Source organism: Phyllobates terribilis, unplaced genomic scaffold (genome assembly GCF_046119375.1).
Source record: "Phyllobates terribilis strain yellow unplaced genomic scaffold, ASM4611937v1 Scaffold_3__8_contigs__length_932513732, whole genome shotgun sequence".
Taxonomy (NCBI): Eukaryota; Metazoa; Chordata; class Amphibia; order Anura; family Dendrobatidae; genus Phyllobates; species Phyllobates terribilis.
The window spans coordinates 484,718,974-484,863,152 of NW_027362763.1; the positions used below are offsets into that span (position 1 = coordinate 484,718,974).

Genomic DNA, 144,179 nt, shown 5'->3' on the forward strand with positions numbered 1-144,179 from the left:
TCCATCTTCTCCTGTGATGTGAGTTATACTTAAGGACCCTGGATGATGGCTTGCAAATATACATGTTTTGATCAAAATATTGATAAAAATCTCAAGCATTTTTTAAAACTTTTTCATTTATTTATTGCACATTTTTCATTTTTATGCAGGATGCAGCAGGTATTTTCACTTGTCTGTCCTCTCACATTTCAGGTACGGCTTTATATTCTTTCTGTTCCCCTACTGACACTTCCTGCTGGCGATAGTTTCTTGTGCATGTTCAGCCATCCTGCTATAGCTTAACCACTTCGCGTCAGAGCCTGTTTTCGCCTTTGTGACCAGGCCAATTTTTTCAATTCTGACCACTGTTACTTTATGAAGTAATTACTCTGGAACGCTTCAACGGATCCCCCTGATTCTGAGATTGTTTTTTCGTGACATATTGTACTTCGTGGTAAAATTTCTTCGATATCACTTGCGTTTATTTGTGAAAAAATCTGAAATTTGGCGAAAATTTAGAAAATTTTGCAATTTTCAAACTTTGAATTTTCATGCCCTTAAATCAGAGAGATATGTCACACAAAATAGTTAATAAATAACATTTCCCACATGTCTACTTTACATCAGCACAATTTTGGAACCAACATTTTTTTTTGTTAGGAAGTTCTAAGGGTTAAAAGTTGACCAGCGATTTTTCATTTTTCCAACAAAATTTACAAAAACATTTTTTAGGGACCACATCTTATTTGAAGTGACTTTGAGGGACCTTTATGACAGAAAATATGCAAAAGTGACACCATTCTAAAAACTGCACCCCTCAAGGTGCTCAAAACCACATTCAAGAAGTTTATTAACCCTTCAGGTGCTTCACGGGAATTTTTGGAATGTGGAAGAAAACAATGAACATTTAATTTTTTTTTCACAAAAATGTTACTTTAGACCCAATTTTTTTATTTTCACAAGGGTAACAGGAAAAATGGACTACACAATTTGTAGTGCAATTTCTCCTGAGCATGCTGATACCCCATATGTGAAGGAAAACCAGTGTTTGGGCGCATGGCAGGGTTCGGAAGGGAAGAAGCGCCATTTGACTTTTTGAATTTAAAATTTGCTTGAATAATTAGCGGACGCCATGTTGCATTTGGGGAGCCCCTGATGTGCCTAAACAGTGGAAACCCCACACAAGTGACACCATTTTGGAAACTATACCCTTTAGGGAACTTATCTAGATGTGTGGTGAGCACCTTGCACCCCCAGGTGCTTCACAGAAGTTTGTAATATTGAGGCATAAAAATAAAATTTTCACATTTTTCACACAAAAATGCTTTTCATCCCCTAATTTTGCATTATCATAAGGGTAACAGGAGAAATTGCACCATGAAATTTTCTGTGCAATTTATCCTGAGCACGCTGATACCCCTATGTGGAGGAAAACCACTGTTTGGGCACACTTCAGGGTTCGGAAGGGAAGAAGCGCCATTTGACTTTTTGAATGTAAAATTTGCTTGAATAATTAGCGGACGCCATGTCGCATTTGGGGAGCCCATGATGTGCCTAAACAGTGGAAACCCCCCACAAGTGACACCATTTTGGAAACTAGACCCCTTAGGGAACTTATCTAGATGTGTGGTGAGCACCTTGCACCCCCAGGTGCTTCACAGAAGTTTATAATATTGAGCCGTAAAAATAAAATGTTCACATTTTTCCCACAAAAAATGTTTTTCATCCCCTAATTTTGCATTTTCATAAGGGTAACAGGAGAAATTGCACCATGAAATTTGTTGTGCAATTTCTCCTGAGTACGCAGATACCCTATATGTGGGGGAAAACCACTGCTTTGGTGTACGGCATGGTTCGGAAGAGAAAAGAGCGCTATGTTGGCTGGGATAGGTTGCAGACCCCATGTCACATTTGAAGAGTCGCTGCCATGCCGAAACAGCAGAAACCCCCACAAGTGACCCCATTTTGTAAACTACCCCTCTCAAGGAATTAATCTAGGGAAGTAGTGAGTATTTTTTAATTTTTAAATTTATACCATTGGGCAGTGAAGAAAGCATAATTATATTTATTCGTACTCCCATTACCGCACCACGAGAGAGAGGATCCGCCCATCAAGGACAGGAAACCTACAGGTTAAAAAGGGCGGCACCTCTCTCCTGCCTCAGTTTAGGTTTCCTGTTCTTGATGTGAGACCTCTCAAGCTTACCTGCAGGAGGAAGATGATCTCTTGCCCCAGATGGAATCGACAGGGTGTTTGTAGCGGTGAAGTTTCCTACCCTAAGTCTGTCCTGGACCTCTGGAGACGCCACGGCAGGGCTCATTGGGGCACCTCCGTGTGTGTTACAGTGGGCGTGACATCCCCTCTCGTGGAGGTAGATGTCCGCCATGTGTGGAGCCGCATGCGGGCATCCTCCCCCCCGCTATACTACGCAAGAGATCTGGGCCGCGCCGGCGGGGAACGTGACAGGCGCGGCCCTGTGCGTCGGAGACTCCACTGGAAGTGGGCGGAGCTTGTGCGCAACCAGGAAGCTGCATGCGAGCATGGTGACGCCGGAGAAGGAGTCCAGGGGCGTTCCGCTAGTACTGCTAACAGCAGCGATTAGCCCACCAAGGTGGGGGGCGTGAATGGCTTCCAAAGCCCCTAAAAAAAAAAAAAAAAAAAAAAAGACCCACTCAGGTACCAGGTATGGCCAGTATAAAAAGTTCCTGGCAACATACGGAGGTGCTTCCCAGTCCATTGTTTTTGCCTTGGTAAACATGGGAGATACACAGGAGCAGCTATCACCTCAGCAAGAACAACTGCTGCAGGAGCAGCCCTCTGGGGAGCCCTCACAACTGGCGGTGCAACGACGTTCCCGGTCTGGGTCCAATCGTTCAGCTAGAAAGTTCACCACAAAAAGCAGGAAAGAAGGTCCGGTTGTTCGGTGTGATTCTCCGCCGGTTAAGATGGATTCTTCTGCTTCTACGGTACCACATATTCCAAGGGGTAAGTGGAATCTTAGAGAAGGAGGAAGAAGAATTAGTAGAACTTTCACGATCTATAACTTTCTTTCAGAGCAAGAAATGTTCATTTAAGACTAAACATAAGGAATGTGCCCTATGCAGCAATCCGCTCCCTGATGCATATGTTAAGAAATTGTGCCAACCTTGTATTGACAAGGTAATGACGGAAGAAACCCTGGGGTTTTCCTTAGGCCTAAAGGCTTTAATTAGAGAAGAAATAGGCAAGGCTTTGCAAGGGAATTCTGAGTCCAGGCATGTTCCTCGGGACCCTCCGCCAGGCTCGGACTCTGATATCTCAGACATTTCTTCCTCTTCTCTCTCTTCCTCTGATAGCGAGTCGGATAGACAGTGTTTTCCTCTGCTGGAGGTTGATGCCTTCGTGAAAGCTGTCCGAACTACCATGGGCATTGTAGACACGAGACCAGAAAAATCTGTAGAGGATGTAATGTTTGGGGGATTAGGTCAGAAAAAGAAGAGATGTTTCCCCATAAATACAAAAGTCAAAGATCTCATTGATAGAGAGTGGGAAAAGCCAGACAGGAAGGGCAGCTTTCCTCCCTCTTTCAAAAGGAGATATCCATTTGACGATGCCGCATGTACCTCTTCGTCAAAAGCACCAAGGTTAGATGTTGCCATTGCTAAGGCATCAAAAAAGTCTTCTCTCCCATTTGACGACATGGGAGCATTAAGAGACCCCTGGACAGACGAGCCGATACCTTCCTGAAAGGTGCATGGGAGACAGCTGCAGGAGCCCTGAAACCAACAGTGGCAGCCACCTGCACATCCAGAGCCCTGATGGTTTGGCTGGAACAGCTAGACAATCAACTAAAGGAGGGTGTCTCCAGGAAGGAGATTATTTCTTCCCTTCCCCTGGTCCAGGGTGCAGCGGCCTTTCTTGCTGATGCGTCTGTGGACTCGGTTAGATTGGCAGCAAAATCATCAGCTCTATCAAATGCTGCTCGGCGAGTCCTATGGATTAAATGCTGGCCTGGAGATGTACAAACGAAGTCTAGACTTTGTATAATTCCTTGCGAGGGGGAATATCTTTTCGGCCAGACCATGGACGAACTGTTGGAAAAAGCCGGAGATCCTAAGAAGAGATTTCCATGTGTACCTCTACCCTCTTTTAAGAAATCGTTTCGGAAAAAGAAATTTGTCCGAAGAAGATTTTTCAGAGAACAAGAGAAATTCGAAGAAAGAGGTCGCAAAGGTAGAGGCCTACTCTTTGGTTCTTCTTCCAAAAATGAGCAGAAGCCAGGGGAATCACAATCGGCCCAGGTGGGAGGGAGATGGTCGTTATTTTTCCCGGCTTGGGAACGTATTTCACATAGTAATTGGATTTTGAGCCTGATTAGATTTGGTCTTAAATTTCAATTTCAAACTCTTCCTTACAGAAGATTCATGATTGTTCCCTCTAGTTCCTCCCCAGAGCGGCAGACTGCCCTCGTATCGGAAATTCAAGTCCTAATAAAGAAAAACGTCCTGATTGAGGTTCCGGAATCAGAAGAGGGTCACGGATTCTACTCCCAACTCTTCCTGGTCCCCAAACCGGATGGGTGTTTCAGGACAATCATACATTTAAGATCTTTTAATAGCTTTCTTAAAATAGACACCTTTAAAATGGAATCCTTAAAAACGATAATAGAATTACTTTTTCCCCACTGTTATATGGTAGTTCTGGATCTTAAAGACGCATATTACCATGTTCCCATTCATAAGGATTATCAAAAGTATTTGAGGGTGGCCATTGAAATAAGAGGGGTGGTTAAACACTTTCAGTATACCGCACTTCCCTTTGGGTTAGCTATAGCCCCGCAAATTTTTACCAAACTAGTGGCAGAGGTTATGGCCCATATAAGAGAAAAAGACATCTTAATAATCCCTTACCTTGATGATGTCCTGATAGTGGGGAACTCCTTTGTTCAATGCGAGGCCCACCTTCAGGTAACTATTTCTGTCCTGGAAGGACTAGGTTGGTTTCTAAATCTGGAAAAATCTAGGTTGACTCCACTAAAAGCTCAACAGTTTCTAGGGGTCATTTTAGATTCTGAAAGACAGTTATGCTATTTATCAGAAGAAAAGATTGCAAAAATCCAAGGCTTAGTAAGACATTGTATGGATAGACCCTCTATGTCACTCCGTAAAGCCATGTCATTACTAGGGTCCCTGACTTCAAGTTTTACCGCAGTGCGTTGGTCCCAATTTCACTCAAGGGCACTTCATTGGGATATATTGTATAACAACTCAATCCTAGATGGACATCTAGACCGGGAATTTACCTTGGCCCCTCGCTCCTTACAATCCCTTCATTGGTGGTTGGTACACACTAATCTCTCTAGGGGAGTCCCTTGGGAATGTAAACCTACTGCAGTCTTGACTACAGATGCAAGTGCTACAGGTTGGGGAGGACATTTTGAAGGTAACTTAATTCAGGGGACCTGGTCAGAAAATGAGGTACGGTTTTCCTCAAATGTTAAGGAACTTTTGGCAGTTGATTATGCGTTCAATAAGTTCCTTGTATATTTACAGGGCCAGGATGTCCGTATACTCTCGGACAATCAAGTCTCAGTAGCATATATAAATCATCAAGGGGGAACCCGTTCAAAAGACTTAATGAGAGTAGCGGACAGACTTCTTCAGAATGCAGCGGATCATTGTCTCTCCCTTTCTGCTGTTCATCTAAGAGGGAAAGAAAATGTCACAGCAGATTTTCTCAGCCGTACTTCCATAAAAGAAGGAGAATGGTCCTTGAACCCTCAAATATTCTCCAGGATTGTGGCAATGTGGGGTCTTCCAACAGTGGACTTGTTTGCGACAAAATCCAATTGAAAGGTGGCAACGTTTTGTTCCCTAAACCCCAGGGAAAGGCCCCTAGCAGTGGACGCCTTCATGGTTCCCTGGGAGTTCCCTTTGGCATATGCATTCCCTCCCATGATCCTGCTTCCATCAGTCATAAGGAAGATCAGGGCAGACAAAGCCAGAATAATCCTCATATGCCCCTTTTGGCCCAAGAGACCATGGTTCCCTTGCCTCCGGAGAATGTCCATATCAGACCCCTGGGTTCTTCCGGAGATTCCGGACCTTCTCACTCAGGGTCCGGTTTCCCATCCTCCAGCCTCAAATCTCCATTTAACGGCATGGAATTTGAAAGGGCGCTGTTAACCAGCAAAGGTTTTTCCACAAACACTCTCTTATGTAGCAGAAAACCCGTTACTACCCGCATCTACGCTAGGACTTGGAGGAAGTTTCTGTCCTTTTTGAAATTTAAACCAGAGGATGGGCCCCCTATTGGGAAAACACTAGAATTTCTGCAGCGGGGTTTAGAACAGGGCCTTACCAATAGTACATTGAAAGTACAAGTTTCGGCTTTGGGAGCTTTGTTTTCTTCCGATATAGCGGCTAATTATTGGGTAGCACTGTTTATAAAAGCCTCTTTTAGGTGTAGACCTATTATTAAAACTAAATCCTCTCCCTGGGATTTAAATCTAGTCCTAAATGCCTTGACTAACCCTCCTTTCGAGCCCCTAGATTCAGCCTCCCATAAAATTATTCTTCTTAAAACAGCCCTGATAGTTGCCCTGACTTCAGCCAGAAGAGTAAGTGACATACAGGCTCTTTCTATATCCCCACCATTTACTCAAATTCTGGATGATAGAATTGTATTAAAGCCTGACCCAGCCTTTCTTCCAAAGGTAGTCTCTCGGGTTCCATAGGACTCAGGAGATTAATCTTCCAACTTTCCCCCCTCCCCTAAAAATCAGAAAGAGGAGAAACTATACACATTGGATGTTAGGAGGTGCGTACTGAAATACCTGGAGGTTTGACACAGTTTTAGGAAAGATAGTTCCCTATTCATATGCCATCAGTGGGCTAGGAAAGGTTGTAAAGCTTCAAAATCTACGATTGCGAGGTGGATTAGAGAGGCCATCGCCCTAGCCTACTCTTCAGGGGATAAGGAAGTACCGGAGGGGTTGAGGGCTCATTCCACCAGAGCAGTAGCAACCTCCTGGGCGGAGAAGACTGGGGTTTCCATCGAAGACATATGTAAGGCTGCCACCTGGTCCTCTCCCTCCACCTTCTATAGGCATTATAGATTGGATTTAGGTGTCTCTTCTGATCTCACCTTTGGGAGAAGGGTGCTTCAAGCTGTGGTCCCTCCCTAATCTCCTTTCATCTCTGTAATTCTCTTGTGGTGCTGTCATGGGAGTACGAATAAAGCCTTAGTTACTTACTGGTAACAGGATTTTTCGGAGCCCATGACAGCACCCTTATATTCCTTCCCTACACTGGTGTTTTTCGCACTCCTGTAGAGTTAATTTCCTTTTTTGCACCCTCGGGGGAAGTTAGTTAAAGTAATTGGCTTAAAATGAATTTGTTTTGTTGTTATTAACCTTGGCAGTCCTCTCATGCTCTGTTAACTAAACAGAGGCGGGAGAGAGGTGCCGCCCTTTTTAATCTGTAAGTTTCCTGTCCTTGATGGGCGGATCCTCTCTCTCTCGTGGTGCTGTCATGGGCTCCGAAAAATCCCGTTACCGGTAAGTAACTAAGGCTTTTTACCACAAAAAAATGTTTTACCCTCAGATTTTACATTTTCACAAACGGCAATGGGTAAAAATGATGCCGAAATGTGTCACACAATTTCTTCTAAACGTGGCAATACCCCATATGTGGCTGTACCGTACCGCTTAGCCATACGGCGAGATCTGGGAGGGACGGAGAGCTATTTGACAATTGGAGAACAAATTATTATAGAATAGTTTGCGGACTCCATATACACAGCCCGGAAGTGCTAGAAGAGCAGAATCCCCCCTCAAGTGACCCCATTTTAGAAATTATACCCCTTTGGGAATTTACCTACAGGTGTAGTGGCGATTTTGACTCCATGGGTCTTTTCCAGAAACAAGCAGCAGTGGATGTTGCTGAGTGAAAATTTCAAACTGCTGTTGAAGTGACCAGTACGTTGTATTGCCCAGTACGTTGTGCCCAGCTTGTGCTTCTGGAGACATGCACCTGTAAATTAGGCAAGCTCTCATCGCTACAGGAATGCCAAACATGTGAACCCTAAATGTAGTTTAGGCACATTGTGGGGCTCAGAAGGGAGGTAGGCATTTCGATTTGGGAGCACAAACTTTTCTGACTTTCTTTTTGGGGGCAAGGGCCATTTCGCTTTTCCAGAGCCTTTCTGCTACCAGTAACTTGGAAGTCCATTATATTTTTAACAGATAACGGACCTGAGTGGGGACTAGCTTTTTTTGAGGACTGAGTTGAAACTTTTATTGGGAACATTTTACATAACATTTATCCGGCGCTCTAGGCTGAGCACTTACATCGGGGTTTCCATCTAAATTTCCAAGTGATGTAATTCAGATGAAACCCCTGCGGGATCCATTCACTATAATGAGGCAGCAGAGTTACTCTGGACTCCATCTGGCCTTTGTTTAGTGGTGTCCTTTTTTTCAGAAGTGCACAAAATTGTGGCCAACCGCACTTTTATGCACGCCTAAAAAAACTGACACCATGGGATCACAGGCCAGACGGCATCCACAGTGCCTATATCTGCCTCATTACAGGGAATCTTCCGTCATGGGTTCCGTCTGAATCATTTATTTCAGAGACTTACATGGAAACTCTGGTGGAAGTGCTCAGCGCAGAGCGCAGGATAAATGTGAGCGGAGCCTTACTGCGATCTTTGGGAGATATAATAAACAAATCCGTAGCAGGTGAAGAATTGGTTTTATTTATTTTTTACGCCATTCCTCGTGTGGTATAACTGTTTAGATTACTTTATTCTTCGGGTCGGTGCGATTACAGCGATACCAGATTTATATCGGGTTTTTATGATTGACAGCTGTCACACACTAAAAGACGCTTTTTTTTGCAAAATCTATTTTTTGCATCGCCGTATTTTGAGAGCTATAATTTTTCCATATTTCGGCCGACAGTCATGCGAGGGCTTGGTTTTTGCAGGACGAGTTGACATTTTTATTGGTACCATTTTTGGGTAAGTGACATTTTTTGATCGCTTTCTATTCCGTTTTTTGGGAGGTAAAATAAACAACAACCAGCAATTCAGGAATTGTTTTTTGAGGTTTTTTTTTATGCCGTTCTGCGTGTGGTAAAAGTGATAAGGCAGCATTATTCTTCGGGTCAGTACGTTTACAGCGATACTACACTTACCGTATATTTTTTTTTTATGTTTTGTCGCTTTTACACAAAACAATTTTATAGAAAAAATATTTTTTTTACATTGCTTTATTCTGAGAGCTATAACTTTTTTATTTTTCGGCTGATGGAGCTTGTTTTTTTGCGGAACAAGATGACGTTTTCAGCGGTACCATTTTTATTTCCATTTTGCTTTTTGATCGCATTTTATTCCACTTTTTGTTTGGCGATATGATGAAAAAGCATAGTTTTTTGCTCCGTTTTTTATTTATTTTTTTACGGTGTGCACAGAAGGAGTTAATTAGTGTGACAGTTTTATAGATCGGGTTGTTTCGGACACGGCGATACCAAATATGTGTACTTTTTTTGTTTTTGCATAAATATACTGATTTATTGGTTTAATATTTTATTTATTTATTTTTATTTATTTTGTGATTTTTTTTAACAGTTTGAAAACATTTTTTAGACTTCTTTTTTTCATTTTTACTTAGTCCTGTAAGGGATATTAATTTTTATTTTTTCTAATCACTGTTCTCATGCAATGCAATAGACATGTATTGCATTGCATGAGAGCTCTGCTGACAGTTTTACACTGTCAGTGTCTCCTGCTAGACTTCAGCTGCAGGCTGAGCCTAGCAGGACACCGTACATGGCAGACCCGGAGGCGGTCATGAGACCTCCGGCTGCCATGACAACGGCAGGTCCTCTCAGACATCAGGGGGCCGTCGGAGAGGTAAGTGGACGAGCCCCTCTCCTCTCACTATCTTCTAAATGCCGCGATCGCTATAGATCGTGTCATCTAGAAGATAGCAAAGGGTTAACATCATTGGGACCTGATCTAATCAGGTCCCAATGATGTCCCCTGTCAGAGCTGTCGCTCTGCACCGCACCCACAGTGCTTGCAGGACCCTGGGGGTCCTGAGCGCTGCGGGACCACCGACCGTTTATAAACGTCGGCGCTGCACAGAGCCCAGGCAGTGCCGACGTTTATGTACAGTGGGCGGTCGGGAAGCGGTTAAAGACAGTCAGTGAAATTCCAGCTAGGGTTTATCTCCTTGCTGTTTCTGCTCTCTACTTAGCACCTACCTTCTGTTTCTTTTTAGGATGTAGGCGGCATATAATCTAACAGTATGTATTTTATTTATTTTGTATTTTGTGGTGTACTTTACTCACTCTGGGATTTTTCCTTTTTTTCAGCACACTTTCCCTTTTGTAGGTAATTTATACTCTGCACTGCCCTCTGGTGCTTTAGGAGGATTGTGACGCACTTGATGGCCTATCAGGCGGTTTAGGTCCAAGCTGCCATCTTCTAGTCTGTGTTTAGGGCTATCTCTGCTCACACGGGAACATTTAGTGACTGCTGGTCAGGATCTTTAGTCTGTACAGGAACCGGCAGGGTTAGTTGCAGTTTTTAGTTTGTTACCTATTTTCCAGAATCAGTTATTACACAATCATAGCACTCCTTGTGGAGTGCACTTATACAATGCTGGGTGGCCCACCTGATCTAATAATATGGAAGTGACCAATAGGTTACCAGCAAGTATGGTACACTACATACATATCTTCTTGATTAGCACCTTATATACGCTTTATTTATGTGCATTTATAATATTAGGCAACCTCCACTCTATGAGTGGTAGGTTTGTGAGTAGTTGAGTTGTTTCATTAATATTTTACACTTTTACTGCATAATTCTTTATCATGTGGGCCTGCTGCATCCTGTAGTGTATTAGTATTGTGACCTGGTATTGATAAATACAGATTCCTTTCTTCTGTGATGTTCTTTCTTTCTTTCTGTTACAGCCAAATATTTAAAATTTAATCAGTTTAAAGCACCCGCTGTCTTTTTTCTACACCCCAGTTCCTACTCTTGGCCTTGTTTCCATGTCAAAGGTATGACCTTTTGGCCACTGTTCTTCCATTGAGACCACTTCTAGACAAACGTTTTCTGAACAGTAGGTGGGTGTAGATGTGTCACAATGGGTGTTGACAATTCTGAGCTGATGGCATTGCTTCCAATTTTGATGGTGAAGTAAGCAAGATTTGTTGTTTAGTTGCTACTCTAAGTTTCCTTGGCCGACAACTGAGTCCACGGTTCTCAGTGTTGCACATTTCATGGTGCTTCTTCAAGGCACCTTGATCAGCACATCTTAGAACCCTAGTCTGATTTGAAATCTTTGTCTGGGAGAGACATTGCTGATGCTTTATAATGACCTTGTGTCTTGTTGATGCACTTTTGATGCATAGTCTTACCTTGGTGACCTATAACATGTAAAGTGTCTTCCACAACCTCACCATTGCTGCAGAGTTTGGCTGTTCCTCATCCAGTTTTAAGTCTCCAGCTGATTCTGTTTCAACCTACCTATGAAAAATGAATTATGACGTGTTTGGTATAATTGGTAACTTATACACCTGACTATAAGCCTAAAAAGTCCCTGACTTTTGTGCAAAGTGTACTTTGATGCTGTTTGGGCAAAGGGTGGTCACGCCAAACATTGATTTGATTTAGATTTCTCTTTTGTTTGTTCACTTTGCATTTTGTTAATTCATAAAAATAAGATATTAACACATCATAGAGATGTATTGTAAACAGCCAGATTTATTATAAACATAAACAAAAAATGCAAGTTATTTCTCCAAATGTTAATAGTACAATGTATGCTATCTCATAATGTACTTGTTTATTTCATTTACAAACACTTTAAACTGATGTTCTGTGATAGTTAAACAAAACAAAAAGCATTTCAAAGCTGAGGAAATAGCTGTGCATAAACAAATAAGGTTACAGGATGTGTGCCCTATGTACCACTTCATTTTCCCATCATTTTAATACACGAAGACTTTGCTGCCAAAGGGATTTTCCAAATACAATATGTGTGTTTCTGACATGAAACAAACTCCAAAGAGGCAAAGATTTCTGCTGACGTTATAGTTTCAATATAATTTTTAAAGTGTAATTGTCATTTTGTGGGAGCTGCACACTTCATAGCTTTCTTTAGACTGAGCGATGCTGAACTCAGGACCCGGTCCTCCCCTGATCAGAAACACAATACAGCACCAGTAATATGTAAAAACTTTTTTAATAGGATTGTTAGACTTTAAGGGGCCTTGCTAGCCATGACCCTATGTAATTTAATATATTTTTCACATAACAAAAGCAGACTAAATGGTGTAACAATAAGGGTCACAGCTATACCTAAAATCCCTGTTATTAGAGATAAATAATGGGATCCAGTAATTAAGAGACTGTAAAATCCTGGGATAAAACCTGGTCTTTAACATAATACTAACACACAGATGACAGAGATTTTGGTGTTAACGACAGAAAGTAATAAACAATTAAACGTCACAAAATTAACATTACCCAATATTACCCATCACATTATATAGTATCTCCCAGTGTTGTTCCATACTCAGGAGTTTTTCTACCATAGATTTGCCTATGAAAGTTGACCTCCCTATTTTATCAGAATAAAGAACAGCTCTATTAGTTTTAATTTACATGTAAAAGATTTGTTGCAGAAAATTCTGCAGCTATCCCATTCATCTAAATAGAATGTTTGAACACTATGGGTGCATATGTCATCAAGAATGGTGTTTCATATTCCAGTCTTGATCAAAAGCCCACTTTATTAAAGGATTTTTCTCAAGTTATTATGTGGTTAAAATTCTAAAGTGCTTTTAAAAGCAAGCAACTTTGATATTTACTTCTTATTAAAAATCCCATCTATTCTGAAGAATAGAAGGATTTTTAATTCTAACGTCAGCTCGTTTACTAGGTTATAGGCCACCCTCAGTCTTAACCAACTAATTGATACTGGTTCTATTTCAGAAATCAGCTGGCCATACTCTTTTACTAGAATTAGCTACCAGAAGGAAATATAGTATTACATGCTAGCCTTTAAAAATAAATGGCTATCCTGTAATACTTCAGTCGGTCAAGTTCACTAGTAAAACTGGTACATTTTGTTAGTGCCTCTCCTCTATGGGTAATAGAACACCAATACTTGTACAAAGTGCTGTGTACAGATATTTGTTGCAGACAGTCTTTTAGACTTTCACAGATAGATATATAGATTTATATTATCATAAGGTTATATATATATATAAATATATATATATATATATATATATATACAGTACAGACCAAAAGTTTGGACACACCTTCTAATTTAAAGATTTTTCTGTATTTTCATGACTATGAAAATTGTACATTCACACTGAAGGCATCAAAACTATGAATTAACACATGTGGAATTATATACTTAACAAAAAAGTGTGAAACAACTGAAAATATGTCTTATACTCTAGGTTTTTCAAAGTAGCCACCCTTTGCTTTGATGACTGCTTTGCACACTCTTGGCATTCTCTTGATGAGCTTCAAGAGGTAGTCACCGGAAATGGTTTTCACTTTACAGGTGTGCCCTGTCAGGTTTAATAAGTGGGATTTCTTGCCTTATAAATGGGGTTGGGACCATCAGTTGTGCTGTGCAGAAGTCTGGTGGATACCCAGCTGATAGTCCTACTGAATAGATTGTTAGCTGTTTTTTCCTTGCCATAATGCAAATTCTAAGTAAAGAAAAATGAGTGCCCATCATTACTTTAAGAAATGAAGGTCAGTCAGTCTGAAAAATTGGGAAAACTTTGAAAGTGTCCCTAAGTGCAGTTGCAAAAACCATCAAGCGCTACAAAGAAACTGTCTCACATGAGGACCGCCCCAGGAAAGGAAGACCAACAGTCACCTCTGCTTCTGAGGATAAGTTTATCCAAGTCACCAGCCTCAGAAATCGCAGGTTAATGCCACACAGAGTTCTAGCAGCAGACACATCTCTTCAACAACTGTTAAGAGGAGACTTTGTGCAGCAGGCCTTCCTGGTAAAATAGCTGCTAGGAAACCACTGATAAGGACAGGCAACAAGCAGAAGAGACTTGTTTGGGCTAAAGAACACAAGGAATGGACATTAGACCAGTGGAAATCTGTGCTTTGGTCTGATGAGTTCAAATTTGAGATCTTTGGTTCCAACCACCGTGTCTTTGTGCGACGCAGAAAAGGTGAACAGATGGACTCTACATGCCTGGTTCCCACCGTGAAGCATGGAGGAGGAGGTGTGATGGTGTGGGGGTGCTTTGCTGGTGACACTGTTGGGGATTTATTCAAAATTGAAGGCATACTGAACCAGCATGGCTACCACAGCATCTTGCAGCGGCATGCTCTTCCATCCAGTTTGCGTTTAGTTGGACGATCATTTATTTTTCAACAGGACAATGACCCCATACACACCTCCAGGGTGTGTAAGGGCTATTTGACCAAGAGGGAGAGTGATGGGGTGCTATGTCACATGACCTGGCCTCCACAGTCACCAGACCTGAACCCAATCGAGATGGTTTGGGGTGAGCTGGACCACAGAGTGAAGCCAAAAGGGCCAACAAGTGCTAAGCATCTCTGTGAACTCCTTCAAGATTGTTGGAAGACCATTTCCGGTGACTACCTCTTGAAGCTCATCAAGAGAATGCCAAGAGTGTGCAAAGCAGTCATCATAGCAAAAGGTGGCTACTTTGAAGAACCTAGAATATAAGACATATTTTCAGTTGTCTCACACTTTTTTGTTAAGTATATAATTCCACATGTGTCAATTCATAGTTTTGATGCCTTCAGTGTGAATGTACAATTTTCATAGTCTAGAAAATACAGAAAAATCTTTAAATGAGAAGGTGTGTCCAAACTTTTGGTCTGTACTGTATATATATATATATATATATCAAAATAGAGGGAACCCCAATTCCCAAAAAGTTGGGACACTGTTTAAAATGTAAAGAAAGCAAGAATACAGTGGTTTGAAAAACTCTTACAGCCAGTATTTTATTTACAACAAGACATAGAACACAGATCAGAAGTTCAGAGTTAAACATTTTTCCATTTCATTTGAAAAAAAACGAATTTAGAAATTGACGGCAACAACACTTCTCAAGAAAGTTGGGATACTAGTAACAATTTGGAAAAGTAAGTGGTATTAAAGGGAACCTGTCACGTCCTAGTTGCTATGTAAACTGCCCCCATAGCCTTGTTAGTGATGCAATGTGACAAGAATAGGACAACATTCTTCTCCAAAAATTCTGCCAATGGTACTACTCATTTCCCAGATGTTTACAGACTATTGTAAAAAAAAAGACGGGATGCTGCACAGTGGTCGACATTGCCCTGTACCAACTTTTTTTGACATATGTTGCTAAAATCAATTTCTAAAAGAGTTTTTTTTTTAATGTAAGGGAAAAAAATTAAATTTTCACCATCTGATCTGTGTTCTATGTTCTGTTGTGCATAAAATATGGCTATAAGAGATTTCCAAATCATTGAATTGTTTTTTACATTTTACACAGTGTTTAAACTTTTTTTAGAATTGGTATTGTACATAAAGAGAGAAAGAAAAATAAAAGCAACACTTTTTTTCAGCACTTCTTGCATACAAAAACTACAAGCTCTCTAATTATTTTAATCAACTCATGCAATTTTTGAATCTGAATGGTAGCGCTTTTCCCAAGGCTTGAAAAATGCTCTGCCATTTTGAGCTGAAAAATTGCGTGGGTTGATTAAAATCCATTTTTTCATCATTTGTTTTTGGAGTGCTGCATTTGTTTTTTGAAGGGTTTTTATTTAGACATAAAACTAAATACGATAGCAATATGTTGAAGGGGATGCATGAATATGGATGAATAGGGTACCCAACCTTTTCTTCTGCTGCCTGTTTTAAGAATTTATTTATATTATTGGAGGAAGCTGAGTGAGGATCATTGCATGAGTACTCTTCAACACAGTGCTGTCTTCTTTAGCTACTGTATCTATCTGATTTAAAGGGCTTGTGTACTACCTGAACAACCCATTTTTAAATAAAGTAGTTCCCCTTGTAAAATAAATGATGCTATTTCAGCAATGTCAGCGCTTGGTCTCCTGTGTCATTATTATACCACATAAGCCCTGCAGCAAATAAGCAGCCTCTTCTGGACTGCTGTCCTCTGACTTCCTGGATAAACATCAGAAAAAGTAAAAGTGAGAGTGCTGGAGCTCAATAGTGGTTGCTGATTGGCTGCAGGGCTCACATGACATAACAAGGTTATGCAAGCCCTGGGAGACAGCGACATTGATGGAATGTCACCAGTGCGGGAGATGAGAATATGTTATTTTTATGTTACAAGGGGGTTTACTTAATTCAAAAAGAGGTTCTCCAAGTAGTGGACAACATCATTGAATAGTACTTTGTGCAAACATTGGTGATCTAATAGATTGGAGATTTAATAGAAAGAAAACTGAAGAAAACAATGTTATCTCAAAGGTTTTACATCCAATGACCCTGACTCAGCAGCCCTGATCAGAAAATGCAACGAAGACCGATCAGGTGAGGGTCAGGAGCAGATGAGATGGCAAAGTGAGTGATAAGGTGAGTATAAGGATTTTTTTTACATTTTTTTTAACCTTTTAATGGCCGTTTATGGTTCTGAAAAATGGCTCACCCATCTTGCTGATTCTGTGTAGATCCAAAATTACAAAAAAATGCATATTATCAAATGCTGATTTTTATAAAACTCAAGCAGAATTCAATTCCGCTCGAATATATTTGCTCATCTCCAATTGTAGGGAAAGAGTTCTTTAAATGTTTGTCAATTATTGATATTTTGTAAACCAGGAGGTAGTAAAATAACTGAATTAATTAGTCCCTTATGTCATTTAGTATAAATTGTATCATCTGGCAATGGTGTTATCAGTAACCCTAGTTCTACTACTCTTAGATTTGTGTAACATAGTTACTTAGGTTAAAAAAAAGACTTAGATCCTTCAAGTTCAACCTTTCTTCACCAATTGTAAAAGTAAGATAGCCTTTTTATATTGGGCTACTTTAGGAACTGTCTGATTTGTAATGTGACTCTCTCCAGTGTTCAGGCAGGAAATTTCATTGCAGGGTCATCAAATACTTGACAGTCTTTTTCTTGGTAAGGTTCTGTTTGTGGTGGAAGGTGAATATGTTGTCATAAGCATCTCATGAAATGAAAAGCTATTACTGATACAATTGACAGATGATTTACTTGGTCTTGGTGGAATGTCTTGTATAGAGCCGTACCTTTCGGGTAATGGGGCTGAACTGGATGAAACCTGACTTATTGTAAGAGTGCTAGCACTTTTGGATGAATATTTGTAAATCATTTTGAGGAAAGCGGACTTTGTATTGGTGTCTTGTTTATATAAAATAATATAGCACTTTGGTAAAAATGTGCATGACAAGATGCCATAATTTGATAAAAGTATTACTATCATTTCAACAGCTGGTAAATATATGCCAAATGTAGTGGCATAAATGGGAATAAAAGTTATCCATGAAATGAAGTAAATCAACATAGCAAATGTTATAAATTTAGCTTCATTGTAGTTTTCTGGCAGTTTTCTGCCTCTAAACGCAAAAATGAAACCTGCAAATGCCAAGACGGCAATGTATCCTAGCATTATACCGAATGCTACCGTAGAGCCTTCGTTACACTCTAATATGATTGTTTTTGGAAGAGAGAAATTCTCTTTCACATAGGGAGACCAAAATACCAACCAAGTAGTGCAAATAATCACCTGAATCCCACTACAGACAAAAACCAGAGTAAATGGTCTGTGAAGGAACTTTAAAATCCTGTGAAATCTTGGCTCAAATGTAAAAGCTAGCAGTATTTTAATTGATTTAAGTAAAATACATGCCACCACTACTGTAAAACTAATCCCAAACATTGTTTGTCTTACTTTGCACTTATATTCAGCTGGTTTACCAATAAAGAAGACCGCACTCACAAAACTGAAAAGAATAGAAATGAGGATGACATAGCAAAGAATGCCTCCAGATGCCTTCACGACTGGGGTATCAAAGTTCTTGGCGAACAGGATGGCTATGGCAAAAATAGTGAAAATTCCAACAAAAGAAATGATTAGGAGGACAATTGCCAAACCATCATCCCAGCGAAGAAATGCAATTTTCTTCAAGAAACATACTGAGCTGTTGACTGGAGACCAGTGAGTCTTGTTATTACACTGGACACAATAGACCATATCTAGAAAAAGTACAAAACATAGAACAAATAATGCAAAATGATTAACAAAAAGGATACTTTGGTTAAACTTCAAAGTCTAAGTAAAATACCTTTGTACATTATTGCCTAAATATAACAAAAGGGTGTTCCCATCTCAGACATCCACTTTAATATAGAGCCATGAAGGTAATGGGTTGACTAATTGATCCTCAGCAGACATTCAACTATGCTCATTTCTCTGCTGCAGCTTCTACAGGGAAAATGTAATACTGCAGTGTGGCCGATGTATGGAATGGCCATTTAGGTAGTACATGAATGACCTTATTCCGCCCGATCAAGAGCTGTTGCCTGTAAGTGGCACTCTGCTTATGAGCAGGGAGGTGGATTCACGAGAAGGTATTTGACATTTTTTCGAGATAAAGGTGTAGCTTATTACATAGGACACTGGATTAGGCATTCTACATGCCCATACCATGTGACTTATCACGGTATACACTACATAGTGATGTGTAGAATGGATCTTAGGGACTGCTACTTGTTTGCAATAATCAAACAGCACATAGGTCAGAAATGTGTACATTAAAGAGGACCTGTCACTAGGTCAAAAGTGGCTATTTTTTTCTTATTTTATTCTTGCTGTTCCCCTGAGTATTCCATTTTTTTTAAATTCACCATAGGGTTCCAGAAATATGGGCCTTTTCATTTGGCGCAAATTTTTATGGTCTTTACAAAGAGCATGTCTCACAGGGTAGTATTTCAGGGCATCATAAAGACTCAACCCAAGAGAATCCTGTAAACCACACCCCCTTGGAAAAGATCAGAAAAAGTAGCACTAAATAAATAGGCCCATATATCTGGAATCGTCTGGCAGATTTTAATAATACAGAAAATGGAATGCACAGGAGAGCTGCGGGAATAGAATAAAAGAAAAAACGGCCCACTTTTGACCTGGTGATAGATCCTCTCTAAATACTCAATATAATGCAGAATAGACTACTGCAGAGCTACACAAAAGGAAGAAGAGAAAACTAATGGGTTCTGATGTTTAGTTCTGATCTGGCTAAGTTGCGATTTTAACAATTAGGCCACGGCCCCACTATCAGTATTTGATCAGTATTCGGTGAGTATTTTTTCTGAGTGGGAGTGGGCGCCAAAACCAGGAGTGGGTGATAAATGCAGAATTGGTGACTTGTTTCTATTATACCTTTTCTCTGATTGTTCCGCACCTGGTTTTGGCTCTCACTCTTGAGAAAAAATACTGATCGAAAACTGACCAAATACTGATTATGGGGCCATGGCCTTAAGGTGAAATTGCAAATAATCCTCTCTAATTTCATGGGTGTAAAACACACTATTATTAATAATTGTGGGCCAGCATGTTTGCAATAGGGTTTCTGTAAAGTGACTGGGTTCTTTTATAAAGTCAATTAAACCTCAAACAAATGTATTTATGACAGCATAGCACACTTTATTACTGAATTATTATGAATGTTTTGTGAGCGCTGGGAGTAAATTATTATTTGCAGATGGTTTCTATTTCTTAATTTATATCTCACTTTATCAATTGCTGATTTGTATTTTTGGATAGTACCTGACATGCTGGTATAGTGATTTTCAGGGCACGTAACACATTCATAGCAACATGTATGCTGACTCGCTGATGTTTTTTTCATTTGTCCGGGTTTACATTCATCTGAACATCGAGATCGTACCTTCTGCAATAACAGAAAAAGTTGATAACAAATATTAATTTTTGCTATTAAATATATTTTTAATAATATATAGTGAGAATCATCATGATAACAAACAGTTCAAGACCAAGGCAATGTTCACATATAGCAGTTTTTATAGACATACAAAAAAAGAGTAATAGTTAAGTCACTTTTCCTCTCTTATGCAAATTGCAAATACACCCCAGTCAGAAGCCTCTCACTCAGGCAAATGAAATATTTTGCTTTCGCACTGAGGAGGTGCAAACACCCCGAAACACGTGTCTGAAAATAAAGTATCTGGTTTGGCTTTTATCCTAAATCATGTGGCAAGGCTTGTTAAAGGGTTGATATTGACTTTTAGGATTGCTACTTCCAGCAAATGGCACTAGAGTTCAAGTCCTCTTCCTCTCTGAAGAGTCAAATTGCGTATTGATTTCTCCCAGGAGAGCACTACAATGCCTATAAGTCTCCTTACACCCACACATCAGGTATGCCACTCTCCACAAGGAGAGACATTACACCTTAAACACTATTTTCCTCTCTAATGAGTCCAATCCTGGCTTTGACTAATATACAAACACATCATAAACTGCACTAAACTACCCTTGTGAACCTGATTTAAAGGTGACAATGTAATATTTACCAAAGCTGCATTTTCTGATATGTACTGTACCTAAACCAGATCGGCTTGGAGATCTTCTGGCCAGTAATGTAGTTTCCTACATAGAGAAAAACAGCCGGACTGGTTTTACAGCCACATATTTTGCAAATGTTTGACTTAGCTAACTTTGGAGTCAGGGCTGATATCTATTGTCATAACATTCCTATTTCGTCACTTTAATACTTGCGTTAACTTAGCATTTTTTCAGCACAAATAAAAACATCAGTGTAAGTCAGAATTTTGTAATATTCACACAAATAGTTTTCTCATTACCGTCAAACGATTGAACTCATTCTCTTTATCCTGGCTGATGAATATGAAGAGGTCTTTTTTGGTATCATATTCTGCGAATACAGTGAAATTAATCTTTCCATCTGTGCCCATTTTCCAGATAAGCACATCATATCCAGTATTGGCATCTCCATTGGAGTCAAAATTAATAGTTCTTCCCATGTAGGTAAAGTTTACAGTTTTCAGTGACTGTAAAAGCTGTAAAAGTGGATGAATAAATAGGAGATATTAAACAAAAACAAAAATCAATCTTAATATTTAAAAGTGGCAGCACTCAAATCAGTGTCAAGAAAATTTACAATCCTTATTACAAGGTTGTCCAGTCCTTGGAATTTTAACCAAAAACTCAAACTAGTAAAAAAATAAACAAATTAATACTCACTATAGGGCTTGTGAACACGTTGAGTATTTGCAGCGTTTATTCAGTGCGTTTTTCTGTGTGTAAAAAATTATGTGTTTTACAGTACCAGCAAAATGAATGATATTTCTAAAATATCATGTACATGCTGTATTTCTTTTTGTGCATTTTAGCCATCAATGCATTTTTAAAATCTGCAGCCTGTCAATTCTTTCAGGGGCCAATTCATAAAGACTGGTGTGGTCTTGACTGAGTATATGGCACCAAATTCAATAAGATACATATGCCACTTAATGAATTCAGTGCCTGTAGCAAGTGGCATGCACCTCCGTGAGCTATGCCACGCCAGAGATGATACTCCATTAAAGACTAGGTCCGACTTTTACACCACTTTTGTAGCATAAAAGTTTTGATGAATTGGCCCCTCAGTGTTTTTGCAGCATTTTTCATCCATTCAAATCAATGCATAAAAAAGCAAGTAAAAATGTAAAGAAGAGATGTGGTTTTCGTGCAGAAAAATCTGCTGAAAATGCTCAACATATGCACATACCATAGTCGATCTCTCATATCCTACATGCCTTTTTTTCTCAAGCCCCCATCGTTCTCTGTATCCATGCTTCAAACAATAAAGGTCATTACCACATGTAATCACTGCAGCCAATAACATGCTCTCAGTTTGCTAAGGGACCCTGTGGCTTCTAGTCCGGTCTGTCTGAGAAGAGAATACCTCTATAATCTAACATGCTTGGCAGCAGCAGCCTGACACTGGCTGCTATTCTTTTTTTTCTCATAACTTTCCATGTCAGTTTTGATGCAATGTATACAACACAGCTTTACATTTTTTCTTCAAAAATTTTATTTGCTATTTCTGTATCCAACTTTCCGATAAGTATAAATTAATCTATGACATATAAGCTGAATATTGTTTTGTTTTTAGTTACCCATCAGTTATTTTTTGCAAATAGTCGCAAGTCTTTAACCCATCTTCCTTGTTCAAAATTATAAATAAAATAGAAATACTAAAATATAAAATTAATACATAAAAATATAACATTTTAATATAGAAACAAAGAGAGCCTAAAGCTACATCCTTTGGCTCCCCATGTGCATCATTAAAGGGGTTTTCCCATGAAAAAAAAGTACATTTTATTTAATAGATCTGGGAATAAAAATAAGTTCAACAATTGGATGTGTTTAAAAAAAATGTTCCTGTGCCGAGATAATCTTATAAATGTTCCACTGTGTAATGGCTGTGTCTGACCGTGTACGGAATATGGTCTGATCATACCACATCTCCTGAATAGGGGAGGAAACAAAATAGAGTACACAGGCAGGACAGCAGGGGATCACAGCTGCTGCTTTTTGTGAGGTAAAACATGTTTTAAAACAGGCAAGGAAATATTTAACCTCACAGAAAGAATCAGCTGTGATCCCATGCTGTGCTGTCTGTATACTCTTTAGCTTCCTCCCCTGCCCAGGAGCTGTGGTATGATCAGACCATGTTTCTGCATGGTCTGAACATACCACAGAATGCTGGTATAAACACTCTGATATATTCGCGCCAATATTTCTGTAGTTAACAGCCCGTGAAATTTGCTTTAAAATCAAATGAACAGAAAGTCATGATTTCTAGTTCTACCCATCCTGCTATATTACTATACCTCCCAAGGTGCAAAAGCATTTGTTTTCTTGCAGTTCCGATCCAAACATAACTTTCGAATTGCATGTGCTATAGCAGTCACTGCCAGCTGAGTACTGTAGACAAGCCCCGGATGTATGGTGTCGGAAAGAAAATCAAGTCTAAGAGACTTGGACTTCCCCATTTTTTTATTGAATATCTCCTCCTTGGAATAATTGGTAACGCAGCCAAACAGTTCATTGTATTTCACCTTGGGACAGTCAGACAAAAGTACTGCATATTGGTCCAACAAGCGATTCATCTCAAATTTTTGTTGATTTAGATTTATGATGTAATCCCGAAAAGATGTAGTATCTCCACTCTTGAATGTAAATCCAATGACTGGTCCAATATTCTGAATGTTTGGCATGCTACTAATCCCATTGGATACTGACCAGCTATCACTAGCTATCCATGTCTTATGTATTTTCTTTTCCATCACCTTTTCTAAAAGCTTTCCTAAAAGCGCAGATTTCAAAAAAACAACAATAACGTTCACTCTGGGTTCACTTAATATTTTGTTGATGGTTTCATCTATGTGGGTTTGTAATGTGCTGTCAGATAAGTGAGCAGGGATGATTTCTTTAAAAGCAATGCAGACATTGATTTTAACAGTATGGATGCCAAAGCGCTCTAGAGCTGAACGCCCATATTCATCATCCATAACTATAAGTCCAATCCAATTCCAGCCAGAGAAATGAATGAGTTTTGCCATGGCTTTAGTTTGGTACGAATCATTTGGAATTGTCCTCAGGAAGGCAGGAAATCGAAATTTATCACTCAGTATTTCAGCAGATGATGAATGGCTAATCTGTGGAAATAAAGATTTGATTTTATTTTCTGCAAAATAACAATATTCAAATGAAAGAATTGCTTTAACTCCTTCACCCTTGGGCGATTTTCACTTTTTTCATTTTCTTTTTTTCTTCCCCTTTTCCCAAGAGCCATAACCTTTTTATTTTTCTGTCAGTATAGCCATATGAGGGCTTGTTTTATGTGGGATGAGTTGTACGTTTGAATGACACCATTCATTTTACAATATAATATACGGAAAAACAGGAAAAAAAATCCATGTGCGGTGAAATTGCAAAAAAAGTGCAATTCCAGAGTTGTTTTGGTTTTTTTTATTTACCATGTTCAATGTATAGTAAAACTGATATGGCAATATGATTCTTCAGGTCAGTATAAGTATTCAGATATCAAAAAAATTTTTTTATTTAAGTAGTGAAAAAAAAATTAAGAAATTTCTATGAAAAATTTTTTAGCTTTTGTTGTCATTTTCCGAGATCTGTGGAGTTTTCATTTTTTGGGATATGGGGCTGTGTGAGGGCTTATTTTTTGCAACCTGAGCTGATGTGACATTGTGATCATCTCTTATTGCATTTTATTGTAATGTTACAGCTGGCATTTTAATTTTCTTTTAGTCGAGCTGTTTACCTATTGGATTAATCTATTTTATATTTTGATAGATCGGACATTTCTAAATGCAGAGATACCAAATATGCATTTTTTTTATTGTTTTATTTTCAAAAGGGAAAAAGGAGGGCGATTTGAACTTTTGTATTTTTAAATTTTTTTCTTATTTTTTAAAAAACTTTTATTTTAACTTTTAAGTGTATTTAATAGTCTCCTTAGGGGACTTGAATTTACAATCGTCTGATTGCTTGTGCTATACATAGCAGTGCTTCAGCATGGGCTGGCGTTCTCAGGTGGATCATAATGACATCAGCACTCACATCACGGGCGCTCCGATGGGAGTGTGGAATGACGCGCACCCCTGTCGGCGCATGTTAAATACTGCTGTCAGAGACTGACAGCTGGATTTAACAGGTTAACAGCCATGGGAAGAGCACTGCTCCATCCATGGCTGTTGAAGGCACCTGATTGTTGATAAAAACAGCCATAACATGCAGGGAAAGATGTGGGTTTAGTGTGTGAGCCCACATAAAAGGCAGGGACATGACACGATGTAAATATACATCATACAGTGAGTACGGAGAGTATTCAGACCCCTTTAAATTTTTCACTCTTTGTTTCATTGCAGCCATTTGGTGAATTCTAAAAAGTTCATTTTTTTTTCTCATTAAAGTACACTCTGCACCCCATCTTGACTGAAAAAAAAACAGAAATGTAGAAATTTTTTCAAATTTATTAAAAAAGAAAAACTGAAATATAACATGGCCGTAAGTATTCTGACCCTTTGCTCAGTATTGAGTAGAAGCATTCTTTTGAACTAGTACAGCCATGAGTCTTCTTGGGAATGATGCAACAAGTTTTTAACACCTGGATTTGGGGATCCTCTGCCATTCTTCCTTGCAGATCCTCTCCAATTCCGTCAGTTTGGATGGTGAACGTGTGAGGACAGCCATTTTCACGTCTCTCCAGAGATGCTCAGTTGTGTTTAGGTCAGGACTCTGGCTGGGCCAGTCAAGAATTGTCACAGAGTTGTTCTGAAGCCACTCCTTTGTTATTTTAGCTGTGTGCTTAGGGTCATTGTCTTGTTGGAAGGTAAACCTTCGGCCAAGTCTGAGGTCCAGAGCACTCTGGAAGCGGTTTTCATCCAGGATATCTCTGTACTTGGCTGCATTCATGTTTCCTTCAATTGAAACCAGTTGTCCTGTCCCTGCAGCTGAAAAACACCCTCATAGCATGATGCTGCCACCACCATATTTCACTGTTGGGATTGTATTGGGCAGGTGATCAGCAGTACCTGGTTTTCTCCACACATACCACTTAGAATTGTCACCAAAAAGTTCTATCTTCGTCTCATCAGACCAGAGAATCTTATTTCTCATAGTCTGGGAGTCCTTCATGTGTTTTTGAGCAAACTCTATGCAGGCTTTCATATGTCTTGCACTGAGGAGAGGCTTCCGTCAGGCCACTCTGCCATAAAGGCCCGACTGATGGAGGGCTGCAGTGATAGTTGACTATGTGGAACTTTCTCCCATCTCCCTATTGCATCTCTGGAGCTCAGCCACAATGATCTTGGGGTTCTTTACCTCTCTCACCAAGGTTCTTCTCCCACGATTGCTCAGTTTGGCTAGATGGCCAGGTCTAGGAAGACTTCTGGTGGTCCCAAACTTCTTCCATTTAAGGATTATGGAGGCCACTGTGCTCTTAGGAACCTTGAATAATGCAGAAATTATTTTACAATCTTGGCCAGATCTGTGCCTTGCCACAATTCTATCTCTGAGCTCCTTGGGCAGTTCCTTTGAGCTCATGATTCTCATTTGATCTGACATGCACTGTGAGCTGTGAGGTCTTATATAGACAGGTGTGTGCTGTTCCAAATCAAGTCCTATCAGTTTAATTAAACACAACTGGACTCCAATGAAGGAGTAGAACCATCTCAAGGAGGATCACAAGGAAATGGGCAGCTTGTGACTTAAATATGAGTGTCTGAGCAAAGGGTCTGAATACTTATGTATGACCTTGTGATATTTCAGTTTTTCTTTTTTAATAAATTTGCAAACATTTCTACATTTCATGTTTTTTCAGTCAAGATGGGGTGCAGAGTGTACTTTAATGAGAAAAAAATGAACTTTTTAGAATTTACCAAATGGCTGCAATGAAACAAAGAGTGAAAAATTTAAAGGGGTCTGAATACTTTCCGTACCCACTGTATGTTCTGAAGGGGTTAAAGGGAATCTGTTACCACATTTGACCTATCTAAACTATTAATATGGGCATACAAGTTATAGGATGCTGAAGAAAGCCCTACCTGTATGTCTCATATCAGAAGCCTTGTTGCTGAGAAATCATCTATTTATCACTTTATGTATATGATCTCTTCCAGGCTATGGGGATGACACTGCCTGGATGATAACTCTGCCTCCAGAGCTTATTTTACATGAAGGGGGGGTTACCAGTGTGAGACAAGTAACTAACACACAACCGGAGAAATTAAATTTGTCTTCTTGCAAACACATTTTTTGCTTCTCTCTCAGCTCTGTTGTATTGCAACATTATTGCAACCTTGTCTGTCTGCAAGATGGATGCTGGATCTGAGAGCAACCTGCAGATGTGTCAGTTATAATCACACACAGCTCTGCAGTGAGATCAGGAGAGCAGAGAGCGGCCATCACACTGGTAACTCCCTTTCATATAAAATAAGCTCTGGAGACAGAGTTATCTTCCATGCACCATCCGCCCCAGAGCCCGGAAGAGGTCATTTACATAATGTGATAAGATGATTTATCAATAAGGCATCTGATATGAGGCATACAGGGATCACTCACCTCAGCAGTCCATAACCTATATGCCCATATTGATAGTTTAGCACTTGTACCTATAATATTGGGTAGTTCACAAGTCCGATATTTTCTTCGGGCCAAGTCATCCACACAAAAGCACAACACAGTGACTTTTCTGATATTAACCTGCGTGTCGGATCAAACTTGCCTCTGCACTATGGATTTGTGTAAAAAACTGTTTTCCACAGCCTGTTTGATAGGAGACGCTTGAGAAGCCTCCCTCAATTTTTTTGACCCGATAAAAATTTATGAAATGCTGACGAAACGCTGATGTTAAAAACTGACAAACAGACCAAACTCTGATGAGACTTCTGATCAAAAACACTGATGAAACTCAGACCGATTTTTGCATACGAGAAAAATCACTGATGTATGAAAGAGCCCTTTTACCATACTTGTCTCCTTTTCAATATACAATCTCTTTTTTCCAAACCATTGTTCTGCAAATAGGACTTTGCCATATAAATACCAAGAAGCTTTCTCTGATAAAATAACATTTAATCTTTTGTATGTAATGTGATGTTATTTAATAATTCTGGATTTTTGTGATTATTTGGAATATAGTTATGTATCTTCAAAATAATAAAAAGTAAAAGTCATCTCCCAGTTTGGTACTCTAATCTTAGACTTCTCATCTGTACATAATTTAGTTTTATATCACTACTGGGATTAAAATGAGCAAGACTGCCAGATTAAAATTTAATTTAGTGACTATTTTTCAGTGTTGTTTGATTTTCAGAATGTTAAATATAACATTTAGTGCAATAAGTTTGTAGAATTCCCACAGTCTGGGGAAAGCAGCATATGATACACAAACTAATGAAGAATGCCCTAAAGTAAATTGAATATCTATCTATCTATCTATTTGAAATTGCAACACTAGGAAGAAAAATTCATGAAATTCTGGAAAATTACTGTATCAATAGACATGATAATGATGATGAAAAATTGTTCAAAACATCTCGATTTATTCAGTATTGAGTAAGTGTACCATGCACAGAAATACGAGTACTTACATACTTTGGCATGCTATCAATGAAGTTATTAATGGTTTTCTGGGAAATAATCTTCTGATTATAGTCAATGTATTCTATTGTGTACTAAACTGGCCGCATCATAGAATAGTGATTGGCAAAATTAATAAAGCATATATATTTTTTTATTTCTCATCTCTGTTGCAGAGATATTAGCTTGTAACATATATATGCTAATTTGCCCCCTTCAACCAAAAGTGCAGAGATTCTTTACTTTTTCCCCTGTGTGACATTGCCCCATCATAAGCAGGAGGCGTCATGCAGGGAGAAAAAAATGCCACAGAAAATTGTTAGACTCATTTCTATCCAGGCCATGCAAATCTAACAGTCAGTGATTACTCTGCAAGGGAAGGAGAGCAGAGCTGTGCGTCATTACAAACACTGGTCCGCAACTATCCCAGGTATTGGGGAATAATGTGCCGGTACCTGGGCTAGATGCAGAGTGCTGTGACAAGCACAGCTTATACAGAACAGCTCTCACCTCACAGCACTGTCATGTTGTGAGAGGAGACCTGTATTGTGCAATCAGAACTTGTCACATACAGTAATTTGTATCAATTCCTGATAACGGCACATTTTTACACCCAATACCTGAGATACATGCAAAGCTGTGTTTGTAATGGCACACAGCTCTGCTCCCCTTCCCCTGCATGGTAATTGTCAGCAGTGAGTTCTCTGTGTCTGGGTTAAACAACCATCTTACAGGGATACACTGATAACGCTGGTTCTGACCTTCTCTAGGGGCGTGTTTTTTTACTTCTCTGTATAACGGCTCCTGCTTTTGATTTGGCAACATCATGCAGGGGGAAAAGTAAATGCCTCCAGAGAAGAATCTTTGCTAATCCCCTCTTGGTTGAAGGGAAAATTAGCATATAAATTTTACATTTATGATATCTCCACAACAGAATGAGAAATTATAAAAATAAGGAATATGTTTTATTTAGATCTTCAGCTACTTCATCATGATGTGGCCAGATTAGATTATAAAATGTGGTGAAAGGTTCTTTTTAAAGTCCTTTCAATTCAATGATTTAACTAGGACTAAAGAAAACAAAGTGTTGAGGTTTTGATTTATTACAGGATACCTTTTTCATTATTAGCTCACAACATATGTTTCTATAACATACACATGTATCAGATTAATTCTGGTTGAGCTGTTGTATACAGTGCTGAGAAATAATATTTGCCCATATTATTCTCCTAGGTATCGTCTATTATTGTTTATCGCTTACAATGAATAGTTTCTGATCCTAAGCAAAGTTAATATCGATATGTAATATAAAACAAAGAGAACCTAAGTAAACACACAATGCATTTAATGAACAAAGTTATCGAACTCTTTTATCACTGACATGAAATGTAGCTGACCTTTAAACTGTTGCACCACCTTTGAAAAGAATACCAGCTTTGTACAATGCGTTCGACCATTTCCTAAAAAATATGGTCTATCCTTTGCATTGCTGTTGAGAAATTGTGCCTAATTTTCCTTGCCGGACTCAAGGGTACACATACAATAAAAGTACTGTAGATCATGAGGGTGCTATAGAGTTCATTAGAAAGTGGTTACTTTCAAAGCCCTTTATTATTGTATGAAAATGACATGTATGATGTAACCAATGTATGTTCAAAAATACAGAAAAAGCTTATTAGAAAATAAAGAAACATAAAAAGTATGTTTTAAAAGAAATATCAGCACATTATCTGTTAAAAAACTCATGGTGTAGGGATGAAGTAAGTATATGTAGCTGCATGATTATAAAATCACATTGAGAAGGTTCCTGTCATATAAAATATATTTAAATAGCTGATATGTAAGAAAGTCTAGATCAAGTAAAAATTATTTGAATGACTCGGTAAATTAAGATTTAGAATGTAACCCACTCAAGTAAATATGTGCTAAGTGAGCAATAAAGTGACATATGCCTGTGTGAAAGCGTGTTTACATATTGGTGATTGTGCATACATGGATAAGTATACAGGCCAGCAGTAAGTACAGTCACAGTGTATAAAAGAGGTCAAAACTAAGTGACAAGAAAATCTGAAAGTATGCAGTTAAATATTATAATCACAAAGACAAAGATATATTAAAGACAAGAAATACATCTAGAAAATATAAAGGACATGCAGCATGTCAAAAACATGTTGTATAGTAAACTCCAAGTGGATACATACCCTGTACCCAGAGTGGGAAACCTGACACGCGTTTTGCCAATGACTTTGACGTAGTGCCCATGTTCTTCCTTTAAGAACATGTGTATTATTATGTTGTATAATGTGAACTATGATGTCCCTTGTCAAAGCCATTGGCGAAACACGCGTCGGGTTTTCCACTTTAGGTGCAGGGTATGTATCTATTTGGAATTTACTATACAACATGTTTTTGACATACTGCATGTCCTTTATATTTTGTAGATGTATTGCTTGTCTTTAATATATCTTTGCCTTTGTGATTATAATATTTAACTGCAGATTTTCTTGTCACTTATTTTGACCTCTTTTATACACTGTGACTATACTTACTACTTGTATGCACAATCACCAATTTATAAACATGTTTACACACAGGCATATATCACTTAGTACATATTTGCTTGGGTAGGTTACATTCAAATAATTTTTACTTGATCTAGACTTTCTTACATATCAGCTATTTGAATATATTTTACATGACAGCAATCTTCTCAATATGATTTTAAAATCATGCAGCTACATATACTTACTTCATCCCTCCACCATGAGTTTTTTAACATATAATGGTTGTGTTGATGTTCACTTTTGAACATACTTTTTATGTTTGTATATTTTCTAATAAACTTTGTATTTTTGAACATACATTGGTTAAGTGTCATTTTCATAGGTCTATATGCTCTTCCTGGACACATAACTGCTTTATTTATATGTTTAGTAATTACCCCTTTGTTATTGGAAGACAAGAACCCAGGAAACGTTTTTTTTTTTCCAGAGGACTAAGATTGTTAGGATGCAGTGGATCGGCTCAGTGGGCGTGAAAATGAATTGGAAGGGAAAATAAACACCTCCCCTTTCTGTCATTGGGGGCAAAGCCCTGAAAAATGATGGAATTGGACCTATTTTAACCCTTTCGCAACCTTGGGTTTTGTCATTTTTTCTTTTTCGTTTTTTGCTCTCCTTGTTCCCAGAGCCATAGCGTTTTTATTGTTTGGTCAATATGGCCATGTGAGGGCTTATTTTTTGCGGGACGAGTTGTACTTTTCAACGCCATTACTAGTTTTACCATATCATGTATGGGAAAACAGGAAAAAAATTCCAAGTGCGGTAAAATTGCAAAAAAAGTGCAATACCACAGTTGTTTTTTTTTTTTTTACCACGTTCACTGAATGCTAAAACTGACCTGCCATTCTTATTCTACAGGTCATTACGAGTTCATAGACACCAAACATGTACAGGTTCTTTTATATTTAAGTGGTGAAAAAAAATTCCAAAATTTGGTAAAAAAAAGAAATAAAAATAGCGCCATTTTCCGAGACCCGTAGAGTCTCCATTTTTCGTGATCTGGGGCTGGGTGAGGGCTTATTTTTTTCGCGCCGGGCTGACGTTTTTATTGATAATATTTTGGGGTAGATCCGATGTTTTAATCGCCCGTTATTGCATTTTATTGTAATTTTGCGGCGACCAAAAAACGTAATTCTGGCGTTTAGAATTTTTTTCTCGTTATGCTGTTTACCGATCGGATTCATTTTTTTTTTATATTGATAGATCGGGCGATTCTGAACGCGGCGATACCAAATATGTGTATGTGGGGTTTATTTTTTATTATTTTATTTTGAATGGGGCAAAAGGGGGGTGATTTAAACTTTTATATTTTTTTAATTTTTTTAAAAACTTTTTTTTTCACTTACTGCATGCTTCTATAGTCTCCATAGGAGACTAGAAGCAGCAGTTGTCTGATCGGCTCTGCTACATACAGGGGACCAGCAGGTCCCCTGTATGCAGCAGAAATGGTCCTGTGCTATGAGCGCCGACCACCAGATCATGACAACCACAAGCGTCTGCTGCAGACCCTGGGTTGTCATGCACGCCCATCGGCGACCCGCGATCACGTGACGGGGTCGCCGGTGGGCGGGGCTTAGGACGCGCTTCCAGGAAGCGCGCGTTAAATGCCGCTGTCGGAGATTGACAGCGGCATTTAACAGGTTAACAGCCGCGGGTGGATCGCGATTCCACCCGCGGCTGTTGCGGGCACATGTCAGCTGTAAGAATCAGCTGACATGTGCTCGGTTCAGTGAGGGCTCAGCGCAGCAGCCCTCACTGAACGGGCAGTACGCAAATGTGCGTACTAAGACGTCATGGGCTCTAAAGGGGTTAATGTTTTCTGTGTGGATGCTTGTCATCTATGTACACCCTGGAGTAGACTGCTATAATTTCGATCTAGAAGAGATCTATTGAGATTTTGTAGTTTCAGGATTTCCTACAGCAGGACTGCATTGTCAAATTATATTATAAAGAGTGGTGTCGCCTTCATGGGATCCACTTCTATGAGCCAGAACAGTGATCCAGTCTTTGGAAACAGCTCCTGTTCTGACAGATTTGAGCTGCCCTTTTATTACATGAACACTAGTGATGAGTGAGAGTGCTAGTTTAACCCTTTGATGGAGCACGCTCGAATGCTTTCCGAATATATTCGGCATGTTAGACAGCTTCAACACATGTGAGGATTTCCTAACAAACAGCCAATCTCTGCATGTGTGAAAGGTGTCTAACAGCCATAAATCATGCAGACGCACTGATTTGAGCATAATATACGAGCACACCGAAGATATTTGGAAAGCACCCGCTCGGTTAATGGATTAAACGAGCATGCTCACTCATCAATAGTGAACACCTATTAAATTGAATAGGTACCGAGTAATATGACATTTCCCCTGTAGTGGCTCTGAAAGGAAAAATGCTTTGCAGTACTTAGCTTTTCCTGGCCAAATTAGCAGTTTCTGTTTCTTTAATGAAAAACTTTTTTAAGTTGCTGAAAATGTAACTACTATTGTATACTACAGATCAGAGTGCTAGCCAAAGTGCCATAGCTGTGACAGCCACAGTGCCACCATTACAGTGTGTCAGTCACAGTGCTTCATAGCAGGGCTAGTCACAGTGACTCCAGTACAGTGTCCTCAATAGTACTCCATAGAGAGACTATTGTAAAAGTGTGTCAGCAACAATATCAACTTAACGTGGATATTTAAGGAGATTGACATACTACCCAAGTTCCCCTTTAAAGAACATGTATATTATTGTGTTGTTTAATGTGAACTGTGATGTGCATTAATAGTGATTGTATTGTGTTCTACCCAACAGTAGGGAAAGTTAGTGTGAACGGTTGGGACTAGCCCAAAGTGGGAGGGGCTAAAGTAAGGGGACAGACAGTTTCCTGTCAGGCAGTCAAATAGAGCTCAGTGTGCGTAAGAAACAGACCTAAGGTCTGGACAGTAAGCGGTGCTGCATGACGTCGATGTTCTGAAGTGAGGAGAGTACGAGATGATAGCGTGAACCGGAATAGACCGAAAAAGAAAAGTGACTGAAAGACAGAGTGATCAATCAAAGACAGGTCCAGGGAGAGGACGCCTAACAGTACAGCCCAGAGTATACACCTCAGAGAGGTAATTGGCCCAGATGGGACAGAGTACGTAAAGGTGTCAGTAGCGAAGGAGATAAGTACCGGCTATACTGGCAACATAGTTCCCTAGAGGAGAAAGAAGATGCGGAACCACGGGTTGAGAATAAGACACTTGCTAACTGGACAGTAGTACTGAGCTGGGTGGTGTTGAAGTAGAGTGAAACAGTGAAGATAGTGAAACAAGTGAGTAAAGAGGAAGGAATAGAGATTGTGTGTGATTAATGTAAAGGAAATGTTCATAAAGATGTGTACCCACTACCTACTGTATATAATTCCCACAAAGTTATCATTAAGTAAAGAGTTTATTTTCGACTGGTGCTCTCCCTCATTTAAGTCCTCAAAATCTGGTCCTGGACAACCAAAGTCATCGTTAACAAGTTCATGTAACATTCCTGGCAGCGTGCTTGCATGGCTTACCATCTCCCACCATGCAAGACCACAATCTTACCTTTCAGGCCAGGCTGCACACTTTTTCTCCAGTACCTGCTGTTTGTATGTCTCTTGTCTGCTGGCTTAGGGCGTCGGCGCTGTTGCTTTCTGATTCTTAAAGCTACAGTGTGCGCAGTCCGAATGCGTCCCCAGCCTGTTGCTGTGAGTCACTGGATACTTAAACCCCCTCCACCCAGTGGGAGGTGCCTGAGCAACACTTTCTTACAGTCTGTGTTCTGTGCAACTGTTAGTTGCCAGGTCCTGTCCTGACTCTAGTCTTTCCGCCACCCTGGGGGCTGAGTACCCAGGGCCTCTACCTGTACCTGTTACTTCTAGTCTGTTTCCACCACCCTGGGGGCCGAGTACCCAGGCTCGTTCCTGTATCTTGTTCCCGGTTCAGTTCCTGTCTGAACAGTGTCCTAGCCCGTTACCTGTTTGTCTCTATGTCTGAATCTTCCCTTTTCCTGCAGTGTCTGAACCTGCACCTAACTCCAACTCGTTGTCTCTGTACTTCTGTTTGTGAGTTTTGTGTCCACTCGCTACTTGATTGTAAGTACCTTGTGTGTATCTGGTTCTGCTTGTCCCCTTTCCCTTCCTCCGTATCTACCTCCTGTGTTCTAACCATCTTCCTGTATTTTCCAGTCTTTTCCATGTGAACAGAGCCCTGTCCTGTCTGCCTGCACCTTCTGCTCTGTTCTGCTCTGCTTGTTCACCGCACCCGCGGTTCAGCTCTGTTCGTTCACCGCACCTGCGGTTCCGTTCTGCTTGTTCTCCGCACCTGCGGTTCCGCTCCGCTCTGCTTGTTCACCGATCCGGCGGTTTTGCTCCGCTCTGCTTGTTCACCGCACCTGCGGTTCCGCTCTGCTCTGCTTGTTCACGGCTCTGGCGGTTTTGCTCTGCTCAGCTTGTTCACCGCACCTGCGGTTTTGCTCCGCTCTGCTTGTTCGCCGCACCGGCGGTTTTGCTCCGCTCTGCTTGTTCACCGCATCTGCGGTTTCACTCCGCTCTGCTTGTTCACCGCTCTGGCGGTTTTGCTCCGCTCTGCTTGTTCACCGCATCTGTGGATTCACCCTGCTCTGTTTGCTCACCGCTCCGGCGGTTCTACTCTGCTTGTTCACCGCATCTGCGGTTTCGCTCTGCTCTGCTGTCCACCGCACCTGCGGCTCTGTTCCTGTGTCCCAGTCTGTACTGGTCCCTATCCTGCCTGCGTTCCTACCTGCCAGGACCCGCCTGCCTGCATACCAGCTGTGCCTGTCAATATCCATCTGTCTGCATACCAGCCGTGCCTACCAGTGCCCACCTGTCAATATGCCAGTCTAATCTGCCTGTTCCTGCATTTCCCGGTGTGGGTCAACAGCTGTGACCGGGGTCTGACCTGGAGTAGCACCTGGTCCCTCTGCTCGGTTCCTCCCTGGTTCACGGAGTCGACTGAGCCGCAAAGGTCGGATCGAGTTGATACTTAGTTATGCCACTCCAGGCACTCCTCGGTTCATTGTACAGTGGGATTACTAATCAAGCTCACGCCAGTCAGTCCGGGCACGAGCGTAACAGTTTGCTCAGGCCATGGTTCCCGTTGAGCCCCAGGGCCCTTCGCTCTGAGACATTTGAATCCCTGTCTGGCGAATACGTGCACTAAGGAAAAAAAATTTCACAAGCTGTGGCCCTGGCGATTTACGCACCAGCCCAAATGGATCTATCAGCACTCGTTCCTGCGGATCCGCCACGGTACTATGGGGATCCAAAACGAAGTCGTGCATTTGTGGAGCAATGCATGCTGGATTTCAAATTCTATACTCACTATTTTCCTACCGATCGGGTTAAAGTAGCATTCATGATGTCCTACCTAGCGGGTGATGCCTTTAAAATGGATCACCCCCCTATGGGAAGCATGGGATCCTATCGTCTCTGACCCGCAGGCCTTCCTGGTGGTCTTTCTAATGGTTTTCGATCACCCTAATCCTGAAGCTTCTGCTAAAGCTTCCCTTCCCAATATCCTGGAGCAGCCCCGATGGGTGATGTGTGTAGGTAGCCTACCAGTTCTCCAGCCTGAAGAGATTGCTGCACACACAGAATCCACACAGGATGACAATGCTCTACAGAATACTTCCCTTCCCAACCTCAAGAGGCAGTCCAGACGTGCAAGGCGTAGAGGTAAACCGTCACGCCAGGTTCTGTCCTCCCAAAGACCTTCTGTTCCCCGGCCTGTAGAGGCAGCTGTCCGCACAGAATCCATGAAGGATGACCATGTTCGTCAGGCAAAGCAGAGGCCAGAACTCAGTCACAAAATCGGATTGCGGTCCTGCTGCGGTTGTTTGGGATCCCCTGACTGTCTTTGTCCAGCGAAGGTTGGAGAATCCCAAAACATTATGCCTGTAGGAGAGGCTGCCCTTGGCATTAGTGTTTCCTCTCCACTGATGACCATGACTGTCTCCATGGCAAGTGAAGGCCTCGGATTAACCAGAAGTTTCGGGCTTAAAGGCTTGAAGAGTCGGTGTCTGATTCCCGTCCGACAACTCCAGAAGCCAGTTTGGGCATTGTCTGCGGAAGGACGAGCCCTACTCAGAAACAGTCAAAATATGTCTGTATAAATTAAGCTCCAGATTGGAGCATTACACATGAAGAAGTTCACATTCCAGGTGCTGTCTGGTTTACCCACAGGTCGTCCAGAGCCGAGAGATCTAGTGCCCGCTCAGGTCTGGAGATCCTGCATGGTGTTTCCTGGGGGACTGCTGAGGTGCAAGGGGTGTCCAGTCCCCATATCTTCAGGACAGTCAGCAGTTTCTTCTTCTTCTTCACCAGATCTGCTAGTCGTTGACTCTCTGCGCGCTGAAGTCTCCGAAGGAAGGGAAGCGGAGGCATTGTTCCCACACAGTCTCGACGATTCTATCAATGATCTGGTTTTAGGCATCACCCCGCCTCGCAGACGTATCATCTCTGAAACCAGACTAAAGTTGATCCCTAAGCAAGGATCCTCCATCTCTAACAAATCTGGCAATAAGTCCGTCAAGGAGGTGGCTACCTCCAAGTCTCTGCACCCCTCCAACCAGGCAGAGGACCTCCAGTTGCCTCCTAAATCCTCCAGGGTGCTATCTGATAACAAATGGAGAGAGACTTTTTTGCACCCTGTACCTGGTACTTCGCCCACTTCATCCAGTAAGCTTGGCAAAGTGTATGTCAAAGCGGTGGTTAACCCCGAGTCTCTGCACCCCTCCAACCTGGTGGAGGACCTCCGGTTGTCCCGTGAATCCTTTGGGGTACTACCCGATATTAACAAGTGGAGAGAGACTTTCCTGTGTCCTGTTCCTGGTACTTCACCCACTTCCTCTGTTGCTGAGGATTGCTCGATGGGAGGAAGCATCCTAGTCACCAAGATGGTGAGACCAGTTTCGTTCCCTCTAGTGGACAGAAGAGGTAATCTTCTTGAAGAGAAGGATCGGCCTCCAAATTCTCTGCAGGAAATCCTTGCTGGCTTGAAGAAGAGGGGGTGTAAAGGGGGGGTACTGTAACATCCCTGGCAGCGTACTTGCATGGCTTACTATCTCCCACCATGCAAGACCGCAATCTTACCTTTCAGGCCAGGCTGCACACTTTTGCTCCAGTACCTGCTGTTTGTATGTCTCTTGTCTGCTGGCTTAGGGCGTCGGCGCTGTTGCTTTCTGATTCTTAAAGCTACAGTGTGCGCAGTCCTAATTCGTCCCCAGCCTATTGCTGTGAGTCACTGGATACTTAAACCCCCTCCACCCAGTGGGAGGTGCCTGAGCAACACTTTCTTACAGTCTGTGTTCCGTGCAACTGTTAGTTGCCAGGTCCTGTCCAGACTCTAGTCTTTCCGCCACCCTGGGGGCTGAGTACCCAGGGCCTCTACCTGTACCTGTTACTTCTAGTCTGTTTCCGCCACCCTGGTTGCCGAGTACCCAGGGCCGCTACCTGTATCTCTGACTTCTAGTCTGTTTCCGCCACCCTTGGGGCACCTAACTCCAACTCGTTGTCTCTGTACTTCTGTTTGTGAGTTTTGTGTCCATTCGCTACTTCATTGTAAGTACCTTGTGTGTATCTGATTCTGCTTGTCCCCTTTCCCTTCCTCCGTATCTACCTCCTGTGTTCTAAACATCTTCCTGTATTTTCCAGTCTGTTCCATGTGAACAGAGCCCTGTCCTGTCTGCCTGCACCTTCTGCTCTGTTCTGCTCTGCTTGTTCACCGCACCCGTGGTTCCGCTCTGCTCGTTCACAGCACCTGCAGTTCCGCTCTGCTTGTTCTCCGCAGCTGCAGTTCCGCTCCGCTCTGCTTGTTCACCGATCCGGCGGTTTTGCTCCGCTCTGCTTGTTCACCGCACCTGTGGTTCCGCTCCGCTCTGCTTGTTCACCGCATCTGCGGTTTCGCCCTGCTCTGCTTTTTCACCGCATCAGCGGTTCCACTTCGCTCTGCTTCTTCACTGCTCCGGCGGTTTTGCTCCGTTGTGCTAGTTCGCTGCACCTGCGGTTTTGCTCCGCTCTGCTTGCTCACCGCATCTACGGTTTCGCCCTGCTCTGTTTGCTCACCACTCCGGCGGTTCTGCTCTGCTTGTTCACCGCTCTGGCCGTTTTGCTCCGCTCTACTTGTTCACCGCACCTGCGGTTTTGCTCCGCTCTGCTTGTTCACCGCACCTGCGGTTTTGCTCCGCTCGGCTTGTTCACCGCACCTGCGGTTTTGCTCCGCTCTGTTTATTCACCACACCTGCGGTTTTGCTCTGCTCTGCTTGTTCACCGCATCTGCGGTTTCGCCCTGCTCTATTTGCTCACCACTCCGGCGGTCCTGCTCTGCTTGTTCACCGCATCTGCGGTTTCGCTCTGCTCTGCTGTCCACCGCACCTGCGGCTCCGTTCCTGTGTCCCAGTCTGTACTGGTCCCTCTCCTGCCTGCATTCCTACCTGCCAGTACCCGCCAGCCTGCATACCAGCTGTGCCTGTCAATATCCAACTGTCTGCATACCAGCCGTGCCTACCAGTGCCCACCTGTCAATATGCCAGTCTAATCTGCCTGTTCCTGCATTTCCCGGTGTGGGTCAACAGCTGTGACCGGGGTCTGACCTGGAGTAGCACCTGGTCCCTCTGCTCGGTTCCTCCCTGGTTCACGGAGTCTACTGAGCCGCCGTGCGACCTTGGTCTGACCGAGTTGATACTTAGTTACGCCCCTCCAGGCACTCCTCGGTTCATGGTACAGTGGGATCACTAATCAAGCTCACGCCAGTCAGTCCGGGCGCGAGCGTAACAGTTCATACACCCAGCCAGGATCCCCACCTTCATATAACGGGCCAGGGTGTAAGAGGTGGGTACCTCGCCCACAACTACTGCCCCGCGCTATGCTATGCTTGGCATAGTCGACAGGATCGAGTCTTGCAGCCGGAAGACCAGAGTAATGCAGGGAATATTCGAGCTATGTGGAGTATCGTGAGCATAATGCAGAAAGTTAGTGGCGCATAACAATGAGAAGATCTTACCCATCGTGGGAGTAGAAGGTACAAAAGGGCATGAAGAATAGTCCAGCCCTCCAGAGGTTACACCTATTGGAGGGAGTGTCATGACTGGAAGTGCCAGCCCACAGCAGGGAGTGGCTGCTTCAGTTAATTAAAATGGAAAGTGAAAGCCGGCCAAGTGAGGTGTGATCCAGGAAAATGAGCGAAGGGGTAGACAAAACGGGATGATGAGCCGAAGAGAACCTCACCAAGCAAAAGGTGGAGCAGTGATGTAAGAAGCTGAGTTACGAGGGAGACGGTGCCATTAGTCTGCTTGAAGTCAAGGAGTGTGCAGTATGATACAGCGACAGAGACAAAGGCAATAGTGGCGCAGTTGGAGCTTATGCTGGTAAGAGAAGGCCCGACGTTCAATGAGAACCGGGAATGACCAGCTAGAATTCCACATCAGACAAGAATGGGACAATAATATTCAACTCCTAAAACTCCAGAAATTGGTCTCCTTACTTTACAGATAATTAGAGTGTTGTAAAAAAAAGGGCATGCAACACAATGATAGATATGGCCCGATCCTAACTTTGTTTGAGCCATCAATTTCTAAATGAGTTATTTTAATTTCTAAATGAGTTATTTTTTTCAAATGAAAAGGAAAAATGTTTAACTTTCACCTTCTTATTTTACTCTATGTTTTTTTGTAAATAAAATATGGCTATAAGAGATTTCCAAATCATTGCATTTTTCACTTATTCTGTTAATAGGCGATAAATGTTTGTGGTCAAATCCTTTTAAGGAAGATTTATACTGTGCCAAAGTGTTTCCCAGGCAGGAACAGATCAGCATAAACCTTTTTTTTTTTTTTAAAATGTAGCAATCACGAACATTTAGTAGTGCATAGGAGGATGGCAGAAAATGAAATATCTCTAGGCTGGTCCTAATTAGGGAGTATTAACATGTGCCAAATATGTAGCAGAAAATTCTGTGAAGTTTCCATTAAAGGGAATCTATCCTAAGCCATCTATATGTGCATGCAGGTCATGGAAAGCTGAATAAAATGAAATCCACATTTTTCTTATATGAAAATAAATTAAGATCTATGGGCTGAATACTGATCTGCATGAGAATCTGCCTATAGAGCTTATTTTAAATGAAGGGGGCGTTACCAGTGTAAGACAAGTGTAACGTATGTGGTAGTGGAACCTCTGTGCCCTGGACCAAGGAGAGCCTAGAGGGATGTAACTAGGCGAACACCTGACTCTTCACTAGAGCCCCTGATGGTGTGGATAGACTTGGCTCCAGATGGACACCAGGTGCTATTCCGGGACAGACCTCGGACACACGTCAGCTAACCCCCAAAGGGGTAGGAAGCTGGCATGGCCAGGAATGGGTGACACGGCAGGCAAAGGCAGGGACAGCTAGTAAACAGGAAAACAGGAAGCATACAGTCTAGATCACGTGAAGTCATTATCGGTCTTACTCCTCTTTGGTCAGACCTCATCTGGAATACTGTGTACAGTTTTGGGCACCACATTTTAAAAAAGACATAGACAAACTGGAACAAGTTCAGAGAAGAGCGACCAGAATGGTGACTGGTCTGCAAACCATGTCCTATGAGGAACGGTTGCAGGATTTGGGAATGTTTAGCTTGCAAAAAAGAAGACTGAGAGGAGACTTAATAGCTGTCTACAAATATGTCAAGGGCTGTCACATTGTAGAAGGATCATCTTTATTCTCATTTGCACAGGGAAAGACTAGAAGCAATGGGATGAAACTAAATGGGAGGAGACACAGATTAGATATTAGAAAAAACTTTTTGACAGTTAGGGTGATTAATGAGTGGAACAGGCTGCCACGAGAGGTGGTGAGTTCCCCTTCAATGGACGTCTTCAAACAGAGGCTGGACAGACATCTGTCTGAGATGATCTAGTGAATCCTGCTTTGAGCAGGGGGTTGGACCAGATGACCCAGGAGGTCCCTTCCAACTCTTCCATTCTATGATTCTATGATTCTATGATATGGCAGATGCTGCCAGGAATGGCTGGTATACAGACTGGTGCTGCAGGTGCTGGCGGAGATTGCTGGTATACAGACAGGCATGGCAGGTTCTGGTAGATACGGCTAGTATACAGATTGTCACAGCTGATGCTGGCGGACTCGGCTGGTATACAGACTGGCACGGCAGGTGCTGGTAGACACGTCAGGTACACTGAAAGAAACAACTGGAATACAGGCAAGCATGGAAAGTGCAAGTAAACAGGGCAGGTATACTGGGATACAAGCACTTGGAACCTGAGAACTATCAAGCGTGCAGACTTGCACACTGCTCATTCACCTCCCAACAGGTGGAGGTGCCTTAAATAATAAGTGTCTCCTAGCTATTGGCTGGGGACGCTTTAAGAAAATACACAATGTCTTTTTAAGAGACCGAGATTGCGCACCCGTGCCCTAAGCACAGTGCCCAGGGATCTGCCAGATGTGAGGAGACCCCGGCTAACTGCAGCAGCAGGAGGAAGCGGGGGCTGCGTACTGGGGCGGTGAGTGAGTCGGCGTCCCTGCGAGGGGAGAGGAGGATGGGAATCGTGAAGGGATGCCGGCGCTACAACAAGCACTGACTGACACTTTGCTGTTAATCACACTCAGATCTGCAGTGAGATCAGAACTAACAGTACAGCAGAGTTAACACAGTAAAACATAACTAACAGGGCACAACAGAAGTAAACCTTTCCTCATTATAAGCACATTTGCATATGCAGTTGTCTTCTCACAGTGTTGTCAGCTCTGCTGTACTGTTTCTCCCTCACACTGGCTGCCTGTGAGATGGAAGCTGAAACAATATTAGAGGACAACTGCAGCTGCAAATTGTGCAAATTACCTTTGCTGTACTATATTTGTTTTAATCTCAGAGCAGATTATAAGAGCAGAGAGCAGTGATTACATGTCACACACTGGCAACGCCCACTTTAATTTATACTAAGCTCTGCAGGCAGATTCTCATGCAGATCAGTGTCCGGCCCATAGATCTTAGCAGCTTGTTTACACTTAGGAAAAATGTTGATTTCTCTGGAATAAGACACTGGATATTAATGTATCATTTTATTCAACTTTCTATGAACTCCATGCCCATATAAACGGCTTAGGTGGTTTGATCCTGTTGATAGATTCTCTTTAATCTAAATTAGCATTGAAGAAATAAATGCAAATGCTGAAAATACACCATTTAGTGCAACCTTTTTTAGTCTAAGAAGTTGCTTCAGCAAATTTGCAACATATTAATGTACACTTATATAATGAACAAAAAGGAAATCTGCTCCTATAGTTTCTTGTTACAAATTTACAGGCTTTGGTAATGATGCTATTTGGAGGTTTAATGGGTCTATTATTGTTTGCTTCAGAGCTATAATTATGCAAGTGCTGTGTGACAGTACCATTTGGGTAATATTTTAACAATATTACTTTCCATTACCACTTTCCATAAGGTTATAATGGCCCCAAACTAATTTTAAGTCTATGCCAGTTGGTAGGAACTGTAAACTATAAGTGGTGAAGGGAGGGTGCGCCACCCCATGGTAACACAGAACAAGGTTGGATACTACAGTGTTGAAGACTGGGCGGCCCATAATTTGGAAGCAGGGTAGATCTGCAGTAATAGAGAAATGGATTTTTGAGACTATCTGAATCTCTAGAAAGAAGTCTACAATAAGAGACTGGTGAAAGAATGAAAGGCTTCAAGTGGCGAGGGAAGCCAATGCTAAAAGAGAAACAGTAAAGCCCCATGTAATGGAAGAAGGTGTGAAAAAAGCTGTAGAGGCAAAACAGTCAAAACTAGCAGTTTGGTAGCTATTAGGTTTGACTCAGCATGTTCACTATCAAATCCATAGAAAAATCTCAAACATAAGACATAATGGTCAAATCGTTACCTGTGGGATAAGTTGAGTATTCAGCAACCTTGCAACTGCAATTGAAACTTCCGAATAGCTATCTCCAATGACGGCTTTTACCTTGGGTATATAATCGGAGTAATTACATTTAAATGCCAGCTGCTCCCCTGAAGTGTTGTATGTAGATAGGAAACGTAATGCTGCCGACATGGCCAATGTGGATTCCGAACAAGTGTCATAAATTTCATATCCAAGTTTTATTCCAGGTATGAGTGATACATTGTTTACCATCTCTATAGCGTGAGCCATGGAAAGTAATTGTAAGAATTCTTGCATCTCAAATCTGTAAAAATAACAAAAATACATTAAAAACTTAATTTTATGTGATCATTGTATGACCAAGAAAAGTGTAGAAGATGTGGCTTACAATTGAAACAAACTTACTTTGAGAGATACTGACAATGGGAGTACATAGATACTGTACTGTAGATTTTAATGGACCCATTTCCTTTTACAGCGTAATCTGTAATGGTTACAACATCCCAATAAAGTCAGTTATTCTACTATATATACACATAGTGCCTTGAAAAAGTATTCATGCCCTGTGAACTACTTTTCAACATTTTTTCACATCATGCCCAGAAACACTTCCATCCAAATTTTTATCCTCTCATTATATTGTAGTCATCATATTATATAGCACTGTGTACTTACAATTGCTGATTTTGCCCTTCTGCCCAGTTAATTATTCTGTTTTCCATTAGGTCTATGACATCACGTGATTAAAAACTGACTAGCTGAATCCTTCAGTAGAGATGAGCGAACCCGAACAGTAACGTTCGGGGTCCGTACCAAACACCTAGTGTTCAGACATGGATCCCGAACACAGATTTCCTCAGAAAGTCCGTGTTACTGTTTGGATTCAGCAATAGAGAACAAATGGAAGTCAGCTCACCTTCCACGGATTTCAGCGTGTCGAAGCCAGGAACAACGTGTGGTCACACATGCAATCAATGCAAAAAAAAAGTTAAAAATTCCAGCTTCAAAAAGTTATATTAAAAAATTCCAACTTTTTATTACATCATTTTAAAATCTGATGAGGTCATAAGGTACATGGAAATTCACATAGCAACGCATTTCCAACGCCAATCAGCGTTCTTTGTTAAACTGTTTGGGTTTGGCTGTTACCCTCACTGTCATCTGCGTGACAGTGTGGGAAACGGGATCTGATTGGTGGTAATATCATTACTGCCAGTCAGAGCGCTGCAGGATCAATGATAACAGTGAGAGTAGGCGCCGCTGATAGGAGTAGTCATCAGCCAATGCCTGTGCTCAAAGTAAAAAAAAAAGTTAAAATAAATAAATACATATTGAAACAAAAAATAAAAACACAGTAATTCTCACATACACCTAATCCCTGAAGCCCTTGTCCCCTGTAATAAAAAAACCCACCATAATGCTCACCTTAACCCCTGAAACCCATGTCACCTGTAAAAAAATTAAAAAAGTAAACCACCATAATACTCACTTATCCGCCGTAATCCATGTAATCCAAACTATCCCACGACAATCTGACTTGTATAACAGTCACATCAGCAGATGTGACTGTTCTACCTGGAAGCCGGCTACACACTGACAGGAGCGTAATTGCTCCTGCAGTGTATAGTGCTGAGCTGCCATGAGAGAGTTCACAGGAGTTCATTAGCTGATGAGCTCTGGTGATCTCACTTATGGCACCACTGCCTGTGTGAGAAAGTTCTCTAACAGCAGCAGTGCCATAAGTGAGGTCACCGGAGTGAGGTTACAGGAGTTCATCAGCTGATAAACCCCTATCAGGTGATGAACTCCTGTGAACTCTCTCACTGCAGCTCAGCCCTACACACTGCCTCTGTCAGTGTGTAGCCTGTGTAGCATCGGCGTCTCTGCCCCCTGCTAGGCAGAGACGCCGTTCCCCTCACCTCTCTGCTCCGTGCTCGGCATCCTCCTCCCGCGCTGCTGGCAGCACGCGCTGCTTCCCAGGCACTGTGCTTAGGGCGCGTGCGCGTGCTCCCTCTCTCTTAAAGGGGCCGCGCGCGCCGTCCTAAGGAGTCCCCGGCCAATTGCCGGAGTATCTCCCATATATAAGGCACCTCCTCCAAAATGGAGGTGCCCGAGCAAAGTTGTTTGCACTGTGTCTTCCTGTGCTTCAGCCCTCAGGTCCCGCTGCTAGCCTGACTTCTCGTCCTGCCTGCCAGCCTGTTATCCGCCAGTTACCTGCCTGTTACCTGCCTTGGCTATCTGTCCGCTCACCTGGGAGCGTCCACCAGTTACCTGCCTGTTACCTGCCTTGACTGTCAGACCGCTCACCTGGGAGCGTTCACCAGTTACCTGCCTGTCACCTGCCTTGTCTGTCAGACCGCTCACCTGGGAGCGTCCACCAGTTACCTACCTGTCACCTGCCTCGTCTGTCAGACCGCTCACCTGGGAGCGTCCACCAGTTACCTGCCTGTTACCTGCTGTCTCAGTCAGCCCACTCACCTGGGAGCGCCCGCCAGTTACCTGTCAGTTATCCGCCTCGTCTGTCTGCCCGCTCTCCTGGGAGCACCTGCTTGCTTTCTGCCAGCCTGCCTGGAGATCCTGCTGTCACTTGCCGTGACCTCCTGCCTGTCTACCCGGAGACTGTCCCCGTCACTTGCCGTGACCACCTGCCTGTCTACCCAGAGACTGTACCCGTCACTTGCCGTGACCACCTGCCTGTCTACCCAGAGACTGTCCCCATCACTTGCCGTGACCACCTGCCTGCTTACCCAGAGACTGTCCCCGTCACTTGCTGTGGCTACCTGCTTGCCTTCCCTGGGAGTCACACGCTTCCTTACAAGGACTTCCCCTTTGTATTGCAGCTCAGAGGTTCCACCTCCCGGTCCCGTTACAGTTTGCTCGGGCCATGGAAACCGGTGGCACCCAAGCTCCCTCACTCTCGGACCTATGCCATGAACTATCCCGTCAGAGGTCCCAACAGGAGTCCATCCTGAGTCACCTGCTTAGTGTTAACTCCCGCCTGGACACACTGACTGCCTCATCGGGAGCTGCTTCCACTCGCACAACTACTACCCCGGCAGCATTGCTGCCCATCAATACCATGGCATCCCTTCCCGGTCCCCGCCTTTCCGCCCCGCCTCGTTTTGGTGGAGACCCCGGCCTGGCACGGGGCTTCATTAACCAGTGCACCCTGCACTTCAAACTTTTGGCACACCAGTTCACCACCAACCGGGCCAAGGTGGCCTTCATCATGTCCTATCTCACTGGGGAGGCACTGGCCTGGCTAAATCCTCTATGGGAGAGAGGAGACCCCCTGGTGTCCAACTTGCCAGCCTTTCTCACGGCTTTCCGGAAAGTCTTCGACGAACCAGGACGAAAGACCTCTTCTGCCTCCTCTCTGCTACGCCTCCGCCAAGGGAGTCTCACTGTGGGCCAATATGCTATACGGTTCCGTACCCTTGCTTCCGAGCTTGCCTGGGATAACGAGGCCCTGGTGTCCGTCTTCTGGGAGGGCCTATCCGGCCGGATTAAAGATGAACTTGCCGGTCGGGACATTCCAACCACCCTGGATGACTTTGTGACACTTGCCACCCGGATTGACATCCGGTTCCAGGAGTGTACCAAAGAGGTCACCCGTGAGAGGAAGTTTCCCCGCCTTGCTCCTACTTTCCAGAGACCCGTCTCTTCATCTGTAACTCCCCGGGCGCAATCGCCAGAGCCCATGCAGGTCGACCAGACCAAGATGGTCAAAACCCGTCAAGAGTCACGCCGTGCCGAGGGGAGCTGTTTCTACTGTGGCAGTAAGGAGCACCGGATCCGTTCCTGCCCAGAGAGGCCGGGAAACGCCTGTGTCTAGGATCGCTCAGAGAGGTCGTCCTAGACAAGAGTAAACCCTCTCCATCTCTGATGCTGTCGGTCTCTATCATCTGCGGGGAGAACTGTTACTTTGAACTAGCTCAACTTGATTCTGGAGCTGCCGGAAATCTCATTTCTCAGTCCCTGGTAGAGAAATACCGCATTCCCACTAAACCTCTGGCTGAACCCTTATCTGTCGCGTCCGTGGATGGGGGCCTCTTACCGCAAACCATCCAACTCATCACCTAACCCATAACTCTGCAGGTGGGAATGCTGCACTCTGAGAGCATCTTCTTCCATGTTCTACCTGGACTCTCTCACGCCCTTTTGTTAGGCCTACCTTGGCTCCAGAGACATGCACCCGTGCTGAATTGGCAGACCGGAGAAGTCCTACGCTGGGGGCAGGACTGCCATAAGACTTGTTTAGTTCCTGTTCATCCTGCTCGTCCCTCTCCTTCTCCAGCCAATCTACCCGGCCTACCGGTCCCTTATTGGTCTTATGCTGATGTTTTCAACAAGAAAGAAGCAGAGACATTACCCCCTCATAGACCATACGATTGCCCAATCGACCTGGTACCCGGCGCTACTCCACCCCGTGGGCGTATTTACCCGTTGTCCGCTGCTGAGACCCGGGCCATGTCTGAATATATAGAGGAAAATCTGGCCCGGGGATTTATCCGGAAATCTACCTCCACGGCGGGAGCAGGCTTCTTCTTCATTAAAAAAAAGGATGGTCCCTGTATTGACTATAGAGGTCTTAACCGGATCACGGTGAAGAATAAATACCCCCTTCCGCTCATTCCTGAATTATTTGACCGTCTGAGGGGTGCCAGAATCTTCACCAAGCTGGATCTCCGTGGGGCGTATAACCTGGTCCGTATCTGTCGGGGGGATGAATGGAAGACGGCATTCAACACCCGGGACGGCCACTATGAATACCTTGTAATGCCCTTTGGCCTCTGTAATGCTCCCGCCGTCTTTCAAGAGTTGGTCAATGACATCTTCCGTGACCTTCTGTACTCCTGCGTGGTGGTGTACCTGGACGACAACTTGATCTTCTCTCCGGATCTTCCCACACACCGGAGGGACATTCGTCAAGTCCTGCTCAGGCTCAGGCAGAACCACCTGTACGCAAAATTTGAGAAGTGCTTCTTTGAGCAGACCTCGCTTCCATTTCTGGGCTACGTCATCTCCCAGACCGGCCTACGAATGGATCCTGAGAAACTTTCTGCCATCCTGAAGTGGCCCCGACCGGAGGGGTTGAAGGCTATTTAGCGGTTCCTGGGCTTCGCCAACTACTACCGCCTCTTCATTCTGCACTTCTCTTCCCGGACTGCCCCTATCTCAGCGCTCACCCGGTGGTCCTTGTTCTTCGCCCGCTTTGATTTCATTCTTCATTTCCGTCCGGCAGGCAAAAATATCAAAGTCGATGCCTTGTCCCGATCCTTTCTGTCCTCCGATCTTGAGGAGGAGCCAAAGCACATCATCGACCCCGCCAAGGTAATGCAGGTGGCCCCCGTGGATCTGAATCGTCTTCCAACCGGTAAGACATTCGTGACAGTACCTAATCGTGAGAAGGTTCTGCACTGGGGACATTCGTCTAAGCTAGCCGGCCATGCTGGACCAAAGAAGACCCTCCAGCTTATTACCCGGCATTACTGGTGGCCGACCCTTCGCAAGGAGGTAATAGACTTTGTCTCGGCCTGTGCATCCTGCGCTCACAACAAGGTTCCTAGACATCTGCCAGCCGGCTGCCTTCTGCCTCTTCCCGTACCTGCTGCCCCGTGGTAGCATATAGCCATGGACCTTATAACGGATCTCCCTGTCTCTGCTGGTTGTACGGTCATTTGGGTGGTCGCGGACCGCTTCTCTAAGATGGCTCACTTCATTCCCCTGCCGGGTCTTCCATCTGCATCTGAGTTGGCTAAGGACTTTATTCATCATATTTTCTGTCTCCATGGTCTTCCTCTCCACATCGTGTCCGATCGAGGGGTCCAGTTCACCTCTCGCTTCTGGAGAGCCACTTGTAAATTGCTAGACGTCACCCTGGACTTCTCCTCCGCTTACCACCCACAGTCTAATGGTCAAGTGGAGCGGATCAATCAGATCCTGACCAGTTACCTCCGGCACTTCGTTAATGCCCACCATTCTGACTGGGTGGATCTCCTGCCATGGGCCGAATTCTCGTACAACAATCACGAGAGCGAATCCTCCTCCAAATCCCCGTTTTTTGTAGTCTTCGGTCAGCATCCTCGGATCCCGTTTCCCGTCTCCACCTCGGTGGACAATCCGGCTGCGGAATCTCTTGTTAACAAATTTTCCTCCATATGGGAGAGTACCCGGTCCGCACTCCTTCTGTCATCCGAGCGTATGAAAAGACATGCTGACAAAAAACGTCTGGATCCTCCTCAATTCCGTCCAGGGGATAAGGTCTGGCTCTCGTCCAAGTATGTCCGGCTCAAGATTCCTTCCTATAAGTTAGGGCCTCGGTTCATCGGTCCTCTGGAGGTCATCAGTCAGATCAACCCGGTGGCCTATAAATTGAAACTCCCGGCCAACTTGCGGATCCCTAACTCCTTCCATGTATCTCTCCTCAAACCCGTGGTACTTAACTCTTTTTCCAAGTCTACAGGTACGCCTCCTGCTCCGGTTTCCGCTGAAAACGAATTTGAGGTAGAGAACATTCTGGCCACCAAAAGGGTAAGAGGGAAGACCTTTTTTCTAGTAGATTGGAAGGGGTTTGGTCCTGAAGAGAGAACGTGGGAGCCCCGGGAGAACATCCATGCCCCTCTCATCCTTGCTAAATTTCTGTCTGGCCTAAAAAAGGGGGGGCCTAAAGGGGGGGGGTACTGTAGCGTCGGCGTCCCTGCCCTCTGCTAGGCAGGGATGCTGTTCCCCTCACCTCTCTGCTCTGAGCCCGGCGTCCTCCTCCCGCTCTGCTGCCAGCGCGCGCTCCTTCCCGGCCACTGTGCTTAGGGCGCGCGCGCGCTCCCTCCCTCTTAAAGGGGCCGCGCGCGCCGTCCTAAGGAGTCCCCGGCCAATGGCCGGAGGACTTCACCATATATAAGGCACCTCCTCCAAAATGGAGGTGCCCGAGCAATGTTGTTGCACTGTTCACTACTCTGCTTCAGCCCTCAGGTCCCGTTGCCAGTTACCTGCCAGTTACCTGCCTGATTCCTGCCAGAGTCCTGCCAGTTTGCTGTCTGTTTCCTGCCTGATATTCCTGCTACCTGCTTGCTAGCCTGAGGTCCGACGGTCTGCCTTCCTACTCCTGTCAGTCTGTCTATGGACCAGCTTGCCCGCTCACCTGGGAGCGCTCCTCTGCTACCTGCCTGCTAGCCGACCTGGAGGCTCCACCGTCACGTGCTGTGACCACCTGCTATTCCAGAGACTCTTGCCCGCTCACCTGGGAGCGCTCCTCCGCTACCTGCCTGCTTGCCTACCTGGAGGCTCCGCCGTCACGTGCTGTGACCACCTGCTATTCCAGAGACTCTTGCCCGCTCACCTGGGAGCGCTCCTCCGCTATCTGCCTGCTTGCCTACCTGGAGGCTCTGCCGTCACGTGCTGTGACCACCTGCTTTTCCAGAGACTCTCGCCTGCTCACCTGGGAGCACTCATCTGTCATCCGCCTGCTAGCCTACCTGGAGGCTCAGCCGTCACAGGTCGTACCTACCCTATACCCAGAGACTGTCCCGGTCACTTGCTGTGACCTCCTGCCCGTTCACCCAGAGACTGTCCCGGTCACCTGCTGTGACTGCCTGCCCGTCTTCCCTGGTCGCCACCCGCTCCCTTACAAGGACCGCCCCCTTGTATAGTAGCTCAGAGGTTCCGCCTACCAGACCCGTTACACATCACATTGGACAGGTGAGGGATATGGTTGTTTTTTATTATTATTTTTTTTACAGGTGACAATGGCTTCTGGGATTAGGTATTAGATGACTATAAATTATCTTTTTTATATTCTATTTTTTTTACAGGGAATAATGGCTTACATGTTCAGTATAACTGTGTGGACTGTATTTCAAATAAAGGATTTTTTACCTGCCATGTCATTATTTTCCAACTTTTACTGTGTGGTTACTAACCTGGGCTTCATGTCAACTGCCAATACAAAGCTAACATGAACCCCAACCCTATTACCCCACTTGCCACCTCACCAGGGCAAATGGGAAGAGCGAAGCTAAGTGCCAGATCTGGCCCATCTTATTGATGCATCATTTCTTTCTGAGGGCTGATGTTATTAGCCTTGAAGGGGGCTAGTATCCATGGCCCCATCCCTGGCTGTTAATATTGGCCCACAGCTGTCTGGTTAACCTTTGCTGGTTAGATTTTATAGGGTGACCCTACATCAATTTTTTATGGGGTCCCCCTGTAAAATAGCCAGTAAACATTAATCAAACAACTGTGAGCTGTTATTAATAGCCAGAGAACATTTGGGCCTAATGGCCCCTTCCTAGGCTATTAATATCAGCCTGCAGCTGTCTGATAAGTCTTTGCAGGTTACAACTCATAGGGGGACCGTACATCATTTTTTTTATGGGGTCCCCCTGTAAACTAGACAGTAAACGCTAATCAAACAGCTGTGAGCTGTTATTAATAGCAAGGAAACATTTTGGTCTAATGGACCCTTTCCCTGGCTAGTAATTTCCCTCTGCTGCTCCCTCTGCACTCAGCAGCCAGTGCCTGTGCAGCACTTGGCACTCCGCCATTCAACAGTCCAGCACTAGAGCTATCGTGAGAACTGGTGGCTTGAACTCAGGTAATCTTTCACCAGAGTTCAAAACCCACTGGTCTCCCGGTAGCTATGAAGCCCGTAAACCTCATGGGAAACTTTAAGGGACATTTTAAAAGGGTTGTTTGGTCAAAACTGATAAGTCTGCAGTCATTCTATGTGACTGCAGTCTTATGAGTTCCCCCAGCGCACGCACTGTGCGCTTCGAGGATTCACAGGTTTCTGGACCAGAGGGTATGTATGAGTTATACATACCCTGAGAAAGTGAGCGTAGCCTTGCTCTCCATACACTTGAACGTGAACTCTGTCACGGTAGCTCAACGCTATACACTGCAGGAGCGATTACGCTCCTGTGACTGTGTAGCCGGCTGCCGAGTAGAACAGTCACATCTTCTGAGGGATTAGGTTTAGGCGAGTATAGCTGTGTTTTTATTTTATTTCAATATATATTGATTTATTGTAACTTTTTTTTTTTACTTTGAGCACAGGCACCGGCTGATGACTACTCCCATCAGCGGTGCCTGCTCTCGCTGTTATCAGTGACAGCAAGCATAGACTGATAGGAGTAATAGTAGTCTTATTAGCTAATGCCTGTGACTCGCGGTAAGCTTTTTACCGCTGGTCACTGTCACAACTGCGAGATCACGCTGACATCTGACAACGTGATCCCGCAGCTCTCTGACTGGCTATGTTACCACCAATCAGAGACCCTGTTTCCCACGCTGTCACGCAGATAACAGCATGGGAAACCATTGATGTTCGGGCCCCCCATTCATATGAATTAGGTCTGGGTTCGGGGTCGGGTACTGTTTTGGTACCCAAACTTTTAATAGATGTACGGCCAAACCTGCCGGACCCGAATATCCAGGGGTCCACCCATCACTTCTTCTAAGCTCTATGTAGAAACAGGAGGTAAATTTTCTCTGCACAAGTTACTGCGAAAGTGCCTGGCAGGAAGAGGAGGTAGCAACTGAGTCAGGATTTGAAGAGGGGAATGATTTATGCAGGGACAAGAGACTTCCCGTTTGTACATAGAGCAGAGAAAACAGAAGAATGATATGGGGAGAAAGCCAAAATGAGCGATTGTAAGTACACAGTGCTATTTAATATTATGATTGAAATATATTAAGAGGATAAAAACTTTGATGAGAGTACTTCTTTAAGTTTATTTGATTGGGATTTTATGTGATATACCAACACAAAGTAGCAAGTATTTGTGAAGTGTAAAGGAAATGATGCATGGTTTTTAAATTATTTTAGAAATATACACCTGAAAATTGTGACGTGCATTTGTATTCAGACCCAGAGTCAATACTTTGCAGATCCACCTTTCTCTGCAATTACTGCTGCAAGTCCCAAGTCTTTTGGGGTATGTCTCTACCAGCTTTGCACATCTAGAGGCTGACATTTTTGCTAATTTTTCTTTGCAAACTAGCTCTAGCTCAGTGAGATTGGATGGAGAGCATCTGTGAACAGCAATTTCCAAGTCTTGCCACAAATTCTCAATGGCATTTAGGTCTGGACTTTGACTGGACCATTCAAACACTTGAATATGCTTTGATATAAACCATTCCATTATAGCTCTGGCAGTATGTTTAGGATCTTTGTTCTTCTGGATTGTGAACCTATGTCTCAGTCTCAAGTCGTTTGCAACCTCTAATAGGTTTTCCTCCAGGATTGCACTGTATTTAGCTCCATCCATCTTCCCTTCAGCTCTGACCAGCTTCCCTGTCCCTGCTGAAGAAAAGCACAATGTTGCCATCAACATGTTTACAGTGAGGATGATGGTTACTACTGTGTGGGTGCACGGAGGACACACCTCCTATATGGAGTCGCTATGGGGGCAATATTAACTTGCAGAATCACAGAGGATAATTTCATATAGTAATAGTGCCATCCTTTGTGTCCTTCATGGAGTAATATAGCACAATAGAGGTACGATTATTGTATGATGGCACACAAGAAGCACCGGTACTTTATGGAGGCATTGTTCAGTATGTAGAAGCACAACAGGGTCATTATTACAATATGAAGGCACAAAGAGGGGCACTAATACTATGTAGGGGCACCAAATTACTGTGTGGGGCACCAGGGGGAGCATTATTACTGTATCGTGCAGTGCTTTTCAAATTATAAGGTGGGATTCACTAGTGATATACCCCTTAGTTTGTTGGACTCAGCTGGAGAGGATTTATTTACAGAAATGAAAAAAATTAAATGAAAAAAAAGCTACTTAGCTTTTTCTCTGACTGCAGCAATCCCTGGTTTCGAAACATAATTAACTCATTTTCTACAAATTTTATCATTTTACAGATTTTAGGAGACAAATGAAAGTAAATTTATCAATAATTTTAATTTTGGTGCAGTCTTCCACTACAGCTAGCGAGGAACAGGTGTCACCTTAGTCTTTCTGGTGAAGGCTCACTAGAAAAAGTGTGACAAGCCCTGGTCTAGGGTTCTTTAGATGGTTATAACAGAATTGAGTTTGTACATTGGTGTGAAAACGTGAAGATGCTAGAAAAGCAATGCCAAATATGTCTGTGCATTACATTTTGAAGAGATGAGTCGTGGATGAAAGAAGTCATGGAGGACTGAGCCAAATAGATAAGAAAAAAGTAAATGTAACAACTCCAATCAGCGATAACATCACCTGTGAGTCACTGGAATTATCTGTTCAGTATACTCTTATAGGTTATATAGAGCACTGGTTTAGAACTGATATCTGTCATTATATATGGAAACAACTTCGTCACTGAGATAACAAGGAGATCATAGATTGATTTTCATGAGGTAATTAGTGATGAGCGAGCATGCTCGCCACTGCTCGGTACTTGACCGGGCATCTCACTGCTCGAGATGCTCGGCGCTCAGCATGTATTTCCGGGGTTGCTCGGCGGGAGCTCGGGTCCCCTCCCTGCATGTTTGGCGCTCTTTAGACAGCTAATTAACATGCAGGGATTGCCTGCCACACACTGTAATGCCGTAGCCATGTTGGTTGTGGCATTACAGTAATTGACTGGCTACATAGCTTCAACAGGTCTATACAAGACCTGATGACACTATGCCCATCACCCCATTTTTTTTTAGACATTTACTCATTTATTGTTAAATGACATGAACAGTAAGGTACACACACAAAGCACTGATAATACATATCACATATTTATATCTATCTGTATATCTTTCTATTATCTATCTATTATCTATATATCTAGCTATCCATATATCTATTATCTATCTATCTATTAATCCATATATCTATTATCTATTAATATATCTTCACTGCTCAAAAAAATAAAGGGAACACTTAAACAACAGAATATAACTCCAAGTAAATCAAACTTCTGTGAAATCAAACTGTCCACTTAGTAAGCAACACTGATTGACAATCAATTTCACATGCTGTTGTGCAAATGGAATAGACAATAGATGAAGATTATTGGCAATTATCAAGACACCCTCAATAAAGGAGTGATTCTGCAGGTGGGGACCACAGACCACATCTCAGTACCAATGCTTGCCGACTGATGTTTTGGTCACTTTTGAATGTTGGCTGTGCTTTCACACTTGTGGTAGCATGAGACAGACTCTACAACCCACAGAAGTTGCTCAGGAAGTGCAGCTCATCCAGGATGGCACATCAATGCGAGCTGTGGCATGAAGTTTTGCTGTGTCTGTCAGGGTAGTGTCCAGAGGCTGGAGGCGCTAGCAGGAGACTGGCCAGTACACCAGGAGACGTGGAGGGGGCCATAGGAGGGCAACAACCCAGCAGCAAGACCGCTACCTCTGCCTTTGTGCAAGAAGGAACAGGAGGAGCACTGCCAGAGCCCTGCAAAATGACCTCCAGCAGGCCACAAATGTGCATGTGTCTACACAAACGGTTAGAAACTGACTCCATGAGGGTGGTATGAGGGCCCAAAGTCCACAGATGGGGGTTGTGCTCACAGCCCAACACTGTGCAGGACACTTGGTATTTGCCACAGAACACCAGGATTGGCAAAGTCGCCACTGGCGCCCTGTGCTCTTCACAGATGAAAGCAGGTTCACACTGAGCACATGTGACAGACGTGACAGAGTCTGGAGACGCCGTGGAGAGCGATCTGCTGCCTGCAACATCCTTCAGCATGACCGGTTTGGCAGTGGGTCAGTAATGGTGTGGGGTGGCCTTTCTTTGGAGGGCCACACAGCTCTCCATGTGCTCATCAGAGGTAGCCTGACTGCCATTAGGTACCGAGATGAGATCCTCAGACCCCTTGTGAGTCCTTATGCTGGTGCGGTTGGCCCTGGGTTCCTCCTAATGCAGGACAATGCCAGACCTCATGTGGCTGGAGTGTGTCAGCAGTTCCTGGAAGAAGAAGGCATTGAAGCTATGGACTGGCCCGCCTGTTCCCCAGACCTGAATCCGATTGAGCACATCTGGGACATCATGTCTCGCTCCATCCACCAACGTCACGTTGCACCACAGACTGTGCAGGAGTTGGCGGATGCTTTATTCCAGGTCTGGGAGGAGATCCCACAGAAGACCATCCGAAACCTCATCAGGAGCATGCCCAGGCATTGTAGGGAGGTCATACAGGCACGTGGAGGCCACACACAATACTAAGCCTCATTTTGACTTGTTTTAAGGACATTACATCAAAGTTGGATCAGCCTGTAGTGTGTTTTTTTCACTTTAATTTTGGGGTGACTCCAAATCCAGGCCTCCATTGGTTAATAAATTTGATTTCCATTGATGATTTTTGTGTGATTTTGTTGTCAGCACATTCAACTTTGTACAGAACAAAGTATTCAATGAGAATTTTTTATTCATTCAGATCTAGGATGTGTTATTTGAGTGTTCCTTTTATTTTTTTGAGCAGTGTATATATATCTGTATATCTATTAATCTATTTATGTTCACTACTAGTGGCCAAAATTGAGGCAACACCCTCAAGATTTATGAATTTTTAGCATTTTACCAATACAAATACAAATTTCATGAAAGTTTTTGATTTCACAGTAAAGTTTTTAAGTAGAAATAACAAAATCTTATATAGAAAAACAAATTGGACAATATTGTCACTCAGATGACTGTGGGAGAAAATCCATTTATTTGTCCTATTTTCATATCTAACACTAAAATGTTAATACTTAGTTGGATAGCCCTTGGCCTTGATAACTGCCTGGCATCTACTTGGCATGCTATCTACCAGTTTGTTTAAATCAGATGGTGTGATGATATGAAACCTTGAATTGATGATGGCTGCCATGAGTTTCTGCTTGTTTGAAGCCCGCCGTTTTGACACCGCTCTTTTGAGCCGAGCCCAGACATTCTCAATAGGATTGAGATCTGGGCTGTTTCCTGGCCAATTCAATAGCTGGACATTTTTGTCCTTGAACCAAGAGGGACATTTTTTAGCTGTATAGCATGGGGCTCCATCTTGCTGAAAAATAAACGGTGTCCCTTCACCAAATACATCACGTGCTGAAGGAATGGGTTTAGGCTGAAGGACTTCCTTGATGTACTTTTCAGCATTAACTGTTCCTTCAATTACCTGCAGCCTACCAACCGCATCACTGGACATGCAGCCCCATACCATAACACTCAGAGGATGCTTCATGGTGGGTACTGTACACTCTGGCAAGCAATCCTCTCCAGGTCATCGTCGAACGTAGCGGACACCGTCGCTGCCAAAGATGGATATGCGTGTCTCATCGCTCCATAAAACATTTCTCCATTGTTCAATAGTCCATTTAAAATGTTCTTTGGCCCACTGCAGACGTTTCTGACGCTGTGAGGCATTCGAAAATGGCTTTTAACGTGATATTCTGGCTCTTAACCCTGCGTTTACCAATCGTGGTCGAACCGTCCGATCGGACACTGTCACTCCAGTGTTGACAAGCTCCTTGTTGATGTCAACAGCGGTTGATTTTCTGTTATTTAGGGCGATTCTAACAATTCTTCTATCAGTCTGAAGAGTTGTAGTCTTCTTCCTTCCTCTACCTTGTTTATTCTTTATCGAACCAGTCTCTTGAAACCGCTTACACACTTTGAGAACGTTGGCCGGTGAGATCCCTGTTCCAATTCGTGCTGCAATTTCCCAGTAACTGTACCCTTCCTCTCTTAAAGTAACAGCTTTGGCTCTCTTCTTAGGTGACCACTCCTGTCTAATACTGCTGGCACAATATCGGTCTTAAATCACACCCAGGTCACTATAAACAAACATAGAATACATATCGCAGAAGAGGAAGTGTGTTCAAGTAAGTATGTCAGTGAAAACTTTCATTAAATATTGGTAATGGTGAAAAACTGCAGGAGTTTCCTCAATTTTGGCCACTAGGGTATCTATCCATATATCTATTATCATTATCTATCAATTTATCTATATATCCATATATCTAACTATTAGATATATGGATACATAGATTTATAGATAAATAATAGTTAGATATATGGATACATAGATTTATAGATAGATATCTAGCTATCGATCTATTATCTATCAATATATCTATCTATATATCGATCCATCCATCTAACTATATATCAATATATCTATATATCCATATATCTATCTATTATCTATCTTAGATAGATAATTAGGTCAACAGATAATAAATATATATATACAGTACAGACCAAAAGTTTGGACACACTTTCTCATTTAAAGATTTTTCTGTATTTTCATGACTATGAAAATTGTACATTTACACTGAAGGCATCAAAACTATGAATTAACACATGTGGAATTATATACTTAACAAAAAAGTGTGAAACAACTGAAAATATGTCTTATATTCTAGGTTCTTCAAAGTAGCCACCTTTTGCTTTGATGACTGCTTTGCACACTCTTGGCATTCTCTTGATGAGCTTCAAGAGGTAGTCACCGGAAATGGTTTTCACTTCACAGGTGTGCCCTGTCAGATTTAATAAGTGGGATTTCTTGCCTTATAAATGGGGTTGGGACCATCAGCTGTGTTGTGCAGAAGTCAGGTGGATACACAGCTGATAGTCCTACTGAATATACTGTTAGGTTTTATATTATGGCAAGAAAAAAGCAGCTAAGTAAAGAAAAACGAGTGGCCATCATTACTTTAAGAAATGAAGGTCAGTCAGTCCAAAAACAGTCTGAAAAATTGCAAGTACAGTTGCTAAAACCATCAAGAGCTACAAAGAAACTGGCTCACATGAGGACCGCCCCAGGAAAGGAAGACCAAGAGTCACCTCTGCTTCTGAGGATAAGTTTATCCGAGTCACCAGCCTCAGAAATCGCAGGTTAACAGCAGCTCAGATTAGAGACCAGGTCAATGCCACACAGAGTTCTAGCAGCAGACACATCTCTTCAACAACTGTTAAGAGGAGACTTTGTGCACCAGGCCTTTATGCTAAAATAGCTGCTAGGAAACCACTGCTAAGGACAGGCAACAAGCAGAAGAGACTTTTTTGGTCTAAAGAACACAAGGGATGGACATTAGACCAGTGGAAATCTGTGCTTTGGTCTGATGAGTCCAAATTTGAGATCTTTGGTTCCAACCACCGTGTATTTGTGCGACGCAGAAAAGGTGAACGGATGGACTCTACATGCCTGGTTCCCACCGTGAAGCATGGAGGAGTGATGGTGTGGGGGTGCTTTGCTGGTGACACTGTTGGGGATTTATTCAAAATTGAAGACATACTGAACCAGCATGGTTACCACAGCATCTTGCAGCGGCATGCTATTCCATCTGGTTTGCGTTTAGTTGGACCATCATTTATTTTTCAACAGGACAATGACCCCAAACACACCTCCAGGCTGTGTAAGGGCTATTTGACCAAGAAGGAGAGTAATGCGGTGCTACGCCAGATGACCTGGCCTCCACAGTCACCAGACCTGAACACAATCAAAATGGTTTGGGGTGAGCTGGACCGCAGAGTGAAGGCAAAAGGGCCAACAAGTGCTAAGCATCTCTGGGAACTCCTTCAAGATTGTTGGAAGACCATTTCCGGTGACTACCTCTTGAAGCTCATCAAGAGAATGCCAAGAGTGTGCAAAGCAGTCATCAAAGCAAAAGGTGGCTACTTTGAAGAACCTAGAATATAAGACATATTTTCAGTTGTGTCACACTTTTTTGTTAAGTATATAATTCCACATGTGTTAATTCACAGTTTTGACGCATTCAGTGTGAATGTACAATTTTCATAGTCATGAAAATACAGAAAAATCTTTAAATGAGGTGTGTCCAAGCTTTTGGTCTGTACTGTGTATATGGATAGATAGATAAATAGATAATAGGTAGATATATGGATAGCTAGATATATAGATAATAGATAAATAGATATAGATGAGTTCAGCTCATTGCATGCGTTGGAAAATACTCACTGCGCTGCCTCATTTGCCGGCAATACACTGAGTCAGTGTATTGCGGGCGAATGAACAGAGCGGTCACACACAGTGTGGCTGCTCTGTTCATGGAATCATCGTGGGACACTCGTTATTTGGACGTCCGAAAGGTGAGGATGAGGTTGGTTTATTATTTTACTTTTATTACAGGTGATCAAGGGCTTCGGGGATTAGCTGTAAGGTAAGTATATAATGTTTTTTTATTTTTTGCAGGTGCGGAGAACATCGGGGACAAGGTGTAGGTGAGTATAATGTGTTTTATTTTTAATGTAATATTTTTTATTAATTTTAACATTTCTTTTTTTACACTCTGCAGAGCAGAGACGCCGACGGATGGGAGACTATTGCTCCCATCCAGCGGTGCCTGTGCCCCTGTTTCCTATGGCAGGAGGCGCCAGATGATGGTGGTAGTAGTACTATCAGCCGGCGCCTATGACCCATGGTAAGCCATTTACCACCGGGTCACCTGTCACTGCTGTGACATCATGCTTACACCTGTCAGCATGATGCCACAGCGCTCTGATCACGGTAATGCAATTACCGCAATCAGAGCCTGTGTTTCCTGCGCTGTCACGCAAGTGACAGTGCAGGAAACGCCCCAACTCGAATAGTAACACGGACTTCCAAAGGAAGTCCGTGTTGGGGGGCCAGGACCGAACAGTAGATGTTCGGTACGGACGCCAAACTTTACTGTTCGGGTTCGCCCAACACTACTTCTGAGAACTAATCCAGCTGCATATATTACTGGTGAGGGTGATAGAAGGAGTTAGGCAGGTAGGGTTTGTGGACAGTGTATACAGCACAATAGGGTCCATTGCACATTCTGTCTGCTGCTACTGTTACAGATAGCCATAGCTCTAGATATCAGGGCTATTTTTTTTGCTCTTATTCCTGATTTTGTGCTTAAAAAGCAATACAGTACTCCATTTACTTGTTAGCAGAGTGCCGGCTGATTTTTTTTACTTTATTCACATTGCTGTATTGTGTAAGGAGAGAAACGTTTCCATCATCACACATGATCCCATATTACTGCGGTAATAATCGTGACATTTTTTGAAGCGTGCCAAATATTCCACTCCATTTAAAGTCAGCCAGCTGTGTTTTGTTGAACCTATTCACACCTGGTCACTGACCAATACTATACTACAAGGCCACAGCCCTAAAAACCATGGTCGTCACACGTGATTGCATATTACTGCGGTAATAATACAAACATTTTGTGGAGTGGGCCAAATATTACACTCCATTTAAAATGGTAAAGGCGCCTGACAAGGGACTGGAAAGGGACTTGATGGTGATGGTTCATGCAGAGGCCAGGGCTGTGATCAAAATGAAACTGTGCCTGCTGAGGGAGCACAACAAACACCCACATCATGTTGAACTACCTTCTTTTCCCTATTACTATGGCGCCAATACCATGCTTGAAGCCAGAGTAGTGTGAAAAGGTTGTTGGTTGGATAGCAGATAATGCTTCCAGTCAGTTTGCCACCATCATCACTGTCTTCCACACGGTTAAGTCTCAGTAGCCGTGAGTCTGGACCACATATTCCTTACTTTGATCCTGCTTCCACCCTCCATGCCTAGTGCTTGGTGACAACTGATCCCATGCTTGAACACTCCAAAGAGCTGTTCCCTTTTTCATTTATAGATTCAGGACTCTCATCCAGCCTGCTTCAAGCGGGGCAAGAGTAGATTGCATGTAGAGATGTCCAAGTATTTGAGCAGCCATGGTCACACGAAGGTGACGGTGGGAAACTGTCGCAAGAGGTGGACGATGATGATGAGACACAATTGCCACCAAGTCATGAGGAGGCCTAGTGTGCGTACGTGGAAGACGAGGTGGTGGATGATGAAGTCACTGAACCAACCTGGAAAAGTGACATGCAGAGCAAGGACTGTAGCACACAGGGGAAGGGAGGCATAGCACCACAACAGGCAGGAACAAGCAGTGTGGTGGCCACAGACACAAGGCGGGAAACTGTTCCCCAGAACACCAACATGACAGAAGTTGCCAGTCCAACTGTTAGATCTTCCAGAGTCTGGCTCTTTTTTAAAGACTGTCCAGATAGCCCCAAAAAGGCCATTTGCAAAATCTGCCAGGCCGGCATCAGCAGGGGCAGCAAAACTACCAGCCTGACCACCACCAGCATGCTCAGGCACATGACAGCAAAGCATCTGACTAAGTGGGCCAAATGCCAGGGTCCAGAAACAGTGTCTGCAGGTGACACCACTGCCTATTCCGCTGTTGTGTGTGCATGCTAATCTCCTGTCCATGGCACAGGCGAAGATGCCTCCCGCCCTGCACCTGGTGTTGCACACTTGCAACCATCACCGTCATCATCCACGTCCTTCTCCCAGCGCAGTGTTCAGTTGTCTCTACCCCAGTCCTTGGAACGCAAGCGCAAATATGCAGCCAAGGCCCCACAGGCCACACTACTAAACTCACACATTTCTCGAATGCTTGCACTTGAAATGTTGCCTTTTAGGCTCGTGGAGACAGAATCTTTCCACAACCTGATGGCAGCAGCCGTCCCTCAGTACTCGGTCCCCAGCTGCCACTATTTCTCCTGGTGGGCCGTCCCCGCATTACACAAGCATGTGTCCCAGAACATTAGCTGTGCCCTCAACAATGCAGTTACTTGGAAGGTCCACCTAACCATGGACACGTGGACACGTGCTTGTGGCCAGGGCCGGTACATCTCGCTGACGGCACACTGGGTTAATATAGTGGAAACCAGGACCCAGTCTGTCCCTGGGACGGAACACGTCCTCCCGACACTGAGGATTGCGGGCCCTGGGTCAATCAGGGTTGCCCCCACATTCTACAGCTCCTGCACCTCCTCCTCCTTAGCCTCCATCTCCAAAATGACCTCATCAGTCGGAAGCTGGAAGCACTGCCTGGGCCAAGCGGCAACAGGCACTGCTGAAGCTAATATGCTTAGGTGACAAACCGCATACCTCTGAAGAGTTGTTGACAGCTGTAACAGAGCAGGCAAATATGTGGCTGTCACCGCTGAACCTACAGCCAGGCATGGTCATGTGTGACAATGACAGGAACCTGGTGGCGGCTCTGAAGCTAGGCAACCTCAGACATGTACCATGCCTGGCCCATGTGCTCAACCTAGTGGTTAAGCGGTTTCTCAAAACCTAACTGGATTTGCCTGAGCTGCTTGTCAAAGTACGTCACGTGTGTGCTCATTTTCAAAAGTCATCTTCCACCGCCGTCGCCGTGCTTCAGCAGCTTTTGCAGCTTCCAGCTCACCGACTGGTGTGCGATGTCACCACGTGTTGGAACTCAACCTTGCAGATGTTGGGAAGGATTTGTGAGAAGCAGAGGGCAGTTGTTGAGTAACAGCTTCAACACGTCCATCAGCATTCAGATCAGCCTCTGCATATAAGAACTGATGAGTGGGCATGGATGTCAGACATCTGTGTCATCCTCCAAAACTTTGAGGACTCCACCAAGATGGTGTGCAGCAATTATGTCATAATTAGCATCACCATCCCGCTTCTCTGTCTTCTGAAATGCTTGCTGCTCACAATTAAAGAGCAGGTGTCACGCCAGGTGTGGGAAAGAGTTAGTGCAACACAGAGGGAAGAGTGAAAGGGAGCACAGACACTAGGTAAAGGAGGAAGTGGAGACCTCCTAGTCTGGTCTAGTGTCACCCTGTCTCAACTACCGTCCCTATATTGCCTCTTCAGCAATCGCCGCAAGCGTGCCTTGCCCTGTCTTTCCCTGGCGTATGGCTAAGGCTAGGGATGGGAGGAGATGAGCACTAGTTGATCTCCACTAAACTCTATAGACAATTAGGGTAGACAAACAGGGGGAGAATGCTTAGCTTTAGACGACTCCAGACAAATGCAAACTCGGCCTCAAGCTCCAGAGAGGAGGAAGTACTGCTCTTGCTAAGCCTTCACAAGTAGAAATGAATATAGCCGGGACCTCCCTCTCAGACACACCCGGTATATATACACCTAGGCAAGGGAGCTAATTACCAGAGGGAGGTAGCTGCTAGGTCCTAACAACAGCCTCTCATCTAAGAAGATGTCTCTAATGCCAAATGTAGAGATCTCCTGCAACCAACTGCAGGGCGACTGTCTATCACCTCTGATACAATCGTGACAGCAGGCACTGCAGGTGCAGTACGATGAGATGGAGCAATGAACAATACAGGGTGATGCTGAAGGAGTACCTTGCCGACCGTACCAACGTCATCTGTGATTCCTCTGTGCCTTATAATTATTGGGTATCCAAGCTGGACACATGGCAAGAACTGTCTCTCAATGCCTTGTAGGTCCTGGGCTTTTAGCATTTTGTCAGAGCGGGTTTTTAGGCCGCCGGGGGCATTACAACTGATAGGCGCATCTGCTTGTCAACTGAAAATGCTGATAGGCTGACTTTTATAAAAATGAACAAGGGCTGGATTGGGCCAGACTTCAACACCACCAGATGATAGCAGCGGAACATAAGGTCAAATCCAGTGTCTTTTTTTTGGGGGGGGAGTGGTGGTAGGTTTATTCCCATTTACCTCTTCACACCCAGACATGAGTATATGGTTCCTGATTTTGTCTATTTTCTGTTGTCCTCCTCCTTCTCCTTCTCCTCATCCTCTGTCACCATATCAGGAGGGTGACCATGATGCAACACCCACAAATTTTTTTAGAAGGTTGTTGGTGCCCGTAGGAAATTTTTTTAGAGGCCTACCTCTAACATTCTGTATGTTATACAGTATGTTCTGTTCATATATACCCCCCAGAGGTAAATGTTTTTCAGCCTATGCACCATGGCCATTACCAGTGTAGGAGACCCATTCCTTAATAATGGTAACAATTTTTTTAATGAGGACTGTGATGCTGAGTCACTCCTCACGTCCAGGCCGTGAGACGGGATAGTCAAGGAGTCCGAAGTCAAAGCCAGGAAGGTACGTCATAAACAGAGGGTAGAGGCAAAGGCATAGCCAGGTAACATTCCGCAGATCAGAATACCAGGAGGAAAGCAGATCAGAGAAGAAGAGGTTAAACAGACGGATGGTCAGAACAAGGTCCAAGGTCAGGCAACAGAAGATCAATAAAAAGAACTCAAGGCACAGTGAACAAACTACACACTAGCTGAATGTACGTCTGGCAGAGATCTGGGGAAAACAGCTCAGTTAAGTAGCCAGGAATTCAACTGGGATAATGAACACTTGAATATAGCCAGTGCCTCCCAGTCTCAGAAGGGACAGCTGAGCTGTCAATCACCACACTGACAGCTATTGCACGCCCCTGTACCAGATTGGATGGTCAAGCTGTCGATCACAGTACTGACAGCTCCAGCACGCCCCTGTACAAGATTGGACTGCTGAGCTGTCAGTAACTGCATCCCAGACACAGTGAGGGGTGGAACCATGACAGTACCCCCTCTTCTAAGGGGGCCACCAAACCCCCAGGCTTCCCAGGAAACTTTAGATAGAAGGCCCTGACTAACCGATCGGCCTTCATATCTCGAGCAGGGACCCTTGATTACTCCTCTGGTCCGTATCCCCTCCAGTGGATGAAGCATTGGAGGGAATTACGGACCCTACAAGAATCCACCACTCTCTGAACCTCATATTCTAAGCCACCGTCGACTGAAACTGGAGGAGGAGGGGATGAGGGAGACAATACCGAGGGAAGAAACTCCTTTAATATGGATTTATGGAAGTTAGGGATGCGAAGGGATGGAGGAAGCTTTAATCTGAATGCCACTGGATTGACCACCTCAAGGATCTCATAAGGACCAATAAACTTCGGACCCAACTTTGCCGACGGCACTTTAAGTTTAATGTTCCTGGATGACAACCAAACCTTATCCCCAATCTTAAAAACAGGACCCACCGAACGTCTGCTATCGGCCTTCAGTTTTTGGCGAGTGTCAGCAGTCCCAATATTCTTTTGAACCTTCTTCCAAACATCCCCAAGTTTTTGTACGGTGACCTCCACCACAGGACATTCAGAACTAATCCTAGAAAATTCACCAAAATGGGGATGAAACCCATAGTTACAGCAAAACTGAGAGGTTCCAGTAGACTAATTCACTCGACTGTTAAGGGCAAACTCAGCGAGAGGTAAAAAGGAAAACCAGTCCTCCAGCTGAGCCACCACAAAGCACCTTAAAATTTTTTCCAAAGACTGATTTGTCCTCTAAGTCTGACCGTTGGTCTCAGGATGGTAGGCAGATGAAAATGACAAGTCAATCCCGAGTTTACTACAAAAAGCTCTCCAGAATTTAGAGACAAATTGTACTCCCCTATCGGAAACAATGTTAAGAGGGTGTCACGGGTGTGTTGCCACGAAGATCGTCACGAGTACACAGCCTGACTTCTCGCAGCTGACTTGTTGGTGCTTTGTGTTTTTTCGGCAGTGAAGGAGTTAATTCTCTCTCTCTCTGGGCTAGCTGAGGTCCAGCCTCGCCCAGCTGCAATCAATGCTTCTTTAGTGAGACTCCTTCATATCCCTGCAGGTCTGTTTGGGAGGTGTCGGTGAAAGCATTTCATTCAGACTGACAGAGCGGATCGTGGTGTTTGGAGTTGCTGAGATAAGTGTATTTGGAAGTGTTTTTTCCCTTTCCTTGCTTTATCATTTATCTCCTTTCCCGTTGGTGTTCCCTCTGTTGTAGTTGTGTAGAAGTTGTATGCAAGGTGGTTTTGGTTTTTCCCTTGTACTGTCTCGTTCGTCTAAATACTGTGTGTGGGCATATTATTTCTGGTTCCCAATTGTTGTGATCGGGGTCCTTCTCAGGACTAGATTACTGAGGTGCAGGGATCCTCAGGAGGTAGGGGTTACGCTGGCGGCCTGGACCTCTGTACCTTTAACAGTACCTCCAGGTTGAGGGATTAGTCAGGGCCCCAGCTTAGGGTCAGCTTAGGCCCCCTACCTCCAGTATTCTGTGACAGTGTGACATTTTCACCGACCAACTTAGTTTTTCTCCAGCTACCATGGATCCAGTAGCCGGTCTAGCTCGGCAGTTGCAGAGTTTGTCCATGGGGCTGGCGGACGTTAGGTCCAAGGTTTTGCATCCTCTGGAGCAAGCCGGACCAGAACCTAAAGTAGCTCTCCCTGACAGGTTCACTGGGGGGCGGGACAAGTTTTTTGTTTTCCGGGAGGCATGCAAATTGTACTTTCGGCTGCGGCCTCGGTTATCGGGCAGCGAAGAACAAAGGGTGGGAATTGTTATCTCGCTCCTACAAGGGGACCCACAATCTTGGGCGTTCTCTCTTCCCCCAAGCTCCCCGGTTCTCCAGTCAGTGGATAGGTTTTTCGCTGCTCTGGGACTCGTATATGATGACCCAGATCGGATCTCCCTTGCTGAGTCTAAGTTACGTAGGATTCAGCAGGGAGATCGTCCGGCGGAGGAATTCTGTTCGGAGTTCCGTAGGTGGGCCACGGACACCCAGTGGAATGACCCGGCTCTTAGGAGCCAGTTTTGTCATGGTTTATCCGACAAATTACAGGATGTGTTGGCACAGTATGACTCTCCCGCGTCACTGGAAGCCGCTATGGCCCTTGCCATTCGCGTTGACAGACGGCTTCGGGAGAGGTGCGGGATAACTCTACCCCCTGTAATGTCTCCACCTCCTACAAGGTCCCCTCATATGGTGGTTCCCCTGGTCAGTCCGGAGGAGCCTATGCAATTAGGAGGGACATCATTTCGGGGAAGGGGACCGGTGGAGCGCCATAAGACAGGAAGGTGTTTCCTCTGCGGGAAAAAGGGACATTTTATTGGGGGGTGTCCATCCCGTCCCTTGCAGAGTAAAGAGTCGTCGAAAAAACTGTTGATCCCAGGTTGTGTGGTGGACGGCAATCTGGGAGTAGGTATTTCGTCCCTAGGTTCGTCTCAGTTTCTCGTACCGGCGGAGGTGGTGGTGGGTGCGAGAACTGAGAGGATATCTGTTCTTCTGGATAGTGGGGCCGGGGCTAATCTGGTTGATGCTCGGTTTGCCCGGGTTCAAGGTATGCGATTGAGTGAGTTGGCTAAACCCATCCCCATATTCTCGATCGATGCCAGGCCTCTCGGTCAGGGAAGTTTTTTGCAAGCTGTGCATGGCGTAAAACTTCAAGTGGGGGCAATACATAAAGAACTGTTGTCTTGCTACATGTTGGAGGGTCTTCCCACTCCTATAGTGTTGGGCCTTCCTTGGTTAGCTAAGCATAACCCGGTTATTAATTGGCAAACCAGAGAGATAAGCCAATGGAGTAAATTCTGTAATAAAAACTGCATGAACACGGTCATCGGTGCGGTTACTCCTTGGGTCTTACCTCCATTTCTGGCGGACTTTGAGGATGTATTCTCGGAGAATGGGTGTCAGGAACTACCTCCTCATCGCGAGTATGACTGTTCTGTAAAACTGCTCCCTGAGGCCAAGTTACCTAAAGCTAGGTTGTATAACCTTTCTGGTCCTGAGAGGCAGGCCATGAAGGATTATATTTCTGAAAGTCTGGCTAAGGGGCATATTAGACCTTCATCTTCACCGGTGGCCGCGGGGTTCTTCTTTGTTAAGAAGAAAGATGGAGGCCTACGCCCTTGCCTGGATTTCCGTGAACTTAATCGGATTACGGTCCGAGATCCGTATCCGCTCCCACTTATTCCCGATCTCTTTAATCAGATCGTGGGCGCCAAATGGTTCTCTAAGTTGGATCTCAGGGGGGCGTACAATCTGATTAGGATGAAGGAGGGGGATGAGTGGAAGACGGCTTTTAACACTCCGGAGGGGCATTATGAGAACCTTGTCATGCCATTCGGTCTGACTAATGCCCCGGCGGTGTTTCAACACTTTGTTAATGATATTTTTCGCCACCTGGTGGGACAGTTTGTTGTCATATATCTGGATGATATCTTAATTTACTCGCCGGATCTGGTGTCTCATCAGGAGCACGTTAGACAGGTGTTACAGATCTTGCGGGATAATAAACTGTATGCCAAGTGGGAAAAGTGTGTGTTCGCCGTACAGGAACTCCAGTTTTTAGGCTTCCTGGTTTCAGCGTCCGGTTTTCGTATGGACCCTGGGAAAGTGCGGGCAGTTCTTGAGTGGGATCGGCCGGAGAATCTTAAGGCACTACAACGTTTCCTGGGGTTTGCTAACTATTACCGGAAGTTCATTCGTAATTTCTCGTCCATGGTTAAGCCTCTCACAGACATGACTAAAAAGGGGACGGATTTTTCTAGGTGGTCTGACAAGGCTTGTCAAGCATTCTCCTCCTTGAAAAAATGTTTTGCCTCGGCACCCATACTCATTCAACCTGATGCGTCTCAGCCATTCTTTGTAGAGGTAGACGCTTCCGAGGTAGGGGTGGGAGCAGTATTGTCACAGGGTTCGTCCCCTGGTAAGTGGCATCCGTGCGCCTTTTTCTCTAAAAAATTGTCGTCCGCTGAGAGGAATTACGATGTCGGCAATAGGGAACTCTTGGCCATTAAGTTAGCTTTTGAGGAGTGGCGCCATTTTTTGGAGGGGGCAGTTCATCCGGTCACCGTCATCACCGATCACAAGAACCTGCTATATCTGGAGTCCGCTAAACGTCTGAATCCCAGACAAGCTAGGTGGTCATTGTTTTTTACCAGGTTTAATTTCGTCGTTACATATCGTCCTGGGTCTAAAAATGTAAAGGCGGATGCCTTATCTCGTAGTTTCCCTGGGGCCGGGAATACGGACGACCCGATTCCTATTCTTCAGGAGGGGGTGGTGGTTTCGGCAGTATGCTCTGAGCTGGAGGAGGAGATATTGGAGGCTCAGGGGGACGCCCCTGTTGGACCTCCGGGGAGACTGTTCGTTCCAGATCAGTTGCGACAAAAGGTGATCGAGGCACACCATAACTCAGTTTTTGCAGGACACCCGGGGAGTAAAGCAACTGTGGATCTCCTCTCGCGTCGGTTTTGGTGGCCTAACTTACATAAAGAGGTGGTAACTTTTGTCGCGTCCTGTGGGGTTTGTGCGCGCTCTAAGACCTCACATACCCGTCCGTCTGGGGCCCTTTTACCTTTGAAGATCCCGGAGCGTCCTTGGACTCATCTGTCTATGGACTTTATTACGGACCTCCCTCCGTCTTCGGGTAAAACGGTCATACTCGTTGTAGTGGACAGGTTCAGCAAGATGGCACATTTTATCGCTCTTCCGGCTCTCCCTAATGCTAAAACTCTTGCGCAGGTGTTCATTGGGGAGATTGTGAGGCTTCACGGGGTACCCTCCGAGGTGGTGTCTGATCGGGGGTCTCAGTTTGTGTCCAAGTTCTGGAAGGCGTTTTGTGCACGGCGGGGGATGCATTTGTCATTCTCGTCGGCTTTTCATCCTCAGACCAATGGTCAGACGGAACGTATGAACCAGAGCTTGGAGACATATCTTCGGTGTTTTGTGTCAGAGAACCAGGAGGACTGGGCTTCTTTCCTACCTCTGGCAGAGTTTGCTCTCAATAATAGGCGGAGCGAGTCCACTGGTAAGTCCCCGTTTTTTGGGGCATATGGTTTTCACCCCCAGTTTTGTACTTTCAGTAGGGGGGGCTCTTCGGGGGTTCCGGAGGAGGAACGATTTTCCTCATCTCTCGCTTCAGTATGGAGAGGGGTGCTGAAGAATCTGAATACTATGGGGAACCGATACAAACGTATGGCTGATAGGAGGAGAGTGTCTGGTCCGGACCTAAGTGTGAACGATCAGGTATGGTTGTCTACCAGGAATATTAAACTTAAGGTTCCCTCCTGGAAACTGGGTCCCAGGTTCATCGGGCCGTACAGAATCAGTTCTGTTATTAATCCGGTGGCATTCCGTCTTGACCTCCCCCCTACGTTTAAAATTCACAACGTGTTTCACAGATCATTGCTTAAGAGGTATGTGGCGCCGGTGGTACCGTCACCTTTACCTCCCCCTCCTGTGGTTGTCAATGGTAACTTGGAGTTCCAGGTATCGAGGGTCATTGATTCACGCTTTAATCGCCGGTCCCTTCAGTACTTGGTTCATTGGAAGGGGTATGGTCCTGAGGAGAGGATGTGGGTTCCTGCGTCGGATATTAACGCAGACCGATTAGTTCGGGCCTTCCACACGACTCACCCGAATAAACCTGGCCCTGAGGGTCCGGAGGCCCCTCGTAGAAGGGGGGGTACTGTCACGGGTGTGTTGCCACGAAGATCGTCACGAGTACACAGCCTGACTTCTCGCAGCTGACTTGTTGGTGCTTTGTGTTTTTTCGGCAGTGAAGGAGTTAATTCTCTCTCTCTCTGGGCTAGCTGAGGTCCAGCCTCGCCCAGCTGCAATCAATGCTTCTTTAGTGAGACTCCTTCATATCCCTGCAGGTCTGTTTGGGAGGTGTCGGTGAAAGCATTTCATTCAGACTGACAGAGCGGATCGTGGTGTTTGGAGTTGCTGAGATAAGTGTATTTGGAAGTGTTTTTTCCCTTTCCTCGCTTTATCATTTATCTCCTTTCCCGTTGGTGTTCCCTCTGTTGTAGTTGTGTAGAAGTTGTATGCAAGGTGGTTTTGGTTTTTCCCTTGTACTGTCTCGTTCGTCTAAATACTGTGTGTGGGCATATTATTTCTGGTTCCCAATTGTTGTGATCGGGGTCCTTCTCAGGACTAGATTACTGAGGTGCAGGGATCCTCAGGAGGTAGGGGTTACGCTGGCGGCCTGGACCTCTGTACCTTTAACAGTACCTCCAGGTTGAGGGATTAGTCAGGGCCCCAGCTTAGGGTCAGCTTAGGCCCCCTACCTCCAGTATTCTGTGACAGTGTGACAGAGGGATACCATGTAACCTTACAATATGGGAAATAAACAACCTGGAGAGTGTCTCTGCATTAGGTAATCCAGGCAAGGGAACAAAATGAGCTTGTTTTCTGAATTGGTCCACTACCGCCCAAATAGCAGTTTTCCCATCAGACAGAGGCAAATCTGTGATGAAATCCATGGACAAATGAGTCCATGGTCTTTCTGGAATTGGCGATGGAGCCAATTCCCCAACCGGCCGGCTATGACTCACTTTAGCGTGTGCACAGACTTCACAAGCAGATACAAAATCTTTGATATCATTAAGCATGGATGGCCACCAAAAAAGTCTGGCAATGGCTTTCCGTGTAGCAGTAACCCCAGGATGACCACTTAAGACAGAATCATGAAATTCCTGTAACACACGCAATCTTAGGTACACAGGCACAAATAATTTAGACCCAGGAGTAGCGAGAGGAGCCAATGACTGGGCATTATGGATCTCCTCCTCCAATTTTGAGGTTACCATAGAAACCACAATACCCTGAGGAATAATGGAGGATGGAGGTTCTGGAGGAGAAACTGGATCGAGACTACGAGACAATGCGTCAACTTTCACATTCTTAGACCCCTGTCTGAATGTAATCGAAAAATTAAACCTTGAGAAAAACAAGGACCATCTGGCTTGTCTAGGAGTTAATCTTTTAGCTGACTCAATATAGGCTAGATTCTTGTGATCAGTGACCACAGTAACTGGATGAACTGCCCCCTCCAAAAAATGCCTCCATTCCTCAAAGGCTAATTTTACAGCAAGTAACTCACGATTCCCAACATCATAATTTCCTTCTTTCGAAAATTTCTTAGACAAAAAAGCACATGGATGCAAGTTAGTCAGACTTTTGGGCCCCTGCGACAAAACCGCCCCTACTCTGACCTCCGAAGCATCCACCTCTACAATGAATGGTTCTTGGAGATCCGGTTGGATCAGAATGGGGGCAGACATGAAACACTTTTAATTTTTTGAAAGCCTTGATAGCACTCGGTGGCCATATTTTGAGATTTTCTCCCTTATGTGTAAGGTCAGTAAGAGGTTTAGCAATCTGAGAAAACCCCTTGATAAATTTCCTATAATAGTTGGCGAATCCCAGAAAACGCTGTAAAGCCTTAAGATCACAAGGCTGAACCCAGTCAATTATGGCCTGTACCTTCCCAGGGTCCATCTTAAACCCTTTTGCAGACAAGATGAACCCCAAGAACGAAATTTCCTGAACAGAAAAAACACATTTTTCCAATTTAGCAAACAAAGAGTTCTCCCTTAACCTTTGTAACACAACCTGGACATGTTCCTGGTAAGAGTCCAAATCAGGCGAGATAATTAGAATATAATCCAGATAAATTACAACTAGTGATGAGCGAGTATGTTCGGTTAACCCTTTCGGCGAGTATACTCGGGCGAGTACCGAGTATCTTCAGCAAACTCGGTGATGTGTTTGAATCACTCCCATGTGCATGATTTGCGACTGTTTGACAGCATTAATACATGTGAAGAATGCTTAAGAAACAAGCATTCCTCACATGTATTAAAGCTGTCAAACAGTTCCAAATCATGCACACAGGAGTGATTCAAACATATCACCGAGTATGCTGAAGATACTCGGTACTCGCCCGAGCATACTCGCCGAAAGGGTTAAACGAACATACTCGCTCATCACTAATTACAACATATCTTCCAATTCAATCAGAGAAAATATCATTCGTAAAATTTTGAAACACAGCAGGTGCATTGGATAACCCAAATGGCATGACAAGGTTTTCAAACAGACCCTCAGACGTTAAAAATGCAGTCTTCCACTCATCACCCTCCCATATGCATATCAAATTGTAAGCCCCTCTAAGATCAAGTTTAGAGAATACCCTGGCCCCCAGAAGCTGATTATATAGATCGGGGATGAGTGGAAGTGAGTACATATTTTTGTTTAGTTCCCGGAAATCGAGGCAAGGACGGAGAACCCCATCTTTCTTTTTTATGAAGAAAACACTGGCTGCTACCGGAGAGGAGGAAGGACGGATATGACCGTTCCTTATACTTTCGTTAACATATTCTTTCATGGCAGCCCGTTCAGGCCCGCACAAATTACAAAGGCGAGCTTTAGGCAGTTTGGCACAAGGATTAAGCTCAATAGCACAATCATAAGTATGATGGGGAGGTAGTATCTCCGCCTCCTTTTCCAAGAACACATCTCCGAAGTCCTTCAGGTACGCCGGCAGACCCTCCTCCTCGGCCGTCACTCAGACTCAGACGTTCTCCTAATGGTTTGGTAGCCTGAGGACGAGTAGGGCAATCCTTGAGAAAATGTCCAGAGAGACCACAGTGCAGACAGAGTCTGAGATCTTGTCTGAGTCTTTTCTCCACAACACCAAGACTGGCAACTCTGATCTCCAATGGTTCCACCTCCGGTAAATGGCCTTGCTCCAGGGAAATGTAATGGACAACCTGCCGTTCATCACGTCTCTCACGGATTCTACAGTCCATTCGTATGGCCTGGGTCATGGCCTCTGCCAGAGAACAAGGAGCGTCATAGAGGACCAGGGTGTCCTTAAGGGTTTCAGAAAGACCTTTGCGGAACAGGCACCTGAGAGCTGCATAGTTCCACATAACTGCTGTGGACCACTGCCGGAAGTCCTCTACTGTGCGACCCCCTTGTGCCAGGTTCGTGATCTTAGCCTCAGCGTCCTGGATCCTGTCGGGTTTGTCATATATCAGTCCTAAACTGTCAAATAAGGCGTCAACAGAAAACCATTCTGGGGCCTGTGGGGACAATAAAAATGCCCAGGTCTGAGGGACTCCTCGCAGTAGGGACATGATTATTCCCACCCGCTGGAACTCCTTCCCTGATGATCGGGGGCGCAGGGTAAAGAATAACCTACAGCTCTCCCTGAAGACCCTAAACTGGTCTCTCTGTCCAGAAAATTTATCAGGGAGGTCTATTACAGGTTCTGAAGAGACCAACTATACATCAGTGCGTACTGACGTCACAGCGACAGCCGGCAGTGAAGGGCTATCTGAGGTTTTCATTATATTAGTTATCTGACCCTGCAGCTGACATTGTGATGACTCCAGACTCTAGCATCCTTTAGCCAGATCCTGAGTCATCAGCTTCAAATTCGCCATCTGGTCACTGCGTGTGAACAGTCTCAATACAGGCTAAAAAGAAAAACGTATGGGCCTGGCGTAATGTGACGCTGAGTCACTCTTCAAGGCCAGGCCGTGAGACGGGATAGTCAAGGGGTCTGAAGTCAAAGCCAGGATGGTACGTCATAAGCAGAGGGAAGAGGCAAAGGAGTAGTCAGGTAACATTCCGAAGATCAGAATACCAGGAGGAAAGCAGATCAGAGCAGAAGGGGTTAAACAGATGGATAGTCAGAACAAGGTCCATGGTCAGGCAACAGAAGATCAATAAACAGAACTCAAGGCACAGAGAACAAACCACACACTAGCTGAATGTAAGTCTGGCAGAGATCTGGGGAAAATAGCTCAGTTAAGTAGCCAGGCATTCAACTGGGATAATGAACACCTGAAGATAGCTAGTACCTCCCAGTCTCAGATTGGACAGCCGAGCTAGTGCCTCCCTGTCTCAGATTGGATGGTTGAGCTGTCAATCACAATACTGACAGCTCCAGCACGCCCCTGTACAAGATTGGAAGGCTGAGCTGTCAGTAACTGCATCCCAGACACAGTGAGAGGTAGAACCGTGACAAGGACCTCCTCTACATCTCTTCAATGGGGTATTGGAGTGCGTACAATTTTTTGCCAGCCCTTGTAGTCACTGCATATGCAATAACAGTATAGGAGACCCATTCCTTAAAAATGGTAACAATTTTTTTAATGAGGATCTCCTTTACATCTTTTCAAAGGGGTATTGGAGTGCGTCCTAATTTTTGGCAGCATTTGCAGTCACTGCATACGCAATAACAGTATAGGAGACCCACTTCTTTATAATGGGAACATTTTTTTTACTGAGATCCTCCCCTATGTCTCTTCAAAGGGGTATTGGAGTGCATCCTAATTTTCGGCAGCCCTTGCAGTCACTGCATATGCAATAACAGTATTTTATTCAAATGAGCGGACAAAATAACTATTTTTTGCAAAATTAATGTAGCACATTCTACATAAATAATGCTCATTGCTTGGGTCAAGCACCTGAGCATTACGATTTGCTCGACCCGAGCAATGAGCACCCAAGCATTTTAGTGCTCGCTCATCACTATAGGTGATATTTTTATTGAACCCTGACTAATGTGTACAGACAAAATCCGATGTTTCTACCAAATTGCCCTTTGTAAAGGTTATCGAGCGGAGGTCAACGATACAGGAGTGGTAAAAGTAAATGTGGGACACATAGGCTATGAAAAGCAATCTGTGACCTCCTTGTTATCTTAGTACCGAAGTTTTCCCCGTATACTTGTATGTCATTCTTCTGGGCATGAGCCATACACAGTAGAGCAGACCATTTTCTTTTGCATATGTCATTACATAGTCACTGTATGGTGATAATATCAGTCTTAGTACAGTGCTTTGTTGATAATCAGTATGGTGGTATTATCACCACTGTATAAGCTGGCAATGTGTGGTTATGGCATGGTGGGATTATTTGTTCTTATATTGCAATTCTCCCGATAATGTTGGTCTTGGGCCAGTATTTTTTTAATGATCAGCGTGTTATTTGGTTACTCTGGGATGGTGATATATGGTTATGGTGTGCTGGTATTATTTGTCCCTTGTTTAGTGGTATTATTGTTTATATTGGTAGTGATTTAGGGAAGGGGCTGACCGGTGGAAGTTCGGATTCTGGTACCTGACCTGAACTTTTGAGAAAATTTGGTTCGGGTAGAAGAACAGTTCCTGAACTTCCACCATAACCCGAACCCCATTGAAAATAATGGACCTGAACTTGTAAGAAAAAGAAAAAAAATCTCTCTCTCCTTACACCGAAAGGTGCACCAGACTTCAGGAGAAAGTCCATGTTCAGCGTTCAGACCTGAACAGTGACTGTCGGGTTCGCATGTCTCTAGTAGTGATATATGGATTTTGTTCAGTTACAATATGATGATTATACTTGCGAATAGGTGACTGATCATTTGGTGACTAACCACTTGTGTTTTGTAGTGATCAGCCATGACGCACAAGTGCAGGACATATTTTACATTTACTACACAGCAAGTGAGCCTTTGTGCTTTCAAATGCAAGGGCTAACATTCAAGTTCCAGACCGGCACTGCCCTGAATAATAGATATAGTACTTCTGGTAATTAAAGAAGCCCCAGTTACAGGGGAATTCAACTTTTGGCGATGCTAGTCACTACCACAAATGATGTGTTTGCTATGATCCACAGGTTTTCCATCCAAAGAAGCAGCTAGTAACCATATTAAGTCTGAAAGAGGCTAACACTGTTTATTGGAATCAAATGAATTCGACAGGAATAATCTGCATTTTGGTTTATTTGTTTTGATTAAAGACTGATGTTAGAGTATTTGTTGGCTCAGTTATTGTTAGTCAAATCAGTTGACAGAAATTAAGAATTTCTTTTCAAAATTTTATTCAAATGAGTGGACAAAATAACTATTATATGGAAAGGTAAATAACATAGAAAGTGAATTGATTCGATTTTTTGCAAAATTAATGTAGCACATTCTACATAAATAATGTTTTGCTAGTAGATAAGCAAAATCTCGCATTTATACCCACATTGCAAAGAAACTTGTCAGATGCAGGTATTATATTATGATTGATATTGTTTACGTCATACAGACTCCACTCTTCAGCTCCAATATAATCCAATGCAGACACTCTTTAAATGAGCAATTAGTACTAACTCAAAACAATGAAATGGCTGAATCATTTTTGCCTACTTCCTTTTAGGTCACTGCCAACCACCAGCCGGAAAAATTAATTGAGGAGGAAGTTTTCAAAGGAATAACACAGGTACTATTTGTAAGGAAATAGCTACAGAAAAAAAGTACAATATAATGGATTTCTGTTCTTGTAATGTGATGTTCAATAGGTGCAAAAAGAGCAAAAAACCTAAAAACAAAGAATCAACACAACAAAATCCTACTGGGCAGGCTATAAAACATAATGATGTAATATTCAATCAAAGTTGTATATAATAGAACACTAAATTGTTTTATAGATGCATAAAGCGCTAACCACTAAAAAATTTAAATAAGAAAAAATATAGCTCAGCCTATACTTTTATAATTATATTTTCAACTTTCATAATTTTATGTACGTTATATTCTCAATAAATGTATATATAGATTTTTTTTTTTATAACACTCACCCTTCACAACTCTGGATAGCCGGCTTTTGGGGATATCCCTTAGCGGAGTTGATCATTTTACCATGTACCGAAAACAGACCACCAATAATAATATCACCGTGGGCTCTAGCTCCTACAAAATCATCAGGAATCAGACAGCAGTGTAATCCACTGATCAGTATGCCAATGGAAATAGACAGTCCATACAATGCCATGTCTGTGGTTCATGCTCCAGCTTCTGGACGTGAATTCAAGTTAGTACATAGCCAACTTGAACTTTAGTAGTATGTCATCTGCTAACAAGCAGCGTGAACCAGATGCACCTTGCTCAACTTAATTCTCTTTGTTATGGGCACAGCTGCTCCTGTGTTCCTATGTGGTTTCTAATGATTCCAGATTAAGATAGCATAAACATTGCAGACAGTATAGTCAAAAAGTTCAGCTCTCCAGTTATCTCTTTCACATTGATTTTTTTTTCTCGAGGATTTGTATGCATGCCATAAACGTAAGTATTAGGTAAATGTAGAGCTATAAATCTGAATCTGTTTAATCCCTGAAAGCTAAAAGCGTGTCAATAATTATCAAGTGATGCCAGGCACAGAACCAGTAAGTGTATACAGTAAATATTGGTAATCTCTTTACCTATGGAGTTCATAATATTCTACATTGTACCTGTCACTAAAAAAAAAAAAAAAAAACCTTTGTTATCTAGACACAGCATATCCATTATATAGTAATTTGTTATTAACCCCTTCATGACATCTGGTGCGACGATCATCTTAGGTCACTAGCAGAGCGAGCTTGATCATCAGTGGATGTCAGCTATATATTATAGTTGGCACCCTGCAGATATTCCAAAAATAGAAGACAGCACTCCTTTTAGAAAAATCAGCAGTGATTTTAATGGCCCATAAGGGCTAGTAGCGACGCTTCGGCTCCAATGTGAGCCTTTCTCTGCACACCCTGCAGAAATGCCCGGAATCAATGCTTTCACTCCTCTAATGCTGCTGTTAATAGCGACAGCGACATCAATTGGTTTTCAGAGAGAGGGAGCTCCCTCTCTGCACCAATTGGCACATTGACGCAATTGGTGACCCCGGGCTGAAAGATGGCCATGGGGTCACCCAGGTATGGTGGCATGCAAGTTCCTGCCCATCCTTGGCCCATACACAGTTGTGCTCAAAAGTTTACATACCCCAGCAGAATTTTTGCTTTCTTGGCTTTGTTTCAGAGAATATGAATGATGATAAAAAAAACGTTTTCTCCACTCATGGTTACTGGTTGGATGAAGCCATTTATTGTCAAAATACTGTGTTTTCTCTTTTTAAATCTTAATGACAACCAAAAGCATCCAAATGACCCTGATCAAAAGTTCACATACTCCGGTTCTTAATACCGTGTATTGCCCCCTCTAACATCAATGACAGCGTGAAGTCTTTTGTGGTATTTTTGGATGAGGTTCTTTATTTTCTCAGATGGTGAAGCTGCCCATTCTTCTTGGCAAAAAGCCTCCAGTTCCTGTAAATTCCTGGGCTGTCTAGCATGAACTGCGCGGAGACTGAGATTGCCACTCCAGAACCTTCACTTTGCTCTGCTGTAGCCAATGACAGGTCGACTTGGTCTTGGGTTTTGGATCATTGTCATGTTGGAACATCCAAGTACGTCCCATGCGCAGCTTCAGGGCTGATGAGTGCAAATTTGCCTCCAGTATTTGCTGATAACGTGCTGCATTCATCTTTCCTTCAACTTTTATCAAGTTTCCTGTGCCTTTGTAGCTCACATATACCCAAAACATCAGTGATCCACCTCTGTGCTTTACAGTAGGAATGGTGTTCCTTTCATCATAGGCCTTGTTGACCTCTCTCCAAATGTTAACGTTTATGCTTGTGGCCAAAAAGTTAAATTTTGGTCTCATCACTCCAAATTACCTTGTTCCAGAAGTTTTGAGGCTAGTCTCTGTGCTGTTTGGCGTATTGTAGGTGAGATAATATGTGGCATTTGCGCAGTAATGGCTTTCTTCTGTTGACTCGACCATGCAGCTCATTTTTCTTCAAGTGCCTCCTTATTGTGCATCTTGAAACAGCCACACCGCTAGTTTTCAGAGAGTCCTGAATTTCAGCTGATGTTATTTGTGGGGTTTTTTTGCATCCCGAACAATTTTCCTGGCAGTTGTGGCTGAAATTTTTGTTGGTCTACCTGACCGTGGTTTGGTTTTTACAGAGACCCTGATTTTCCATTTGTAAATCACAGTTTGAACGCTGCTGACTGGCATTATCAACTCCTTGGATATCTTTTTGTATCCATTTCCTGTGTTATACAGTTCAACTACCTTTTCCCATAGATCCGTTGACAATTCTTTTGCTTGCGCCATGACTCACAATCCAAAAACGTCAGTGGCTGGATGAAAGATGCAAGAGTCTCTCTGGATCCCAGAAACTCACTCAGCTTTTATGCACACACACTGATTACAAGCAAACAGGTCACAGGTGAAGATGTTACCTTTAGTAGCCATTCAAACCCATTTGTGTCAAATTCTGTGCATGTTATCAGGCCAAAATCACCAGGGTATGTGAACTTTTGATCAGGGTCATTTGGATGTTTTTGGTTGTCATTAAGATTTAAAAAGAGAAAACACAGTAGTTTGACAATAAATGGCTTCACCCAACCAATAACCATGAGTGGAGAAAAAGTTTTTTTGTTATCATTCATATTCTCTGAAACAAGGCCAAGAAAGCTAAAATTCTGCTGGGGTATGTAAGCTTTTGAGCACAACTGTATGTGTATATATATACACGTCCTCAATCCTGGTATACATGTTCCTCATCCTGGTATATATGAGCTTCATCCTGGTATATATGTGTGTGTCTATAAATGAATACATCTGTCATATACTGCAGCAACAGTAACTGCTTTATTTTGTTTTCGCACAGTAACAGCAAGCAAGGGTACTATTTAACCAGTCATTGCAGATATTGCAACCAAATCCAAATTCTGAATTCAAAGCTTGTTTCTGTTTCTGGATGAAAAGTGCAATCCTTTTGTTCTGAGAAACCATTTTTAAGAGAAATTTTAATTCTGAAACTTAAATACTTAAATAAGTGTGCATGTTGTTTAAAATGATTTTTTCAGGCAGCTTGATTGCTCCATTAGTCTAATATTAGACACGTGCACAAGTACACAGGCTGGTTGCACGTACTTGGAATGTGATTCTCCAAAGATTTTGTGGTCCATTCTATTTTGTAAAGGCACATGGCCTTTTATTTTATTTTTCTTAAGAGCAGACTATATAGTTATGAAATCTAAACACAATTGTTCACCTATTAAAGTGTCAGCATTGTTTAAATAATTTTTGAGCCTTCTTCATTGCTCCAATTGGTCTAATATTAACTCGCACAGCACATATGCCACATGAGTACAGCGGGCCAGTTGCAGGTGCTTGCTTGTGGGGAGTGACTCTACCTACATTTTTGGTGCCATCCTATTTTGTAATGGTCTTTTTTCACCTTCAAAGGGGTTGTCCACTATTCTGACAACCGCGTCTCAATCTGCATGTTTTTGTGCAAGTGCATGTACGTTAGTATACTGCAAGTAATTGCGAAGTGTAAAGAAATGATACATGGTTTTCAAATTATTTTAAAAACTTAAATCTGAAAATTGTGACGTGCATTTATTTTCAGCTCCCTGTAGTCTGATACCCCTAAATAAAATCCAGAATAACCAATTGCCTCCAGAAGTCACATAATTAGTAAACTGAGTTCACCTGTGTTTAATTTACTCTCAGTATAACTACAGCTGTTTGAGAACATTAGTGACACACCAGACAGGTCAAGGATAATGTTTTGGAGAAGAGTTAAGCAGGGTTAGATTATTAAAAAATAGCCCAAAGTCTGAACATCTCACATAGCGGTGATCAATCCAACATCCAAAACTGGAAGAAGTATGGCACAGCTGCAAATCTATCAAGCCATGTCCATCAACCTAAACTAACATTCAAAGCAAGGACAGCACTAATTTGAGAAGCAGCCATGAGGCCCAGGGTCACTCTGGAAGAGCTGCAGAGTTCCACAACTCGGGGCGGAGAATCTGTCCACAGGACATCAATTAATTGTATACTCCACAAATTTGGCCTTTATGGAAAAGAGTGGCATGAAGAAAGCCATTTTTGAAAGTAAGCCATATGAAATACCGTTTGCAGTTTGCAAAAAGCTTTGTAGGGGACACAGCTACCATCTGGAAAAAGGACCTCTGGTCAGATGAGACCAAAGTAGAGCTTTTTGGGCTAAAGGCGAAACAAAATGTGCGGTGGAAAACTAACACTGCACAATACCATGAAAATACTATCCCCACCATCAAACATAGTGGTGGAAGCATCATGCTGTGGGGATGCTTTTCTTCAACAGGAACAGGGAATCTGGTCAGAGGTCATGGAAAGATAGATGGAGCTAAATAAAGTGCAATCCTGGAGGAAAACCTGTTAGAGACTGGCGTGTAGGTTCATCTTTCAGCAGGACAACGATCCTAAGTAGAGATGAGCGTTGTTCTACTCGAACTGTTCGCCAATCTCAAATTCGAGCTGTTTTGGGCGGTGTTCGAGCCGTTCGGCGAACACGAACGATTTGAGAAAAATTCGGCTGTTCGAGGTTATGTTCGATAACTGTTCGTGCACCAAAATCATAACTGGATTTTTTCTCAGTAATGATGAAAATTAATGTTAATACGCAGTTTGAGTGTACAGCGGGGTGGGGGGAGGGGCAGGGGATGGATCTCTGCAGGAATAATGAAGATCTCCATTTTTTTTTCTCTTTCCCGCATTTACAGTGGGGAGGTGCAATCTGTCAGCCTATCAGCAGCGCACACACGGAGCGAAGTGCTTTTTTTCACACAAGCAAGGGCATGTGTCATTGGCAGTGTATGTCACATGTCCTTGCCCTATAAGACCAAGCCATTTTCCCCGTCGCCACCATTTTCTCACTGCTGCAGCTGCGTGTTAGACGGCACCGCTGTTGCTGTGTGCGCTATACCTTGTTAATTTCAAGCCAATTTTCGCACAAATCTACAGATAGCTTGGGAGTAGGGAATAGTTGTGATTGCAGTCCTTTTAAGGACTAGGTTACAGCATTTCCTACGACTTTTATCAGGCAGGTCTGTGCTCTTAAATAGATAGGTTGTGGGAGTAAAGACTAATTGTAATTGGAGTCCTTTTCAGGACTAGGTTACATCAGTTCCTATCAGTTTTTGCCAGGCAGGTCTGTGCCAGTGCTGTGCAAGTTTTTTTCACAGCATTTGGCTGAATCTAGCAAAGCTAATCCTTTTTGGCCTATTGCAGAGTGTGTTAGTCAGTGGAGTAGCCTATCTGTGTTGCAAGATATACCACCTGTGTATAGAATACCAATTTTTTTTACTGCACCTAGTGAAGTAAAATCTTTTGGGCATAGCATCATTCTATTAGTCCATCTATACTGACCTCCATCAGGTTGCAAATTGAATATAATTTTTTTCTGCATCTAGCTCTGAAAAAATATTTGGCCTTCTAGCAGTGTGTGGGACTTTCTCTATTAGTCCATCTATACTGACCTCCATCAGGTTGCAAACTGAATATATTTTTTTCTGCATCTACCTCTGAAAAAATAATGGGCTTGTAGCTGTGTGTGGGACTTGTTCTATTAATCCATCTATACAGACCTCCATCAGGTTGCAAACTGAAAATAATTTTTTTCTGCATCTACCTCTGAAAAAATATTTGGGCTTCTAGCTGTGTGTGGGACTTGTTCTATTACTCCATCTATACTGACCTCCATCAGGTTGCAAATTGAATATAATATTTTTCTGCATCTAGCTCTGAAAAAATATTGGGCTTCTAGCTGTGTGTGGGACTTGTTGTATTAGTCCATCTATACTGACCTCCATCAGGTTGCAAACTGAATATATTTTTTTATGCATCTACCTCTGAAAAAATATTGAGCTTCTAGCTGTGTGTGGGACTTGTTCTATTAATCCATCTATACAGACCTCCATCAGGTTGCAAACTGAATATAATTTTTTTCTGCATCTAGCTCTGAAAAAATATTTGGCCTTCTAGCAGTGTGTGGGACTTTCTCTATTAGTCCATCTATACTGACCTCCATCAGGTTGCTAATTAAAAATAATTTTTATCTGCATCTAGCTCTGAAAAAATATTTGGGCTTCTAGCTGTGTGTGGGACTTGTTCTATTACTCCATCTATACTGACCTCCATCAGGTTGCAAATTGAATATAATTTTTTTCTGCATCTAGCTCTGAAAAAATATTGGGCTTCTAGCTGTGTGTGGGACTTGTTGTATTAGTCCATCTATACTGACCTCCATCAGGTTGCAAACTGAATATATTTTTTTCTGCATCTACCTCTGAAAAAATATTGGGCTTCCAGCTGTGTGTGGGACTTGTTCTATTAATCCATCTACACAGACCTCCATCAGGTTGCAAACTGAATAGAATTTTTTTCTGCATCTAGCTCTGAAAAAATATTTGGCCTTCTAGCTGTGTGTGGGACTTGGTCTATTAGTCCATCTATACTGACCTCCATCAGGTTGCAAACTGAATATAATTTTTTTCTGTATTTAGCTCTGAAAAAATATTTGGCCTTCTAGCAGTGTGTGGGACTTTCTCTATTAGTCCATCTATACTGACCTCCATCAGGTTGCAAATTAAAAATAATTTTTTTCTGCATCTAGCTCTGAAAAAATATTTGGGCTTCTAGCTGTGTGTGGGACTTGTTCTATTACTCCATCTCTACTGACATCCATCAGGTTGCAAATTGAATATAATTTTTTTCTGCATCTAGCTCTGAAAAAATATTGGGCTTCTAGCTGTGTGTGGGACTTGTTGTATTAGTCCATCTATACTGACCTCCATCAGGTTGCAAACTGAAAATATTTTTTCTGCATCTACCTCTGAAAAAATATTGGGCTTCTAGCTGTGTGTGGGACTTGTTCTATTAATCCATCTATACTGACCTCCATCAGGTTGCAAACTGAATATATTTTTTTCTGCATCTACCTCTGAAAAAATATTTGGCTTCTAGCTGTGTGTGGGACTTGTTCTATTAATCCATCTATACAGACCTCCATCAGGTTGCAAACTGAATATAATTTTTTCTGCATCTAGCTCTGAAAAAATATTTGGCCTTCTAGCAGTGTGTGGGACTTTCTCTATTAGTCCATCTATACTGACCTCCATCAGGTTGCAAACTGAATATAATTTATTTCTGCATCTAGCTCTGAAAAAATATTTGGCCTTCTAGCAGTGTGTGGGACTTTCTCCATTAGTCCATCTATACTGACCTCCATCAGGTTGCAAACTGAATATAATTTATTTCTGCATCTAGCTCTGAAAAAATATTTGGCCTTCTAGCAGTGTGTGGGACTTTCTCTAATAGTCCATCTATACTGACCTCCATCAGGTTGCAAACTGAATATAATTTTTTTCTGCATCTAGCTCTTAAAAAATATTTGGCCTTCTAGCAGTGTGTGGGACTTTCTCTATTAGTCCATCTATACTGACCTCCATCAGGTTGCAAACTGAATATAATTTTTTTCTGTATTTAGCTCTGAAAAAATATTTGTCCTTCTAGCAGTGTGTGGGACTTTCTCTATTAGTCCATCTATACTGACCTCCATCAGGTTGCAAATTAAAAATAATTTTTATCTGCATCTAGCTCTGAAAAAATATTTGGGCTTCTAGCTGTGTGTGGGACTTGTTCTATTACTCCATCTATACTGACCTCCATCAGGTTACAAATTGAATATAATTTTTTTCTGCATCTAGCTCTGAAAAAATATTGGGCTTCTAGCTGTGTGTGGGACTTGTTGTATTAGTCCATCTATACTGACCTCCATCAGCTTGCAAACTGAATATATTTTTTTCTGCATCTACCTCTGAAAAAATATTGGGCTTCTAGCTGTGTGTGGGACTTGTTCTATTAATCCATCTACACAGACCTCCATCAGGTTGCAAACTGAATATAATTTTTTTCTGCATCTAGCTCTGAAAAAATATTTGGCCTTCTAGCTGTGTGTGGGACTTGGTCTATTAGTCCATCTATACTGACCTCCATCAGGTTGCAAACTGAATATAATTTTTTTCTGTATTTAGCTCTGAAAAAATGTTTGGCCTTCTAGCAGTGTGTGGGACTTTCTCTATTAGTCCATCTATACTGACCTCCATCAGGTTGCAAATTAAAAATAATTTTTATCTGCATCTAGCTCTGAAAAAATATTTGGGCTTCTAGCTGTGTGTGGGACTTGTTCTATTACTCCATCTATACTGACCTCCATCAGGTTGCAAATTGAATATAATTTTTTTCTGCATCTAGCTCTGAAAAAATATTGGGCTTCTAGCTGTGTGTGGGACTTGTTGTATTAGTCCATCTATACTGACCTCCATCAGGTTGCAAACTGAAAATATTTTTTTCTGCATCTACCTCTGAAAAAATATTGGGCTTCTAGCTGTGTGTGGGACTTGTTCTATTAATCCATCTATACTGACCTCCATCAGGTTGCAAACTGAATATATTTTTTTCTGCATCTACCTCTGAAAAAATATTTGGCTTCTAGCTGTGTGTGGGACTTGTTCTATTAATCCATCTATACAGACCTCCATCAGGTTGCAAACTGAATATAATTTTTTCTGCATCTAGCTCTGAAAAAATATTTGGCCTTCTAGCAGTGTGTGGGACTTTCTCTATTAGTCCATCTATACTGACCTCCATCAGGTTGCAAACTGAATATAATTTTTTTCTGCATCTAGCTCTGAAAAAATATTGGGCCTTCTAGCAGTGTGTGGGACTTGTTATATTACTCCATCTATACTGACCTCCATCAGGTTGCAAATTAAAAATAATTTTTATCTGCATCTAGCTCTGAAAAAATATTTGGGCTTCTAGCTGTCTGTGGGACTTGTTCTATTACTCCATCTATACTGACCTCCATCAGGTTGCAAACTGAATATAATTTTCTTCTGCATCTAGCTCTGAAAAAATATTTGGCCTTCTAGCAGTGTGTGGGACTTTCTCTATTAGTCCATCTATACTGACCTCCATCAGGTTGCAAATTGAATATAATTTATTTCTGCATCTAGCTCTGAAAAAATATTTGGCCTTCTAGCAGTGTGTGGGACTTTCTCTATTAGTCCATCTATACTGACCTCCATCAGGTTGCAAACTGAATATAATTTTTTTCTGCATCTAGCTCTGAACAAATATTTGGCCTTCTAGCAGTGTGTGGGACTTTCTCTATTAGTCCATCTATACTGACCTCCATCAGGTTGCAAACTGAATATAAATTTTTTCTGTATTTAGCTCTGAAAAAATATTTGGCCTTCTAGCAGTGTGTGGGACTTTCTCTATTAGTCCATCTATACTGACCTCCATCAGGTTGCAAATTAAAAATAATTTTTATCTGCATCTAGCTCTGAAAAAATATTTGGGCTTCTAGCTGTGTGTGGGACTTGTTCTATTAATCCATCTATACTGACCTCCATCAGGTTGCAAATTGAATATAATTTTTTTCTGCATCTAGCTCTGAAAAAATATTGGGCTTCTAGCTGTGTGTGGGACTTGTTGTATTAGTCCATCTATACTGACCTCCATCAGGTTGGAAACTGAAAATATTTTTTTCTGCATCTACCTCTGAAAAAATATTGGGCTTCTAGCTGTGTGTGGGACTTGTTCTATTAATCCATCTATACTGACCTCCATCAGGTTGCAAACTGAATATATTTTTTTCTGCATATACATCTGAAAAAATATTTGGCTTCTAGCTGTGTGTGGGACTTGTTCTATTAATCCATCTATACAGACCTCCATCAGGTTGCAAACTGAATATAATTTTTTCTGCATCTAGCTCTGAAAAAATATTTGGCCTTCTAGCAGTGTGTGGGACTTTCTCTATTAGTCCATCTATACTGACCTCCATCAGGTTGCAAACTGAATATAATTTTTTTCTGCATCTAGCTCTGAAAAAATATTGGGCCTTCTAGCAGTGTGTGGGACTTGTTATATTACTCCATCTATACTGACCTCCATCAGGTTGCAAATTAAAAATAATTTTATCTGCATCTAGCTCTGAAAAAATATTTGGGCTTCTAGCTGTCTGTGGGACTTGTTCTATTACTCCATCTATACTGACCTCCATCAGGTTGCAAACTGAATATAATTTTTTTCTGCATATAGCTCTGAAAAAATATTTGGCCTTCTAGCAGTGTGTGGGACTTTCTCTATTAGTCCATCTATACTGACCTCCATCAGGTTGCAAACTGAATATAATTTATTTCTGCATCTAGCTCTGAAAAAATATTTGGCCTTCTAGCAGTGTGTGGGACTTTCTCTATTAGTCCATCTATACTGACCTCCATCAGGTTGCAAACTGAATATAATTTTTTTCTGCATCTAGCTCTGAAAAAATATTTGGCCTTCTAGCAGTGTGTGGGACTTTCTCTATTAGTCCATCTATACTGACCTCCATCAGGTTGCAAACTGAATATAATTTTTTTCTGCATCTAGCTCTGAAAAAATATTTGGCCTTCTAGCAGTGTGTGGGACTTTCTCTATTAGTCCATCTATACTGACCTCCATCAGGTTGCAAACTGAATATAATTTTTTTCTGCATCTAGCTCTGAAAAAATATTTGGCCTTCTAGCAGTGTGTGAGACTTTCTCTATTAGTCCATCTATACTGACCTCCATCAGGTTGCAAATTAAAAATAATTTTTATCTGCATCTAGCTCTGAAAAAATATTTGGGCTTCTAGCTGTGTTTGGGACTTGTTCTATTACTCCATCTATACTGACCTCCATCAGGTTGCAAATTGAATATAATGTTTTTTTGCATCTAGCTCTGAAAAAATATTGGGCTTCTAGCTGTGTGTGGGACTTGTTGTATTAGTCCATCTATACTGACCTCCATCAGGTTGCAAACTGAATATATTTTTTTCTGCATCTACCTCTGAAAAAATATTGGGCTTCTAGCTGTGTGTGGGACTTGTTCTATTAATCCATCTATACAGACCTCCATCAGGTTGCAAACTGAATATAATTTTTTTATGCATCTAGCTCTGAAAAAATATTTGGCCTTCTAGCAGTGTGTGGGACTTTCTCTATTAGTCCATCTATACAGACCTCCATCAGGTTGCAAATTAAAAATAATTTTTATCTGCATCTAGCTCTGAAAAAATATTTGGGCTTCTAGCTGTGTGTGGGACTTGTTCTATTACTCCATCTATACTGACCTCCATCAGGTTGCAAATTGAATATAATTTTTTTCTGCATCTAGCTCTGAAAAAATATTGGGCTTCTAGCTGTGTGTGGGACTTGTTGTATTAGTCCATCTATACTGACCTCCATCAGGTTGCAAACTGAAAATATTTTTTTCTGCATCTACCTCTGAAAAAATATTGGGTTTCTAGCTGTGTGTGGGACTTGTTCTATTAATCCATCTATACTGACCTCCATCAGGTTGCAAACTGAATATATTTTTTTCTGCATCTACCTCTGAAAAAATATTTGGCTTCTAGCTGTGTGTGGGACTTGTTCTATTAATCCATCTATACAGACCTCCATCAGGTTGCAAACTGAATATAATTTTTTCTGCATCTAGCTCTGAAAAAATATTTGGCCTTCTAGCAGTGTGTGGGACTTTCTCTATTAGTCCATCTATACTGACCTCCATCAGGTTGCAAACTGAATATAATTTTTTTCTGCATCTAGCTCTGAAAAAATATTGGGCCTTCTAGCAGTGTGTGGGACTTGTTATATTACTCCATCTATACTGACCTCCATCAGGTTGCAAATTAAAAATAATTTTTATCTGCATCTAGCTCTGAAAAAATATTTGGGCTTCTAGCTGTCTGTGGGACTTGTTCTATTACTCCATCTATACTGACCTCCATCAGGTTGCAAACTGAATATAATTTTCTTCTGCATCTAGCTCTGAAAAAATATTTGGCCTTCTAGCAGTGTGTGGGACTTTCTCTATTAGTCCATCTATACTGACCTCCATCAGGTTGCAAACTGAATATAATTTATTTCTGCATCTAGCTCTGAAAAAATATTTGGCCTTCTAGCAGTGTGTGGGACTTTCTCTATTAGTCCATCTATACTGACCTCCATCAGGTTGCAAACTGAATATAATTTTTTTCTGCATCTAGCTCTGAACAAATATTTGGCCTTCTAGCAGTGTGTGGGACTTTCTCTATTAGTCCATCTATACTGACCTCCATCAGGTTGCAAACTGAATATAAATTTTTTCTGTATTTAGCTCTGAAAAAATATTTGGCCTTCTAGCAGTGTGTGGGACTTTCTCTATTAGTCCATCTATACTGACCTCCATCAGGTTGCAAATTAAAAATAATTTTTATCTGCATCTAGCTCTGAAAAAATATTTGGGCTTCTAGCTGTGTGTGGGACTTGTTCTATTAATACATCTATACTGACCTCCATCAGGTTGCAAATTGAATATAATTTTTTTCTGCATCTAGCTCTGAAAAAATATTGGGCTTCTAGCTGTGTGTGGGACTTGTTGTATTAGTCCATCTATACTGACCTCCATCAGGTTGGAAACTGAAAATATTTTTTACTGCATCTACCTCTGAAAAAATATTGGGCTTCTAGCTGTGTGTGGGACTTGTTCTATTAATCCATCTATACTGACCTCCATCAGCTTGCAAACTGAATATATTTTTTTCTGCATATACATCTGAAAAAATATTTGGCTTCTAGCTGTGTGTGGGACTTGTTCTATTAATCCATCTATACAGACCTCCATCAGGTTGCAAACTGAATATAATTTTTTCTGCATCTAGCTCTGAAAAAATATTTGGCCTTCTAGCAGTGTGTGGGACTTTCTCTATTAGTCCATCTATACTGACCTCCATCAGGTTGCAAACTGAATATAATTTTTTTCTGCATCTAGCTCTGAAAAAATATTGGGCCTTCTAGCAGTGTGTGGGACTTGTTATATTACTCCATCTATACTGACCTCCATCAGGTTGCAAATTAAAAATAATTTTATCTGCATCTAGCTCTGAAAAAATATTTGGGCTTCTAGCTGTCTGTGGGACTTGTTCTATTACTCCATCTATACTGACCTCCATCAGGTTGCAAACTGAATATAATTTTTTTCTGCATATAGCTCTGAAAAAATATTTGGCCTTCTAGCAGTGTGTGGGACTTTCTCTATTAGTCCATCTATACTGACCTCCATCAGGTTGCAAACTGAATATAATTTATTTCTGCATCTAGCTCTGAAAAAATATTTGGCCTTCTAGCAGTGTGTGGGACTTTCTCTATTAGTCCATCTATACTGACCTCCATCAGGTTGCAAACTGAATATAATTTTTTTCTGCATCTAGCTCTGAAAAAATATTTGGCCTTCTAGCAGTGTGTGGGACTTTCTCTATTAGTCCATCTATACTGACCTCCATCAGGTTGCAAACTGAATATAATTTTTTTCTGCATCTAGCTCTGAAAAAATATTTGGCCTTCTAGCAGTGTGTGGGACTTTCTCTATTAGTCCATCTATACTGACCTCCATCAGGTTGCAAACTGAATATAATTTTTTTCTGCATCTAGCTCTGAAAAAATATTTGGCCTTCTAGCAGTGTGTGAGACTTTCTCTATTAGTCCATCTATACTGACCTCCATCAGGTTGCAAATTAAAAATAATTTTTATCTGCATCTAGCTCTGAAAAAATATTTGGGCTTCTAGCTGTGTTTGGGACTTGTTCTATTACTCCATCTATACTGACCTCCATCAGGTTGCAAATTGAATATAATGTTTTTTTGCATCTAGCTCTGAAAAAATATTGGGCTTCTAGCTGTGTGTGGGACTTGTTGTATTAGTCCATCTATACTGACCTCCATCAGGTTGCAAACTGAATATATTTTTTTCTGCATCTACCTCTGAAAAAATATTGGGCTTCTAGCTGTGTGTGGGACTTGTTCTATTAATCCATCTATACAGACCTCCATCAGGTTGCAAACTGAATATAATTTTTTTATGCATCTAGCTCTGAAAAAATATTTGGCCTTCTAGCAGTGTGTGGGACTTTCTCTATTAGTCCATCTATACAGACCTCCATCAGGTTGCAAATTAAAAATAATTTTTATCTGCATCTAGCTCTGAAAAAATATTTGGGCTTCTAGCTGTGTGTGGGACTTGTTCTATTACTCCATCTATACTGACCTCCATCAGGTTGCAAATTGAATATAATTTTTTTCTGCATCTAGCTCTGAAAAAATATTGGGCTTCTAGCAGTGTGTGGGACTTGTTGTATTAGTCCATCTATACTGACCTCCATCAGGTTGCAAACTGAATATATTTTTTTCTGCATCTACCTCTGAAAAAATATTGGGCTTCTAGCTGTGTGTGGGACTTGTTCTATTAATCCATCTATACAGACCTCCATCAGGTTGCAAACTGAATATAATTTTTTTCTGCATCTAGCTCTGACAAAATATTTGGCCTTCTAGCAGTGTGTGGGACTTTCTCTATTAGTCCATCTATACTGACCCCCATCAGGTTGCAAACTGAATATAATTTTTTTCTGCATCTAGCTCTAAAAAAATATTTGGCCTTCTAGCAGTGTGTGGGACTTGTTCTATTAGTCCACCTATACTGACCTCCATCAGGCTGCAAATTCAAAATAATTTTTTGTCTGCATCTAGCTCTGAAAAAATATTTGGCCTTCTAGCAGTGTGTGGGACTTTCTCTATTAGTCCATCTATACTGACCTCCATCAGGTTGCAAACTGAATATAATTTTTTTTCTGCATCTAGCTCTGACAAAATATTTGGCCTTCTAGCAGTGTGTGGGACTTTCTCTATTAGTCCATCTATACTGACCCCCATCAGGTTGCAAACTGAATATAATTTTTTTCTGCATCTAGCTCTAAAAAAATATTTGGCCTTCTAGCAGTGTGTGGGACTTGTTCTATTAGTCCACCTATACTGACCTCCATCAGACTGCAAATTCAAAATAATTTTTTGTCTGCATCTAGTTCTGAAAAAATATTTGGCCTTCTAGCAGTGTGTGGGACTTTCTCTATTAGTCCATCTATACTGACCTCCATCAGGTTGCAAACTGAATATAATTTTTTTTCTGCATCTACCTCTGAAAAAATATTTGGGCTTCTAGCTGTGTGTGGGACTTGTTCTATTAGTCCATCTATACTGACCTCCATCAGGTTGCAAATTGAATATAATTTTTTTCTGCATCTAACCCAGCTAATAGTTTTGGCCTAATACCACAGTTTGGCCACTCAGCTCTGCTCGGTTCCCATCCATTGTTTTTTTTTGCAAACAACTCCAGAGTTGTGAATTAGTTAACCACCAAAATGAGTGGAAAAAGGCCTGCTGCTGGTGGAAAGGGGAATAGGCGTGTTGGGAAGGGGAAAAAAGGTTGTGTCCGTGGGGTAGGTGTTAAAGCAACAGTAACATCTGCAGAAGAAAGACCATCTTCCAGCCAAACTAAAATGTCTACTTCTTTTAGCGGACAATGTGATAAGATCCCTTTCTTACGGCCACGCCAATCGCTACAAATTCCAGATGAGGCACAAAAACCGCAGGTGCTTCAACGGATATCAAGTGCTCCTTTAAGTGGGCTCTCCTCCACATCAACTTCAACATCACAAATACTCCAGTCCTCAAAGGTGTCACCCCAATTGCACTTGCTTGCTCACAGCTCCCAAAACTCCAGCTGCCCGTCTGAGTATGAGGTAGAACAGATGGTTGAGTCTGCAGAGCTGTTTACTCATACTATAGCCTGGAAATCAGAGGTCGACTCCAGCGCTTCTGTGAATCCAGACGAGGAAATGATCTGCACTGATGCCCAGAATCTTTATGAGTCGGATCCAGGACCAGACGCAGAAGGATCTGACCATAATGTAGACCCTCATTCCCAAACTGTAACTCCTGTTGGTGGAGACAATGAGGAAGACAATGATGAGACTCAAATACCTGATTGGAGCGACAACTTTAGTTTTTTGTCAGGGCAGGAACAGGTTGGCTCTGAGGACGACGGGTGTGATAACGCACAGGGTGATGATGATGAGGTTGGAGATCCCACTTACTGTCAACCCACAGTCAGCCAAGAGATGAGGTCAGCAGAGGAGGTGGAGGAAGATGCTAGTGACGACGAGGTCAGGTTGCGCCTTCCTGGACAGAGACGTAGTACTGGAAGCACGTCAACAACTGCATCCTCAAACACAACTCTGCCTCTCACCACAAGTCGTGGTGGCTCTTCAGGTCGCATGGGTGCTAAGCCTTGCATAGCCTGGGCATTTTTTCAGATCGATAAAGATGACCCAACTCGTGTTATCTGTAACATTTGTCAGCAAAAGCTAAGTAGAGGCCAAAAAATACATAGTTTGAGTACTTCATGCATGAACCGGCACATGGACATGAAGCATAAGTTGCAGTGGGGAGCTCAGTGTGCTACAATGCGGCCTAGCCGGCCGGGCCAACCACCGTCTGCCATATCTTGTGCATCCGCGGCCTCTTCATCCTCTGTGACTGGGGGGACAGCAGTCACACCTGTTTTGGGGCGCAGACCTGCCACCTCTTTACCCGCAACAGCCAGCGTGATTGGCAGGTCATCATTTTCTTTGGAGGTGGTAACACCAGCTGGTGTTGAGCGCTGTCCGACATCGATAGCACCACCTTTGGATCAAGGCAACCTAACATGTCCGCCTGCATCTTCCTCACAGACCGGCAGTTTGCCGGGGACACCCTTATCAACCCCGTCTAAGCACAATAGCCAGCCCTCGGTCCCTCAGATGTGGACAAGTAAAAGACCATTTCCTCCTAGCCATGAGAAAGCTAAGAGGTTGAATTTCACCATCTGCAAGCTCTTGGCTACAGAAATGCTGCCTTTCCGCCTGGTGGACACAGAGGATTTTCGAGACCTTATGTCCGTCGCAGTGACCCAGTACCAGATGCCCAGTCGGCACTACTTCTCAAAGAAAGGTGTGCCTGCGCTCCACCAGCATGTCGCACACAACATCACCGCTTCTTTGAGAAACTCTGTGTGTGACAGGGTGCATTTCACCACAGACACTTGGACGAGTAGGCATGGACAGGAGCGTTACATGTCGCTGACTTGTCACTGGGTAACTATGGTGACAGCAGGACAAGGGGCTGCTGTCCAAGTCTTGCCGTCCCCACGAGTTGTGCGTCAATCCTCTTTATGTCAAAGTTCCTCCACTGCTTCTGCCTCCTCAACCTCCTCTCGGTCTTCCACCTGCACCCAAAGCCTGTCTGGTCATGCCACAAGCTTTCTAACTGCGCAGAAGGGATCCTGCACACCTCCTTACTATGCTGGCAGTAGGGCTCAACATCATCAGGCGGTTTTTACTTTGAAATGTCTGGGAAATGTGAGTCACACAGCTGAGGAGTTGTGGTCAGCTCTGGAGAACCAATTTCATGAATGGTTGTCTCCACTGGACCTGAAACCAGGGAAGGCCTTGTGCGACAATGCTGCAAACCTGGGTGCGGCCCTTCGCCGGGGCAATGTCACACACGTGCCTTGTATGGCTCACGTGTTGAACCTGGTTGTCCAGCAATTTTTAGCCCACTATCCCAGACTAGAAGGCCTTCTGCAGAGGGCACGGTCGCTGTGTGCTCACTTCCGCCGTTCGCATCCCGCAGCTCAGCGACTTACATCTCTACAGAAGTCGTTGGGCCTGCCACTTCACCGGCTAAAATGCGATGTGCCTACCCGGTGGAATTCAACTCTGCACATGTTGCAGCGACTGTGGCAGCACCGACAAGCCCTGGTGCAATACGTTCTGACGTATAGCCTGGGCCAACGAGATCCAGACGTGGGGCAAATCACGCTGGAGGAGTGGTCTCAGATCAGGGACCTATGCACCCTTCTGCACAGTTTTGAAATGGCGACGAAGATGTTTAGTGCTGACGATGCCATTATCAGCATGACTATTCCGGTGATTTACATGCTGGAGCACATGTTAAACAGAATTCGGAGTCAGGTGGTGGCACAAGAGGAGGTGGAGGAAGTAGAGGAGGAGGAGTTGTATGCGGAAGGGCTAACATCTGCAAGGTCCAGACGGTCGGCAGCACCAAGGCGGCAGGCATGTGAGGGTGGGGGAGATGGTTTTACCAGGGCGCATGGTAGCAGCCAAACTAGTGAGGAAGGTGCATGAGCCCAGGAAGAAGTGGAGGACGAACTGATGGAAGACTCATCAGATGAGGGAGACCTTGATCACATTTCTGTTGTGCGAGGTTGGGGGGAGAGGACAGAGGAAGGAAGCATGATTGTTACCTCGCCACCAACACAACAGGGACTTGGTGCTCCTGGATGCGCAACACACATGAGTGCCTTCTTGCTGCACTACCTGCAACATGACCCTCGAATTGTGAGAATTAGAAATAATCCTGACTACTGGGTTGCCACACTGTTAGATCCCCGGTACAAAAGTAAATTTGCAGAAATTATTCCTGCCATAGAAAGGGATGCACGCATGCAGGAGTATCAGCAGAGACTGTTGCAGAATCTTACATGTGCTTTTCCACAAAACACCAGTGGTGCACGTAGTGAATCTCACACTTCCAACTTGCCAACCGTGGGACCGTCAAGTGTTCAGCACTCAAACCATAACAGAACCACAGTATCTGCTGGTAACATCAATTTTGCGCAATCATTTCACCACTTTTTTAGCCAATCCTTTGCAAGGCCACAGGAGACAAGAAGTCTGACACATAGTCAACGCCTAGAGACGATGGTACAGGAGTATCTCCAAGTAAACATTGAAGCCATGACTGTGTCACTGGACCCTTGCTCTTTTTGGGCTTCCAATCTGGATAAATGGCCGGAGCTAGCCACTTACGCCTTGGAGATCTTGTCATGCCCCGCAGCCAGCGTTCTGTCTGAACGTGTGTTCAGCGCTGCTGCTGGTGTGCTGACAGATAAGCGCACGCGGCTCTCCACTAATAATGTAGACAAACTCACGTTCATAAAGATGAACAAATCATGGATCCAAAACGACTTTTCTACCCCTGTGTCATCCTGGGGAGAGTAAAAGATGGATGATTGGTTAAAATCACCCTACCAACCGTTTTAAGCTTTCAAATTACTAATCATGTTTATCTGTATCTTGGCTGGAAAATAATTTGGGCTTTGTAGCAGTGTGCAGCACTGATTCTATTAGGCCATCTATAATAAGCTCCACCAGATTTAAAATTACTAATCATGTTTATCTGTATCTTGGCTGGAAAATAATTTGGGCTTTGTAGCAGTGTGCAGCACTGATCCTATTAGGCCATCTATACTAAGCTCCACCAAATTTAAAATTAATAATAATTTTTAGCTGCATCTAGCCCGGAAAATAATTTTGGGGCTCCGAGATGCGCAAGACACATAAGTGCCTTCTTGCTGCACTACCTGCAACATGACCCTCATATTGTCAGAATTCGAAGTAATCATGGCTACTGGGTTGCCACACTCTTAGATCCGCCAAACTTTTCGATCAAACTTTTCATTTTAATAAAGACCAAAAAAATGGTCATTTTTGAAATTATAAGCATTAGCAGGTTATTAGAAACTGAAATCAAACAGTTTTCAACTCAAAACTTTATTCTAGGTGATGTTACATTTTCACATAGGACCCCTTGTTCGAAAGGAGCTTCTGAACTCTCTCGTCCATTGAATTTGTCAGGTTTTGGATGGTTTCTGCTTCAATTGTTTTGCATGAGGACAGAATACCCTCCCAGAGCTGTTGCTTAGATGTGAACTGCCTCCCGCCATCATAGACACTCCTTTTGATGATGCTCCAGAGGTTCTGAATGGGGTAGAGGTCAGGGAAGCATGGGGGTCACACCATAAGTTTGTCCCCTTTTATGCCCATATCAGCCAGAGATGCAGATGTTTTATGTGCAGCATGAGATGGTGCATTATCATGCAAAAAAATGATCTTGCTGTGAAATACACGGTTCTTCTTCTTGAACCATGGCAGGAAGTGCTGTTTGAGAAAATCCACATACATTATGGAGTTCATCTTTAGCGCCTTCAGGGATCCTAAAGGGGCCGACAATCTCTCTCCCCATGATTCCAGCCCAAAACATTACTCCACCTCCTCCTTGTTGGCGCTGTAGCCGTGTTTGCGTGGGGAGTCCATCAACCAGCCATCCTCCACTCCATCCATCTGGACCATTGAGCGCTGCACGGCACTCATCCGTGAACAAAACAGTTTTGAAATCAGTCTTCATGTAATGTTTGGTCCACTGGAGCCGTTTCTGCTTGTGTGAAGTGGATAGAGGAGGTCGACAGGATGGCGTATGCACAGCTGCAAACCTCTGAAGGACCCTGCATCTTGTTGTTCGGGGGACGTTGGAGGCACCAGCAGCTTCAAAAACTTGTCTGCTGCTATGACAAGGCTTTTTTGCCGCTGCTCTTTTAACCTGACGTAATTGCTTGTAGGAAAGAGTCCTCAATTTGCCCTTATCAGCACGCACACGTGTGTACTGTGAATCAGCTACATACTTCTTGATTGCCAAGACACTTCATCCTGATCATCGCACAATGTTGATTGTAGTCATGCCTTGACCTAAACACTCCACAATTTGTTGCTTCTCAGCAGCCGACACATCCTTTTTCTTTCCCATTTTGGCAGAAAATGTAGGCTGCTTAATAATGTGAGACAGCCTTCTTAAGTAGTCTTGCCTTTCATTGGACACACCTGCCAAACTAATTAGCACAGGTGTCTGCAATTGCTTACAGTGATATAAAGAGCCCTGACACACATCACCATCAATGAGTTTAACTGACAAACAAACAAATTCTTCCCTTATCACTCCTAAACACTTTTTGTATAATAATTTGGAACACAGTGTACATGTGCTTTTCCACAAAACACCAGTGGTTCACGTAGTGAATCTTACAGTTCTAACTTGCCAACCGTGGTCTGCATGGAGTTGTTCAATAAAGGGCCCAAAATTAAGATAACATAGATGGGAGAGGTCTCTATGAATAGGAATTCCTAAGTATTTGATACCCTGTGAGGGCCAGGCAAAGGGAAAGTTGGACTGGATGGAATCCTATATGGATTTGGGGAGGGAGACATCGAGGGCCTCAGACTTCGCTGCATTGATTTTAAAATTTGACCATGTAACAAAGTGATCTATTTCAGCCATAACAGCATGGATGGATATATGTGATTGAGTGATATATACTAGGACATCATCAGCAAATAGAGAGCACTTGTACTCGGTGCCTCCCACCTCAATCCACCTAATATTGGGGTTATGGCGAATTGATGAGAGCAGGTGCTTCGTCACTAGGATGTATAAGACAGGGGACAGAGGACATCCCTGCCTTGTCCCATTGGTGATTGTGAAAGGTGATGAAAATGTTCTGATGCACCCCCTGGGCCTTGGGACACCCGGAGCCGGACCCTTTTTGGTGGATGCTGGTGGTTGTAGTCTCCGTGGCGGCGACCCGGTTCCGTGGATCAGGGCGGTAAAACCAGTGGCGGAACTATTTATGTGGTTTTGATGTTTAAATGTCTGACTACGCCACCCGTGGATTGCGGTCAGAGTGAACCGCCGCTCCAGGGCAGACCGCTGAGGCTGGTGTTGTGGGTGCAGCAGAGCGTAGCATAACTCCCCACGGGAGGAGTATAGCCTCAGGGCATTGTATGCGGAGGATGGGGGTGATGGTGCAGGGCAGCAGTAACGACACGGAGTCAGTGATGCAGTCCAGGGCCTTTACTCACAGTTCTTATTATCCAGACCACGTCTGCATGTAACGGCTGCCCACGTCGTACTGTGCTCACCAGGTGAGGGGCTCAGACAACTCCCAGATAACTTTGGAGCGCTTCACAGAACCCCTTTTGTGTGTCCTTTGTCTGGCCTTTCTTACCAACCCTTCTGTCCGGCTGCCTCGGGCCTCCTCTTGGTAAACTTGGCGCCAGTTTCCCTGACCCTATGTGGTGCCTTCCTAGCGGGTGTAGCGAGGGGCTGCGCCACATAAAATGTCACAGCCTCCGGTTTCTAGCTGAGGGTCGTTTCCTGCCTCCACTAGTTTCGGGGACCGGTCTCCCCCTTTGGCCTGACCCCTCCACGCAGGTGGATTCGGGCGTGCGGTGGCGACTCGCCCGTCCGCACCCCTGGGATCCCTTCATTCCTCGTTCCTGGAGCCTTCTCCGCTCCTCTTCCTTCCTTCTCCCTCTTCCAGGCCTGGGCCTCTGTTACTAGGCCCGCCTCCGGAGCAGAGCTCATGCAGAGCACCTGCTCCCTGCCACTTCTACTCAGACTTCTCTGCACTGAACTAAGATGGTGCCCACCTTTTATACTCCCTTCTCAATGCACCCAGGAACTGCTTCCTCCCTGCTCCTGCACTACAGGGTTCCCCTTCCTCAGTGTTCCCTCCCGCCACTCCAGCCAGGGACAGGGACTGTCGTGCCCATCTCAGGGGCATATTGGTCGCCCTGCCCCACGGCAATGTGGTGTAATGCATGCAGGTGTCAGGTCCTGATCCACACTTCATCCTTACCTGAGAGTGAGATATCACACCTCTGGGTGAGGTGCAATACCTCTGTAGCAACCGAGCCCTCAGGGTGCTACAGTTCCATTTATCTTCAGCCTAGGTGACGTATTGCGATACAGGGCCGTGATTTTGGCTATAAAAGGGTCCCCTAGACCCCTACCCCAAGCTTTTTAAGAGAATCATATATGGCGTGCCAGGAGACTCTATGGAATGCTTTCTCAGCATCCAGCGAGAGTATCTAATTACAAATTTTTAACTGCATCTAGCCCAGGAAATACTTTGTGCCTAGTAGCAGTGTCTGCTAGTCAGCGGATTATCACGGCTGTTAAGCAAGCTACACCACCTGTAGTTTTGACACTTAATTTTTTCAAAGGAAATGCTTCGGGACCACGGGATACTCAGTGAAGAGCATCAGGAGGCACCCCAAGGCATAGGGGCTGGGACTGGCAGTAGGATGCCTTGCGGTGGACAGCCGAGCTCGATCCTTATAAAAGCTTTTTAACTGCAGCAGCTTTAGTGGACGCTACTGGAGCTGGAATTACGCGGCTGCTGGCATGAGACTTGACCTCCAATAGATCCTTGTAAATGGATTTAAAGTGTATTCATTCAAATTAGAGAGACAATTTAAATTAAAAAGCTTAGAGCTGCCTCCACCACAGGGGGGCTCGCTCGACCCACCAGCGGACAGGTACCAGTATTGGGAGAGGGGGGCTGGCCGTCAGGGTTCACCGCGGCTCTGGCACAAACCCAGCGACACGGAGGTGGCACGGGCAGGAGCGGACTGAACGTGTCGGCTTCTCACTTTTTGGATTTTAGAAGGGCATGACATGCCTATATCTGTGTCTCCCCCTCCTTTTACTCCTCTACCTCTTTTCTTTTCGCATGACTATATGTACTTGTCACTTTTCCATGTGTTAGTTGTGTCTTCAGAGCAGTTTGTCAGCTTTTAGACACCTTTGAAGGTGTTTTCTATGTGTTTCTATGTGTTTTTGTTTGCCTGCCATTGGTTTTAACGGTGTTCGAAGGTGTTCGACGAACAGTTCGACGAACAGTTCGGCGAACACACGGGTGTTCGACGAACCGAACCGAACTCGAACACTACGGGGGTGGCTCAACACTAATCCTAAGCACATTGCCAGAGCTAAAATTGAATGGTCTAGATCAAAGCATATTTATGTGTTTGAATGGCCCAGTCACAGTCCAGACCTAAATCCCATGGAGAATCTGATTAAAAACTTCAAAATTGCTGTTCACAGATACTCTCCATCCAATCTCACAGTATGTCCTCCTGGCTTTGTAAAAAAAAGTAACAGGTTGCCAGAACACTACCTGGTTTGCAACTTCGCAATCCACTGGAATTCATCATTTGTACAAACAGTGTAAAGCAGTGACCATCTACAATATGCAGCAGTCAAACTGGACCATGAGTTACTTTACTATTCAATATTGGTAGTTAAATAGGGATCCGTATCACCTGCTGAAGCTGTTTGAAGAGATGATAAAAATTTTCAATAGTGAAACATGCGGAATCAGCTATGTGATCCCGCTAATATTTATCCTGCAAAAATCACTCACCAGCATGAAAATGGGGATGGATGGTGGAAGAACATAAATTTGTACCTGCTCAACGCTGCTTGCGTCTCTTGGAAACCCAAAAGGTCCATATCACTTGCTGCAGGATTTGGAGGAGAAAGAGCTGGAGGAGTAGCAGCAGGTAAAAGTTGAGGAGAACATAGACTTGGCGCAGGCAGGGGACAAGGCAGACAGAGCAAAAAATTATGATGTCTATGATGCTGGCGATGACAACCAACAGTTGCAGTGGGGTTATGACAAAAAAAACAATGGGGTCCTGAGTCATACTGGAAGCATTGCAAGTTGTATGCTAAAAGGACCGGCATATTGTGAAAATGAAGCAAAATGATGACTATTATATAGCCATACTTTTAGATCTTTACTATGAAAGCAAAATATGAGAATTAATTCCAGCTCCCGAAAGAGAGTCCAAATAGAGCAAATCCAGCAAAATAATTTTCTTAAAAATGTAGATGTATTTAAAATATATTACAAGCCACATAATCCAAATCCAACACCTATGAAATTTGCAGACTTGTTTCAGACAGAGTCTTAATTCCTTGCAAAAGATTCAAGTCTGATACTGCAATGTGTGGCTAAATATGCTGTTGGCTACCTTTGGTTACCATCGGTTTTCCCCTTGCCAGAAAGTTTGAAGTCATTTGGACATTTAAACGGCTGTGTTTGCATTACAGATCTCAAAATGTGTTCAATTTACTCTTAAGTGGAATTCAAAGTATTCTGCACATATTTCACAGGCAATTAGAGGCTTTTTAATTATGTGATTGATGCAAATGTATTAGCTGCAAATCAAATAGTTTTGGAAGATTTAGCAAAGACCTTGAATTCGGATTTCAAAAGATGTTCTCATCTCTAATACTGAGACTGGTTCAGGTGTCACCTACAAAGCAAAACTTTCTCCCTGAAGCTTTATTATTGGCAAAGGAATTTATTGCTGCCACTGATGCTGGTTTTGTTATTCGTGGTCATAAAGATTTCCTGGCTGCCTCTGACAAAGTAGGAAATATCAGGGTATCCAAAAAACTTGTCCCCTTTTATGCCCATAGCAGCCAGAGATGCAGATGTGTTATGTGCAGCATGAGACGGGGCATTATCATGCATGAAAATGATCTTGCTGCGGAATGCATGGTTCTTCTTCTTGAACCATGGAAGGAAGTGCTGTTTGAGAAACTCAACATACATAAAAGAGTTCATCTTTACCCCTTCAGGGATCCTAAAAGGGCCGACAATCTCTCTCCCCATGATTCCAGCCCAAAACATTACTCCACCTCCTCCTTGTTAGCGCCGTAGCCGTGTTTGCATGGGGTGTCCATCAACCAGCCATCCTCCACTCCATCCATCTGGACCATCAAGATCATTTCATGCATGATAATGCCCCGTCTCATGCTGCACATAACACATCTGCATCTCTGGCTGCTATGGGCATAAAAGGGGACAAACTTATGGTGTGGCACCCATGCTCCCCTGACCTCAACCCCATTGAGAACCTCTGGAGCATCATCAAAAGGAGTGTCTATGATGGCGGGAGGCAGTTCACATCTAAGCAACAGCTCTGGGAGGGTATTCTGTCCTCATGCAAAACAATTAAAGCAGAAACCATCCAAAACCTGACAAATTCAATGGACGACAAGGGGTCCTATGTGCAAATATAACATCACCTAGAATAAAGTTTTGAGTTGAAAACTGTTTGATTTCAGTTTGTAATAACCTGTGTCGTCACTAGTGTTGAGCCACCCCCGTAGTGTTCGAGTTCGGTTCGGTTCGTCGAACACCCGTGTGTTCGCCGAACTGTTCGTCGAACTGTTCGTCGAACACCTTCGAACACCGTTAAAACCAATGGCAGGCAAACAAAAACACATAGAAACACATAGAAAACACCCTTAAAGGTGTCCAAAAGCTGACAAACGGCTCAGAAGACATAACTAACACATGGAAAAGTGACAAGTACATTTAGTCATGCGAAAATAAAAGAGGTGGAGGAGTAAAAGGAGGGGGAGACACAGATATAGGCATGTCATGCCCTTCTAAAATCCAAAAAGTGAGAAGCCGACACGGCCAGTCCGCTCCTGCCCGTGCCACCTCCGTGTCGCCGGGTTTGTGCCAGAGCCGCGGTGAACCCTGATGGCCAGCCCCCCTCTCCCAATACTGGTGCCTGTCCGCTGGTGGGTCGAGCGAGCCCCCCTGTGGTGGAGGCAGCTCTAAGCTTTTTAATTTAAATTGTCTCTCTAATTTGAATGAATACACTTTAAATCCATTTACAAAGATCTATTGGAGGGCAAGTCTCATGCCAGCAGCCGCGTAATTCCAGCTCCAGTAGCGTCCACTAAAGCTGCTGCAGTTAAAAAGCTTTTATAAGGATCGAGCTCGGCTGTCCACCGCAAGGCATCCTACTGCCAGTCCCAGCCCCTATGCCTTGGGGTGCCTCCTGATGCTCTTCACTGAGTATCCCATGGTCCCGAAGCATTTCCTTTGAAAAAATTAAGTGTCTAAACTACAGGTGGTGTAGCTTGCTTAACAGCCGGGATAATCCGCTGACTAGCAGACACTGCTACTAGGCACAAAGTATTTCCTGGGCTAGATGCAGTTAAAAATTTGTAATTAGATACTCTCGTTGGATGCTGAGAAAGCATTCCATAGAGTCTCCTGGCACGCCATATATGATTCTCTTAAAAAGCTTGGGGTAGGGGTCTAGGGGACCCTTTTATAGCCAAAATCACGGCCCTGTATCACAATACGTCACCTAGGCTGAAGATAAATGGAACTGTAGCACCCTGAGGGCTCGGTTGCTACAGAGGTATTGCACCTCACCCAGAGGTGTGATATCTCACTCTCAGGTAAGGATGGAGTGTGGATCAGGACCCGACACCTGCATGCATAACACCACATTGCCGTGGGGCAGGGCGACCAATATGCCTCTGAGATGGGCACGACAGTCCCTGTCCCTGGCTGGAGTGGGGGGAGGGAACACTGAGGAAGGGGAACCCTGTAGTGCAGGAGCAGGGAGGAAGCAGTTCCTGGGTGCATTGAGAAGGGAGTTAGTTCAGTGCAGAGAAGTCTGAGCAGAAGTGGCAGGGAGCAGGGGCTCTGCATGAGCTCTGCTCCGGAGGCGGGCCTAGTAACAGAGGCCCAGGCCTGGAAGAGGGAGAAGGAAGGAAGAGGAGCGGAGAAGGCTCCAGAAACGAGGAATGAAGGGATCCCAGGGGTGCGGACGGGCGAGTCGCCACCGCACGCCCGAATCCACCTGCGTGGAGGGGTCAGGCCAAAGGGGGAGACCGGTCCCCGAAACTAGTGGAGGCAGGAAACGACCCTCAGCTAGAAACCGGAGGCTGTGACATTTTATGTGGCGCAGCCCCTCGCTACACCCGCTAGGAAGGCACCACATAGGGTCAGGGAAACTGGCGCCAAGTTTACCAAGAGGAGGCCCGAGGCAGCCGGACAGAAGGGTTGGTAAGAAAGGCCAGACAAAGGACACACCAAGGGGGTCCTGTGAAGCGCTCCAAAGTTATCTGGGAGTTGTCTGAGCCCCTCACCTGGTGAGCACAGTACGACGTGGGCAGCCGTTACCTGCAGACGTGGTCTGGATAATAAGAACTGTGAGTAAAGGCCCTGGACTGCATCACTGACTCCGTGTCGTTACTGCTGCTGCCCTGCACCATCACCCCCATCCTCCGCATACACTGCCCTGAGGCTATACTCCTCCCGTGGGGAGTTATGCTACGCTCTGCTGCACCCACAACACCAGCCTCAGCGGTCTGCCCTGCAGCGGCGGTTCACTCTGACCGCAATCCACGGGTGGCGTAGTCGGACATTTAAACATCAAAACCACATAAATAGTTCCGCCACTGGTTTGACCACCCTGAGCCACGGAACCGGGTCGCCGCCACGAAGACTACAACCACCAGCATCCACCAAAAAGGGTCCGGCTCCGGGTGTCCCAAGGCCCATGGGGTGCATCAGAACATTTTCATCACCTTTCACAATCACCAATGGGACAAGGCAGGGATGTCCTCTGTCCCCTCTCTTATACATCCTAGTGACGAAGCACCTGCTCTCATCAATTCGCCATAACCCCAATATTAGGTGGATTGAGGTGGGAGGCACCGAGTACAAGTGCTCTCTATTTGCTGATGATGTCCTAGTATATATCACTCAATCACATATATCCATCCATGCTGTTATGGCTGAAATAGATCACTTTGTTACATGGTCAAATTTTAAAATCAATGCAGCGAAGTCTGAGGCCCTCGATGTCTCCCTCCCCAAATCCATATAGGATTCCATCCAGTCCAACTTTCCCTTTGCCTGGCCCTCACAGGATATCAAATACTTAGGAATTCCTATTCATAGAGACCTCTCCCATCTATGTTATCTTAATTTTGGGCCCTTTATTGAACAACTCCATACAGACCACGGTTGGCAAGTTAGAACTGTAAGATTCACTACGTGAACCACTGGTGTTTTGTGGAAAAGCACATGTACACTGCGTTCCAAATTATTATGCAAAAAGTGTTTAGGAGTGATAAGGGAAGAATTTGTTTGTTTGTCAGTTAAACTCATTGATGGTGATGTGTGTCAGGGCTCTTTATATCACTGTAAGCAATTGCAGACACCTGTGCTAATTAGTTTGGCAGGTGTGTCCAATGAAAGGCAAGACTACTTAAGAAGGCTGTCTCACATTATTAAGCAGCCTACATTTTCTGCCAAAATGGGAAAGAAAAAGGATGTGTCGGCTGCTGAGAAGCAACAAATTGTGGAGTGTTTAGGTCAAGGCATGACTACAATCAACATTGTGCGATGATCAGGATGAAGTGTCTTGGCAATCAAGAAGTATGTAGCTGATTCACAGTACACACGTGTGCTGATAAGGGCAAATTGAGGACTCTTTCCTACAGGCAATTACGTCAGGTTGAAAGAGCAGCGGCAAAAAGCCTTGTCATAGCAGCAGACAAGTTTTTGAAGCTGCTTGTGCCTCCAACGTCCCCCGAACAACAAGATGCAGGGTCCTTCAGAGGTTTGCAGCTATGCATACGCCATCCTGTCGACCTCCTCTATCCACTTCACACAAGCAGAAACGGCTCCAGTGGGCCAAACATTACATGAAGACTGATTTCAAAACTGTTTTGTTCACGGATGAGTGCCGTGCAGCGCTCGATGGTCCAGATGGATGGAGTGGAGGATGGCTGGTTGATGGACACCCCACGCAAACACGGCTACAGCGCCAACAAGGAGGAGGTGGAGTAATGTTTTGGGTTGGAATCATGGGGAGAGAGATTGTCGGCCCCTTTAGGATCCCTGAAGACGCTAAAGATGAACTCCATAATGTATGTGGATTTTCTCAAACAGCACTTCCTGCCATGGTTCAAGAAGAAGAACCGTGTATTTCACAGCAAGATCATTTTTCTGCATGATAATGCACCATCTCATGCTGCACATAAAACATCTGCATCTCTGGCTGATATGGGCATAAAAGGGGACAAACTTATGGTGTGACCCCCATGCTCCCCTGACCTGTACCCCATTCAGAACCTTTGGAGCATCATTAAAAGGAGTGTCTATGATGGCGGGAGGCAGTTCACATCTAAGCAACAGCTCTGGGAGGGTATTCTGTCCTCATGCAAAACAATTGAAGCAGAAACCATCCAAAACCTGACAAATTCAATGGACGAGAGAGTTCAGAAGCTCCTTTCGAACAAGGGGTCCTATGTGAAAATGTAACATCACCTAGAATAAAGTTTTGAGTTGAAAACTGTTTGATTTCAGTTTCTAACAACCTGCTAATGCTTATAATTTCAAAAATGACCATTTTTTTGGTCTTTATTAAAATGAAAAGGTTGATCGAAAAGTTTGGGGGATCTAAGAGTGTGGCAACCCAGTAGTCATGATTACTTCGAATTCTGACAATATGAGGGTCATGCTGCAGGTAGTGCAGCAAGAAGGCACTTATGTGTCTTGCGCATCTCGGAGCCCCAAAATTATTTTCCGGGCTAGATGCAGCTAAAAATTATTATTAATTTTAAATCTGGTGAAGCTTTAGTATAGATGGCCTAATAGGATCAGTGCTGCACACTGCTACAAAGCCCAAATTATTTTCCAGCCAAGATACAGATAAACATGATTAGTAATTTGAAAGCTTAAAACGGTTGGTAGGGTTATTTTAACCAATCATCAAGCTTTTACTCTCCCCAGGATGACACAGGGGTAGAAAAGTCGTTTCGGATCCATGATTTGTTCATCTTTATGAACGTGAGTCTGTCTACATTATCAGTGGAGAGCCGCGTGCGCTTATCTGTCAGCACACCACCAGCAGCGCTGAACACACGTTCAGACAGAACGCTGGCTGCGGGGCATGACAAGATCTCCAAAGCGTAAGTGGCTAGCTCCGGCCATTTATCCAGATTGGAAGCCCAAAAAGAGCAAGGGTCCAGTGAGCCGTACTGCCAGCATAGTAAGGAGGTGTGCAGGATCCCTTCTGCGCAGTTAGAAAGCTTGTGGCATGACCAGACAGGCTTTGGGTGCAGGTGGAAGACCGAGAGGAGGTTGAGGAGGCAGAAGCAGTGGAGGAACTTTGACATAAAGAGGATTGACGCACAACTCGTGGGGACGGCAAGACTTGGACAGCAGCCCCTTGTCCTTCTGTCACCATAGTTACCCAGTGCCCAGTCAGCGACATGTAACGCCCCTGTCCATGCCTACTCGTCCAAGTGTCTGTGGTGAAATGCACCCTGTCACACACAGAGTTTCTCAAAGAAGCGGTGATGTTGTGTGCGACATGCTGGTGGAGCGCAGGGACACCTTTCTTTGAGAAGTAGTGCCGACTGGGCATCTGGTACTGGGGCACTGCGACGGACATAAGGTCTCGAAAATCCTCTGTGTCCACCAGGCGGAAAGGCAGCATTTCTGTAGCCAAGAGCTTGCAGATGGTGAAATTCAACCTCTTAGCTTTCTCATGGCTAGGAGGAAATGGTCTTTTCTTGTCCACATCTGAGGGACCGAGGGCTGGCTATTGTGCTTAGACGGGGTTGATAAGGGTGTCCCCGGCAAACTGCCGGTCTGTGAGGAAGATGCAGGCGGACATGTTAGGTTGCCTTGATCCAAAGGTGGTGCTATCGATGTCGGACAGCGCTCAACACCAGCTGGTGTTACCACCTCCAAAGAAAATGATGACCTGCCAATCATGCTGGCTGTTGTGGGTAAAGAGGTGGCAGGTCTGCGCCCCAAAACAGGTGTGACTGCTGTCCCCCCAGTCACAGAGGATGAAGAGGCCGCGGATGCACAAGATATGGCAGACGGTGGTTGGCCCGGCCGGCTAGGCCGCATTGTAGCACACTGAGCTTCCCACTGCAACTTATGCTTCATGTCCATGTGCCGGTTCATGCATGAAGTACTCAAACTATGTGTTTTTTGGCCTCTACTTAGCTTTTGCTGACAAATGTTACAGATAACACGAGTTGGGTCATCTTTATCGATCTGAAAAAATGCCCAGGCTATGCAAGGCTTAGCACCCATGCGACCTGAAGAGCCACCACGACTTGTGGTGAGAGGCAGAGTTGTGTTTGAGGATGCAGTTGTTGACGTGCTTCCAGTACTACGTCTCTGTCCAGGAAGGCGCAACCTGACCTCGTCGTCACTAGCATCTTCCTCCACCTCCTCTGCTGACCTCATCTCTTGGCTGACTGTGGGTTGACAGTAAGTGGGATCTCCAACCTCATCATCATCACCCTGTGCGTTATCACACCCGTCGTCCTCAGAGCCAACCTGTTCCTGCCCTGACAAAAAACTAAAGTTGTCGCTCCAATCAGGTATTTGAGTCTTATCATCGTCTTCCTCATTGTCTCCACCAACAGGAGTTACAGTTTGGGAATGAGGGTCTACATTATGGTCAGAACCTTCTGCGTCTGGTCCTGGATCCGACTCATAAAGATTCTGGGCATCAGTGCAGATCATTTCCTCGTCTGGATTCACAGAAGCGCTGGAGTCGACCTCTGATTCCCAGGCTATAGTATGAGTAAACAGCTCTGCAGACTCAACCATCTGTTCTACCTCATACTCAGACGGGCAGCTGGAGATTTGGGAGCTGTGAGGAAGCAAGTGCGATTGGGGTGACACCTTTGAGGACTGGAGTATTTGTGATGTTGAAGTTGATGTGGAGGAGAGCCCACTTAAAGGAGCACTTGATATCCGTTGAAGCACCTGCTGTTTTTGTGCCTCATCTGGAATTTGTAGCGATTGGCGTGGCCGTAAGAAAGGGATCTTATCACATTGTCCGCTAAAAGAAGTAGACATTTTAGTTTGGCTGGAAGATGGTCTTTCTTCTGCAGATGTTACTGTTGCTTTAACACCTACCCCACGGACACAACCTTTTTTCCCCTTCCCAACACGCCTATTCCCCTTTCTACCAGCAGCATGCCTTTTTCCACTCATTTTGGTGGTTAACTAATTCACAACTCTGGAGTTGTTTGCACAAAAAAACAATGGATGGGAACCGAGCAGAGCTGAGTGGCCAAACTGTGGTATTAGGCCAAAACTATTGGCTGGGTTAGATGCAGAAAAAAATTATATTCAATTTGCAACCTGATGGAGGTCTGTATAGATGGATTAATAGAACAAGTCCCACACACAGCTAGAAGCCCAATATTTTTTCAGAGGTAGATGCAGAAAAAAATATATTCAGTTTGCAACCTGATGGAGGTCAGTATAGATGGACTAATACAACAAGTCCCACACACAGCTAGAAGCCCAATATTTTTTCAGAGGTAGATGCAGAAAAAAATATATTCAGTTTGCAACCTGATGGAGGTCTGTATAGATGGATTAATAGAACAAGTCCCACACACAGCTAGAAGCCCAATATTTTTTCAGAGGTAGATGCAGAAAAAAATATATTCAGTTTGCAACCTGATGGAGGTCTGTATAGATAGATTAATAGAACAAGTCCCACACACAGCTATAAGCCCAATATTTTTTCAGAGGTAGATGCAGAAAAAAATATATTCAGTTTGCAACCTGATGGAGGTCTGTATAGATGGATTAATAGAACAAGTCCCACACACAGCTAGAAGCCCAATATTTTTTCAGAGGTAGATGCAGAAAAAAATATATTCAGTTTGCAACCTGATGGAGGTCTGTATAGATGGATTAATAGAACAAGTCCCACACACAGCTAGAAGCCCAATATTTTTTCAGAGGTAGATGCAGAAAAAAATATATTCAGTTTGCAACCTGATGGAGGTCTGTATAGATGGATTAATAGAACAAGTCCCACACACAGCTAGAAGCCCAATATTTTTTCAGAGGTAGATGCAGAAAAAAATATATTCAGTTTGCAACCTGATGGAGGTCTGTATAGATGGATTAATAGAACAAGTCCCACACACAGCTAGAAGCCCAATATTTTTTCAGAGGTAGATGCAGAAAAAAATATATTCAGTTTGCAACCTGATGGAGGTCTGTATAGATGGATTAATAGAACCAGTCCCACACACACCTAGAAGCCCAATATTTTTTCAGAGGTAGATGCAAAAAAAAATATATTCAGTTTGCAACCTGATGGATGTCAGTATAGATGGACTAATACAACAAGTCCCACACACAGCTAGAAGCCCAATATTTTTTCAGAGGTAGATGCAGAAAAAAATATATTCAGTTTGCAACCTGATGGAGGTCTGTATAGATGGATTAATAGAACAAGTCCCACATACAGCTAGAAGCCCAATATTTTTTCAGAGCTAGATGCAGAAAAAAATATATTCAGTTTGCAACCTGATGGAGGTCTGTATAGATGGTTAATAGAACAAGTCCCACATACAGCTAGAAGCCCAATATTTTTTCAGAGGTAGATGCAGAAAAAAATATATTCAGTTTGCAACCTGATGGAGGTCAGTATAGATGGACTAATACAACAAGTCCCACACACAGCTAGAAGCCCAATATTTTTTCAGAGGTAGATGCAGAAAAAAATATATTCAGTTTGCAACCTGATGGAGGTCAGTATAGATGGACTAATACAACAAGTCCCACACACAGCTAGAAGCCCAATATTTTTTCAGAGGTAGATGCAGAAAAAAATATATTCAGTTTGCAACCTGGTGGAGGTCTGTATAGATGGATTAATAGAACAAGTCCCACACACAGCTAGAAGCCCAATATTTTTTCAGAGGTAGATGCAGAAAAAAATATATTCAGTTTGCAACCTGATGGAGGTCTGTATAGATGGATTAATAGAACAAGTCCCACACACAGCTAGAAGCCCAATATTTTTTCAGAGGTAGATGCAGAAAAAAATATATTCAGTTTGCAACCTGATGGAGGTCTGTATAGATGGATTTATAGAACAAGTCCCACACACAGCTAGAAGCCCAATATTTTTTCAGAGGTAGATGCAGAAAAAAATATATTCAGTTTGCAACCTGATGGAGGTCAATATAGATGGACTAATATAACAAGTCCCACACACAGCTAGAAGCCCAATATTTTTTCAGAGGTAGATGCAGAAAAAAATATATTCAGTTTGCAACCTGATGGAGGTCAGTATAGATGGACTAATACAACAAGTCCCACACACAGCTAGAAGCCCAATATTTTTTCAGAGGTAGATGCAGAAAAAAATATATTCAGTTTGCAACCTGATGGAGGTCTGTATAGATGGATTAATAGAACAAGTCCCACACACAGCTAGAAGCCCAATATTTTTTCAGAGGTAGATGCAGAAAAAAATATATTCAGTTTGCAACCTGATGGAGGTCTGTATAGATGGATTAATAGAACAAGTCCCACACACAGCTAGAAGCCCAATATTTTTTCAGAGGTAGATGCAGAAAAAAATATATTCAGTTTGCAACCTGATGGAGGTCAGTATATATGGACTAATACAACAAGTCCCACACACAGCTAGAAGCCCAATATTTTTTCAGAGGTAGATGCAGAAAAAAATATATTCAGTTTGCAACCTGATGGAGGTCTGTATAGATGGATTAATAGAACAAGTCCCACACACAGCTAGAAGCCCAATATTTTTTCAGAGGTAGATGCAGAAAAAAATATATTCAGTTTGCAACCTGATGGAGGTCTGTATAGATGGATTAATAGAACAAGTCCCACACACAGCTAGAAGCCCAATATTTTTTCAGAGGTAGATGCAGAAAAAAATATATTCAGTTTGCAACCTGATGGAGGTCAGTATAGATGGACTAATACAACAAGTCCCACACACAGCTAGAAGCCCAATATTTTTTTCAGAGGTAGATGCAGAAAAAAATATATTCAGTTTGCAACCTGATGAAGGTCAGTATAGATGGATTAATACAACAAGTCCCACACACAGCTAGAAGCCCAATATTTTTTCAGAGGTAGATGCAGAAAAAAATATATTCAGTTTGCAACCTGATGGAGGTCTGTATAGATGGATTAATAGAACAAGTCCCACACACAGCTAGAAGCCCAATATTTTTTCAGAGGTAGATGCAGAAAAAAATATATTCAGTTTGCAACCTGATGGAGGTCTGTATAGATGGATTAATAGAACAAGTCCCACACACAGCTAGAAGCCCAATATTTTTTCAGAGGTAGATGCAGAAAAAAATATATTCAGTTTGCAACCTGATGGAGGTCTGTATAGATGGATTAATAGAACAAGTCCCACACACAGCTAGAAGCCCAATATTTTTTCAGAGCTAGATGCCGAAAAAAATTATATTCAATTTGCAACCTGATGGAGGTCAGTATAGATGGACTAATAGAATGATGCTATGCCCAAAAGATTTTACTTCACTAGGTGTAGTAAAAAAATTGGTATTCTATACACAGGTGGTATATCTTGCAACACAGATAGGCTACTCCACTGACTAACACACTCTGCAATAGGCCAAAAAGGATTAGCTTTGCTAGATTCAGCCAAATGCTGTGAAAAAAACTTGCACAGCACTGGCACAGACCTGCCTGGCAAAAACTCATAGGAACTGATGTAACCTAGTCCTGAAAAGGACTCCAATTACAATTAGTCTTTACTCCCACAATCTATCTATTTAAGAGCACAGACCTGCCTGATAAAAGTCGTAGGAAATGCTGTAACCTAGTCCTTAAAAGGACTGCAATCACAACTATTCCCTACTCCCAAGCTATCTGTAGATTTGTTCGAAAATTGGCTTGAAATTAACAAGGTATAGCGCACACAGCAACAGCGGTGCCGTCTAACACGCAGCTGCAGCAGTGAGAAAATGGTGGCGACGGGGAAAATGGCTTGGTCTTTTAGGGCAAGGACATGTGACATACACTGCCAATGACACATGCCCTTGCTTGTGTGAAAAAAAGCACTTCGCTCCGTGTGTGCGCTGCTGATAGGCTGACAGATTGCACCTCCCCACTGCAAATGCGGGAAAGAGAAAAAAAAATGGAGATCTTCATTGTTCCTGCAGAGATCCATCCCCTGCCCCTCCCCCCACCCCGCTGTACACTCAAACTGCGTATTAACATTAATTTTCATCATTACTGAGAAAAAATCCAGTTATGATTTTGGTGCACGAACAGTTATCGAACATAACCTCGAACAGCCGAATTTTTCTCAAAATGTTCGTGTTCGCCGAACGGCTCGAACACCGCCCAAAACAGCTCGAATTTGAGATTGGCGAACAGTTCGAGTAGAACAACGCTCATCTCTAGTCGTCACTGAATTTTCGGTCTTCTATCCTTTGGATTACGAGCTCGGAGAGAATGAAGACACAGGACAGGATGTTTGTGTCTAAACATACTCTAAAAACTTTATTACAAAACACAGGGCTAATATACACCCTAAAGGCAGGAAACGAATTTGCCATATATGGTTCGATTATACAGTTTAGCTGAACAAGCGAAAAAAGCTAGTTTCTGTATGCTTTAAAATATTTAATTAGACTTATCTAGTTAGCAAGGTCATTTCATCTTTCTGCAAGAACACATTATTGCTACAAGAAGAAACATCTGGCCAGGGAGAATCACTTTATCTTCTCCCAAGGACACGCTATTGTTACAAGAAGGAACATTCATAGCTGTTGTTTTCACCTAAAATAACTGTCAGACTTATATAGCATAGATGGGGCCTTTAAACTTGAGGGACTCCATCTTCTGCTATAACATTCCATCCTTTTGTTCCTTCATTTATCAATACGAATTTCTATGTTTTCTTTTAGTACAATGCTGAATACACATTAAAAAAAGCTTAAAAACCAAATAAACCGCAAGACACATTAGCAAAACCTGTAAAATAGCTTGTACTATACCAGCCAACCACCCACCAATGCCTTTAAACCAATTTGCGGGATTTAGAAAGGAAAATCTCTGTGTGGAATTATTGGCCCAAGTATCTGAACAGTTCACCCAAAAGTTTATCTCTTCCCATGAGACCGGGACAGCGAGAAAGGGTATGCTAGTGGACGTCACAGGGGCATGTGTACATATTCAACAGTTAGCAATGGTCTGGTTTTGCTCCTTTAGTCCATCGATTAGAGCAAGATGGTGTCTAATGAATCTATTGTCGTCTCCATCCATGGTGCCTAACGTAGTCCATGCACCTGTGGTCGCAAGTATGCAGGTAAGTATAAACAATGTCATCATTCTTTGTCCGCTGGTTCTCCTAGTATCTTTTTGCAATGGGACGCGTGGATCCAGGTCTCTTTTCCCTCTAGCTTAACGGCTGTACTTGTGGTCAGCAGAACTTGAAAGGGTCCGTGAAACCGTGGATCTAGGCTTTTCCTCACGTGTCTTTTTATAACCACCCAGTCTCCAGGTTGCAGCGTATGGCTGCTAGAGTCTTGATCTGGATCTGGAAGAGAACTGAAGATATTATCATGTACTTGCTTAATCTTTTTGTGTAAAGCCCTCACATAGGAACTTAGCACATAGTTGTTCATTTCTAATGCTTGCGGATAGAAACACCCTAGGCTGGGTACGTTGCCAAACAATATCTCATATGGAGAGAGTCCAGTCTTTCTATTAGGCGTGTATCTTACTGAAAACAGAGCAAGTGGTAAACAGTCCGGCCATGGTTTTCCTGTCTCAGCCATGGCTTTCTGAATTTTTAATTTCAATGTCCCATTCAGTCTTTCCACTTTACCACTACTTTGTGGGTGATATGGGGTATGGAATGCTTGTTGAATTCCTAGAGCTGACATGACTTCATTCATTATTTCACCTGTGAAGTGTGTACCTCTGTCACTCTCAATTACCTCTGGTACCCCATACCTGCAGACCACCTCCGCAAGCAGTTTCTTTGCGGTTGCCGCAGCCGTGGCTTTGGCAATCGGGAAAGCCTCTGGCCATCCTGAGAACAAATCAATACAGACCAACACATATTCCCATGATCCTGACTTTGGCAGCTGAATATAATCAATTTGCAGTCTCTGGAATGGATAGAGGGGCCGGGGGGTGTGTTTGGGTGGTGTTTTAACTACTCTACCCTGATTATGTGTAGCACATATCATGCACCCTTGTACCAGGTTTTCAATACAGGTGGAGAATCCTGGTGCCACCCAATGTTTCTGCATCACACTCATCACACCCGTTTTAGATTGGTGTGTCGGCCCATGTAGTATCTGGGCAGCTGCTGTTATGTTCTGCTACCAAAGCTAAGGAAAGAGAGGAGATCTGTCCCTACTATAAGACTCAGCTGAATCCCTACGATGTAACAGGGAACCTGATCCTGCGATCAGACCTGCTAAAGTCCTAATCTAGTCTGTACGAAGACCTATAGATGTGGGGAGGGAATCCCTACAAGTACTAAGGACTGGGAGGAATATGGGACACCTCCTAACAGAAATAGTAGCAGACAGACGAACAAACAAAATAGATAGAACATAGAGGTCCGTAGACCAAGCAAACTAACAGAGTTAGATACAGAGCACAGGCTAGCTAGAAAGTAGATATACAATGAAGTCCAGCAAAGCCAGAAGGGCGGAGCAGGATTAAATAGGCCAACAAGGTCATGTGACCAGCAAAGGAAAAAAAACCTAACAGCAAGGTTCTAACAGTACCCCCCCTTCTAAGAGGATCCTCCGGATCCCTAGGACCAGGCTTATCAGGAAATCTCCTGTGAAACGCTCTGATAAGTCTGGACGCGGAAACATCATCTGACCTCACCCAAGAGTTATCCTCGGGTCCGAAACCTTTCCAGGCCACAAGATACTGCAAACTACCTCTATACCGTCTAGAGTCAAGGATGCGAGAAATTTCATATTCCCCGTCCTCCACCACCGGAGGAACAGAGGCAGAGGCGTCACCATCCGACACAACAGCTTTTTTTAACAGAGAGACATGAAAGACCGGATTAATTCTCCAGGAGGTAGGAACCTCCAACCTAACAGCAGATTGGTTGACAACCTGAAGCACCTTAAAGGGCCCTACAAACTTGGGACCCAATTTCTTAGAAGGAATCCTCAACCGCAGATTCCTAGAGGACAACCAAACCATGTCACCAACAGCAAACAAAACCTCCTGTCGTTTCCTATCAAAGTAGTCTTTAGATTTTCTGTTGGCCTCCTGAAGATTACCACGCACATCCGTCCAAACTCTTTCCAAATCACCGGAAAAATTCTCCTCCTCAGGCACGGCAGATCCCAACTTGGAGAACGACCCAAACGACGGATGTCTCCCAGAACAACAAAAAAAAGGCGAACAACCAGCAGAAGAAGATGTATGATTGTTCAGAGCAAATTCGGCAAGTGGCAGAAACTCAGACCACCCCTCTTGATTGTCTGCCACAAAACAACGCAAGAACTGCTCAACATCCTGGTTTTTCCTTTCTGTCTGGCCATTAGATTCAGGATGATATCCGGACGAAAACGACAAATGAATTCCCAACCTGTCACAAAAGGCACGCCAAAAACGAGCCACGAACTGAGGACCCCTATCAGAAACAATGTCAGTAGGAACGCCATGAAGTCTGACAATTTCCTTGACAAAGGCCTTAGCGAGAGTTTTAGCGCAGGGCAGTTTGACGAAGGGAACCAAGTGACACATCTTGCTAAAACGGTCCACGACCACCCAGATGACAGTAAAACCCTCAGAGGGGGGAAGGTCAGTTATAAAGTCCATAGCCAAATGTGTCCAAGGAGCACTGGGGACCTCCAAAGGACAAAGCAACCCCGCAGCAGGAGTATGTGAGGACTTAGATCTAGCACATATAGTACATTGGCGCACCCACTTAATGACTTCCTTCTGCCATCCAGGCCACCAAAAACTGCGACCCACCAGTCTCTTGGTCTCAGAGATTCCGGGATGACCTGCCAACCGAGATTCGTGACACTCAACAAACAAATCTCTCCTAAAGGTCCCAGGCACAAACAACCTCCCATGAGGAGTGTTAGATGGGGCATTCTCCTGAGCTTTAAGAATCTCATCTTCCAAAACGGAGTCTAAAGCAGCTATCACAACACCTTCTTGTAAAATGTTTTCCTCTTTCTCAGCACCGACTATGGGAGAAAAACTGCGAGACAAGGCATCCGCCTTAACATTCTTAGTACCAGGGATGTAAGTAACGGAGAAATTAAACCGCGAGAAAAACAGTGCCCACCTAGCCTGACGGGCATTCAGGCGCTTGGCAGCATCAAGATATATCAGATTTTTATGATCCGTAAGAACCTGAACGGGAAATTCCGCACCTTCCAAGAAGTGGCGCCAGTGTTCAAATGCGAGTTTAATAGCCAATAATTCCCGATTACCAATATCGTAATTCAGTTCAGTCTCCGAAAATTTTTTTGAAAAAAAGGCACAGGGATGTAATCCATCCCCGTTATCCTGAGACAATACTGCGCCAACCCCCACAGAGGAAGCATCAACCTCAACCAAAAACGGCCTAGTAACATCAGGCTGCATAAGGATGGGAGCAGAGGTGAACCTCTCCTTGAGATACACAAAAGCTTCAATGGCCTCAGAAGACCACTGAACCGCATCAGCACCTTTCCTGGTGAGATCAGTCAGAGGTTTGACAATACTAGAAAAATTTTTTATGAATTTTCTGTAGTAATTGGCGAAACCCAAAAACCTCTGTATCGATTTCAAACCAATAGGCCTAGGCCATTCCTGCACAGCCTGAACCTTAACCGGATCCATCTCAAAACCTTTGCTGGAGATAATGTAGCCCAAAAAACTAATTCTCTGTACAGCGAACTCACATTTCTCCAGCTTAGCAAAAAGCGAATTGTCCATTAATAACTGTAATACCTCACGCACGCTCCGCCAATGAGACTCCAGATCTGGCGAATAAATCAAAATGTCATCCAAATACACAACCACATTTTTACCGATCAAAGGTCTAAGGATGTCATTAATCAGATTCTGAAAAAATGCAGGAGCATTAGTAAGACCAAAAGGCATAACCAGATTCTCAAAATGACCCACAGGAGTGTTAAAAGCAGTCTTCCATTCATCACCCTCCTTCATGCGCAACAGATTGTATGCTCCCTTAAGGTCAATTTTAGAGAACCACTTGGCCCCCAATAACTGGTTAAACAGATCAGGAATCAATGGCAGTGGGTAAGGATTGCGTACCGTAATTTTGTTAATCTCACGAAAATCCAGACAAGGACGTAAACCGCCGTCCTTTTTTTTTACAAAAAAAAATCCAACCGCCACAGGAGACTTAGAGGGCCTAATGTGACCGGCGGCCAAACTTGTCTGTATGTATTCCTCCAAAGCCTTCCTCTCAGGAATAGTAAGGTTAAATAAACGACTTTTAGGAAGAGTCGCTCCAGGGACAAATTCAATAGAACAATCATAGTCTCTATGGGGAGGCAAAACCTGCGATTCCTTCTCAGAAAAAACTCTCCAAAAATCCTGAATAGGAACAGGCAATTCTCCCCTATCCAAAGCTGCAATACGCCCATTACAACACTTGTCATAACATTTATGGCTCCAGGATTTAATTTCACTGGTAGACCAATCCAGTACAGGATTGTGAAATTTTAACCAGGGCAAACCCAATATTACTGGAGAAGGCAAGTTATTCAACACTACCAAATCCAATTTCTCATGGTGAACACCATTAATAGTGAGAGGAAATTCACTGACCTTGAGAGTAATATTCTTCAAAGGGGAGCCATCCACAGAAACCACAGCAATGGGGGATGATAAAGGTTCAGGTTTTAAATTGAGTTTTTCCACGAATCCCCCATCAATTACATTCAGTGTAGACCCGCAATCAACAAACACCCGAAATTCCATTAATTTTTCCTGAGCAATCGTGGAAGCAGCTAAAAATATACCCTTGGAATTTAAACAGGCAATACGGGCGTGACTGACCATTTTTTTTTCTTTCTTCATCCGAAGCTCACAGCCTTTAATCAAATGACCAGATTTTCCGCAATAGAAGCACAAGCCTTCCGAAAAACGACGGTCTTTTTCTTGAGAGCGAGGTGCCACCGATCCAATCTCCATCGGTTCACCACTGTTAGTACACACATTATCATAACCAGAAACTGACATAGCAGAGGATTTGCTCTCATTAACCCTAGCACGCAGTCTTCTATCCACCCGTATAGCTAATTGCATAGCCTGTTGCAAATCCTCAGGTGTAGGATAAGCAATTAGCAGGTCTTTAACCCTTTCACTGAGCCCAGCAAGAAATAGACTTTTCAGAGCAGAATCGTTCCACCCTGTTTGAGTGGACCAACGACGAAAATGAGTACAATATTTTTCGACATTACCTGATCCTTGTTTTAAACGTCTCAACTCAGTCTCAGCTGATGCCACACGGTCAGGATCATCATATAATAGTCCTAAAGCAGAAAAAAAACTATCCACTGATCTGAAGCATGTATCACTAGGTTGCAAAGAAAAGGCCCACTCCTGAGGCTCTTTGCGCAAAAGTGACATTATGAACCCTACGCGCTGGGATTCATCCCCAGAGGACTTGGGTCTCAAACGAAAATACAATAAGCAAGCATTTTTAAATGAAAAAAATTCTCGATGTTCACCAAAAAATAAATCCGGCAAACATACCTTAGGCTCCAAGAAATATGCTCCAGGACAGTTACTCACGTGCTGACGGAGCTCGGCCACCTCCAGAGAGAGTCCCTGCAGGCGATGAGCCAAATCCTGAACCGACACCATGATGGAAAAAAAAAAAAAAAAAAAAAAAAAAATCTTTCCTTAGAGAATTTGCAGGCTGGACTTACTGTTATGTTCTGCTACCAAAGCTAAGGAAAGAGAGGAGATCTGTCCCTACTATAAGACTCAGCTGAATCCCTACGATGTAACAGGGAACCTGATCCTGCGATCAGACCTGCTAAAGTCCTAATCTAGTCTGTACGAAGACCTATAGATGTGGGGAGGGAATCCCTACAAGTACTAAGGACTGGGAGGAATATGGGACACCTCCTAACAGAAATAGTAGCAGACAGACGAAGAAACAAAATAGATAGAACATAGAGGTCCGTAGACCAAGCAAACTAACAGAGTTAGATACAGAGCACAGGCTAGCTAGAAAGTAGATATACAATGAAGTCCAGCAAAGCCAGAAGGGCGGAGCAGGATTAAATAGGCCAACAAGGTCATGTGACCAGCAAAGGAAAAAAAACCTAACAGCAAGGTTCTAACAGCTGCTGGGTACAGTGCCCTTGGAATGCATCGTTGTGTCCCTTTCCCCCATACCCCATTTGCTTCATTCAGGCATGCACCTTCCTTTAACCACTTATCAACCTCCTCCTTTTGAGCCTGAGCCTGCATTTGGGATAAGATGTCCTCCGACACAAAGGGGTTTTTAGGGGCACTTAACTGACGTACTGTTGACCCTTGTTGCGGCTTACAGGCTGCTGTTTTTGCCGCTGCATCTGCCATCGCGTTTCCTCTGCTTACCTGGTCGGTGCGTCTGGTATGTGCTCTTACCTTTATGACAGCTACTTGTTTAGGTAGTTGTAGCGCATCAATTAACTGCTGGACCGCATCAGCATTCTTAATGGGGTGTCCTGCTGCCGTCAGGAAACCTCTTGACTTCCATATTGGACCAAAATCATGCGATATACCGAATGCGTACCTAGAATCTGTGTAAATGTTAACAATACTACCTTCCGCTAGTTTACAGGCCTCGGTTAGGGCCCTAAGTTCAGCTTCTTGAGCCGACTGGTGTGGGAGCATTGGTTCTGCCTTGATTACTGCATTGAGGGAGAGAACTGCATATCCAGTATGGAAGGTACCTGAATCGTCCTGATGATGGGATCCATCTACAAAAAATTCAAATCTGCATTTTGTAATTCATGTTCAAATACAGTAGGTAAACCTGCCGTTTCTTGTGCCATCATTTGTACACAGTCATGAGGAACTTCCTCTCTTGGATCTTCCTTAAAAAGCACAGTACCTGACTCCTCCTTTAGATCCGAGAGAGGTAACAAAGTTGCTGGATTCAGGGTAGGACACCTCTGTAAAGAAACATTGGGAGGCATTAACAGTGCACATTGTAACCTAAGATGACATGCTGCTGAGAGGTGAGCGGGTTGCACTTGATTCAATATAGTGTAGACATCATGAGGTGTTAGAACGGTGAGTGGGTGGTCAAGAACAATGTCTGCGGATTTATGGAGTAATAGTCCAACAGCATGCAGAGCACGTACGCAGGATGGTGCACCTCTGGCTACCGCATCCAATCTGCCACTAAAGTAGGCAACAGGTCTCTGATTATCACCGTGTGTTTGAGTTAAAACTCCTGCTGCATGTCCAGCTTGTTCATGAAGGTACAGAGTAAATGGGAGCTCATAATTAGGTGTACCCAAAGCTGGAGCGGCAAAAATACGGTTCTTGAGAGAATAAAAACAGTCTATTGCCTCTGATGTTAGTACAAAAGGTGTTGGGGTAAGACAGTCATAGAGGGGCTGCATCAAAATAGAGACGGCATGAATCCACTGTCTGCAATAGGAAACAAGTCCAAGAAAAGTTCTGAGGGCTGCAACATTAATGGGGACGGTGAATGCCTGTACTGCTTGTTTGCGTGCATTTGTTAAATGACGAGCTCCTGGTGTAATGCAATGTCCCAAAAAGGTGACTGAAGATTTACAAAACTGAAGCTTATCTTTCGATGCCTTGCAGCCAGCGCGATAGAGAAACAACATAAGCGATATAGTTGCACTATGACATTGTTTCCTGGAGGGGGCACAAATGAGCAGGTCATCGACATATTGCAAAACAACGATATGTGGTTCAGACCATCCCTCCAGTATTTCCTGCAGACTTGCAGTGTACATTGTGGGTGAATTCTGGGCACCCTGTGGCAACACTGTCCATGTATATTGACTACCCTGGAATGTGAAAGCAAACAGGTACTGGCAGTCAGGATGTAATGGTACACTGAAAAATGCATTTGCCAAATCAACCACTGAAAAGCAAAGAGAGTTAGAAGGTATCTGTGACAGAAGAGTATGTGGGTTGGGCACAACTGGTGTTAGAAGTTCTGTGGCTTTGTTAACCAACCGGAGGTCATGGACCATTCTATATGCGGCTGGTTGTCCTGGCACACTCTTTTTCTTTACTGGGAACAGGGGAGTGTTGCAATGGGACTGGGTTTTGACTAGGACTCCTCTCTGTAGTAATTTTTGGACCTGCTGGGCTATGGCATTCTCCTGAGCCGAGCTAAGGGGATACTGCCTCTGTTGAGGCAAGATGGCTCCTGGTTTTAATTTCACCATTACTGGTTGAACTCTTAACCTACCAACATCTGTTTTGTCTGAGGCCCAAAAATCATGTGGTACAGCCTGCTCCAATATCGGGGAAACTCATTTGTCTCTTCTATGCTGGCAATATCTAGTGACATAATTTTGCAAAGGGTACTTGGTTTTAAACCTGGGGTCATGGTGACAGTGCCATCGGGATGATACTCAATATGTGCTTGTAATTGGGACAACACATCATTTCCCAAAAGGTTACATTGGCCTCGGGGCTATACCATGAGCTGGCTATGTACAGTAGCTCCTTGAATTTGCAGGGGAATTCTTTTAGTGACAGGAAGCAGGACAGACGGGGAATTGAAGGGGGTGGCAATGACATGATGTGAAAAATCAGTGTCAGTGTATGGCCAATCACCTTGCGTAATTACTGAATTGTCGGCCCCGTATCTACTTGGAAATCGATTTCATGTCCCCCTGGTAGGTTCACCTGCACTATACAACTGGGAGTTGGGGGTAAGGAGATGAGGGGGTTCATGTGCAAGCTACCCTCATCCTATGGGGGCGTTGTTTGGTCAGCTGGAGGACCCGTACTCTGAGCATTTGGATACGGGTTGGTCCTACAGTTCTTTCTAAAATGTCCTGGCTTTTTACATCCGTAACACAGTTTCTGTCCTCCTCCTTCAGTCCGTCCTCTGCCTCTGTTGTTTCTGGGGGTCGTCTCTACTATATGTATTCTGGCAGCTCTTTTTGCCTGCGCTATGTCATGTTGTGCCCCCTGAGCTATTCTAGCTAAATCTTCTGCCTTCACTGATCTCCAGTCCAGTCTACTTGCTTTTACCTTCTCTGCAATCTCTTTCTTTAGTCCATTCATGAAAGCACTTGCTAATACCCTCTCACTAGTCTTATTCCCGGGGTTGAACCCCATTTCTGACCAGGTTTTCTTTAGTGCATAGAAATAATCCTTAGGATCTTCCTCCTTTCCCTGCACTATATCTTCTAGTGTAACTTGCTTTTCTGCTTGCCTGTCTTGACATGCTTTTACCAACGCTGCTGCGAATAGGACTCCAGCTGCTGCATCATTAGATTCTGCATCTACGGGTCCGGTCCTATTGGCATACTGTTTTTTTGTCTCATCTATCAACCTATCATAGCGGGCTTCATCTGCCAATTTTCCCTTAATTACCCCCTGCAGATCTATTCTAGTGGCATGATACGTATCCTGTATGGTGGTGATCATTCTAGCAAAACCCATAGGGGACTGGGACGGATCTGGCAGCTGGGAGATCAGTGCCAACTGCTCTGAAGGACTCCATGGTCTATACATTAACATTGTGCGAGCTTCCTGACCTGGAACCACTGCATCCCCCCCTGCTGCTGCTGCTGCTGGTGCTCCTGGCACAACTACCGTCCTCATTGGGAATAGACTAGCTGGGTGGGGTCTCGGTCCTCCACATGCCACACAGATGTCTACTGTCAAGGGATTCTGCTGTCCACATCTGGGGCAAACCCAACATTTAGGTTCCTGGGAATTCTGGTACTGGGGTGGGGGTGACGTCGGGAGCGGACAGGGAGGAAAATCTGTCATTCCAGTTTTTGTCAGTCTGTAACGTCCGTCTCCTAATTCTTTAATCTTTCCTTCAAAATAAGCTCATGCATTCATCCATACATCTACTGTCCCTAACAGACCCTTATCTTTCAGCCATCCATGATAGGAGTTAAAGAAGGATTTCCATTTCTCTCCATTCTCATTCATTCCCGCTTTACACAATATTTTGTCAATTCCAATCAGTGCCTGTTTCCCTTCTCTGCGTACCACTAAGTCTTTGGCTATAATGCCTTCCTTGGCATTTTGGTTCCCCATTTTTTTTCGGTTCTCCTCACCTAGAAGAGACTCCTCAGTCACTTAGACAATGGGCCACAAAGGTTTCTGAACCATTCCACTACTAGCTTCTCTAGGACTTATACGCCAACCAGAAAAACAGACCAAAAACATCAATCCCGGGACACATCCATAACACAATCATCGGATCCATACTTTCATTCTTAAATTCTCCAAAGGATAGAAGGCAGGACTGTCAATTTATCTGAGGGATTCTACTGGTTCAAAGGGACCTGAGCCAGACAACAATCTGTTGAATTACCTGGGGAGCCGACCGCTCGGGGGTGAGGGAGTCTCTTCTATGCAGTGATATAATTAGGTAGAATATAACAGTTATTCTTACCTCAGCGCTGTATATATCACCAACAGAGAGCTTCACTCGTCCCACGTCTCGGACCGGTCGAGCACCCTTGGGTAGATTAACTCAAGGTCCCTGTTCGAGGCGCCAGCTGTCGTCACTGAATTTTGGGTCTTCTATCCTTTGGATTACTAGCTCGGAGAGAATGAAGACACAGGACAGGATGTTTGTGTCTAAACATACTCTAAAAACTTTATTACAAAACACAGGGCTAAAATACACCCTAAAGGCAGGAAACGGATTTGCCATATATGGTTCGATTATACAGTTTAGCTGAACAAGCGAAAAAAGCTAGTTTCTGTATGCTTTAAAATATTTAATTAGACTTATCTAGTTAGCAAGGTCATTTCATCTTTCTGCAAGAACACATTATTGCTACAAGAAGAAACATCTGGCCAGGGAGAATCACTTTATCTTCTCCCAAGGACACGCTATTGATACAAGAAGGAACATTCATAGCTGTTGTTTTCACCTAAAATAACTGTCAGACTTATATAGCATAGATGGGGCCTTTAAACTTGAGGGACTCCATCTTCTGCTATAACACCTGCTAATGCTTATAATTTCAAAAATGACCATTTTTTTGTTCTTTATTAAAATGAAATGGTTGAAAACTCTGCTGTGCATAATAATTTGGAACATGCATTTTGAGTTAAATTTGAGTTTTTTATTTTTTTAAAAATATACTGTTATCATAGGCAGTTTGTACAAAAACCTTTCAGTTGTACTCTAATAGTTATTTGACTGGAAAATTACAATGACTGCAATTCATATAGGTAATTTGGGAAAATCTGAGAAAATATTATTTGCATAATAATTTGGAACACAGTGTATATACTCATTAATAAATGAGGTGGACATGAACAGATTAAAAAATATGTACCGTATTTTTCGGACTTTAAGACGCACCCCAAATTTTGGGGTAGAAAATAGGAAAAAAATATTTTTTATAAGATGGGGGTCCGTCTTATAGTCTGAATAGGTATGTTACCTGGGGGGGCTCTGGAGCGTGGGTCACTGGAGGCAGGGTAATTCAGGAAGCCTGCAGAAGTGGAGGAATGCTGCGGACCCTAGATGTAAGAAGCCGGTGGTCCAGCAGCGGGCAGTTGCCGTGGAGGTGAATCAGGATAGCAGGGGCCTCCATTCCCTCCCTCAGGAACCTGGCGGCTGCAGCAGAAGAGGTGAGATGCTGCGGGACCAGTGCCTGGCTGGGGGCCGGTGTCTGGGGCTGGGGGCCTGGTGGCCTGGTGCCTGGCGCTGGGGGCCTGGTGCCCTGGTGCTGGGGGCCTAGTGGTGGGAGTCTTGGGGCCTGATGCCTGGTGCCTGGCGCTGGGGACCTGGTGCCTGGGGGCCTGCTACCTGGGGGCCTGATGCCTGGTGGCCTGGTACCTGAGAGCCTGGTGCCTGGCACTGGGGGCCTGGTGCTGGGAGTCTTGGGGCCTGGTGCCTGGCGCTGGGGACCTGGTGCCTGGGGGCCTGCTTCCTGGGGGCCTGTTGCCTGGCACTGGGGTGCTGGTGACCTTTTACCGGGGCCAGTATCTTGCTGTGAGCGGCGTGAGCGGCTTCCGGTGCCTATGGCCATCTCTCTGAAGCTGTGATCTACAGGAAAATGCCCGCCACCATGGCAGAGTGCATGTAGATCACAGCTTCAGGAACATGGCCGCGGACACCGGAAAGCCGCTCACGCAGTTCTGACTCACAGCCAGACACTGGCCCCGGTACCCGGCCAGGCTCCGGCCCCTCGCCAGATACCGGCCCACCTCACCTCTTCTTCCGTTGCCACTGCAGCCGCCTTCCTGATGGAGGGAGGAGACGCAGGGCCCTGCGATCCCGCTCCACCACCACCGGTAAGTTGCATTCGGACCATAAGACGCACCCCCCGTTTTCCTCCCAAATTTGGGGGGAAAAAAGTGCGACTTATGGTCCGAAAAATACGGTATGTTCACGATAATTAAAAAAAACATGAGAGGTGGAGGAGCACATCCCAAAAAGTACCACTGATGATAATGAATGAATATCATAGATTGAATAAATAGTAGTGAGTCGATGTAAATTAAATATTGGTAAATGCGTGTATTTGGCAATTAATGTGACTAAATTAATTAATTGTATAGAAGTATTTATAAATATCTATAAAGTGTCTGGTACACACATAAATAATAATAAAAAATGTCATAGTAAGAAAAGTATATGCATTAAATCATAATTCATTATAAGAGGATATAGATAACCATCCATAAAGTGTTTAAAGGGAATTTGTCAACAGATGTTTGCAATGTAATCTAAGAGCAGCATGATGTAGGGATAGACTACAGCGATGTATCACTTACTTGACTACTTGTTGCAGTTTTGATAGAATCCCTGCTTTCTCTGATGTGAATGTAGCAGTGGTCAGAATGTTAATTCCTCTATAACCCCGCCACACCCCTGATTGGTAGCTTCCTATGTACACTGTACATTGTCAGCAAGATGCCAATCAGTGAGGGGGGTGGAGTTACACAGATTAGCCTGACTTGACTGCATGTGAGACCAAGTCAGTCAATAATAATCTCCTAACACTGATTGTGTTGAAACTACAACACACAGCCTAATAAGTGACACATCACTGTGATTGGGGTCTCTTGCCCTATATTTTGCTGTTCTCAGATGAAATAGCAAAAACCTGCTGACCAAATCCCTTTAATGCACACAAAAATAATAACTAAAATTAATTCAATATGTAAGGTCAAATAAAATGTCAACAAAGTGCATAGTATATTGAAAAATTGAATAAACCTTATAATGCCCAAAATTAAGTAAATTCAAGCCAAGACTAACAATAAAGGATGATATTCAAAGTAATCATAATAATCAATATAGACCCAGAGTATCCATAAGTGTTGTGTGTCCACCACCTCATTCTCCAATTAGCTTTTTTGCAAACTCTTCCACAGAGAGTGCTGAGGTGGGGAAAGAGGTGGGTAGATAAAGGCTCATCTGCATAGCGCTGTGGAATGATGTCGCAGGGCCACTTTTCAGCAGCGACCAATGGTGCTGTTCCAAACTATGTTAGTAGCATTATACTATCCCAAAGTTATAATTTATCAGGACCTGTAGGAGTTGTGGTCAGACAGCAGAATTTGACCAGCAGACCAAGGACTTGAACAGATTTCTACATAGTGGCTATCAAGCTGCTTTACGTTGTCACTGTAATGATCTACTGTATTCCAAGGGGAGAACATCACAAGTTGTACTAGAACAAGTTTGTGTAATTACTGGATATCATAGCCATTGGCATGATATGTGGCAGATGTTTCAAAAATACTGGCCAATTTTACATGATAAAAATGTATAAAATGTAATTCCTCAAACACTATTGCTGACAGCTAGGCAAGCACAAACATTACATGACATGCTTGTACATAGTCACTATACGACACCATCCTAATATAATTTTGGGGCTAAAAGTCCAAAGTGGGGTTCTATATTGCATGGGAGTTGTTCAAGGTTTATAGTGGAGTCAGATAAATTGACTAATTTTCCTGGAAAGACTGAATTCAGTATTGTATAATATATTAACGGTAGAGCTACAACGATTATATAATTGGCATTCTGCCCTTGTGGGTTATTCTAGATTAGACTTACCTCTAGAGAATGACGTTGTCATGCAAGGTGTGGGAAAGACTTGCAACACAGAGGGAACAGGGAAAGGGAGCCCAGACACTAAGGAAAGGGGGGAGTGGAGACCTCCTAGTCTGGTCTAGTGTCACCCTGTCTCAACTACCGTCCCTATTTTGGCTCTTCACCAATCGCCGCATGCGTGCCTCACCCTGACTTTCCCTGGCGTATGGCTAAGGCTAGGGAAGGAAGGAGATGAGCACTAGTTGATCTCCACTAAACCCTATAGACAACAAGGGTAGACAAACAGGGGGGAATTGCTTAGCTTTAGATGACTTCAAACAAACGCGCACATGGCCTCAAGCTCCAGAGAGGAGGAAGTACTGCTTTTGCTAAAGCCTCACAACTAGTAATGAATATTGCCTCCCTATCAGACACACCAGGTATTTATACACTCAGGCCAGGGAGCTAATTAGCCAGAGGGAGGTAGCCGCTGGGTTCTAGAGACAGCCAGCCTCTAAGAAGATGTCTGTAATGCCAAACGTAGAGATCTCCTGCAGCCAACTGCAGGGTGACTGTCTGTCACCTCTGACACACCCGTGACAGTACCCCCCCCCCCTCTACGAGTGGCCTCCAGACACTCAGGACCTGGTTTCTCAGGAAAAGAGATGTGAAATGAGCGAACCAATCTGTTAGTGTTCACCTCTGACTCTGAAACCCACATCCTCTCCTCTGGACCATAGCCTTTCCAGTGCACTAAGTATTGTAGAGAACGACATTGGAAAACGAGAATCTACAATCCAAAAAATCTGGAACTCCAGATTACCATCAACCATTACTGGGGGCGGTGGTAGAAGCGAGGGCTCAAGAGGTTCCACATATTTTTTAAGTAAGGACCTATGAAACACGTTGTGGACTTTAAGGGCCTGGGGAAGTGCAAGACAAAACGCTGCAGGGTTAATGACGGCGGTTATTTTATAAGGACCAATAAACCTAGGTACCAGCTTCAAAGAAGGAACTTTCAATCATATATTGCTGGTAGACAACCACGCAAAGTCATTCACATTCAGGTCCGGACCTGGCAAGCGTTTTCTGTCAGCCATACGTTTATACCTGTCTCCCATGATCTTTAAATTACTCATCACACCCTGCCATACCGAGGAGAGCGATGAAGCAAACTGTTCCTCCTCAGGAACTTCTGAAGCTCTTCCCCCACTAAAGGTACCAAACTGTGGGTGATAACCTTATGCACCGAAGAACGGTGACCTGCCAGTGGATTCTTGACGATGATTATTAATGGCAAATTCTGCCAGCGGTAGGTAGGATGCCCAATCCTCCTGATTTTCAGAAACGAAACACCTGAGGTAGGACTCCAAATTCTGATTGTCACGCTCGGTCTGTCCATTCGACTGAGGGTGGAAGGCAGAGGAAAAGGACAGCTGCACCCCCAGTCGAGAACAGAATGCCTTCCAGAACTTGGAAACAAACTGTGTTCCCCGATCTGACACCACATCGGAGGGAAACCCGTGAAGCACTTCACTGCTTTATATAATTCAAATATGCTCCAAAATAATTTACAAAATGTTTCACAGTCTAATCCAATTGGAGTAATATATAAAAAAATAACTTTTATTAAATCTTTTAAAATCTATCCAATATCTAAAAATCAATAACCAATATCCTAAAAATAGGACTATAGTATATGGTATTTGATTTATATCACTGACTTCTTGCTGATATATATTGCATTCATAGAAAGCCAGTAATTAATCAAAATACAAATTCAAAAGGGTATCTTTTTTATATCAATCCCTTTTTATTTTTGCCTCTGGCTATTGTTAAAATTACCACCTCATTTTCTCTTCATAGTGAATACTAGGTCTGATTGTGGCGACAATGTTGTTAATGATACTATATCCTGTGCTTTTATCTTTAGTGCGGCTTTGCCACGCTGCCGTCTTGCACAGGTGTAGTGATTATATCTCCTGGTCTGGGAGTATTTCACTTAAATAATGTTTGAACTTTGAGGGATCTAGAGAAGTATTCTCAGACAGGGAAGTCCCTTCATTTAGTCATACTCAGTCCATCAAAACAGCATTTGTAACACTCACAACGTCATATAAAGAGAACATACGCTCTTGTTGGGAAGTCCAAAGTTTGGACAATTATATTAAAAATAACATCATTCCCAAAGTACTACACATAGAAATTATACCTGCTCGGAGACCTTGTACCCCAGAATTTTTATCTAAATGGGAGAGGGAAGCAACCGAAAGCTCTGTTAGATTTATGAGGGTACTCCTGGAATAGGAGAAGAAAACACTCGAAACCTCTACCCAAACCCTTAAAGAGCAAATTGAAGGCATAAAAAGGTATAAAAATTTTTAAAAATTATAAAGAATTTGAAAAATTACAAGCCACATTACAACAAACAATAGAGAAACAACAGTGCTCTATAAAAGAAAGAAAACATAGCCAATTTACGCGTGACTTTAGAGATAAAACCGTTTACAATTTCAATTATAACCAAAATAGGGAAAGCCAATCAGAAATTTCATCATCAGAAGGTGAAATATCAGAGAGTGAGACATCAGTGCAAGGGTATCAATATCAGATATATAACCCTCCCCATTATAGAGGCACATATAAGCCATCTAACCACACACACAGATCTCTTTGTTGAATTAGCTACACAGAGACTAGAACAACTAGATCAACGGAAATATGAATACGGACTAGAGAAGAATTTGAGCCCTGAAATTCTTAAAGCCATACAATCATTGACATCAGAAAAGAAAATTACAATAAAACAGGCCGACAAGGGAGGCATCCTGGTCATTATGGATAGTGAGGCATACAAAACCATGTGCCTCAATATCCTTAAAAATAAAAAGTTTTATCGTAAAATTGACCATAATCCTACACATGCATACCAGGAGGAATTAAAAAGCATTCTAGTTGAGGCAAGAACAAAAGGCCTCATAGATAAAAGTGAACATGAATTCCTACTAATTGAACATCCACAGATACCAACATTCTATGGGGTTCCCAAAGTACATAAAGGACTACAAAATTTAAAAGGACATCCCATAGTTTCAGGAATAAGACGTATAACTCAAAATTTTAGTATCTATGTAGAAAAAATCTTTAAAAAATTTGTGACCAGTTTACCTTTCCATCTAAGGGATACAATGGATATACTAAAGAAACTAGAAGACATCGAAATCCCACCAGGGACTTTTTTGGGGTAGAACAACTTTATAGTTCCTTTCCCCATGACTTGGGATGCAAAGCAGTCAAATCCTTCCTGGATACAAGAGGTGTACAATATCGAGAACACAACATCTTTATCATCGAACTATTGAAATTCATCTTAGTAACATAGTAACATAGTTTTTAAGGATGAAGGAAGACTAAATCAATCTAGTTCAACCCATAGCCTAACATGTTGATCGAGAGGAAGGCAAAAAAAACCCATGTGGCAAACACTAAGCTCCATATTGGGGAAAAAAATTCCTTCCCGACTCCATACAACAATCAGACTAGTTCCCTGGATCAATGCCCTATCAAGGAATCTAGTATATATAACCTGTAATATTATACTTTTCAAGAAAGGCATCCATGCCCTTCTTAAATTTTAATAGTGAATCACTCATTACAACATCATACGGCAGAGAGTTCCATAGTCTCACTGCTCTTACAGTAAAGAATCCCCTTCTGTTATTATGATTAAACCTTCTTTCCTCCAGACGTAGAAGATGCCCCCTTGTCCCTGTCTCTGGCCTCAGAGTAAAAAGATCAGTAGAAAGGTCTTTGTACTGTCCCCTCATATACTTGTACATAGTAATAAGATCACCCCTAAGCTTTCTTTTTTCCACAGTAAATAAAACCAAGTGTAATAACTAGTGTTGAGCGAGCACTAAAATGCTCGGGTGCTCGAAGCTCGGGCCGAGCTCGCCGTGATACTCGGGTGCTCGACCCGAGCAACGAGCCCAATGTTAGTCTATGGGAGACTCGAGCATTTTTGCGGTGGCACCCCCGGCAGTCTTTTAAAAGCTTAACAAGTGCCCAAGACAATAGTGACAGTGCTCAAATGACATGGGGACATCATGGGGATCGCCCCAGGAAGCATTTCTGACCCCCAGGTCACTGCTGTCAACAACGTGGTCAGAGGTATTAAGCCACTTTTACGGGCTCACAATAAAACGTTCAAAAACGAAAGTGAAACTTTTTTCCTGTGAAATATGTTAAGGAAGTTCCTTTCCAGGGAAAAGACTTGTGTATAAGTTAAAATAAATCACCAAAAACAAAAATACTACTCCACACCTTCGGCTATGTTCACAAGTAGCATTTTTTATGCGTTTTTGCACTTTTGTATTGCTTTCAACTATGACAAATGCATTCACCGGGAAATTTTAACATTTTACAACCTTATCTGGCCATGTGCTGTGTGACACATGCATAAAGTGCTGAAAAGACATGGGAACAGCATGGGGAAGACCCCTGGAAGCATCTCTGACTCCCAGGTCACTGTCAAAAAGTGTGCCCATCATAAGTGATCCTTGCCGCATCAGAAGATGCAGACTTGCAACTATCCCCATGCAAGTTCTAGTCCCAGGGCAGTGTTCAATTGTACCTCCCCCATTCCTTGCAACACAAGCGCAAGTATGCAGCCTGCCACCCACCCACCCCCAGGCTGCAATACCATACTGCTTGCTTGCTTGAACTTGAAATTGGGCCTTTTAGGCATGTGGAGGCGGAATCTGGCCACCACGTCATGGCTGTGTTGGCGGCCTGGAATCCATACTCAGTCCCCAGCCGCCCGGAGGCCGGGTGTCCACACTCGGTCCTCAGCCGCCCCGCGGCCGGGTGTCCACACACGGTCCCCAGCCGCCTGGGGGCAGCCGGGTGTCTATAAACGGTCCCCAGCCGCCCCTATTTCTCCTTGGAACATCCCCCCACACACTTTTCTTAGTCCGGCCTGCTTTAGGCAGCATTGGACGAGCCCACCAGAGAACCAGACTCCTCCGGTGGGCTCTGACTTCTCCATCGGTGGAGTTGAGAGTGCCAAGGTGAGGAGCATGATGATGATGACAGAAGTTAGCATCTGCTATGTTTTCTTTTAATGCAAGTGTAAGTGTGCAGCCTGCCACCCACCCACCCCCAGACTGCAATTCCATACTGCTAGCTTGCACTTGAAATGGGGCCTTTAAGTTTGGAGGAGGCCGAAGCTGGCCACTACCTCATGGCTGCTTCGGCAGCGAGGTATCCATACTCAGTCCCCAGCCGCCCATATTTGTCCTGGTGTGCCTTATACATAAGATTAAGCGCGTATACCAAAACATTACCTGTGCCCTCCCCAGTGCATTTAGTGGGAAGGAGAGCCTATTCCGCTGTAGTGTGTGCATGCCAAACCCCTGTTCATGGTACATGCGAAGATGCCTCCCACCTTGCACCTGTCGTTGCAGACTTGCAACTATCCCCATTCAAGTACTTGTCCCAGGGCAGTGTTCAATTGTACCTCTCCCATTCCTTGCAATGCAAGCGCAAGTATGCAGCCTGCCACCCACCCACCCCCAGGCTGCAATACCATACTACTTGCTTGCTTGCACTTTAAATTGGGCCTTTTAGGCATGTGGTGGCGGAATCTGGCCACCACGCCATGGCTGTGTCCATAATCTGTCCCCAGCCTCCTGGTGGCCGGGTGTCCCCGCTTGCTCCCCAGCCTCTATGGGGTGGCCGGGTGTCCATACTCGGTCCCCAGCCACCCCTATTTGTCCCGGTAACCTTTCCCACACTTTTCTTAGCCTGGCCTGCTTTAGGGCAGCATTGGCTGAGCCCACCGGACTATCAGACTCCTCCGGTGGGCCCTGGCTTCTCAATCAGGGGAGTTGAGAGTGCCAAGGTGAGGAGCATGATGAGGATGATAGAAGTTAGCATCTGCTTTGTTTTGTTGTTATGCAAGCGCATGTATGTAGTAGCGGCTAGGCCTGAAGTGGTCAGCATTTTGGCGCATATCCTACCTCCTCCGAGGATTGCTGGATGTTTTCCTGCTTCTATCCAAGTTCTATGACTCCCGTTAAAACAAAGCTTCAGGTGATAAATGATGGATGAGGTAGTGGCAAAGGAGAAAGAGCAGGAGGAACAGGGACCATTCACATCAATATCAGGCCAGTCAACCTGATATGTCTTGTAGGATATGTTTCTGTAACAAAAGGAGCAGTTCGGCTACACAGTTATAGGGCATACAGTGAGTGCAATGCCTACCAAAATTTCGAGGCACTCCAAAGCCCCTTGGAAATGACATGGAGGACAGAGGGCGTTAACTAAACCTTTTTTTCCATTTATAGCAACTGGGTCTCCTGTGCACTGTTGGCCTAAGCAGTGAATGGAAGGCTTTCCAAAAATTATGAGGAAATGCAATGCCCCTTACAAGAGCCATGTGTGGCACCCCAGGGATCTGGTCACCACAGTAATAGAGATATTACGTCGGAGAGCAAGTGGGAGGTTTCCTGGTCAGGATCCCTTAAACATGCAACATCCTCCTGCCCCAGTCCTGGCAGGGGAGAATTCTGCCCTTATAAACTGGATCTGGGGCGGGGTTGAGTGAGTCAGAGAACAGAGAACAGTCAGAGTCAGAGTGAGAGCAAGGGAAAGTAACAGCAAGGAGCTCTGTAGGAGCTAGGAGCTAAAGACCAGGGGCTGGAAGCTGAGCAGAGCTCGCCCTGGCAGAAGACAATAGGAACCGGACACAGGAGTCCGAGGCTGTGAGGACTTATATATCCAGCAGCAGAAACCAGCCTGCACGGGATTTCAGGTCGTCTGGCCATAGAAGCCCGGAGGCTCAGTCACAAGCAAGGGACCAGCACCGCCGTCGTGGAGCAGAGGCTAACAGAAGGCCCCAAGTCACCAGCCAGACGGGTGAGCACTACACGGTACACTCAGGGACGTGGGCTACTTCTACCCGCTTACAGCAAGGTAGCCAGGAAGAGTGCAGACAGATGGGGAGGCCTACAACTCCACCTGGCCAGGGGAACTCCTGCTTGATCACAGACTGACCAGGCCTCTTATGCTAGCCAGTACTCCTGGGAGGGTCTACCTTATAATCATCAGTAAAGACCCTGAACTGCACTGCAAAGACTCTGAGTCATTCCTGCTGCGCTCGTGCACCATCACCCCCATCATCCACACTCACTGCCCTGATGCTATACTCCTCCCGTGGGGAGTTATCCCATTCTCTGCTGCGCACACAACACCAGCCTCAGCGGTCTGCCTCGCAGCGTTGGTACTCCCTGACCGCAATCCACGGGTGGCGCAGTCGGACAATTAACCTCAAAACCTAAGAAAGACTGCCACTGGTTTGACCAACCTGAGCCACGGGACCGGGTCACTGCCACGGAGACTACAGACCCCAGAGACCCGGTATCCCACACACGTGTACACATGGCCCAGGGGGCGCGTCACATGCAGTACAGCATATTACAAACATAAGTCCCATTATTGGGGAGTGGGTCTCCCATAGAATTTGCTTATGCCTTGCAAGCAAAAGCTGCCAAAAATTAGGATGGAGCAACTTGCAATGCCCCTTACAAGAGCCATGCAGTACAGCATAATACAAACATTAGTCCCATTATTGGGGAGTGGGTCTCCCATAGTATTTGCTTATGCCTTGCAAGCAAAAGCTGCCAAAAATTAGGACGGAGCAACTTGCAATGCCCCTTACAAGAGCCATGCAGTACAGCATATTACAAACTTAAGTCCCATTATTGGGGAGTGGGTCTCCCATAGTATTTGCTTATGCCTTGCAAGCAAAAGCTGCCAAAAATTAGGACGGAGCAACTTGCAATGCCCCTTACAAGAGCCATGCAGTACTGCATATTACAAACATAAGTCCCATTATTGGGGAGTGGGTCTCCCATAGTATTTGCTTATGCCTTGCAAGCAAAAGCTGCCAAAAATTAGGATGGAGCAACTTGCAATGCCCCTTACAAGAGCCATGCAGTACAGCATATTACAAACATAAGTCCCATTATTGGGGAGTGGGTCTCCCATAGTATTTGCATATGCCTTGCAAGCAAAAGCTGCCAAAAATTAGGACGGAGCAACTTGCAATGCCCCTTACAAGAGCCATGCAGTACAGCATATTACAAACATTAGTCCCATTATTGGGGAGTGGGTCTCCCATAGTATTTGCTTATGCCTTGCAAGCAAAAGCTGCCAAAAATTAGGACGGAGCAACTTGCAATGCCCCTTACAAGAGCCATGCAGTACAGCATATTACAAACTTAAGTCCCATTATTGGGGAGTGGGTCTCCCATAGTATTTGCTTATGCCTTGCAAGCAAAAGCTGCCAAAAATTAGGACGGAGCAACTTGCAATGCCCCTTACAAGAGCCATGCAGTACTGCATATTACAAACATAAGTCCCATTATTGGGGAGTGGGTCTCCCATAGTATTTGCTTATGCCTTGCAAGCAAAAGCTGCCAAAAATTAGGATGGAGCAACTTGCAATGCCCCTTACAAGAGCCATGCAGTACAGCATATTACAAACATAAGTCCCATTATTGGGGAGTGGGTCTCCCATAATATTTGCATATGCCTTGCAAGCAAAAGCTGCCAAAAATTAGGACGGAGCAACTTGCAATGCCCCTTACAAGAGCCATGCAGTACAGCATATTACAAACATTAGTCCCATTATTGGGGAGTGGGTCTCCCATAGTATTTGCTTATGCCTTGCAAGCAAAAGCTGCCAAAAATTAGGACGGAGCAACTTGCAATGCCCCTTACAAGAGCCATGCAGTACAGCATATTACAAACATAAGTCCCATTATTGGGGAGTGGGTCTCCCATAGTATTTGCTTATGGCTTGCAAGCAAAAGCTGCCAAAAATTAGGACGGAGCAACTTGCAATGCCCCTTACAAGAGCCATGCAGTACAGCATATTACAAACATAAGTCCCATTATTGGGGAGTCGGTCTCCCATAGTATTTGCTTATGCCTTGCAAGCAAAAGCTGCCAAAAATTAGGACGGAGCAAATTGCAATGCCCCTTACAAGAGCCATGCAGTACAGCATATTACAAACATTAGTCCCATTATTGGGGAGTGGGTCTCCCATAGTATTTGCTTATGCCTTGCAAGCAAAAGCTGCCAAAAATTAGGACGGAGCAACTTGCAATGCCCCTTACAAGAGCCATGCAGTACAGCATATTACAAACATAAGTCCCATTATTGGGGAGTGGGTCTCCCATAGTATTTGCTTATGGCTTGCAAGCAAAAGATGCCAAAAATTAGGACGGAGCAACTTGCAATGCCCCTTACAAGAGCCATGCAGTACAGCATATTACAAACATAAGTCCCATTATTGGGGAGTGGGTCTCCCATAGTATTTGCTCATGCCTTGCCAGCAAAAGCTGCCAAAAATTAGGACGGAGCAACTTGCAATGCCCCTTACAAGAGCCATGCAGTACTGCATATTACAAACATAAGTCCCATTATTGGGGAGTGGGTCTCCCATAGTATTTGCTTATGCTTTCCAAGCAAAAGCTGCCAAAAATTAGGACGGAGCAACTTGCAATGCCCCTTACAAGAGCCATGCAGTACAGCATATTACAAACATAAGCCCCATTATTGGGGAGTGGGTGTCCCATAGTATTTGCTTATGCATTGCAAGCAAAAGCTGCCAAAAATAAGGACGGAGGAACTTGCAATGCTGGCACCCTGGTGGTATAGTGGTAGTGGAGGCTGAGGATAAGGAGAAGAAGATAAAACAGCTGAAACGAGGAAGCGTATACCCATGTGTGGGTGTGAAGCGGTGCATGTGAATACACCTCCCGAAATATCACAGTGGATTTGACTTTATGTTACTCTGCTGTCATTTGGTGGTGAAGAGAAGTCTGGCCCAATCCAGCCCTTGTTCATTTTGATAAGGGTCAGCTTGTCAGCATTGTCAGTTGACAGGCGAGTGCGCTTATCAGTTATAATTCCCCCAGCGGCACTAAAAACACGCTCCGATAACACGCTAGCGACAGGGCAGGCCAGGACCTCCAAGGCGTACAGAGCGAGTTCATTCCAAGTGTCCAGCTTGGATACCCAATAATTAAAAGGCACAGAGGAATCACGGAGGACGCTGGTACGGTCGGCAAGGTACTCCCTCACCATCTTTTGAAACTTTCCACTCCTTGTGAGAGTACCCCGCGCCTCAGGGCCTGTAAGCTGGGCGGGTGTCAGAAAACTGTCCCAGAATGTTGACAGTGTTCCCCTGCCTCTGCTGGATTGGAGTTGCATCTCTCTCGCCTGTACGCCTTGGTTGGGCAACAAACTGTGACCTCTGCCGCTAGCGTGTTCAGATGGGAATTTATTTAAGAGTTCTGCAGCAGGGGCCTTCTGGTACTGCCCCATTTTTGTAGACCTCTCCACCTCAGGAATAAGAGAGTGAAAGTTCTCCTTGTACCGGGGGTCTACAAGTGTCACCAACCAGTAATGACTGTCACCCAACATTTTGACAATGCGAGGGTCACGGTTAAGGCAGCGTAACATAAAGTCAGCCATGCGTGCCAGACTGGTAACGGGCAAGATTTCCGTGTCCTCACCAAGATGACGACTGACCATGCTCTCTTCCTCCTCCTCTTCCTCCTCCCCCCTGTCCTCAGGCCACCCACGCTGAACCGACGGTACTACCGTCTACAACGCATGATAGCAGCTCCTGTTCTTCCTCCTCCTCCTCTCCCTCATTGTCCCCCAATGGACGTTGGGATGAGATGAGGCTGGGCTGTGTGTAATCGCCCGCTACGGCTTCTTGATCCATCTCATCATACTCTGGCTGCAATGCCTCCTCTTTAATTCTCTTCAGAGAGCGTTGCAAAAGACAGACAAGTGGGATGCTGACACTAATGATGGCGTCATCGCCACTCACCATCTTGGTGGCCTCCTCAAAGTTTGTCAGGATGGTACATATGTCAGACATCCAGGTCCACTCCTGAGGTCTTATGTGTGGAGTCTGACCTGAATATCGACTGCCTTGTTGCAGCTGGTACTCCACAACTGCTCTCTTCTGCTCACAAATCCTTTGCAACATGTGGCGGGTAGAGTTCCAACGTGTGGGGACATCACACACCAGTCGGTGTGCCGGAAGCTGCAAACGCTGCTGCAACACAGCAAGGGCGGCAGAAGCTGTAGCCGACTTGCGAAAATGAGCAGACAGGCGGCGTACTTTCACGAGCAGATCTGGCAACATGGGGTACGATTTAAGAAACCCCTGAACCACGAGGTTAAGCACATGAGCCAGGCATGGTACTTGTGTGATCTCACCTCGCCTCAGAGCCGCCACCAGGTTACGGCCATTGTCACACACGACCATGCCGGGATGTAAGTTCAGCGGTCTCAGCCACAGATCTGCCTGCTCTTTCACAGCTGTCCACAACTCACAAGCAGTGTGATGTTTATCACCTAAGCTTATGAGTTTCAGCACAGCCTGTTGCCTCTTGGCGGAGGCAGTACTGCAATGCTTCCAGCTTGTAACCGATGTGGTGATATCTGAGATGGAGGCTGAACATGAGGAGGAGGAGGAGGATGCGCAGGAGCTGTACACTGTGGGGGCAACTCTGACTGACATAGGGCCCGCAATCCTCGGTGTGGGGAGGATGTGTTCCGTCCCAAGGTCCGACTGGGTCCCGGCTTCCACTATGTTTACCCAGTGTGCCGTCAGAGAGATGTACCGTCCCTGGCCACAAGCACTTGTCCACGTGTCCATTGTCAGGTGGACTCTCCCAGTAACTGCGTTGTTGAGTGCATGGCAGATGCTTTGGGACACGTAGTGCGGGGATGACACACCGGGCAAAATAGTGTTGGCTGGGGACCGAGTACCGAGGGACAGCCACCGCCATAAGATTGCGGAAGGATTCCGTCTCCACCAGCCTAAAAGGCAGCATTTACAACGCAAGCAGTCGTGAAATGTGCGAATTTAGGACTGTGGCCTGTGGGGCGTTAGCTGCGAATTTCCGCTTTCGTTCAAAGGTCTGGGATATGGACAATTGAACGCTGCGGTGGGACGTGGATGTGGACGTTGATGCTGTTTCTTGAGAAACTGCCATAACAAGTGAAGACTGAGAGGAGGGGGCATCTTTACATTCAGTATGGACAGGGGATTGCCTTGCACACACAACAGGGGGTTCTATTGCACACACAACAGTGGAAGAAGCAGTGGTGACACCCGCTGACACTGGTCGTGGACCCTGGGTTTCGCCCCACAAAGTCGGGTGCTTTGCTGCCATGTGCCTGATCATGCTGGTGGTGGTCAAGCTGGTAGTTTTGTCACCCCTGCTGATGCTGGCATGGCAGGTGGAACATATGGCCTTTTTGGGGTTATCAGCAGAGTCTTTAAAAAAATTCCAGACTCTGGAAGACCTACCGCTTGTACTGGCAACGTCCCTCGTGTTGGTGTTACGGGGAACGGTTGCCTGCCTTCTGTCTGCGGCCACCACACTGCTTCTTCCTGCCTGTTGGGGTACTCTGCCTTCTTCCCCCTGTGTGCTGCTGGCCTCACTCTGCATGTCCTCCTTCCACGTTGGGTCAGTTACTAGATCATCCACCACCTCCTCCTCTTCCACTTGCGCACCACGATCCTCCTCCTCACTTCCTGGCAATTGTGTCTCGTCATCGTCCACCTCTTGTGACAGATTGCCAACGTCGACTTCCTGTGGCCGTGGCTGTTCAAATATTTGGGCATCGCAACATGGGATCTCCTCTTCCACCACTTCAAGCATATCAGGCGAGGGGCCCAAATATGGAAATGGACCAGTGAACAGCTCTTCAGAGTGTCCAAGTGTGGGATCACTTGCTGCCTGACAACACTCGGCATGGTGGGAGGAAGGAGCATCAGGGTGAGGAGGAGTATGCGGTCGAGACTCACGGCTACTAAAACTTGACCGTGTGGAAAAGAGACCGGAGGTGGTGGTGCCCAGGTAACTGGAAGTATTATCTGCTATCCAATTAATAACCTGTTCACACTGATCAGTTCTCAATACTGGTGTTGTTCTGTGCTTCCCTAGTAATTCGGTCAAGAAGTGGGAGCGAGAAGATGTGGCTGTTGGTTGTGGCATATTTTCACCTTGGCCACGGCCCCGTCCTCTGCACGAACCATCACCAGAATGTCCACTTCTACGTCCCTTGCCATGCGCCTTGCCCATTGTAAATGAAGTAAAATAGCTTACACTTGCACTATCAATGGAAAAAGGGTAATAAAGAGTAGATTAGAACCGTGGAAGAGGAAAACCACAGTTATTGTTTACTGGGGTATACCACACTTTTTTAAATAGAGATATTTGTGGCTGAACAGTGAGTGACACACTCAAACTGCTTTTTTTTTTAGATACCAAAGGCCCAAAACTGGATAGTACAGCGATTTAACCCTTGGAACTGCAAAAGCACACTGGGATGTCGGGCCTACACAAGACTATTTTCAACAGATATATTTTTGTGTCACAACAGTCAGGAGACACTACTGTTTTTCTTTACGGAAAAAACTACCAAAAGCTGAATAATAGAGATTTTTTACCGTGGGATGGCAAAACCACAGTTATTGTTTACTGGGGTATATCACACTTTTTTAAATAGAGATATTTGCGGCTGAACAGTGAGCGACACACTCAAACTGCTTTTTTTTTAGATACCAAAGGCCCAAAACTGGATAGTACAGCGATTTGACCCGTGGAACTGCAAAACCACACTGGGATGTCGGGCCTACACAAGACTATTTTCAACAGATATATTTTTGTGTCACAACAGTCAGGAGACAATACTGTTTTTCTTTGCGGAAAAAACTACCAAAAGCTGAATAATAGAGATTTTTTACCATGGGATGGCAAAACCACAGTTATTGTTTACTGGGGTATACCACACTTTTTTAAATAGAGATATTTGCGGCTGAACAGTGAGCGACACACTCAAACTGCTTTTTTTTTAGATACCAAAGGCCCAAAACTGGATAGTACAGCGATTTGACCCATGGAACTGCGAAACCACACTGGGATG

At 43.9% G+C, this 144,179-nt stretch overlaps 1 protein-coding gene across 1 annotated transcript; it reads right to left on the reverse strand.

The window, feature by feature from the left end:
- Positions 1-16,959: 16,959 nt before the first annotated feature.
- LOC141258195 (G-protein coupled receptor family C group 6 member A-like) lies at positions 16,960-78,822 on the reverse strand. Its single transcript, XM_073673191.1, has 6 exons — positions 78,598-78,822; positions 43,628-43,931; positions 22,885-23,712; positions 20,848-21,063; positions 19,793-19,916; positions 16,960-18,222 (listed from the first exon to the last, which is right to left on the reverse strand). The coding sequence occupies exons 1-6, from the start codon at positions 78,789-78,791 to the stop codon at positions 17,102-17,104; spliced, it is 2,787 nt and encodes a 928-aa protein (XP_073529292.1). The 5' UTR covers positions 78,792-78,822; the 3' UTR covers positions 16,960-17,101.
- Between the last annotated feature and the right edge of the window lie 65,357 nt (positions 78,823-144,179).

Bases quoted from the DNA above. Each gene is read 5' to 3' on its own strand.
- LOC141258195 (XM_073673191.1), bottom strand. From the start codon at position 78,791: ATGGCATTGTATGGACTGTCTATTTCCATTGGCATACTGATCAGTGGA. The intron at 43,932-78,597 runs GTGAGTGTTATA...TTATTTTTACAG, and splicing joins GCTATCCAGAGTTGTGAAGG to ATTTGAGATGCAAGAATTCT. The intron at 18,223-19,792 runs GTACTATCCAAA...TACTTTTTCTAG, and splicing joins TCACTATACCAGCATGTCAG to ATATGGTCTATTGTGTCCAG.